This window comes from Rousettus aegyptiacus, unplaced genomic scaffold (assembly GCF_014176215.1).
Source record: "Rousettus aegyptiacus isolate mRouAeg1 unplaced genomic scaffold, mRouAeg1.p scaffold_m13_p_3, whole genome shotgun sequence".
Lineage (NCBI taxonomy): Eukaryota > Metazoa > Chordata > Mammalia > Chiroptera > Pteropodidae > Rousettus > Rousettus aegyptiacus.
Window position 1 is genome coordinate 80,444,620 of NW_023416306.1, and position 136,327 is coordinate 80,580,946.

At 42.6% G+C, this 136,327-nt stretch overlaps 2 protein-coding genes and 1 pseudogene across 6 annotated transcripts; 1 reads left to right on the forward strand and 2 right to left on the reverse strand.

The window, feature by feature from the left end:
* The window catches only part of LOC107510492, a 984-nt pseudogene extending 42 nt beyond the window's left edge, over positions 1-942 (reverse strand).
* Positions 943-42,727: 41,785 nt separating this feature from the next.
* Positions 42,728-82,841, forward strand: PSTPIP1 (proline-serine-threonine phosphatase interacting protein 1). Of its 5 annotated transcripts, none has more exons than XM_016144070.2 (15): positions 42,728-43,215; positions 59,228-59,328; positions 59,646-59,720; positions 68,078-68,112; positions 68,331-68,437; positions 70,709-70,771; positions 71,378-71,476; positions 72,403-72,448; positions 73,462-73,541; positions 74,163-74,261; positions 75,354-75,450; positions 75,967-76,057; positions 80,739-80,794; positions 80,979-81,130; positions 82,298-82,841. In XM_016144070.2, exons 1-15 carry the CDS (start codon positions 43,180-43,182, stop codon positions 82,427-82,429), a joined length of 1,269 nt encoding a protein of 422 aa, XP_015999556.1. In that variant the 5' UTR covers positions 42,728-43,179; the 3' UTR covers positions 82,430-82,841. The 5 variants fall into 5 exon arrangements, with proteins under 5 accessions (XP_015999556.1, XP_015999557.1, XP_015999558.1 ...); XM_016144071.2 differs by having other exon boundaries at positions 81,006-81,130; positions 82,298-82,840; XM_016144072.2 differs by having other exon boundaries at positions 82,260-82,336.
* Positions 82,842-90,360: 7,519 nt separating this feature from the next.
* On the reverse strand, positions 90,361-118,857 carry TSPAN3 (tetraspanin 3). Its single transcript, XM_016144074.2, has 7 exons — positions 118,637-118,857; positions 101,455-101,646; positions 101,166-101,240; positions 99,608-99,709; positions 98,532-98,684; positions 97,446-97,529; positions 90,361-91,236 (listed from the first exon to the last, which is right to left on the reverse strand). Exons 1-7 carry the CDS (start codon positions 118,697-118,699, stop codon positions 91,144-91,146), a joined length of 762 nt encoding a protein of 253 aa, XP_015999560.1. The 5' UTR covers positions 118,700-118,857; the 3' UTR covers positions 90,361-91,143.
* Positions 118,858-136,327: the final 17,470 nt, after the last annotated feature.

The following is a 136,327-nucleotide window of genomic DNA, read 5'->3' on the forward strand; positions in this document are numbered from 1 at the left end:
AGTGAAGATACCATCTTCAGGATGTTTCATGTCATTCATACAAATATGATGATGCTATTGCAAGTATACTCCCATCATTATTGAAGGCAAGTGATGTGATGCTGGTGGGGTATCGATGAAGCTGACACAATAGTTTTTTGTTAAATGGATCCCAAATATTTACAGATCCATCAGAAACATCTGTGGCAAATATATTGTGGATGTTGTGAAAGGAAATGGCATTGATTAGGTAAATCTGCTCAATATTATTTTCTTTTAGTCTGTGACTTGAAAGCATACTTCTGCTTCTGTACCGGAGGGTTTGGGTCCAAGTACTCAACAACTCAGCCTTCAATAGAGCTCAGTACATAACCTTGTTTATTTGGAAATGCTTGTATGCACTGAGTCTAGTATTCCAGGCAAGACTCCCAGTGCTGCTGCACATAACTCATGTTCTGTAAGTTCCACACCAACACTCTGTAGCCTGCGGTGTGCACAATCAGCCCATCTCCAGACACTGAGAGGTTATAGACCTTTTCAGACTGAGAGAAGGTCCCGAGCATTACAAGGAGTTCTGGGATCCCACAATTTAATTGTCTGAGTCCAATTCCCAGTAACCATCCCATTCACTTCTGAACAGTATTCAACACATCCAATAGGGGCATTGTGGGTTCTGACCGGATTTTCTTGATCAGCGTTCAAATCACAAATTTTCAGTTGATGAACTAATCCCCCACTCCGGGCATGCATTGAATCACAGAAAGTGCAGTTCAGGACCACACTGGTGTGCTGGCACTTGAGCTGCATGGAGTTGGCCAGCACATCATAGAGATGCATCCCAGGAGGAGACCAAGAGGACCTAGGAGGTGTTTGGCTGAACTTCACCAAGGAGATGCTGACTTTTGGTAGCTGGTTCAGCTTGAACTAGTTAGAACGAGTCATCTTGAGCTCCCCTCAGAATCACGTTGGCTGCTGCTCAATGCTGTGGCAGCTCATCACCACCTAGCTTCCCTCAGAGCATTCACCTCACTATAATTTTTTTTTGTTACTGCTCTTTGTTTGCTTGTTTGTTAATGACCTGTGGGAGAGGAAGAAATTTTTCTTCATCTTCCAGGTTATTTTGGCAGGTCTAATAATGGAAGTGATATGAAACAGATTAAAAAGAGGAAACAATCAAATTTAATTACATAGGTACTTTAATTACATATGTATGGGAACTCCTGATACACGACAGAGTCGCTCCACATACATGAGTGGTTTGGACACAGAAAGGTAAAATGAGGTTCCAGAGGGGAGGAGGGTCATTTGCAGAATGGTAAGAAAAGCCAGTGTTCAGTCATTAGATGTTCTCCTTGCCGTTTAGATATGTCATTAAATGTTATCTTATTGTGGGCAAGTCCTTTAATTTAAATGCTTTTAGATAGTTAAGAGGGTACAGAAGTTTCTTTTGAGTCCATATGGTCTTGATTGTCTTTAGCTGAAAATAATCAAAGTAGTACTTCTTGGAAGAACCTCTTTTGAACTCCTTCAAACCTCTGGGTGATCTAGTTCATTTATATGGCATTCATTATGAACTTTATGCTTGTAAACCACAGATTTTATCTCATCTAGAGATAAAATATATTAAAAAGAATCCAGCCATAAAATCTTGGTCTTCTTTTTCACCTTGGCCATGCTCCACACTTCCAAATTGAATAGATTGTACCACTGTCTGCCTAATGATCCCATTTCAAGCTCATGGTTTCACTGGTGGACCCTGGTGTCTCTGGTAGACTCTTGTGTTCCTAATATATTCAAGTGTCCATGGAGGACCCCAGTGTCCCTGGGGGACTACAGCATCCCTGGTGGATCCAAGTGTTCCCTGGTGGATTTTGGCATTCCTGGGGGATCCAGGTGTCAATGTTGAACACAAATGTCTCTAGTGGATCCCAATTCCCCAGTATCCATGGTGGACCCTCGTGTCTTTGATCTCTGGTGAATCTTAATCACCCTAGTGGATCAAAGTGTTCCCATGAGCCCCAGTATCTCTGGTAATTTCTGGTGTAACTGGTGAACAACGGTTTCCCTGGTTGACTCCAGTGTCCCTGGAGGATCTTGGTGTACCTACTGGATCCCAGTGTCCTAAGCAGATCCTGGTATCCTTGCAACCCAGTGGCACAGAAGAACTCCAGTGTCCTTGGTGAATCCTGGTGTCATTGGGAGATCCTAATGTCCCTAGTAGATCCAGGTATCCCTGGATGCCATGACACTAACCAAAACTCTAATACTATCATTAAACTATGAATATAATTCCCTAACCCTAACCCTAACCCTAACCCTAACTCTATCAATACAAAACCATAACCCTAAACTAAACCCTAACCCTATTACTAGCCCAACTCTCATCTAATCTTTAACCATAACTCTAACCTCATAACTTTTAACACTACCCATCTCACTTTTATACTAGCCATAATTTATAATCACAACTTTATTACCCTAACCCTAACACAATCTTAAACCTAATCTTCACCATAATACTATTAACTCTAACTCTATTCTAGCCTATATCCTAATTCTAACCCTAACCCTAAACTTTCACTAAACCTAATCTTATCTTTAATGACCATAACCCAAAAACAATAATCATAACATTAACCCTAACCTGAATCTGAACCCTGATTCTACACCTAACCCTAACCCCAATTCTAAAATTAAGCTAACACTAAGCATTAACCTAACACTAACCCAAAACCTAAACTGATGCTAAACTCTAACCCTAATTATAAGCATAACCCTAAGTAAAAGCCTAACCTTAACGAGTTCTAAATCTTAACCCTGACCATTATCATAATGCTAACCGTAAACCAAACCCTAATGATTACCCTAACCTAATATTAATTCTAAACATTATCTCAAACTCTAACATCTAATAATAAAACTAACAAACACTAACACTAATCCTAACCTTAACCTTAAATTTAAATCTAATTCTAAACATAACCTTAACATTGTAACCCTAAATTTAACCATAACCATAACCATAAGCCTATTTCTAACTTCAATCTTAACCCTAACCAACCCTAAATCTACAATAACCCAAACCCTAATTATAACACTAAACCTAACAGTAACCTATAATTGTAACTTTAACTCTAACAATAATTTAACACTAATATTTATCCTATTTCTAAACTGAACCCTACTTCTAAACCTAACTTAATCCTAACCATAACCCTACCCTTAACCTAATCCCTAAACTAAACTTAACCCTATCACTAATCTTAACCTAAACCCTAACCTAAACTGTAAACTAACCCTATCATTAACTCTTTTCTTAACCATAATTTAAATCATAATTGTAACTTTAAACCTAACCCTTACCCTAAACTTAATCTAAATCCTAACTCTAATGCTAACTTGAAACCTAACCCTAACCCTATTATTAACCCAAACTATATCCTAACCCTTAATTCTAACAGTATCCCCATACTTAACACTAATCATAACTTAACTTTAACTTCAACCCTTAACCAAACCCTAAATATAACTCCAACCCTAACAATAATTCTACACTAAACCTATCCTTAATTCTCACTCTACCATTAACCTTATTTGTAAAGTTAACATTAACCAAACCCTAACCCTAATCCTAACACTTACCTAGCTCTAAATTTATAACCCTAACCATAAATCTACTCCTACCTTTAAATCTAACTCTAATCTTAATATTTACCCTTAAGTTACACTAGTTTTAACCCTAACATACCCCTAACACTAACCCTAACCCTAACACTAATCTAACATTAACTCTAACCTAACCATAACTGTAGTTCTAAACCTAACGCTAACATTAACATTGACCCTAACACTAATTCTAAATATTAACACTAATTCTAAATATTAAAACTAAATTTAACCTAATCCTAACTTGAAATTCTAACCCTAACCTTGACCCTAACACTAATCCTAATTCTAACCCTAACCCTTAACCTAACTTTAATGTTTTAACCCTAAATGTAACCCTAATCATAATCATAATCTTAGCATTAATCATAAACATTTTCCTAACCCTAACCCATACCCTAACCTAAAGTTTAACCCTAATCTAATCCTGTTACAGAAAAATCAGACCAGTGGAAAGCCAAGCATCACTTGGAGAGTTGAAGAACTCAGATTTATTATGCCAGCAGTCCCAGAAGAGCTAGCTCTCTGAATATCTGGGTCCCAAGTTCAGGAGTAACCTTACTTTTATAGGGCTTATCTGCACAGTTACAGTTGGCATGGGCCGATTGGCTCATGAGATTCTCAGAGAGGAATTTAGGCAATGCATCCATTATTAAGCAAAAGCAATACACCTGTTATCTGGACAGAATGAGCAAAGGGGAGGGTGAGTCTTTAGTTGATCTCAATGTCACCCTGCCCTTCAGCCTATGTGGCAAGCATGTCTACAGAAAGAGTACAAAGAGCTGATTACAAGGTTAGCCATTTGAGTGAAACATTCCTCTTCCATCCTACCCTATACCTAATCCTAATCCTAATCCTAAATTAGTGCAAACCCAAATCTAACTTCAAACACTAAACCTAACTTTAACTCTATACATAACCTCAGCTTTAAACATAAACCTAACCCTAACCCTACACTAATCCTAACACTACCTCTAACTTTTTAATCATAACTGTAACTCTAAACGTAATCTTAATCATGACCCTAACTCTTATACCAACCCTTACCCTCATCATTTCCCCAACTTTAATCATAATTACAAACCTAAATGTAACCGTAACACTAACCCAAACACTAACTCTAAACCTTAACCACAATCCTTTAAACCCTAATGACATCTCTAAAAATAATTAATTCTAATAACTAACCCTAACCCTAAAATTAACTCTAACCTTAATCTTACTTCTTATCCTAACCCTAACATTTACTTTAACATTAAATTTAAAGCCAACCCATTTTCTAAACCTTATTTTAACACTTTATTCCTAACATTAATTCTAATACTAATCATAACCTTAACCTTAATCTATTCCTCACCCTCACCAAAATCCAAACCTAACTTCTATCTTTAACCCTAGCTCTAATCTTATACATAAACCTAAGCTTAACCCAAATCCTAACATAAACTCTACGTTAGATCTAAACTCAACCCTATAATCTCAATTCTGACCCTAACCTTAACCCTACACTAATCCTAATCCTAACTATCAACCTAATCCAAACTCTAACTCTAACATTTAATGGTAACTTTTACCTTAATCCTGGCAATAACCTTAATCCTAACTCTTACTCTAAACCTAACTGTAACATTAACTTTCCAACTCTAAATTTAATCTTAACCATAACCCTGACCCTATTTCTAACCCAAATGGGAAAATAACTTTTAACTCCAACCCAAAGACCATCTTTAAATCTAAACCTAAACCTAACTTTAACACTAACTGTTGTCCTAATCTCTAACCTTATCCCTAACACTAACTCTAAACTTAATCTTAATAAAAACTCTAACCTTAATCCTAAACCTAACCCCAAGTCTATAATCCTAGCCCTGACACTAACCTTAAAATTATCCCTAATCCTAACCCAAACACTACCTAACATGCAACCCCAACCCTAACCCCACATCTAACCTCAATTATAAACCTAATCCTAACCCTAACCCAAACTTTAACCTCATCTCTAACAATAACCCTAATCTTAACACTCTACATAACTTCCGCTCTAACCTTACCCTAACCAGAACTTTAACACTAACTTTCTAATTATAAAAATAACTCTAACCCTAACCCTATGCCTACCTTTATCCCTAGCCATAACCTACTCCAATCCTCACAATAAAACTACTCCCACTCCCACACCTAATCCTAATTCTAAACCAAACCCTAACTTTAATTTTAACCCTAACTGTAACTATAACTATAACTCTAGAACTAATTATAAGTTTATTTGGGTTAATCTTAACCCAAACCCTAACCTAGTCTGTAATCCCAAATCCTAAACCTAAACCAATACCTAATTCTAAATCTTAACCAACTTAACGCAAATCCTCACTTAACCTCTAACACTAACCCTAAACTTAACTATATATCTAACTTTGATTATAGCCTTAACCCTAACCCTAATTCTAACTTTATAATCCTAATCATAACCTCACCCAAACACTGAACCTAATCTATAATTGTAACTTTATCCTCACCGTGAACCCTTAATTATAAACATAATCTTAATTAAAACTTTAACCCTAATACTAACCTTAACTATCTAAACCTAAACTTAATTCTAACCATAACCATAACTCTAACACTAACTCTATTCCTAAACCAACCCTAAACTAACATTAAGCTAAAAGCTAACCCTATACCTAACCCTATCCCTAAACCTAACTTTAACAACTAACCTGATCCTACATTTAACACTTACAGTAACCCTAAACCTACACTAAACCTAAACCTAACTTTCACCCTAACTATAACCTTAACTCATAATAACTTTAATGTTAGCCCTAACTATAACCCTAATTATAACGTTAATCCTAACTCTAACCCTAACCTTAATTTTCTAATGTTAAACTTAATCTTAACCTAAATCTAACCCTAATTCTCACCTAAAATTTATTTCTAATCTAAATTCTTAACTAACCATTAAGACAAAGCCAATACTTAACCTAAAACCTATCCCTAACTTTACACTCCACCGCAACCGTAACCCTAAACATAAACCTAAGTAAACAATAACTTCTAATGCTAACCCTAACGCTAACCTAATCCAAACTCTAACAACTAATCATAATCCTAACTAAAACCCTAAAATTAATCATATTCCTAACCCTAACACTAATTCTAAACCTAATTAAAATCCTTTAAATTTCTAACTCTAACCTTACACCTAATCCCAACTCTAACCTAATCTCTAACACTAATCTTAACCTTAATCCTAAACTTAATCCAAACCTAATTAACCTCTAACCTAACTCTGATATTATATCTAATATCAAAACTAACCCTAATTCTAATTTTCTATTTCTAACCATAACTCTAACCTATTCATATTCCTATCACCTTAACCATAGCCTAAAGCATACAGCTATCACTAATCCTTCATCAAAACCTACCCCTAACCCTAACCTCAGTTCTAAACCTAACCTTAACTATAAGCCCAACCATAAAACAACCCTAACCATTATCCTAACCCTAACCCTAATCCTAATATAACAATAATACTAATTCTAACTGTAAAATTAACCTTAAACCTAAACTTACTTCTAATCCTAAATATAACCCAAATTCTAAAACTAACCCGAATTCTTACCCTAACTGCGATTATAAACTTTTTAAGTTTTAACAGTAATCTTAAACCTAATCTTGACCAAGATCATAACTCTGTCACTGACCATGAAGCTTTCCCTAACCCTAACCAAAACCCTAACCTAACCTCTAACACTGATCCTAACCTAATCCTGTAGGTAAACTCAACAGTATCCCTAACCCTAACCCTAAACTAACCCTAAACCAAACTCTCAACCTAACCTTAACCTGAATTTATAATTGTAATTTTAACCCTAATCATAATCCTTACCCTAACCCTAATCTTAACTCTCACCCTAAAACAACACTAACTCTAACACTAACTCTAAGCCCTATTCCAAAACCTAATCCAAACCCTACTATTTTATAACTCTAAATCTAACACTATACCTAACTTTACCCTAACTTTAACTCTAATTTTAACCTCGATTCTAACCTTAAACCTAACTCCAGAATAACCTTAACTTCTAATTCTAACCCTAACCTTACTCAAATCTAATTTAAAAACTAATTCTAACCCTAACCCTAACTCTGATCCTAAATTTAACATTAACTTACCAATGATAAACTTAACTTTAAAATTAACCCTAACTGTAACACTAAATCTAAAACTATTGCTAACCCTAAACCCAACCCTAATCTAAACTCTAATTTAATTCTAAATTTAACCTTATACCTAACAGTAACCCTAACTTTAACTCTAAGCTAACTTCTAGCACTAACCTTAACATTAATCACTTACCAAACTTCAATCCAAATTCTAACCCTAAACCTATAACTAACTCTAACTTTCTAACCCTAACTCTATTTCTAACATTAACCATAGCCCTAAAACCATCACATACCCTAACACTATTTCAAATTTAAACCTGCTGTTAATTCTAAACCTAATTCTAAACCTAATCTTAATAACCCTAACACTAATTGTAAACCTTATACTAACCTAATCATAATCTTAATTCTATGCCTAATCCTAACCATACCCCTAAAAATAAAATGAATTTTAAATGTTAACCTCAATCCTAAAACTAACTCTAACTTCTAATTTTAATCCTAAAACTAACCTTACTATTACAGTTAACATTAACTTTAACCTAATATTTACCCTAACCTTAATCATTATCATAACTATATCACTAACCAGAAACCTATTTTTAACTTAAACCAAAATGTGACTAACCCTAACCCTACCCTAAACCTAAATTTAACCCAAACTCTAACTTTAACCTAAACCTTAACCTAAACTAAACACTAATTTTAAACTTAACCCTATTTAGCCTCAATCCTAACCTTAATCCAAATTTAACCATAAATCTACACTAACCATAACCCCAACTCCAACCCCAACCCTAATTCTAATTTGTAATTGTAATTTTAACTCTAATCCTAATACTAACTCTAATTTTGAGTTTACTCCTTAAACTATTGCTGTCCTTAACTTTCTAACACTGAACAGAATTCTAACTTTACTCCAATCTTAAACCTAACTCTACTCCTAACCAAAATCCTGAATTAACCTTTAACACTAACCCTAAACCCAAACCATCTCAAACAGTAATTCTAATTTTAATCTCAACACTAACTCTAATCTCTAATGCTAACCTTAATCCAGACCCTAACATCAACCCTAAAGCTAACAAAAATCCTATCCTAAACATAATTTCAACCTTAACCATAAAACTAAACTAAAATGATTCTTCTATTCCTAACATTAATGCTAACACTAACCATATCCTAAATCATGGTTAACCTATAACCTAATCCTAGTTTTAACTTCAAATTTAAACCTAACCCTATCCCTAAATCTAAAATGAACTCAACACAAACCATAACCCTAACTCTCACACAAAGTTTAACACTAACCTATAATCATAAATTTAAACTTTAATCCTGAAACTAAATTTAACCTTAAACTTATTATTAATCCAAATTCTAAACTAATTTTAATTCTAATTCTCACCACATAACTAATAGTACCCTAACTTTCACCTCAACCTTAATGCTCACCCTAAACCTAACCATAAGCTTTAATGCTAACCCTAACCAAACTCTAACACTAACTTTAACCTGATTAAACTCTAACACTAAAACTAACCCTAAACTAACCTTGTGGTTAGCCTAATGCTAACCACAAAACCTAAACTCAATTCTAATCCTAAAATTAACACTAACCCTACCCTAATCCTAACCTCAATCTAACCTTAACATTAACCCTAACCCTAATCTTAACCACAGCTATACTAACCCCAACCTTAACCTGAATACTACCCTCAACCCCAAACCCAAACATAACTCTAATCCCAATCCTAAACTAAACACTAAACTTAACACTAATTATAATCTTAAACCTAATATTGTACCTAAATTCAAAACTACATTCAAAACTTGTACCTAACCCTAAAACTAATCTCGAACCTAGCTTTTACCTCAACCCTTAATCTAAGCCTCACCCATATTTAAAACCGTGTTAAACTCAAAGCTAACATTAACCCAAACCCTAACTCTAATTCTCATCATAAATTTTACACTAAACTAATTCTAACCCTAACCCTAACCCTAACCCTAATTAAAAACCTAACCCTAACCCTAACCCTAATTAAAAACCTACCCCTACCCCTAATACTAACCCTAAAGTTAACACTACCATTAGCTCTTACTCTAACCCTAATGCCAACTGAACTTTTAAAGCAAACCCTGACCTCAAAGCTAAATCTAACCTTAAACCTAAACCTAAGCATCAACTCAAAAATTAACCTAATTCTAAACCTAAACCAAAATGTAACCCTAATCTCAGCCCTTATCCTAACCCTAACCCCGAGGCAAACCTTAAATTAAAATCTAACCTTAAATTTAAAGCTAATTCTAATCCTAATCATAATGTTAACCCTAATCATAAACAAAACCTGAAGCCTAAATGTAACCCTAATTCGACACTTAATTCTAAATTTAATCCTAACCTTATCCCTATTCCTAAACCTAACCTTAAAGCTGGCCTATACCCAAACCCAAATCCTAGTACTTACTCTAAACCTAAATCTAACCGGAATCATAAACTCAGCCCTTACCTTAATTCTACCCTTAAACTAACTCTGACCCTAACTCTAAACTTACGTAAAAACCAAACCCCAAACCTAAACCAAAACCTAACCATGAACCTAATCCTATTTAAATTCAAACCCTAACCTGAAAAAGAACTCTAACCTAACATTAACCATAATCATAAAATCAATCTAGAACCAAACTTTAAATCTAACTCTTACCTTAGCATGAATCCTACTTAAAACAACCCTGACTATAAACTTAACCCTAAAGTGAACCTCAGCCCCCATCCTAAACCTAAACCTAACTCAAAATCTAACCCTAAACTTAACTATGAACCTAACCCTAAACCTAGCCCTTACCCAATCTTTACTCCTAAATTAAAACCTAATTTAAACCCAAATCCTAAACAGAAAACTAACCATAAGATTAACCTTCATTTAAACCTAAACATAAGCTCAACTCAAAAAATAACCCATAACCTAACACTAAATCTAATGTAGACCTAATCCTAAACCAACTCTAAATGTAATACTAACCCTAACCCTAAAACTAATTGAGCCCTAGGCCTCTAACCCTACCCTAACCACAACCCATATTAAACCCAACACAAAACACTAACCTCAAAACTAACCCTAACCCTAATCCTAATAATAAATTCAACCCAAACATTACCGGAATCCTATAGCAAACCTAAGCAGAAAAATAGCCTTTACCCTAACACTAAAACTGGTTCAAAGTCTAACACTAACCATTTCCATAATCCTTGCCTGTCTCTTACTCTAATCTTAACTTTAACCCTAATTCAAAACTAAACCCTAAATCTAGGTCTATAGATACTACCCTAAACATAAGTCTCATGTGAACTAAAACTTTAAAAGGTAATTCTAACCCTAACCTTAAACCTAACCATAACCTTAAAAAATAAATCTACAGTTAAAACTACACAACCTAACTCTACCAATTAACCCTAACCTTAACAATAACAATAATGCAAATTAAACACCAACTTAAACTCAAAACTAATATTACCCAAATCTAAGCTAGACCCTAATTAAAAACTCAACTTTTTAAAAAAAATTAATTTATTTTTTCATGGTGACATCGATGAACAAAATCCAATGTTTCAGTTGTACATTTTAACATTAAGGCATATATATATTTACATTGCGTGCTCACCTTCCATAGTTAGATTTCTCTCTGTCACCACATATTTGACTCTTTTTACCCCATCTAGTTCCCTCTTCCCTACTCCCCCATACCCTCTGGTAACCACTAGTCTATAATCCATGTCTATGAATCTTTGTTTGTCCTGTAAATTTGTTGATTTTAGGTTTATATCCCACATATAAATGCTATCATGTGATTTTCAACTTTTTCTGACTGGCTTATTTCACTTAGCATGATTACCTAGAGGTTCATTCATGTTGTTGCAAATGGCAGTATTTCATCTCTTCTTAAGGCTGATTAATTTTCCATTGTATATATGTACCACAGCTTCTTTAGCCAATCATCTATCATAGGACACTTTGATTGCTTCCATGTCCTGGCCACTGTGAATACTGCTGCTATGAATATTGGTGAGCAAATATCATTTTGGATATGAGTTTTCAAGTCTTTGGGGTAAATACCCAGCAGGGGGATTGGTGGATCATATGATACATCAATTCTTAGTGTTTTGAGGAAACTCCATACTCTTTTCCATAGTGGCTGTACCAATTTTCAGTCTCAACAGCAGTGTATGAGGGTTCCATTTTTCCCACATCCTCTCCAGCCTTTGTTATTACTTATCCTGTTGATTATAACTATTCTAACATGAGTGAGATGGTATCTCATTGTGGTTTTTATTTTCATTTCCCTAATAGCTAGCAATGTTGAGCACCTATTCATATATTTATTGACCATTTGTATGTCCTCTATGGAGAAGGGTCTATTCAGGTCCGCTGCCCATTTTTTAATTGGATTCTTTGTTTTGTTGTTGTTATTGAGTTGTATGAGTTCTTTGTATATTTTGGATATTAGGCCCTTATCAGAGGTCTTGCTTTCAAAAATATGTCTCCATTCAGATGGTTATCTTTTTATCTGATTGATGGTTTCTTTTGGAGCTCAGAAGTTTTTTAGATTAGTGTAATCCCATTCATTTATTTTTGCTTCGACTTCCCTTGCCTTTGAGGTCAAATTCATAAAATCCTCTTTAAGTACAAGGTCCTTGAGTTTAGTTCCTATGTTTTCTTCTATGAATTTTATTGTTTCGAGTTTTATATTCAGGTCCTTAATCCATTTCGAGTTAATTCTGGTATGTGGTGATAGACAACAGTCTAGTTTCTTTCTTTTTGCAGGTGGCTTTCCAGCATCACTTATTGAAGAGGCATTTCTTTCTCCACTATATGTTTTTGGCTTTTTTATTGAAAATTATTTGCCCACATTAATATGAGTTTACTTCTGGACTCTCGATTCTGTTCCACTGGTACGTGTGTCTGTTTTCTTGCCAATACCATGCCATTTTGATTACTGTCGCTTTGTAGTATAATTTGAAGTCGAGCAGAGTGATGCCTCCAGCTTTGTTCTTTGTTCTCATGATGGCTTTGGCAATTCGGGTTCTTTTGTGCTTCCATACAAATCTTATGATTTTTTGTTCCATTTCTTTAAAAAAATACTGATGGGATTCTGATGGGGATTGCATTTAAACTGTATAATGCTTTAGATAATGAGGTCATTTTAACTATGTTGATTCTTCCTATCCAAGAGCATGGAATATCTTTCCATTTCCTGGTAACTTCTTCGATTTCTTTTAGAGAGTCTTGTAGTTTTCATTATATAGGTCCTTCACATGTTTTGTTCGATTTATTCCTAGGCATTTTATTCTTTTTGTTGCAATTGCAAAAGAAACTATTTTTTCCACTTCTTTTTCTGACACTTCATTATTAGAGTATAAGAACAATGTGGATTTTCGAACACTGATTCTGTATCCAGAGACTTTACTGTATTTGCTTATTGTTTCTAGTAGTGTTCTTGTGGAGTTTTTAGGGTTTTCTATATAGAAAATTATGTCATACACAAATAATGAATGACATTTCGACTTTTTCGTTTCCTATTTGGATGCCTTCTCTATCTTTCTCTTGCCTGATTGCACTTGCTAGGACCTCCAACGTTATATCGAATAACAGTGGCAATAGTGGACAGCATTGCCTTGTTCCTGATCTTAGAGGGAAGGTTTTTAGTATTTCACCATTCAGTATAATGTTGGCTGAGGGTTTATCATATATGGACTTTATTATGTTCAGGTACTTTCCTTCTATACCGATTTTGTTAAGTATTTTGATCATAAATGGATGCTGTATCTTGCCAAGGGCTTTTTCTGCATCTATTGATATGATCATATGATTCTTATTTTTTAAATTTGTTTATGCGGTGTATCTATCAATCGATTCGCGTAAGTCGAACCATCCCCGTGCCTCTGGGATGAAGCCCACTTGATTGTGGTGTATAATTCTTTTAACATGTTGCTGTATCGATTCGCTAGTATATTATTTAGGATTTTTGCATCTGTGTTCATGAGAGATATGGGTCTTTAGTTTGTGTGTGTGTGTTACCTTTACCAGGTTTTGGTATCAGGGTGATATTGGCCTCATAAAATGAGTTGGGAAGTATTGCCTCCTCATTGATTTTTTGGAAGAGTTTGAATATTCGGTAGAATTCACTGGTGAAGCCATCTGGTCCTGGGCTTCTACTTTTTGGTAGGTTTTTGATGATTGCTTCAATTTTTATATGGCTCATAGGTATATTCAGATTTTCCCGTTCTTCTTGATTCAGTCTAGGAAGGTCGTATCTTTCTAAGTACTGGTCCATTTCTTCTAGGGTATTAAATTTGGTGTTATATACTTTTCCATAGCATTCTTGTATGATCCTGTGTATTTCTGTGGTGTCTCATAATTTTACCTCCCTCATCCATGATTTTGTTTATTTGTGTCCTTTCTCTTTTTTCTTTAGTGAGTCTAGTCAGAGGTTTGTCAACTTTATTAATCTTCTCAAAGAACCAGCTCTTTGTTGCATTTATTTTTTCTATTTTTTGTTTGTTTTCAATTTCTTTTATTTCTGCTCTAATTTTGGTTCTTTCTTTCCTTCTGCTGACTTTAGGCTTCATTTGTCCTTCCTTTTCTAGTTTTTACAGATGAAGCGTTAGATTGTTTATTTGGCCTCATTCTTGTTTTTGGAGGTAGGCCTGTAATGATATGAACTTTCCTCTTATGACTGCTTTTACCATGTTCCAAAAGTTTTGGTAAGTCATACTATCATCATTATTTATTTCTACATATCTCTTGATCTCTCTTTTTATTTCTTCTCTGAGCCAGTTGTTCTTCAGCAGCATGTTGTTTAATCTCCATATATTCGTGGTTCTCCCTGCTTTCTTTTTGCAGCTGATCTCTAATTTCAAAGCATTATGATCAGAGAATATGGTTGGTATGATTTCATCCTTCTTATATTTGTCGAGACTATTTCTGTGTCCCAATATGTGGTCAATCATGGAGAATGTCCCATGTACACTAGAGGAGAATATATAAGCAGCTATTTTGGGATGAAAGGTTCTGTAAATTTCAATTATGTTCAGTTGGTCTACTGTGTCATTTAAGGATGTTATTTCCTTATTGATTTTCTGTTCCGATGATCTGTCCATTTCCGACAGTGAGATATTTAGGTCCCCCACTATGATAGTGTTTTGGTCTGTTTCTCCCTTTAGTTCTGTTAATAATCGCTTCACATATTTCAGGGCTCCATGATTGGGAGCATAGATATTAATAAGTGTTATATCTTCTCAGTGCATGATTCCCTTTATCATTATGAAGTGTCCCTCAGTATCTTTCTTTACCTTTTTTATTTTGAAGTCTATTTTGTCTGATATTAGTACTGCTACTCTGGTTTTTCTCTGAATGTCATTTGCTTGAAATATCACTTTCCACCCTTTCACTTTGAGTCTATGTTTGTCTTTGGAGCTGAGTTGTGTCTCCTGGAGGCAGCATGTGCTGGGGTTTTGTTTTAATTTGTTTCAACTCTGTGACTTTTTATAAGTGAGTTCAGTCCATTAACATTTAGGGTGATTATTGAAATATGAGATCTTCTTATAGCCATTTTATCTTTTGCTTTCTGGTAGCTTGGTGTTTCCATTTCTTTCTTGTTTGTCCTGTGTGACTGTTTTTGTTTTTGTTTCAGTGGGGTTTTGTGTGTTGTCCCTCTGAGTCTTCTTTTTTTTTTTTTTTTCATGTTATATACTTCAGTTCTGATTCTTTGGCATGCGGTTACCATTATGAATACAAAAAGGATAGTTTTATATATATATATACAGTCATTCCTTTTCTTCTGCGCATGCTTTATCTTCATTCTCCTTTGTGAATTTGGATCTTCGAATCCTCCCCTTTTCAGTCTTGTTGTCTCAATTTGTCCCTATGTATGATGAATGTTCATTACTATCTTTTAAAGCAAATCTCTTCTTATCGTTTAAACTTACAATGTCCTGTTCTTAGTAAGGGTTGCACTCCTCTGCTTCTATCAGTCTTCTAGTCACCTTAATCCTAATTATGTATTTTTTTTATCGTTTTGTTTTAGGTGAGCCAAACCCTTTCAGTATTTTCTGTAATGCAGGCCTCGTAGCGGAGAATTCTCTCAATTTTTGTATGTCTGGAAAGGTCTTTATTTCTCCTGCACATCTAAAGGAGAGCTTAGCTGGATACGTTATTCTTGGCTGGTAGTTCCTTTCATTTATTAGTTTGAATATTTGATTCCACTCCTTTCTGGTTTGTAAAGTTTGCGCCGAGAAGTCTGATGATAATCTAATGGGTTTTCCTTTAGAGGTTACCGTCCTCTTTTCTCCAACTGCCCTGAGAATTCTGGTTTTGTCATTCATTCTTGATCATTTTAATACGATGTGTCTTGGTGAAGGCCTTTTGGGGTTGAGATAATTGGGTGTTCTGTTGACTCTTGAATTCCAATCTCCAGCTCGTTTCTTAGATTTGGGAAATTCTTGTCAACTATTTGTCTGAAAATATTTTCTAATCCCTGCTCCCTTTCCTCCCCTTTGAGAATGCCCATTATCTTATATTTCCTCTCCTGGTGGTATCAGCTAGTTCTTGTATTTCTCTTTCATTATTTTTCGCTCTTTCGTTTCTCTCTTCTTCGTTCTGATTTAGTTCTAGACTACTGTCTTCGAGATCACTGATCCTTTCCTCCATTTGGTCGACTCTATTTCCCAAGCTTGCTATTTCATTTTTCAGCTCTTGCAGTTTGTTCTATATCTCCAGAATTTCTATTCGGTTCTTTCTGAGGGTTTCGATCTCCGTGCCAAATAACCCATTCTGCTCATTTAGTTGTTTTTTCAAATCTTGAAATTGTTGATATGATTCATTTCAGATCTCATTGAGTTTTTTCAGAAGTACCATCCCAAATTCTCTCTCATTTAAGTTGCATATTTCTATGTCCCTACACTCATTTTCTAGAGATTTTTCTCTTTCTTTCTGAGATGCCGTGTCACCTTGGCTGTTCATGGTGTTCAGTGGACTATTTCTCTACCTGGGTATTAATGGAAGTGTAGTGTGCTTTTTTCTTTTTTCCCCCAGAAAGAAGATTTATTCTACAAAGAGCTCTCTAACCTGTTGCAAAGAAGGTGTTTTTCTTTTGGTTTCCAATAGGTGGTATCTAAGCCTCTTGGATCCCTGCTTTATATAAAGTCTTAATAATGTCTTTCTTCCTATTTATAGATATTCAGTCACACTTGCTACCCTCAGTCTCAGTCCCTGTCAGTGTTAATGACAGTTTTGGTAACATTTGCTCAGAATTCCTTGGGGTTTTGTTGTGCTCAGCCTTGGAGTGTATGATGTGAAGGGCCCTCTGGTTTGGGGGTTGGCTGCTCTGGCTCAGCCCTGGTTTTGCAACAATGAGTGGTAAAAATCAACCATCGTTTCTCTGCCATCAGTGCTTCTCTGCAGGGACAAGCAATCACTGTATAGGTCACAGTGGATTCATACTGTCACTGTAAGCCCTCGGCCTGTGGATTTATGATTGAGCCTGTGTCAGGCGGATATGCCAGATAAGGGCACAGATAGAGCGGAGAGGAGGCATTTAAAGGGAAATCACGGTGCTTAGACCTCACAGTTAGTATCCCTGTTATGAGAACAGCCTGATTTTCTCTTGTTTTCACTGCTTTTCTTTAGTTTTCTGAGGACCACACTGACATAGAGCCCTGCACCTGTCTGCTCCCTTCCTGGTGAAAAAGAATTCAGAAAAAAACATGTTTGGCATTCTCTTTCTCCCCTGGAATCTATGGTTTCATCATGATTTAGTCAGGCTTTGGAGATCACTGCATCCTGAGACAGAAGGCTCCACTAAGTTGTGCCCACAAGGGGTTGGGGGTGGTTGTGTCAGAAGAGTATTCCAAGAGATTTGACAGGGTGAAGTCGAAACAGCTGCCATTGGAATCGAAAAGAAGCCTAGTAGAATATATCATGGGACACTTTAGCGAAGAGGTAAAACACTGATGTCAGTCATTGATGACCACATATACAACCCGCAGTATCTACTTTATTACCCTGTCATTATATCACTCTCAAGTCTGCAATATCCTAAAAGAGTTTGAAGGTGTGCAGTGAGTTGCTAGTTTATTTTGCTTCAATGATTAAATGTTTCTTCCTTTCCACTATGTGAAACCCTTCAAGCTCTTTGCCTGATATTATGGGCCTGCTCATTGATAATTCTGCCACAAATTCCCCGTCATTACATGGTTTAATGTGTCACAGCTGAAAATAACTCTGTTTTTGCTCCAACATTTATCTACCTTCTGTCGTCATAATCTTTTTATACTACTTTTCATGGTAAAAGTTCTTGAAAGAATTTTCTAAACATATGCTTTGCATCTTCCTCCCTCTCCTGAACATGCTCGAATCAAGGTCCTTATAGGCCACAGTCACTAAAGCTCAAATGTTCTTTTGAAGGTTGGAATGCCTCTTGTATCAGTTACCTTTTGCTGCATAAAGAATTGCTTCAAAATTTAGTGATTGGATCAATTCTCTCTTAACTCAGCCTCCTGAAGTTCAGCTATGTGATCTGAGGTCAGCTGTGAAGTTCTGTAGGTCTTTCCTTGCCAAGGCTTTTGTCTGCAGTCAAGGTGGATGACATAGCTCTAGGATGGACCCAACCCCATCTGTGACTCACAGGCAGTCATCAGGATACCTAGTTTTATTTATTTTCATGCCTCCTCTATAGCAGAATAACTTGGGTTTATTCCCGTGGCAGCAGCACTCATCAGGACAAGAGAAGAACCCAGAAGTCTCTTGAGAACAAGGCTCAGAAATTGTACCACATGCCACATTTATTGGTTAAACCAAATCATATAGCCAGCAAAAATTCCAGGCTTTGTGAAGAAGGGTCCATCTCTCGAGGAATAGTGGCTCTTTATAACCTGACACAACTCAGGGGGGCCAAATTATCTTCTTCCTTGATTAGTTAGCATGATTTGATGCTATTATCCTTTGCACTTCCCTCTTCCTCTTTTAAAACAATTCTATTGATGTAGAATTGAAATATAATAAATCGCATGTACTTAACACATCACACTTTCATAAGCTTGACACGCACACCCTAGAAACCATCATCTCTATCAATGTAATGAACATACCTAAACACTTACTCCCCTAAGTTTCCTTGTACCTTGGAAGTGTCTTCCTACTGCCCTTCCCTGCCTGCCATCCACAAGCAAACCTTTGTCTCAATCATGATGGATTAATTGGCATTTTCTAGAATTTTATAGAAATGAAATCATACAATTTAAATTTCTCTTGTTTATCCGGCTTCTTTCACTCAGCAGAAATTTTTTGAGATTTGTCCATGTTTCTGTGTGCATCATTTTTTAAAAAATTTACTCAGTAGCATCCTATTGTACAGACATACCAGAAATCCACCTACTTTGGTGGAATTGAGGATATTTTCTGTTTTTGGTTTTTTCACAAATAATCTGATATGAGCAGCTAGCCCATCCAGCTGTGCACTTGCACACTCCCAGCCTGAATCAAATCACCAGAATTCACTGTGCTGTGATGTGGTAGTTAAAAACCAAGTCCTCCACAGCTACTTGTGGGCCCAGCTCTGCTTACTGTCAGTGGCCTGCATTATTAGGCTCACCTTCTAGCTATGCAACTGCATGCACCCAGCTCAAATCCTTTCACTGGTTGCCAGTGCCATGCTGACACACATGGAAAGACCCTGCAGCCACAAGAGTGTACTCAAATTACCAGAGACCCTACAGCTATCAATGCACCTGCAGTTGGCTTTGCCTCTCCTCTTGACTCTGCTTTCCGTCACTCTATTTGTGCCTGCAATTTCTCCTTATACTAGAGAAGCCTATGCAGCTGGACCTTGCAGCTGAGAGTGTGCATTCTACTGGCTCTGGCCGGTATTGCTGCATGACCTGGTTCCTAGCTGCTGTGCAAGAAGGTTGGGTTTGCCTCAAAGAAAGAATAAAGGTACTATTTTCTTTAACCTATTCTTCATGTTCTCCATTCATTTCATTTGAGGCCCTGTTTGCAGAAGTACAATCTAATGCCAAAAATATTTCCTGTTCATGAGAAAAATTTGAGGCTTTAAATAATTAGGGCAGAAAAACTGATCAGGAAAAATATATAGCCTTGGGAAAAATAGCGTTTGTGAGGAGTTCTCTGTTTTTATGACTTCAGTTATTTTAGTACACCGAAAAAGGGGCTGCTGAGTTTGGGTAAGGTTTAAGGCAGAAATTATGGCACCAGAGTTATCTAGGACAGGGTAGAAGGTATTGTCAATCTAAAGTGATGTTTTCCAAAAAATTCATAGACGGGAGGGGAAGCAACTTTTTTTTTTTCAGATTGCACCTTTGAGTAGTTTAGAACAAATGCAGGTAGTTTGTTATTGTGGTTTGGAATTTTGAGCAGTCTCTTTTTGAATAACCAGATTTTTACAGTAATGACGGTTAATTTCAGATTTGGGTTTAGCTTTACAACTGATATTTGTCTTCAATATTTGGAACTATAGAGGCATGATATGACTTGCTCTTTTTTCTTGCCGCTTCATCAAAAGTTTGAGCTAGGTAAGCAGCATGGGTCACACATTGAACTCTGAGCAGAACTTCCCAGTCTCTTTCAGTTTGTTTAGTTAGAGCAGGCAGTTCCCTGTCTATTCTATTAGGAAAAACTGAATTTAAGGCAGATTTTGTTGTCTCAGTATCAATAGGCAAGCCATGATATTCCTGGAGGATGGTACAGAGCTGGAGAAAGTCACGAATGGATTTCTCTTGAAGTCTTTTACATTCCTGAATTTGAGAGCAGTCTACAGGTTTGGGAAAGGCTTGAGGAATAGAGTCTCACAGCTATTCAGCAATGTACTTGGTCTCTTCCAAAGCCAGGACCATATTCCAAAGTAAGACTCCTAGATAAGATTCAGGATCTCAACAGTCTGCAAGTCGCATCCAATGTTGTGCTCTTCCAGGCCCCACCAGCATGTTAACCAGCTGATATATATCTGAAAATGCGAGCTATAGAAATGTGTGGTAACCTTAATCTCTCACTTAAAAGGGTGAAGGTCTTTATGTAGAATTGGGAAGGCTCTTACAATAGTGCTAAATAATGTCTTAGATGGGGCGGCATGGGATATATCAGTCTTTTCATCAGGAGGCACTGCTGGGGCATTGTGAACCTAAGCCTAACCCTGGTCCTTAACCTCACCCTACCTCTAACCCTGAATCAAACCCTACAGAACCATAAAAATAACCTTAACCCTAGACCTACCTTAACTTTACCTATAATGCTAACTTACTTAAAACCAAACCCTAACCTGGAAACTATTTCTAATCATAAGCCCAACCTTATCCCTAACCAATCACAAACTCAACCTTAACCCTGACCCTAACTCAGAACCTAACACTAACCCTAAAGCTAATGCTAAACCTAAACCTACCCTAGCTTTTACCTTAACACTTGACTAAGCCCAGACTTAACCCATATTTAAACCCAAACCTTAACATCAAAGGTAACTTCAACCTTAACCTTAATCATAAACTTAACCCTAAACTTAACCCTAACCCTAACACTAACCTTAACTTTAAACCTAACCCGAACTCTAACCCTAACCATGATCTTAAACCTAACCCTAATTTAAACCTAATCCAAATTTCACAACAAATTCTAAGTCTGATCAGAACCCTATATCTAATCACAAATGCAACTGAAGCCTAACCTATCACAACCTTGAGTCGTAACCTGTCTCATAGCCTACTTTTAATCTTAACCTAATCTTAAGTATAACTTAACCCTAATCCTAACTCTAACACTACGTCTAACCTTATCACTTACCCACTACCTAATAGTAACCCTAAATTTAAGCCCAGATTTGATTGGTCATTGAACCTTAACCCTAATTTAAATCAAAACCCTAACTTCAAAGTGATCTCTAACCCTAAATATAAATCTAACTCTAACGCTGACTCAAAACCTAATCCTAAACCTTACATCTCACCTTCACATTACCTCTTGGCCTAAAATCAGCTGAAATTCTAACTAGACCCTAACCCTAAACCTAAACATAACTTAAACACAAACCCTAAAAACTCAAAGCAAAATCTAATGCTAACATTAATCCTAACCTTGTCATAAATCAAAACAAACTCTAACCCTGGCCCTATCTATAACTAAATTTAATCTAATGCTAAACCTAACCCACACTCAAAATATAACCATGATCTTCAACCTAAACCTAAACCTAAACCTAACCTTAACCCTATCCCCAATTCTATCTCTACCTCTATGTTTCCCCTAATTACGAAGTCAACTCTAAATCTCACACTAACTCTAAACCTAACCTAAAGCTATGCCTTACTATAATGCTAAACCTGACACTAACCCTAACTTGAACACAAAAACTAACTTAAACTCTAAAACTAAATCTCTAAACCTGTTACCTCAACACTAACCTTACCCTGATTCCTAACTGAAATCAAACATTAACCCAAATCATAACACTAACTTAAGCTTAATGCTAAGTTCTTACCGTAACTCTTGCCATAACCCTATTCATAACCGTATCTCAAAAGCTAACCTAACATTTGCTCAGAATTCCTTGGGGTTTCTTGGTGTTCAGTCTCCAAGGATCTGGGCGATGGGGCTCTCTGGGTTGGAATGTGGGGTCTGTCGCTCAGCCTTGGTTTTGCCTCCGTGGCTTGTAATAATTAGCTGTCGCTTTTCTGCCCTCTTCACTTCTCTGCTTTATGCCCTGATCTCTAGGCACTGCCACTGAGTGGAGCTCACAACTCTCTCAGGAGGGGCCGTTCAGACAACCAGCAGCCGCTTCTCCTTTCCCGCTCCTGCTTCACTGAGCTCCAGCTGCAAGTGGCAGCTTCTTTGTTTCTCCCAGTCTACTGCCAGACTTCTGCGGTTCTGAGCTACCTGTGGTAGCTCTTATTGTAGATCTCTCACTCAGATGTGCCTCAGTGCAGTTTGAGTGTTTGGGGTTGAGTTTTAGATGTTTAGCTTATTATTGTTTCAAGGGGAGAAATCTTAAGACATGTCTCACTCTGCCATGCTTCTGATGTCCAGTTGAGGTCTTTTAATTAGGTATAAGCCTTGTATGAACAAGAATTAGAGCCATCTCCTAGAGCTGAACTTTCAAGATACCTGCCTTTCCCTGCCTAGTCCTGCTGCACTTTCTGTGCAACTTCATACAAACTTTATTTCTCTAATGTAGATTTTTCTCTGAGTCAAACTGGTTTTTCTCAGATAATGGCATTGTGACTCACCTTTTTCTGCCTTATCCTCCGTAAGTCTATTTCTTTCATCATAAAGCATCAAGACATAAGCTTAACCAAGCCTCAAGTGTATAATCATGAGGACAATAGATTTTTGTTTCACTTTAGACTAAGGATAACATCTTGGATTTAGATGTGTTTCAGCCCCAGGCCCATCGATGCAGAACAACCCCACCAGCCATAGGACCATACCACCGTACCAGATGGGATAGCGCCATGGCTGATTCCAGAACCAGACACAATGATCAATTACTTTATCCTCCTCCAATCATACAATCAGTAGCACCCAGGACCCAAACTCCCTTAGTTTCCATAACTACTGATTATTCCCTATATAATCTGTATTCCCAAGACACCCAGAGAGCCAGGCCTTTGAGCAATAGCTTACTTGTGTTTCCGGAATTTGCAACTCTAATAAATCTTACTGTCTTTGCTGCAAAACCTGCATGTATCTCTTTTTGACTTAGACGCACGCAGGCAAACGTACTCTCCCCCCGACCCCAAATAACACCTGCATAGGCAGTAAGCACCTTGTCAGCTGGTCTTTAGTAGCCAGGGCACACTGGGTTTTTAATCACTGTGACCTTTAATTTTAAAGTAAAAGCCAATTGTTATAAAACATCTTGGCCATGAAGTGATGGAGGAAGCAGAGCATTCCTTCAACCTAGTAGGTCCAAAGGGGATCATTATTATTTTTTTCACTTAACAGGTTTATTTTAGCAGCTGTTTTTATTACAGTCTACATATTTGTTTAATATTAGTCTATCTGTTCTGCATTGTTGGCATATTTACTAACTTTTATAGATGACTTTTTCATTCCATACTTTTTTTTTGAATTGCAAATGCTTCTGCTTTTTTTTTTTTTTTTTTTTTTTTTTGCAGAAAACCTGCCATGATTATTTTTTCAATAAGGATTTTCCACAAAACAGGCTTGCTCTACATGCTAGATTTTTAAACAGTTTGGTGACACAATGGGGCAATTCCCAAAATGCTGCACAACCTCAATCATGTGGGGACCTCCAACCTCTTCCATAAATCATTGTGAGACCCCAGCTTTAAAGCAGCAATACAATTAGTTCTCGTTGAGACTTGCTATTTGTTGGGGTCCCAGCTCTCCAGCCAAGAAGTTTCAAGTGTCTTTCATTGAAGGAAACTGGTCCACCTGCCCAACCTAGCTTTGGCCAGTAATTCAGATTTTCCCAGCTCAGCTTTCAGTTAGGAAATAAAACATATGTGTGTAGGTGAAGGCTTTTATTTAAGCATATACCTTGTACACTCAAGAACTATTGTCAGCACCTAAGGCTGACCTTTCCTGGCCTTATTTGCCTTTTCCTCCTAGTCCCTGGTAACACTGACCTGGCTCAACCCAAGTGTGCCCAGTAAGTGTTCTGTCATCTGGCCTCAGGAAACCAGGGCCCTTTATACATGAGGGGCTTGAAGTGGCAATTACTAACCTCCTTCATAGCCCCTAACACAGGGGGAGCCGTCTCTTTTCTCAAAAAACTTTATGAGGTAAAAGCTTTAAAATGGTGACAGTTTTTATTTTGTCTTGATGCCTCATTGGATCCCAGAATATCCAGCCATCAAATTTGGAAATCTGCTAGCATAGCAGGTGCCAAAACTCTTCCCTGTGCCTAGAAGAGAAGTCATGGAAGTCTGAAGAGCCACAACCTTCCTGTAGCACTAGGCCTAACTCCTGAACCTACAGGATTTGGGGTAGGAAAATCCTGTATGTTTTTGAAGTTGAGAGCAGCCAGTCTCCCCTTCTCTGCTCTGGAGGAAGTCATCCCAGGGTCTAGTTGAGAGGCTCAACATCTCCAAAGAATTTGCTTGCAAGCTTCTTATAAGTCTTAAACACTGAGCTTGCCCCTCTCACACAGCTAGGGGTAGGAGCAAGTGACTTATCCCGATGCTGGGAATGACTAGGGACAGGAAGAAGCCGGCAGAGGACTTAAGCAAGTACATCCTGGATTCAGGCGACACCTATGCACATGCCCCCATATCCTAGGCTAGCCTGTGGGGAGCAGCTTCACTTACTACTGAACTGAAGCCACAGTCCAAGAACCTCCAGCTTCTTGCACTAAATAAAATGCAGAAACACCCAGGTAGACTCTGGCACAAAGTTCTTCAAACCCTAAGATGAGGCCTAGCAGACTCTTGCTGATTTCCACTGCCCCACCCCGCTGGCCTTCAGGGGGCTCTGTTCCTCCAACATCCCAAGAGTCTAAGCCAGAACCAAGGGCAGCTCTCAGTCCACTGAGATAAAGGCTTGGGAAGAAGAAGGAAAATAGACCTAGGGAGAACTCAAACTGAACAGCTTCGGGGCATATCTTGGCTCTCTCCTGCCTTGCTTCAGTAGTACCATCTTTCTCCTCTTTCTCCAGGAGTCCTTCCTATTCATCCAGATACTTCCAAATATAAGCCAAGAAAGGCTGAGCCCTCCCTCTGCACCCCTGCCTAGTTCTGCAGTTCCATTTCCTGCCTCCCTAGCAGGAGAGCAGGGAATTTCCCTAGTAAGCCTCCATGATGGCCTTATCTTAGGAATACACAACCAAAACTGCTGTGTGTAATAGACACCACTACACAGTAAGTAGTGAAAAGGTGGCACGGGGAAGACTTTTCTTTGCCCTCTGGACCCTTATCCTAGGGGCATGACTGTCAATTAAGAACTTCCTGGGGCAAGGCCAATTAGATTGGGGAATGGGAGAGTGGGGAGGTAAGTAGGAGTTAATGGGGTGTGATTACCTCTGGGGCAGTCTAGGGTGGTGGTGGGTAGAAGACCCCTAGGAAATAACCATGGCCCCTGCCTGGAGAAATGGCACTTGCTGTGAGGGCAACATTTACTCATTCATCCCACAACTACTCTTTAAGCATCTCTTATGTGTTAGGCACTGTGCTAGTTATAGGATACAATTGCAAGCAAGAGATGTGTGGTTTCCACTGTCATGAAGCTGACATTGGAGAGCAGAGGACACAAACAGTAAGATACATAATTATAAATTGTAATAAGAAAAATGGAAATTTGGAGGGTACAGAAATAGAGAATAATGAAGAGAAGGGAGCTATTTTAGATATGGTGGATCCGGATAAAAGGTACTGAGAAGATATTTCTCTTGAGGCTGAAGCAGTGAATTATGGGAGGTTTCCTCTAGACAGAATCCCCTTTCCCCTTTTTGTACAGCATTCTCAGTCTCCTTCTCTGTTCTTGATCTACATGGGCTCCTAGGGTCAACATGCGATCCAGATCTGGCCAATCAGGGCACCCCATCCTACTGTGGTCACAGTAATTGGTTCAGAGATGGGCACATGACCCAAATCAGGAGAATCAGGTCAAAAACTTTGGCTGGGCCATTGGACAAGAAGTATATCCTTTTTTTTGTCTGAGAATGCTAACTGAGAATGTAAGCCTTGAAGAGCCAAGGGCAGTCACATAGAACCTTCTGAGACTAGAGCCAACCCTAAGGAAAGCAGAGCTGACAAATGGAGAAGGAGAGAAATAAAATGAGAAAAGAAGAGAATGATATATTGATCGAGCCCTAATGCCATTTTTTTGATTCTCCGAATATGCAGGAGAGAAGAAAAGAAACATCAGCGTTCCCCAAAACTCTCTTCAAAATCATCATCCTTCACAGTCTCCTCTCTGCCATCAACTCTATATAAAGTTAGAGGTGGAGGCTGGGTAGAAGATCCCTCAGTGCAGGGCCTATCGGGAGCCCCATCTTAGCAGGTCCTGCAAGCACAGAGTTTCCTAATGTCTTTTCTCATCTTCACCTTTGGGTAGCAGCCAAAACTCTGAGATAACAGAAAAACACCTTTCAACATCCTGTTATGTGAGTATTGTTGGCTCTTTTCTACAAATAAAGAACATGATGCTTAGAGAGGTTAACTTGAGAAGAAAACATGGCCGGTCAAGAACAGAGCCAAATTTACACCCAGTTTTATCTGATTTCAAATCTTTCTCCCCCTTTCTACTACTTCAGCCTAGGGGTGGTATGGTCCAGCAGGCTGGGCCAACAAAGCGGGAGTAGACACAAGCCTATATGGAGCCAGGTGGCTTCTAGCATTGGAGCCACAAGCAACTTGACCACAAGCAGCTTGGAATTCAGGGCCCTATCCAGTTCCTGCAGGCTGGAGGCAGGGCAGTCCCATATCCAGAGGAAGTGACATTTATGGAGTTGGAAGATACAGCTCAGGGTCTTGGGTTACTACCATGAAATGTGGGTACCAAGCCAGGAACTTCACTGTATTACACTTTTTCATTCATTTAGAAAAGTGATGAGTCCTGCTGCTAGATGCCTTTTTATTTTCTTTTTTGAGTCAGGACCGACCCACACAATGGAGTGAGGCTGAGGCTAGCCAATAGGGAGCCCCAGCTGTTAGGAGCAAAGGAAGACAGTGTCAGGAGCCAGACCCTGAATCCTTTTCCACATTCCTCCCAGCCTGGCCCTGGGCCTCCTTATGCCTCTTCAGAATCTTCACCTGCCTCTCTGCCTCCAGCCTTACTGCTCACACCTATTCACCACAACTGCCACTTTTTTCCTGACTATTCACCCTTTTGCTGCCAAATTAATATTCCAGAAATGTATTTTATAATGTTGGCTTTTAGCTACAGAGGATCTTTGAAACTTCTTGACCTGATGTGTCAAACTGTTTGCTTATTTCTGATGCCGCACCTTGGCTACTTGGCTGTTTCTCTGCAACTCCTGCCCTCTCTTCACCATCTAGTTAATAAACTAACTCACTCACTCACTCAACCTTTAATCCAAGTATTTCAGGTATCTCACCCTATGCCAGCCATTCTTGGACAGCTTCACTGACCTGCAGTTCTGACACTTCATTTCTTATACTATGATTTCTTTAACCCTCACTTATTAACCTCCTTTATAAGGCCTTACCCCTTTTCCCCTGCTCCACCCAACTGTAAACTTTTCAATGGCAGAGGCTGTGTTTTTCCCATTTCATAGCCCCATGGTGCCCTGCTTGTGGTAGGATCTAAATGGGACAAACACACGTTCAAGCCAAACACTGGCTTGAGAGACTAGAGCTTAGACCCAGCTCTGCCACTTACGTAGCTTGTGTAGAGCTACTGTCTTCCTCCAGGCCTCCAGATCTTCACCTATAGAATGGGACCACTATCCTTGTCCTGGTTACTTTACTGGGCTAAGGTGGGTGGGAGACTCTCTTCAGGTATGAGCTGTTATTACTATGATTTTCCCTGTAGGCAGGATGTGTTTTGGGGGGCAGGGAAAGATGATTATGTTTTTTGGAGACCTGTGGCCATAAGAGCCGAGCTGAGGAAAGGCAGTGTAAGTTTCTTCCCATGACCCTTAGATGCCAACCTAGGGTGGTAAGGTAGGGAGAAACAGCCAGCAACCCACTGCACACACATCTATATGGGGTGTGGGTGAGATGCTCCTATGCTCCTGGCTTTCTGCCAGTGTTCAGGACAGGCAGGAGGTTTTCTTTAGCCTGAGGCTACCTGTGAGGCCTCAGTGGACATGACCTGGTTTGCAGTCCAACAGTCCCCAAGATTCTAGACTGCCTGTAGAGACAGACAGGTAGGGAAGGAGAGGTAAGGGAAGAGGGTTTGAGTCAGAACATTTTATCATCAAGGGCTATCTGTGATGGTGGAAAAGATCAGCTGAGCCCTCTGAATCAGCAGCCTCATTGTCCAGAGAGGAAGCCAGAACTCACATGGGAGAATAGACTTACCCAAGGTCACTTTTACAGTCCTGTGGATTTTGGAGACAGAGAAGTGAATCTCAGTCCTGCCACTTACTAGTTATGAGAGTTGGAACAAATCACAACCTGAGTCTTATTTCCTATAAATGTTAATGAGGGGTTGCAATTCTAACATTTTAGAGCTGTGAGAATTAGAGGGAATGATATATATAAGGTGCCCAATCCCCAGTTCTCAGGTATCTGGTTCCATACCCTGGGCCCAGAGTAATGTAGATACTCACCCCTCAACATTCTGAACTGCTCAGGAGAAATACAGTCCTGTTTCTCAGGTGACAAAGCTGCCAAAGGATTTAGGAGAAAATTGGGTCAGCTTTGAGCCTAGGGCTAGGAGGTGACAAATCTAAGATCCTGCCAGTCAGGAGACTGATTCCAAGGATGTAAGGTCTTGGGGCCTTGCTTTCTCAACCCTTCCTTTCCTTCATTTGTTTATTTGTTCCACAGATCTGAATAAAGCAGTCCACTCAGAAATAATCAGACAGAAACAAAACCAGTTGCTCCCCACCCAAAATGCTCACAGTCTAGTGGAGAGAGAGACAAAGCAAGAAGACACTATCAAAGTGGAAATTGCTGTTGAAGTCATGTACAGGAAGCAAGGGAACACTGAGGAAGTGAAGTTGCTGAAGGTTCAAACTTCCTCTTTTTCTTGTTTTAATTGCAGAGCATGTTTTTACAGTTGAGATTGAGCTACATGTATAATTTTATAACCTACTATTTTTATTTAGCATTAGATCATAGACATTTATCCCATGTTATTATTAAACTCTATAAATATTTTCAATGGTGCAGCATATTTTCAGTAGAGCAATGTCATAATTGAATTAGGCTTGGTCATTTAGGTCTTTCCAATTTTTCTTTTTCTATGATAAATAATACATTTTCGTGCATAATTTCTCACATTTCTTGTTATTTTCTTTGACTAGATTTCTACTCATGGAATTTCTAGACACTATATATCAACATTTTTAAATTCTTCAATAATCCTTGATTTTCCAAAATGATTTTCTTGGTTATGGCATTGTCAGTCTTAAGTCTAAATGGAGATCCGGGGTTATAGTAGAAAGATAAAGTGGGGTGAATCATACAGATTGAGGTTCCAGTCCCAACTCCTTCACTTACTAATCACATAGCCCTGGCCATCAGTTCTTCTACCTGAGGATAGTATGACTGGGATGACGATATTATCCTTGAGCAGTTTTGTGAGGACTAGAGATTGTGAATATAAAGCTCCACCCATTGCCAGGCTTGCAGTAAGAGAACAGTAACTGGTTACTGCTTCAGAATGATCACTTCCTGGTCAGGATTCATATGAATTCACATCCTCTGGAAGCTGCTGCTGCAGGATGAGGCCTCGGCTCCAGCCTCCACCAATCCAGGCACATGTGTCCCTATATTGTCAAAGCAGAGGACCCCTAGGAGCCCTACGCACAGTACGGCAGAAGGCAGAAGCTAAGGCCAGAAGCCAGAGAAAGTAAACAAAAGACTATGGTGGCAGAACAGAGGGAGAAAGTGATCACTAGACTTCCTGAGAAGGGGAGCTGTAAAAGAGAGGGAAGGAGTGGGGAATGTAGCCCACAGGAAAAATCAAAATCAAGAAGGTGAGATCCGAAGGGAAGGGCTGGTTCAGTACCAGGAAATAAGGTGAATCCAGGTTTCAGGGTGCTTGAGGCTGGTCCAAGGACAGCACCTTGGACCAGCACCTAGTTTTACAACTAGTTCACTGTGTGATCCTGGACAAGAACCTTGACCTTGCTGGGTATTGGTTCACACATCTGCAGAAGTCTCTAGGTGTCCTTCTATCTTGGATATCCTCTGGTCTGGCAATGCCCTGAAGAAATGAATGACTCCCCACCTAGCCCTTTGAGTAAGTGTAAATACCTACCAAACGGTTTCTCTGTGGCAGACAGCAGACAAGAATTGCCATGGGCCTCTTGGAACAATGGGAAAAACTTTCCAGAGGATTATTGGAAAGAGGAAGGGCAGAAGTCAGAGAGAAGGGGCTTGCTTAAAGAGAGACCACAGCCAGAGCAGAGTAGACAGGGGAGCCCCAAAGCAGGCACAAGGAGATTTAGAAAACAGGGCCTGCTACGGCCAACAAAGTTCCACATTCATACTGTTTGTCCAGGGAAACAAACTCCAGTTTTCAACCTTCACTCATCCCCTTGCCTGGATACCCTTGTGGTGCAGGTTGGGCTCTGCAAGAGAAGACAGAGTTTGGAGTGCATGACGTTTATTAGAGATCCATACCTGTGAAGGGAAAAGGAAGAAAGCAGTATTGAGCAGAGGGAAGTCAACCTATGTTGTTGGCTCAAACAAATCTCAGCAAATCCAGCACCAGAGGAAATAGTGCTCATCAGAATCTTCCAGCATCACGTCTAGATGAAGAGGTCTTTATAATCCTGTTCCCATCAGTCATCAGATTCAGGCTGCCCCAGGAAGGGCGTGACCTCAGGTATGGCAGCCCGCTGCAGCAGAGGCAGGTTCTGAAGGAACTGACAGCAGGAGATTGTCTGCTGACCACTCTCCTTGCAGCTGGACAGCAGGTCCTTTCTTGATGGGGGTCTGGGCAGTGCACCACCTGCTCAACTGTACATAGCAGTGCTATGGGAGAGAAATTTTAGAGGATATAAACCTGTGCCTCCTCTGGATGCTTTGAAAAATGTAGATAGGGAAAAATAATCAAATAACAGATAGTTGTGTTTACATCAAGGGAATCCCTGTCAGAAGAGTCAGATCCTATAAGCATGCTGGTTCCTGATTTTCTGACCTGGCAGTCATGAAATGTCTGGTGTATCATATCTTATCACTTCCCTCACCTACCCCTTGTGCTAGCTCCTGGTAATATGCTTTTTGCTGGGAGAGGGTGTTACATTATTCTTCAGTTGTAATTTAGGCAAAGAACATCATTTTTCTCCTTTTCCCATTTCTGTATGATTTGGCTATGAGTCCTTGACATCAGGGAGTGAGGAGGCAGCACCAGAAAGAGACATGACCTGAGTGGCCCTTTAGTGCCCTTAGCTTGAAGTTCAAACCCTCAACTTGGCATATGATGCCTGCCTGAGCCAATCCTCCTCTTCCCAGCCTGGCACAGAGTGGGGACTCAGTGTCACTGAATGAAGAGACATGCTTATTATTATAAATAGTGATAATAATAATAAAAGAACACATGTTTTTCAAAGCTCCACCAAACCACGAGACTTCCTACGGCTCAGGACCAGCAATGACCTAAATTTCTTGGCTTACTTGCTCATACAAAACCTTGACTCTCTCCTCAAAGTCTACTCCAACAATTTTGGAAAGATAAGAGGTAAAAAGCAATGAGTTAGGAGCAAAACTCTTGTACTCACCAAGGAACAAGAGATTCTTGAAGAAAAGTTGATTCTAGAGCTGAGGGCAGGTAACATAGAAGATGAGCCTGAAACATCTTGTGCCAGAAAGCCAGGACATGCTCAAAATTTAATGGGGCTGGATAGAAAAAAAAATGGCATAGATGATAGAAGCTCTGTTCATCCCTCCAGTGACCAAATCAAGGAGCAAACAGGAAGAAAAGTCAACTGGGATCTAGATGAATGAGCCATCCAACTAGGGAGAAATCTAAGAAATTACCCTGCAACTGCAGAGAGTAAGATGGGGAGAAGACACAAGTCTGCCTGGTCCTAAGCAGCTGAGTATGACAGAGGCTGCAGCAGCTACAGACGCCTCTTAAAGGGGCTGTGCATGCAAGCAGACTTTCACAGTGACAGACCTACTCACTCTGAGCACCAGTGCCAGTTCGGCTGTGCAGAGGACACCAAGGACTAACAGGGGAACACTGAGTTGTTTGAGTGAGGGCAGAAACGAAACTCATTCTGTATAGAAGTGCCGACAGTATCCATTGTTCCTCTGTTGAGCCCTCCTCTCTCCCAGTGGGCAGATGTAGCACCACCATAGCCTAGACATCATCGAACTGGATAACAGAGGTCACTCTACTCAGAGAATTCCCTTAAACTCCACCTCCCCCAACTCTCGGCACCACCCAAGCCACATCCAGGTGTGTCCTCAGTTAGGTTCCCCTTGCTGAGCGACACCTAGACTCACACTGGTGGCATCTGGCCTGGGTCCCTGGTGTGGCCTCTGCGGCAACTCTAAGTATAACATCTGTGGATTGCTTGCTGAATCTTAACAGGTAGCCCCGAAGGGGCACAGGCTGGGACTAAATTTGGCCTGTGTCTGAACCCCTCTCAGGACTGTGCCAGTAGACACCTATCACACAACACCACACTAATAAGATTGGGAGACTTAAGAGCTTTGTTTAGTACATAGAAACAGACACAGAAAGGCAGACAAAATGAGAAGACAAAGAAACAGAAACCATATGACAGAAAAGAATAGAGATCCAGAAATAATGGAATCAAGTAATCTAACAGATGCAGAGTTCAAAACGCTGGTTATAAAAATGCTCCATGAACTTCGGGGAAGAGCGAATGAACTCAGTGAGAACTTCAACAAAGGGATTTTTTTTAAAAAAGCATAAAAAACAGAAATGGATATTATAAAAGGGAATGAGTCAGAAATGAAGAGAAGGATATTAAATGGAATAAACGAAGTGAATAAACAAGAGGATCGAATGACCTATATAGAGAAGGGGAAAACCAAGGACACTCAATTAGAATGACAAGGAGAAAAAAAGCCAAGACTATAATAATAATTTAAGGAGCCTATGGGACATTATTAAAGGTAAAAATTTCCATGTTGTAAGGTACCTAAAGGAAAACAAGAAGTTGAAGAGCTATTTGAAAAAATAATGATGGAAAACTTCCCTAACCTGGTGAAGGAAATAGACATAAAACCCCAGGAAGCTCAGAGAATCCCGAAAACCAGGAACCCAAAGAGGCTCACACCAAGACACATCTAACACCAAGATAGATCATAATTAAAATGCGAAAGGTTAAATACAAAGATAGAATCTTAAAAACAGCAAGAGAAAAGCAGTTAGTTACCTACAAGTGAGCACCCATAAGACTGGCAGCTGATTACTCAAAAAACAAAACAAAACAAAACAAAACAAAAAACTGTGCAGGACAGAAGGGGTTGGAACAAAATATTTGACATGATGAAAACCCAGGATCTACAACCAAGAATACTTTATCCAGCAAAGTTATCATTTAGAGTTGAAGGATAGATACAGAGCTTTGCAGACAAAAATAAGCTAAAGGAATTTATCATCATCAAGCCCATATTACAGGAAATGTTGGAGGTACTTCTTTAAGAAGAAAAAACATGTATTAAAAACAGGAATAAAGAATGGTAATAACTACATTCCTATCAACAAGTACTTCAAATGGAAAAGAATTAAGTACTCCAACTAAAAGATAAAGTGGTCGAATGGATAAGAAAATAAGACACTTACATATGCTGCCTACAAGAGACTCACTCCAGATTAAAAGGCACAAAGAGAGTAAAAGGAAGGGGATGGAAAAAGATATTTCCTTGATGGACCTAGAGACTATATTGCACTGAATGAAATGAGTCAGATAAAGAAAGATAAATATCACATTATTTCACATACATGTGGAATCTAAAAAACGAAATCAACAACGACAACAATAAAAGCAGAAATAAATGCATAGATATAGAGAATATTTAAAGGGATTCTAGATGGGAGGGAGTTTGGGGGACAAAAAAAAAAGGCAAAGGGATTAAGAAGTACAAATAGATAGTTTCAGAATAGACATGGAGATGTAGAGCGTAGCATGGGGAAGATGGTTAATAATGTTGTAATAAATATGTAAGAGGGAAAAGGGGTACTAGATTTAGTAGGGTGAACATTTTGTGAGTTATGTAGATCGCTGATCACTAGGCTATACAACTGAACTGATATATTATTGTATGCCAACTATAATTGAAAAAAACTCATTGAATTGCACAATGTAAATACAAGCAACTAATTATCTATTATATTTCAATAAAGATGAAAAAATGGAAAAATATAAATATATAATAGGGCCATATCAAAAGGAAACAGAGATCATCCCAAAGGGTCTCACACTAGCCAAGTCTGGGACAGTTTGAACATTAAATTATATAATGACCAAAGTAAATAGAAATTCCTGAGTCCTTCTTAATATAAAAAACAAACAAATAAACAAACAAACAAATAGGGAGAAGGAAGCATTCTTCCTTTCATTAGGATAACAACTAATAAATGTAGATGGAATGATGGAGTTAGAAAATTATCAATGGGTACCAAAACTATTTGGGTAAAGGTGGGATGAGGAACAGGATACACATATTTACATAGTCTCAAAATTTTTTCTATAAGATACTTATTAATCACAAAGGGTGAAACAGTAATTATATGGTGAAGAAAACTGGTGGACACCACCTCAATCAAGTGATCAAAGTTAACATCACCAATAGTGGGACAAGCTGACATCACATTCCTCCTGATATGATGCCAAGAAGAACACAAAATCACATTTGGTATTCCTGCCAAAAATGCATGATCTAAATCTAACCATGAGGAAAAGACTGGACACAAACCCCAAAAAAGAGACATTCTACAAAATGACTGGCCTTCAATTTTCCAAAGTGTCAAGGTCATGAAAGTCAAGGAAAGACAAAGGAACAGTCACAGATTGAAGGAGACCAGGAGGGGGAAAAAATAGACTTAAGGGACTTTACAATTTATGGAATTTAATTTGAATGTGGAATGCCAATTAGACGATAGCACTGTTTCAATTAAATGTCTTAGTTTTGAAAATTGTGCAATCGTTATGTGAGAGAATGTCCTTGTTGTTAGGAGAATACACTGAAGAATTTAGGGGTAAAGGAATACCATGCCTCCAACCTACTCAAATAATATAAAAAACTAACATGCATATATAAAAATAGAGAGAAAAACAACAATAAAGCAATTGAGGTACAAATTTAAAGATATGATAATTTGGGTAAAGGAGACAAGAAGTATTTTGTACTCTTTTTTTCTAAATTTAAAATTATATAAAAACAAAAATTTTAAAAATTTAAAACACCGGAAAAACATGCCTCCCACAGAAGACCCCAAGAGGGTGCCACTGAGGGATAGGCTTGGGAAGAGACTAGGGAAATAGGCACCTGCACCCTGAGAATATGGACTCTCATGGTCTGATGAGAGTCTGTTGTCAGGCTCCCTGCATCGCTCAGGGTGCCAGTTACTCCTTGGCTTGGTTCTGCTATTTGAAGTCCTGAAAGTGAGGCTTTTCCACCCAACTCTGAGAGTACAGGGCTATCAATAGCAACAAGGACAGGTCTAAGAGTACATCATCACCATGGGTTAAAAGCCTGCTGTGTGCAGTATCTGGAGTAGGTGCCTTTCATGTTCTCAAACATTGGGTTAGGGACATTAGAAAGATCTTTAAGCTTTAGAGCAACCCTGCTAAATACATAGGCTCATCAACCCCATTTTCCAGATGAGGAATTTGAGTTCTGCCTAGGTAAGGCTGCAGCCGGGATTTTAACCTTGCTCCTCTGACTCCAGGTCTAGTGCTCACATCTCCCACCCTCACCTGGATGTGCCTGGGACTTTTCTTCTTCCTTGCCTTGGCACGTCACTCCTTTTGCCTGTATCCATGGTCCCCTCCTCATGTCTTAACTTACAGCCCAGCACAGACTTAAGTCAAGATCTCCTGTCTGTGAATCTGAGGTTTGCTATGACAAACACCAACAGAGCCAAAATCAAGCTGTGCCCAACTGTAAACAAGTCATTTTCTAATTAAAGTATACACTGGGATAGTATGCTGAAAACTGTTTTGAAGTTCTTTTGAGAGACAGCTGCCATAATTGGAAAACAAACCAAAACAGGCTACAAGGAATGGGAGCAGAGAAGGGAAGATGTTATGGAATAGAGTGATTACACCCTGCCTTCCCTGTTAGTCAGATGAGTGACCTCTGTCCCACTGGGCCTTGGTTTTCCTATCTGTAAAATGAAGCAGTAAAGCAACAGCAGGAGTTTTGATCCAAGAGTATATGTCTGACTCACTTATGAAACCTACAAACTATGCAGATTGCCTGACCCCCACCCAGTGGGCTCTGATAGGCTCCTTCTTGCTGTTTGAGAACCTCTGGATGATCTCTGCAGGCCCTTCTATCTCCTCCCTCTGACCAGTGAGCTGGTGGTGGGGTGATTCTTGGTGCTCACTGAAGGAACCCTTCCCTCCCTGGGCCTCTGTTCCAGTTCCTCTGCTGACTGCCCACTGACCACATCATACTTCTTCAATGCTTTCACATATCCTGACCAGCACCCTTGCTTCTGAATACTGAAAGTGCTTGGAAACTCAGAGTCACACTCTTGTGGCTACAAATTAGTAAATCTGAAAGCTCCTTGTCAACTCAGAAAAGCTGTGTGAATGCAACGAAGCTTTGTTTTTTGCAACTCCTTTTCCAAGTCAAACTGAAAAATACAATCTATATCACATCCTGAAGGCTGAGGGTCACACCCTCGGCCCCCACCAAAGAACTGAAGCTGGGATGTCTGCTGGTGTCAGACCGACCATGTGGCAGCCCCACTCCCATCCCACATGTCCCCTGGGCTCCACACTTCCTCCTCAGCTGGGGACTTGCCTTCTTTCCACTCCCTACTCATCATGCTCCTGCCCCATACCTTAACCTGGCTCCTCACCTCCAGCTCCACACTCCAGGAAGGAAAGACCCCACTTAGGATGGGATTCTGACAATTAACTGACCTTTTTGAGCCTCAGTGTCCTTATCTGCTGAATTAAGGGAGAATTATGACATGTGAATTGCTTAGCACATGGCTTAATGTGATGCAGGATATTATAGTTAATCTGGAATGCCTTTCCTGCCTAGTCTTACTGGTAAGTTCCTTCTCCTTAATCGGGCAGGCCTCAGCTCCCTTTCTGCGAGAGGCTTTCCCAGGCCTGATCCCTCAGCAGAGCCTCTCTCTTTGCACACACTGCTATCCTGCCACTCAGCACATTTCCCCTCCTGGATGACCTTGTCCATTTCCATGTCCCTAGACAGAAAGGCTCAGTAAATGCTGATAGGTACACTACAGTGGGGCATGTTCCATTCTGGGCCGAAGCAATGGGGTTGAGAGTGGGAGCCCCAGCCCAGCAGGCATGTGCCACTGGCCACCTGGCAGGACCCTGTAGGTATTTCCCCCAGTGACAGTGGACCACAGTGGTCAGGTACAGTAACTTAGACATGGAGTGAATGGACACCTGACAGCCACACCAGCATCTTGACAGTGTGCTCTGCTCCTTCAGGAAGAAGATACATGCATCACATGGCCTGCCTAGAGAAAGGCAGGTATTATCAAGACAGCATGTTAGCAGTGAAAGGGAGAAAACAAATGCCCCTTGGACCAGTGACAATGCTGTTTCCAACTGAAATTCATGATAAGGGCCTTCTGGCTTCCTTATGTCACCCAGGAGCTTTGAGATGCTTCTTTTTCTGCAGCCTCTTCTCCTCTCTAGAAGGCTCCAAGCTACTGCTTCAAAGTCTTCCTACATGAAATAAGGTTGAAGAGTAGACTGGAGCCAGATCGTGCAGGGTCTCTAGGTTATGTAAGGACAATGACTGTTGTCCTGAGAACAGTTGGAAATGATAGCAAGGTGACAATAGGAAAGAACTTGATCAAATTTGAGTCTGAAAATTCACTCTGCTGTGTGGAAAACAGACAGCAGGAAACAGGGTTAGCTTCAGGATGTGCAACTACTACAGCTATACAGGGCCCTGTTTCTCAGAGGGGCCTTGCACTTGGGGTTTAAGGCTGTATAGCTGACATCTTAACATTCTTAATAATATTATCTTTAAATCTGTGTTTTATAAGCAGAGTCTAATGGGACAATGAAGCATGCATTAAGAACTTGGAGCCTCAGCTCGTGTGTAGTCCTGCGTTCTACCACCTCCCCTGGATGTGTTCTCAGCTTTTGCCTCCCAGCTCCTGCCTAACAATCACTGCCAACCTTTGCCCCTGGAGGGACATGGGTGCAGTTGTGGGGAGACTTAGGGTTGCCTGGTGACATCTCAGAATGGAAGGCCCTAGGGTGACAACACCATGCCACCTTCAGCAGGTGACACAGAGAAGCGAGTCTCTCTCCCACTCCTGACTCAAGTACCTAGTGCATCCTGGCATGAGTTTGCAATACCCTTGGAGATTGAAATCCACCATGGGAAAGGGAGATGCCAGTCTGAAATGCAGCCTGGTGGTGAAGGAAGTGAAACCAAGCAGCAGATAGGCTTCACACAAAAGCAAGTCAAGAAGTGGAGGGCTCTTGTCCCACAAGTGTCCCCACGCCCAGGGGAGTTTAATATTAAACAGCAAATAGAGCACCATGCCAGGTTGAAAGAACATGGGAAAGGAAAACCTTTATATTTTAGTACCTTTAATAGCAATTTTTTCCTTGCTCTTTTAGTAAAAGGCCCCACATTTTCATTTTGCATTGACCTCGGAAATTATATAGTTGGTCCTGGTAAAGAGTAATCAATGAAATCAAGTATACAAAATTCATGCAGGCCCTGCAGCTATGAATACTCCCTTAATAGTGGCTAGTAATGGTTTTGTTGTTTCTTTGGCTCAAAAGGATGAATGAAGTAGCTTTAGGAACAGAGCCTTATCAGATGACTAGCTGTGACAATTGATATCATGACAACTGATTTTGCATTTTATACTTAATCTTTGGACCTACCGCTTCTTGAATTCTTTATGCAAATGTGTTCAAATACCATGCAAAACAGGATGAGACTCTGCCTGCACAGGAGAACTCCGCATTAAAAAAGGAGCCACAGCCTGGCCTGAGGCACCACTGCCCAGACCTCAAGGCAAACTGTGTCGTGAAGTAGCTAAAAAAATCATTAAAAAGATGTGATTTTCAGGACTGGGTTTTCCTCAACAGGGATTGGCAACAGAGGGGCAGCCCAAGAACACTTCTCTTTTCCAAGGGATGCTCAGATGTCACTGACCTTCTCCTCCACCTACCTGTTGTCTCACCAGTCTATCCCCCACCCCACCCTGGCTGCCCTATTCAGGCCTCTTCAGTCTCTCAGGGATATTACAATAACATCTTCTGATCTCATCCCCTCTGAGCCACTTTCCATCTAGAGAGCTCTTTCTAGAGCCTGTCTATGGGTCCTTCAACACAGAGATCGGGTCTCCCTCTTCTCTGGGCCCCAGTCCCAACAAAATATGGCAGGAGTTGATGCCCAACAGGTTTGTGATCTGGTTGAGAGAAGGCTATGGTGGTCACAGTGGTTGGCTTCCACCATCCACAACTCAGTCAAGGAATCCCCTTCCTGAGGCCAATGATGGTGACATGTGATCTTGTGACTCATTTCTGGTCAATGAGACATTAGGGGAGGTATGCGAGGGATGGGGGAGTAGAAGAGGAACTTTGGCGAAAATGAGACACAAGGAGGTAATCTTTTTTTTCCTCTAGATGTAGCTGTGTCAGGAGATATAGAGATGCTATAGGCCCAGAAGTAAGGTAGCAAATGGAGGAGAACCACAAAAAAACTGAGCCAGGGCCCAAATGTACCCCACCTGGAGGCTGCCCTGCTTCCAGACCCCTCACGTGAAAAATTACACACTTTCTCTGGGTCAGACACTCTAGTTTTATGTTCCTTGCAGCCAAGGCATCCTCAATGGGTACAAATAATGGTGAGCTCAGAAGACCCTGTGCCATTGCTAAATTCTCCCCCAACAGCACCACAAAACCCACCAACCTCCCTTGGCTGAGTTTTAACAGCTATCAATTGGGGTGAGAGGTTCTGGAGGCACAACTTGAGAAAGGAAGGATGAAACCAGCTGTAGAGAGAGGGATTTTGGTAAAAGATGCCTGTGGAGGTTAGAAGAGTAGGCTTTGGCATCAGACAGATCTGGGCCCAAAGTGCAGTGCTCTGCTTACTGGCTGCGAGGCTTTGGGTGAGTTATATAAAGTCTTAATCACTGGTTCACTCCTCTGTGAAGCAGGGATGATGACAGAGTATGCCCCACAGGGTGGGGTGAGGACTAAGTAAGATGGCCCATGTAAAAAGTTTAATGGTGCCTCTGACACTCATTAAGTGCTTCAAAGCTGAGTTGGCTATTCTGGGAGCTGCAAAAGCTGGGTAATGGGATTGGGAGGTGGAAGACCTCTCTGTAGCAGAGACCTTTACAGTCTCTTTAGATGCCTCCTGTTACTTCCTTCCTCAATTGTTTTAGTTTACAATCAGCATGGCCATCTATCCAGGACTGCCCCAGCTAGAATAGAACAATTGAAAAAGAAAGTCCTTGTATGTGGGAGCCTTGAGTGGGCCATAAGGAATGGAAGGATTTTCCCAGGTGAGGAAGATCAAGGAAGGCATGTCAGGAGGGAGGATAGGAAACAAAGGGGTGAAAGTGTGGAGATAGGAGTAGGAAGAGTATCTTTGTGGAGAGGGAAAAGGCCTGTTTGCAGCAGAAATTTGTGGGGGGTAATAGAAAGAACCCCTGGAGAGGCAGGGGAGAGAGCCTGGCTGTGAAGTTTTCTGCCTTCTGTTAACAGAGCATTTCTAGTCTGCCTCTAGTACTAGAGGCATCACCCTCATTTGATAGATGGGGAAACCAAGGTCAGGGAGGCTAAGTCAGTGCTATCAAAGGTGGTGATGCCATTGGGATGAGGTACAGACTCTCAACATTAGGCCTTTGGGGTTCAAGTCGATACATCATTGGCTGTCTTCAACTGCAAACAACAGAAACCTAACTGGGGTTACTTCAATGCTAAAGATGTTTATTAGCTCAAACCCAAGGATTCTGGAGGTAGGGGGCTACAAGGGCAGCCCCACTGCTCTGCAATACCTCCTGATGTGTTCTTTTGGGGGCAGCTATTTCAGAATCTTGAGTGTGTCTCATCTCTAACCCTAGGAACACATAACTGGCACTTGAAGGCTTAGCCCTCTTCTAAAGGAGCTTTCATCTGTTTTTTCAAATTAGTCAATGGGAGTCCTCAGTGAGGGTGCGGATTTGTAAACAAGCTGCCTCACTCCTTCTTGTCAACTGGCCCTGGCATCTCGTGTTAAGTGGGCAAGCCCTGGCTCATTAGAGCTGTGTCTGGGGCTCCAACCTAGGCCTTTTCTCAAAGTTGTACCTGACAGTGCCCCTAGCATCTGCCCAATCAAACCAGAAACTCCAGTGTTGATATCAACACTTTCTCTCTTCCAAAGACTGAGAGTGGCAGATGGGAAAATTGAGATCATAGAGTTGGAGGGTCAATTAAGGTCCCTCAACCACTGAAAGGTAGGGCCCAGACGAAACAAAAACTGAGCCTTATCCTGGGTTATTGAACTCCACTGTCTATATCTTTACCTCTCTTGATCCAACCACATTCTTCCTGAAGATTCTATCTTTAAACGGGACTTCCTATTCCAGGGAGTGTCTAATTTGGAGGCTCCATGGCAGGTGCCCATGAAGCCTCAGGCTATTATTCCTTGGTCAGGTACCCACTCACTCCACCTCCGTGCCTCCATGGTGCCCCAACGCTCAGTTGTATCTGCCTCCAGACCATGAGCTCTTTGAGGGCAGGATGTAGATCGGGGCACTGAGCAGTAGGGTATGATGAATGATAGCAATTTCCTGGGCCTGGGGAAGCCCCTCCCAAATGGTTTGGTAGTGAAGTGTGGTGAGTCTAGCATATATGCTCATGGTCTGGAGCGGGGCTTAGGTGGTGGGCAACAACACCCTGGTCCCTACCCTTTCATTGGCGACATCTTCAGTGGGCCTCAGGTTTATGGCTTCTGAGAATAGTTCAGCTAGGACATCAGAAGTTGGCAAGAGGAAGCAGCAGGGTAGAAGATGGCAAGTGTCACTGCACAGGGAAGTACAGTGACTCTGCTTCCTGTGGGTGAAGGTTCTGGTGCCCGCCCCCAAGGAGAAGTTGCACAAACCTTCCTGTGTAGCCTTGGGCTGCCTGTCTGCCTGGCCTGTGTACCACTCTGTCTCTCCCACTGTCCACTGCCTCCTACTTGGAGCCAGCATCCCTTCTCAGTCCTACAGCCTACACCGGGTCTTCCATCACCAATATCATCACCATAAGGCTGTCAAGGGGCTGGGCAGGACACTAAGACCCGCCTCCCATCCCCGGGCACTGTTCCTTCCTCATTTTGCTGCTGATTCTAGCCCCAAAACAAAACAGGTTAAACCTTTTTCCTCCCTCTGGCAGCACATATCTGGCTGTGGCTACCTTCTGAGGCACTGCAGACAGCACCAGCTGAGTCAGGGGAGCCTGGGCCAACCCTGCCAGCACTAGGACAGTGCTCCTAGCTCCTGAGCCTCACAGCCCCATCTGTGGCAGGAGAGAAAGCTTTGCCGTGGAAATCTCCTAAGGATGATGTCCCAGCTTCAGTTCAGAGACGCCTTTTGGGTGAGTAAAGACTGCTGGGGAATGGGCCTCGGGAGGGTAGCTTGGCTAAAATTTCCCTGGGGCAGTTGATGGGGATGTGGTTCCAAGAAAAGTGGGGGGGGGGTTGTCATAAAAATGGCTGTTCATTTTTGGTCTTAATTATGGAGGTGACCTGCATCATTGTCCCTTCCATGTTGTAAAATGAAAGAGATCCTCAAGCTGAGGTACTGACTTCTCTGCAAACTTCAATACAGTGGACAAGGGATAGCCCCTGTAGTCCCAGGACTGATTTTTCCTCCAGGAAACCCTTCCCCTAGCAGTATCTTTTGAGGAGAGTCTAATATGTGGGTGGGAGTTTGAACAGGCCATGCAAAGTGAGAGGGAATGAGTCACAGGTTTGGGGACCAAACAAATTGAATTCAGATCTTGGCTCTGCTATCTGAAGTCTGGACAAGTCATTTTACCTCTGTCAGCCTTATTTTCTCCATCTATATAGTGGAGACAAATATTAATAAACATACCAACTGAATGGGAGGATTAAAAAGGTGATCAAATGTAATAAAGTCCCCAGCACCTTTACTCGCATCCAAATGGTAATTCTCTTTTCTCACCCAAGCTCCCTCTTTTTTCAGCCTTTAAAGAACCATTTAAGGAGACAGCAAGTAAGAACAATTCTTTGCTTGCATTCTTTTTTTTTTTTTTTTTGATTTACAGGTGTAAATCAAATCCTTTCCACTATGAAATAATGGCACCCACCTGGCTTGTGGAGGTAAAATGTCTTGGCCCAGGCCACACAGCCTGCAAGCCCAGTTTGGACCCTAGATCTCCTCGACTTTTTTCCAGCTATTTCTCAACCTTCTCTTCTCCTCAAGCTCTGGCTGTCCCCAGTGGCTCACATGGAAAAGCTCAGATCTTTCTGGTTATTGCTGACGAATGTGGCTGTCCCAAGGGTTCCCCTTTCGGCCCCATAGAGGCTTCAGCCAACAGCCTCCCTTTCCTAGGCCCTTTTCTGTGCCTCATGGCCAGCATGTGAGTCACCTGCTTCTCACCTGCATTGACCAAAGAGTGAAAAGAGGGCTGCCTGGGGAGAACACCCTGTACCTCTCTCTGGGCCTTCATTTCCCTATCTCTACAAAGAAGGAGTGAGACCACCCCAGAGAAGGCAATGGAAGTAGATGTGGCTCAGCCTATGCCAAGTGCCAGACTGGCAGCCGAGGCTCACTCAGGGCAGAGTGAGGGGAGCGGATGTAATAGAGGAGGCAGTTAGTAACCTGATCACTGCTCTGACTTGGAGTTGGGAAAAGGGGTGAGGCCCAGACATCCAGGTTGCTCTGTAGCCCAAGGCAGGGCAGGAGACCCTAAATTTTTACCTCTGGGACACCTATCCCAGGCCAGGGCATCTTGACCCACCTTCCCTAAGGCAGAGCTGAGGCAGGGAGCAGTCCCATGGCAGGATCTGGGCAGCAGGGGATGGTGTGAGAGGGAGCAGGGTGTGGCAAAAGCAGCAGCAAAAAAGCTCACGGGTGGCAGCTTCCTGAACCGGCATCCTGCCAAGCTCTGCCCTTGCCCCACCTCTGAGCCTCTGTGGACTTCAAGGCCTCCAGGTGCCTCCTCTCCTCCACTACTGGTTCCCGGGGCCTAGGATGAGGGTAAAGCTTCCCTGGGGAAGGCCAAAGCTGGGAGGAAGAGAAAAATGGCCAGTGAGAGCCTCTCACACTGAGCCTAGACTGGTACCCCAAAAGGTCACTATCAGCATCATTGCTCCTGTGGCTTTGAATTCTAACACCTCCCCTAATCCTGAGCCCAGATCAGCTGGTGAAGACAAACAACACTCCCTGAGCACTAAAGATAAGCTAGACATTGTCCTCAAGACCATGTGTCAATTCACCCATTTAAACCAATGAAATAGATGCTATTGTTATCCATATTATTCAGAGGAAAAAATTAAGACAGAGTTTAAGTAACTTTCCCAAGGTCACACAGCTGGGATCAAACCCTGACTCCAATGCCTAAGTTCTCATTCAGAATCCTTATCAACATGGCAGATCACTAAATCTGGGGGCCACATCGGTGAAACGGATGGAAAAATTCTGTCCTTTCTACCTCCCAGAGAAGTAAGATCAGACAAGGTCGATAGAAGTACCTCGAAGCTCAATTTACAGACAAATCTGTAGAACACAAAAGACATACTGATCTAACTGCCATGGAATTGTTAGGGACAGAGCCCAGCCTGACCTTTCCCTAGTTTTCCCCCTACCCTAGCCTAAGGCAATGCCATTAAACCATGCAGTTTGGCAGCACACTGTTTGAAAATTACCAGTCTTTAATAGAAAGGAAATTCCCCAAATTAGAAGAATTATGTCCAATACCACAGCACTTCATCTATCAACTATCCAGAACGCAGGTGTCACCAGCTGTTTCTGACACTCACAGTAAGTAGTTTCTGAGGAGCTAAGATCTTGCATTAAAGGTCACATACTTTATTCATATGAGATGGCTCAAAACTTTAGTTAGAGCCTATGAACTCTGATTTTACCCACAATTTTAACAAGATTTGTCATGTGGTCTTTTAATCTATACATGCAGCAATTAGTAGGGGTCTACATGGAACCTGATATACAATTGGTGATTAATAAATATTGGTGGACTTCAAGTGTTAGAGACAGTTTTACAGATAGCTACTAGCCTGACAGTTAAGGGAGGAAAGAAAAATTATAAAAAGCAAACATAACAGCTCAGAAGTGGTGGAAACATTCAGCGTGAGAGTAGACCATGCTGTCTCTCAGTAGGCCTATATTTGTGGTGTTACCAGAGTGGCCACACAGTATTTATTTATAGCTTGCTTTTCTCTGTGGCAGAGCATTCAGATATAGGCTGATATGGGAATGAGGTAGAGGTGGGCTGGCCACAGAGGGAGGGAAGGAATAATTTGATTTCTGTTATACACACACACAGTGACGAACAGTATTATGGCTTTACAGGAAGTTTATGGCCGAGCCTCAGAGTGGGGCCTATCATTGAGACAAGGTTGAGGCTGAGAATACAAATGTCTGAGCTGAGAGGACCTTAGATCTCCTATAACCTGCCTCGGCACCAAGCCAGAAGGACACAGAAGCCCAGAGAAGGCAGAGTCCTTTCCTCCACCCCACCCAGCTCTTATTGCCAGTGGCTCTGATCCCAGCAGACAACCAAAATGTATTGAAAGAAACATCTGTCTGCATCCTCAGCACAGGGTGGGCAAGTGAAGTATGAGCTCAGTCAATGTTTGTAGAATAAATGAATGAGCAGTGGGTGTCTCCATGGTTCCATCTGTCTTTCTGAACCCATTTCTCCAATTCACTTTGGTTATATTCTACAAATATTTTTAAGCAGGGTTCTCTACTAGGTGTTTAAAGCTGGACCCCAAGCCTCACCCCGACATCCAATAAGATAAATGAGACTGTCTTGGACTCAAGGAAGACACTCAATGCTGAGGACTTAAGTTCCCCAAAAACTGGGCCAGGAACTGTGTGCCAACAGGACCAGGGCTCTGAGATGCACCTTCCCCTCCCACTAATTCACTCCCTCCTACACCTATACAGCCAATGGTCTTTGCAAAGAAGTCACTGGATGTTATTTTAAGAGGGAAAATCTAGTCCTAGACCAGAATTTATTGAGGTCCACATCTTATCCTTTTGGGGGTCATTAAAAGGAAAAGTAAGGGCCTGAGGAGGCTGGGCCACATACACTACAATGACCTCTCACCAGCCACCTGCCCCCCGCCCCACACACACCTTTGGGCAGGAACCACCAAGTGGGACAGAGAGAACAGGCCTAAACTTTTCCCTCTGACTTGCGGTCACCTCTCCTCTTTAAAGCTGGGCTCCAGCTTTATCTGGAAACCTCTGTGCCAAGCTGGGAGGAACCAAATTCTCCACAAGACAGAGGACAGAGGAAGGTATGGCTCCCCGGGTTGGGAGATGAATCACCAGGGAGATAAAGAGGGAGAGGGACTGAGGCTGGGCCCACCCCACCCCCATCACATGCCTGTTCAGCTGCTGTTGCCTCTTCCCCTTCCCAGTTCTGAAATTCTGAGGTTCCCCATTTAGGAGGTTACAGAAAGGGGGCCCCACTTTCAGTCTGCCCTAAAGCTGACTGTCCCCCATCTCAGGACTCACCAACAGTGTCCCCAGGGCCTCACAGAGAATCAGGAGAGGCTGACATTCATTGGGTGCCCACTCTGATCTAGGCAGCCAGAGCTACAAATGTACCTTCTAAAGAAACAAGGTGATTAATACAAGGTCCTAAAGGGAAAGAGAGAAATGGAGAAAAACAGGAGTAGAGCACCCTCAGTTGTCTCACCGCACAGAGACAACTGGTAATATTTTGCTGTGTTTCTCTAAGATTATTTTACATGGGTGCTTTTGTATTCTCCCCTACTTTTTTTCTTGCATTTTAAATTTACTTTTAATTGTGGTAAAATATACCTAATATAAAATTAATCATCTTAACCATTTTATGTGTTCAGTCCAGATTTGTTAAGTGTATTCATGTGGTTGTGTGACCCACCCCCCACCTTTTTAATGTAATTCCATTTTGAACATGTGTGGTTGTTGGTGTGATTTCCTATTCTTCAAAACATTATTGCTAATGACTGCAAGATCCTCCAGCTTGTGGATTTGGTGGCTGTTTCATGATTTATTTATCTGATCCCCTATTGTTGCACATTTAGGTTACTGCCAATTATTTACTACTCTGGACAGTGATGAAATGGATAGAACTTTGTATATCGAGGATTTTCATTGAAGGATTATTTCTTTGGGTACATTCTCAGAAGAGATGAGAAAGTGGAGAATAGTCTTCTAGCATTTGGTCCTCTGGCTGGACAGGAGATTTTTCATGCAGGAAAGAGGGAACAGAGTATCCTGGAAGGGGCTGAGAGGGCCAAATCCAGAGGGGCTTTGCTGGGAACCAAAGTCTGCTCAGACACTGTGGGAGGACTCTCAGTATGGCAGGCCCTACAGTCCTGAAGGCCGAGGAGTCCAGTAGCAGGAGCAGGTCCTCTGGACCAGCAGGGGTCGGTGGATGGAGTAAGAGGTGAGAGAGGGAGGCCCTGGCTCTTCTGCCTTTGCCTCCACCAACTGTCTTCCCATGCAGGAGATGAGTGTGCCTATCAGAAGAAATGATGATGGACGCTTGTGTTCTCTCTGCACTGGCTAGGAAAGCTCTTTAAGGCTTTTATGTGTATTATGTATAAAAAGCACAGAGCCAAACTGTATATATATGATTTTGGCCTATTGTGAAAAGTGGGGGAAATGAGCATTTATATTGACATAGGCTTGTTTTAACAATGACACTCTCTAGAAAGACACACAGAGAATTAAATAAATTAATGACCTTTGTTGGAAGTGAGAGAAAAGATATTGGTGGGGAACAGGAATGAGTGGCAGTGAGTGCTTTCACTATGTACTTTTTAAATACTTTTTCATTTTGGGATTATATAAACATATCACTTTTTGGAAAAAATGAAATTAAAAATAAAATGAGACTAATTTACTTCGAGTTTTGTAAAGATTTTTTTTCTGAGTCCCAGCTACTTAAATGACACCAGAGTGGCAACAATTCCTGTTCATTGAATGCCTAATATGTACCAGGCACTGTGACAGTCATTCCACATGGGTCCCCAAATTAATCCTGCATGGAAGGGTTGTCAGTGTCCTCCCATCTCCTGCATGGAGTCATGGGCAGGTCAAGGGCTTAGTCCATGGTCATACATCCAAGGCAGAGCAGGGACTTCCCCTAGGTCTATCCAATGTCATCATGCTCTGCTCCTGAATTCAAGGCGATTGGCTAGTTTTTTCTTGGTTCAATTATAACTTCTGTAGGATAAAAGGGTGGTATTGGTTTTTATGGTCTTGGAAGTAGGACGACTTTTCTCTCCATTTCCCCCCTAATTTTCTGTAAGTGATCACAATTACATGTCATTAAAAGGAAAATATTTGAAAACAAAACTAAGAAATTTCTGTTTTCAAGGCCAAGATGGTCATTTTAGGTAAAATTTGTGGTTGATAGCATTCCTCTTCCACATACTCTGTGCATGCTTTGTGGTACATGGGCCTCCCAGGACCTGAGATCTTGGTTCATCTGTGCTCATGCCACAGGACGTGGCCAGCTATCTGATGATGATAGCAGATTACAGAGGTTTGTGGTTATGTTTGCTCTGCTTTTGCAATGCCTGAAGATGGCTACCTAGGTAGGATTCACTGGCTGCAGTGTCCTGGATCAAAAATGTAGCTCATATCTTTGATTTTTTCCTTGGTGGAAAATGAGATCTGCCTCTCAATGACTCTTTTTGCACTCCAATTCCCAGGAATTCATGGACCGTTCCTGGTTGCTCCCGACACTTACGGACAGCTAGGATAGCCCCTGAAATAGAAAGACAAGGCCTTGTTTGGGCTTTGAAAGGATGGATGAGGATTTGAGAGATGGCAGGAAGACAAATGGCACTCCAGATAGAAGGAATGGCAGGGGCAAATGTGTGGAGGGAGAGTAAACACAGTGTATTTGGAAGACAGATTTCTGGCCCACAGGATTGTTCAGGGTGGCTGGAAGAAAAGGAAGACTCAAGCTGAGTTGTGAAAGGTTCTGACCAGCCTTCGATGGCAGCAGAGATACCGTCTTCTGCTCTTTGCACCCTCTCGGGGGGTAGATGTTTCTTCTCATGCAAAGGGGTCTGAATGCTGCAGACCGTGGGCAGGATGCCCTCCCTCCTCACCCAGACCCTGAGTAACTCTGCAAACCACATGATGGAGGGAACTCATTGTGGAAACTAATAACACTGTCTCAGCTTCCAGAAAGAAAGAGTGGTACTCTGTGCCCTGCGGGCTGCCCATGCCAGGGCTCCCTGCTGGCCTAGCTCTAGAAGATCCCTTCCTCACAGGCTTTGAAGCCTCACCTGGCCCCCACCCTCACTTGCTGGGAAGCCTTGGAGAATCATTTCCCCTCTCTAAACCTCAGCTTCCTCATCTGTAAGATGTTAGAGTGATGCTCACTTAGGATAAAGGCTTTGAAGATGGGGGGAGGGGAGCTCAGGGCAGTGCTAAAGGGGCCATCTTCTGCTGCTCACCATAGGCTAGGTCCCAAGGGACCCAGACTTATAATTGGATATGCACCTACAGAGTGAGCCTCTGATGTGGATCCTCTTGTTCCCAGAATGCCTACCCAACTGTTTATCACTGCATATTAAATTCTACCACTAGAAAGTCTTCCCGGGGCTTCAAGTGACAAAATGCATTTAATTCCAGCAATAGCCCTGTGACGTTGATATACTTATTCCATTTTACAAAGAGTAAACCAAGGCTCATAGAGAAGATGTGGGCTTGGAGATGCCACCCAGATGGGGGGCAACTGTGCCAAGTCTGACTGCTACCTTTCCAGGCCTGGGTCAAAGAAACTTTGGGGATTAAAAGGAGGGTATTAGTGGTTTGCTGAGACCTGGAACCCTGAGCAATGAATGACTGTACAGGCAAGCAAGTGACAGTCCTTTTCCGCTGGTGTTGACAGGCCACTCATTATTGTGTAACAGGAAGTGCTAGCTGGAGCTCTAGTAGCAGCCAGGGTAGGGATGGGGTGACCAGATGGGACTCAGGGCTTCCCAGCTGTGGAAATGGGAAAACAGAAGCTGAGTCATACTGGGGAAGAAAAGAAGGGGTGATGGGCTGAGGCAGGACAGTGTTTGACATATTTAGGAATAACAAGTAGTCCATAAGTAGGTTGGGGTTTCTAGAGAGAGAATGTGTCTTTGTACCAGGTATCTTAGGATAGGTGTCCCCTGCCCCAAGGATTGGAGGGGTCCGTGTAAAGGCAGATAAATGTGAGGTGATTTGCGGCTTTCCTAAGATGACCCAGGATAGGTGTCATAGAGAGCCAAGAAAGCAAAGACATATGTTTATTTTTAAAAAAACAAAAGCACATTCAATGCGGTTAGATGAGCTAGCCTAGGTTCAGTTAGGCTGAGTTTGAGATTAGAAACTTGTTTCCATTGACCCACAGTCTGACAGACGGCTCCGTAGGGCCTCTCAGTGCACCTCATCAGAGCAGCCAAGCAGCCCAGCTGGCTGGGGCCCTGAGACATCCGGGCCCCTCGGTGTACGTCCTATCTGGGCCCCAACATGCGGGAACCCTGCAAGCCTGTGTCTGACGGTCACCCTGCAGCCTTCCAGAGGCCCTGTCAGACAGAGCTCTGTGAACTTTCAGGGGCTTCCACGAATCACACATACCTGGGTGAGGTTGCGAGGAGCACCACAAGCAACAAAAGAGGACCTACTACGTGTGTTTTGGGGGCCTCTTATCTCTTTAATACTGACCACAGGGTGCTATTGTTTGAGGACTGTGAAGATAAGAGAAGTTATACAATTTGTTCAGGCTTACACAGCAATTGCATGGGTGTGCCTGGCTTTCCACCAAGGCCTGTCTAGCTTGAAAGCTTTGTTCTTTTAAATAGGCCTCCTCCATCATCAGGAAGGAAAGATCTTCACTACCACACTCCCCTCCCCCCAGCCTGCAAAGTGCTGCCCACTTCCCCTCTGTTCTCTCAAGTCTTAAAGGCTCCTGCTTTGTGAAACCAAAATGTGTAGAAAAGTCAGAACAAAGAGGGTGGTGGTGGAAGATGGTGAACAATGTTCTGGTCAGGACCTGGAGGTGTGAATGAGCTCCTCAGGTTTAGAAACCTGGAAGTCTGATATTCATAGTTGTAAGTCAGGCTGAAAGGCACAGTGAGAGATCTGAGGGAGCAGGGGCAGGTGTGTGAAGAGGTGGCCTGAGGCCAGCTGGAGGAGAGTCTGTGAATCAGGTAGAGCATATATGGGGTCTTCCTAGGAACTAACGGGAGCCAATTTGAGGGAAAGAGAAGTGGATATGATGTGCACAGGTAGGGGACAGTGCTCTTGATACTTTATCACCTCTAATCATGAGAGAACTCTGTCATGTCAGGACTGTGTTTTCATTGCCCCATGTTACAGATGAGCAACTGAGGCTCAGCAAAGTGAATGACTTGCCCAGGTCACACAGCTCCTCTGCGACACCACTGCCAAGGTGATCTGGCAGTAGAGGCTCACTAGGGTCCAGCAGTGGGTGGGGCAGGAGGCAGATATCAGTGGCCAAGGGTGAGGGAAGTGGGGCAGTAGGGCCCAGGGGAAGAAAAGAACTGAGCTTCCCTAGACTCTGAGTCCTGGAGGAGATTCTGACCCTTCAGCAGTGACAGGCATTGTCCATCCCCCACCCATGGCCGGCCACACTGGGCTTCCTGCTGCATAGGCTCCAGCTTATGAGTGACCAGCCAGGGACTGGGGGCTGACACCAATGGTTCGGGCACTGTTCTTGCATACCCCCTTTCCCAAGTTTCAACCCTCCCACACTACACCTGCCAGAGGATGCTCTATTGGAATATCACAGCATCTCTCTCTGTATTCCATATCTGGGGCCACTTGGGCTCTTGGGAAATCCTTCCTTGCACTGACCCGAACTTGGCCTCCCTATCTCTACCTTCATGAGTCATGGGTAGGGCTCTGAGGACACCAACCACAGACATTCCCTCTATTTCTGATGGCCCCATAAAAGTCTTCAGGTGACATCATTCCTTGAGTTCCTCAAGGGCCTTAGCTTGAAACCCTTCCTCCTGGGATACTCTGGGTAAGCACTCAGCTTGCCTACTGAAGTCTCTGGTCATCCATCCATTCAAGCCATACCTGGGTGTTTGTTCTTGTGCCTTTCTCAGTTTGCTGAACAGTAGCAGTGGAGATGAGCCCCACTGCGGAGTGATAGCTGAGGGGCAGTAGAGAGAGCATGGCTGCTACTCACTGACTTATCCTCTCTGAGCCTCATTTTCCATATCTATACAACAGAGATAATAATACTATTGTAAGAAGTAGAGGGGATGGGTCTGTCTGATTTATTAAAGGTTCCGGGTAATGAGTCTTTGAATCTGCAAGCAAATGGTCTAGTGCCCTCAGCAGGGCACCTCAGGGGCCAGCAGTCATAAACCATGTTCTCTCAAGGATCCCCCTGAGGCAGTTTATTCAGCTCTTTGCTGAGCATTGCTGTGCAGACACTGGGCACCAGGACCCAGTAGGGCACCAAGATCCAGTAGGGAACCAGACAGGCCCATTCTGCCTTCATAGAGCTGCCCTCTCAAGAGTTTAGTGCTGACTACCTTAGGTTTCCTAACAATCCTAATGGTTTATTTTCTCAGTCCACAAGCAACAGCAAACATGTTGCAAGCTGCTGAAGTCTCTGCTGTTAACTTTGTGTGAGAAGTGAGAGGGCAAAACTGCCCCAGTTCCGTTCTCCCCCTCGTAGCTGTTCAAAATCATTGTCTTCATCTTCTGGGTCTTCTGAGATGAGAGGAAGAAAGTCTAGTCTCCTTGTTCTGTCTCTACTCATACCAATAAAAGGTGATTTTTTTAAAAAAAAAAAGTATTTAAAAAATGAAGAGCCTATCAACATAAGAGCATGTCAGGCATTAGAAAGGTTTTTAACAAGAATGATTAGCATTTTACAAAATGAATTTTAAACTTGGTGGGGTACAAGTAAGAAACAATTTTTCTTTTACTTTCCAGAGGTACTTTTAGATCTCTCTTCCCCATCCCTGGGCACATTCTAATGCTTTTCTAGTCCTTTTCAGGTATAACTCACTCCAGTTCAACAAACTAAAATCAAAATTTCTCTCATTCCATTTAAGTTTCCCAGTCTCCTAACTGTGCATTGGAAGCCCGTGATGAAGAAAGACAACAGGGTCTGTGTCTTCACTTGCCATGTTCTACCCAAACTCACTGCCAGCTGCTTCCAGTGTCTCCATGGACAGGGCTGGCATGGGTCAGACTCTAAAAGGGTGAAAGGTCTTATTTCCCTGGTGCTGTTGTAGCTAGTGACAGTGCAGCAGGTGGCAGATACCCACAGGTCAGCTCTTCCGCTCCTGGGACCTCGACTGGTTCTCTGCTGACTCCCTGCGTGCCCCCTCATCTCACCCTCCATGCTGGAGTATCTCTCTGCAGTATTCATTCCTGCTCTGTCTGCCTCTGAGTGCTCCCAGTTGCACCCAACAGTCCACTTTACACAGCTTCCTTTAGTGTCTCCTCTCTTCCTGTCAGGCAGTTCTCAAGGGTAGAAAGTTACAAGGATACTCTTCCCAGTTACCTTCCACAGCCCCCACTTAATTCCTAGGTAAAATATTAGTGCCAATTCCTGGACACTCTCACTCCAGCGTCTTCCCTCAGACCCCAGGCAGCTCCAGCCCCTCTCTTGACTTCAGACTTCTCTAGTCACCAGTCAACCATGGCTTCCAAAAGCCAACGGACACACATCAACCTCCTTGCTAGAAGGCCACTTCCTCCCCTTATACCCACTTTACACCCAGGAAGGCCTAAAGAGGGCAAGGGACTTTATTAAGGCTACCCGGCTTAGTCCTAGCAGATGAGAACCAGGACCAAAATCCAGGTGTCTCCCTACAAAGTTAAAGGTAAAGCTGTCCTCTGATGCACTTTATATTCTGGAATTCCATGTAAAAGAGCACGTGAAAAAGGTTCTGTAGCCTTTTAAATAGGCCCTCTGGTAGCGGAGGGTATATGTGAGCTGTGGTGGAACAATAACGCCTGTTTTTGAGCCTGGCCACACCTGGGATAAAGCTATATCTGGTGAGAATGGTAGCAGCAGGCAGGAACAGGGCAAAGCATGGGGACCTACCACTTGCTGAACAGCCACTGAACTTGGGGCTTTGCAGAGAGGTGAGAAAAGTTCAGAGCCAAAATCTTGATCTAGGAGAGCTGGGTTCAAATCCCGGCTGTAAGCTGCAGGTCTCTGAGCAGGTTAGGTAATCTCTCTGGGTTCCATTGTCCTCAGCTGTTAAAATGGGGATAATGATCTTTAACCCAGTACCTGCCTCAAGGCAAGCTCTGATCACTATTCTCACCTACATACATGAGTCCATCAGCTTCTCAGATCAACCCTATGTGGTAGTAACTATTAGGCCCATTTTTACAAGGAAGGAGGTGCAGGCTAAGACAACTAGGATCATAGGACAGGGTGTGAATTCATATTTAATCCGCTAGATTTTATCCACTCTCTCCAACCAGGCCTGGACATCCTCCCTAATGTGGCAACCACAATGTGCCCTAGAGGGGTGGCCGTCAGGGCTAAGAGAGAGGTTGGCCTCTGCTCTTGCTTCCTCAATAAGGAAACCAAGTCCCAAAAGGGAAGTGGCTTGCTCAGGGCCCTGGTCCCTGCAGCCACCAAGAGTGATATAAGCAGGAAAAGGAGAAAGTGATGATGGGTAGAGAAGCTGCTTCTCTACCCATCCAGTAAGGGCATGGCAGGATTCACCCAGAGAGATAAGTAGGTGCGCTATCCTTAAGCAGAAACAAGGATCCCAGACCTTCTTCACACTGTCTTGAGGCTGAGGCAGGACTATGCTTCTTCCTGACCAGAGCTTTCCTGAGCACATGCTCCTAGAGCCTCAGGAGATCACCTGCGGCCCCAATCTGGTCCCTCCATGAGGAAAATGAGGCCTAGAGTGGTAACACGGCATAGATGGCAAGTCCTACATCTAGCTTGAGCAAATCTCCCAAAGGAGGAGGCTGCATCTGCTGGCCACCTGGCCCCTAACCCAAGGTGGATTGCCCTAGATGCTACATTTGTGGGGCTTCTGGCTGCTTGCTGGCTGTCAGCACTCAGTCTGCAGAGCCAACACAGCCCTTATCCAAGGTAGCATTCCTCTGGCCCAGCCTGGACACAGAGCTGGCTTCTTTGAATGCATGGCACTGAATGATAGCCCAAGATACAGATTTTATTTGAGGTGGAGGAAATTTGATTAATCATTTTTAAAAGTTATTTTTTAAATCATTTTTTGATGTTTCAAACTGAAAAGTTGCTAGGCTATCTATTAAATAACCAATGTAGGTGTGTGGCTTTGGAGACAAGCCAACCTGAGTTCTTATCTCATTGTCTGACTTTTACCAGTGACCTTGGGCCATCACCTCCCCTCTTTGAGCCTCCTCTTGGCCATCCTTACCTCCTTTGGCATGCATTTTCAGTAAGATAACTGCTGTGATGTTCTTGGTGCAGTGTGTGGCAGGTGGACTTCATAAATGGCAATTTCATAAAAGGCAAAGTCACGGGCAGTTTTCAAGTGACAGAGGTCATGAGTGGACAGAAGGAGGTGAGAGGCCCTGCCTTCTGGTAGCTTTGGCATTGTTGAAATGTCACCCTTAGTCCATAAATGAGGGATACCAACAGGGACTTCTTGGTACTTAAAGGGGGAGCTGGGTGGGTACAGGAAGGGAAAGCCAAGGTGGGTACCTGGAGGGGGTTATCTAGCGTTGAGTCTTGGACTGTGGGCCTGCAGGACTGATTGAATAATATGTTCACTCATTTCCTCAACAGCATTCTGAGCCTGACTCTGCCCAGCTCTGAGCAGTGAGTCAGAACTCATTCCTTTGAAGAGGTTCCTGGAGTTGGGGTGAAGGATGAGGCTGCAGGCTGGGGGAGGTTTCAACCCTTCGGGAGTCAGGCACTTCCTTGGAACAGGCTAGTCACTTGTGATTGTAGCTCACTCAGCAGCAGTCCCTGCTAGCACCACCGTGGCTCTGAGAGGGGACTGGACAAGATTCTTGAAGCTGTTGGCACTTTGGGGACATGAATTCGTGGAGATCTAGCCTGCAGGACCCCTTGCAGGTTTGATGTTTGCTTCTCTTTATATTCCGGGGGTCTCACTAAGGACAGAGTGGTTCCCCTGGAGTGTCAGGCTGTGCATGGGGCTGGCAGGGAAGAGGAGGATGTCCTGTTGCAGGACTAGGCTTCAGTCAGTGTTCCCTGCCCAGAAACCTGCCATCTCTCCTAGGAACATCATGGAGTAATAAGAGGTGCCTTTGTCCTGCCTCTGTCTTGTGTGGCCTCAGCCAGGCCCTTCCCTTCTCTGGGCTTCCGTTTCCTGGAGGACAAAGGGGCACTGGAAAAGACAGCTCCCTTCTGGTGATCTGTGGAATTCGGACCAGAATATTGATATCTAGCTTAGAGTGACCACTCTCATGGGGAGAGGGCAGGAAGCTGGTGCTCCATATTCATTTTCCTTCCTGGCTGTTGCATGCTTCTGTCCTGTGGGTCCAGAGAGAGGGCAGAGGCTGAGGGGCAGGAAACCATTGTCTGCTGGCTGATTAGTAAGCAAGTGGCTGTCCATAAAAGCTACAGAAGTGAAAGCCTAGCCCAGCTTAGGGCAACAATACCAGCCTGGACATTGGAGCTGACTTGGGCCCCAGCACTGAACTACAGAGGGTTGGGGTGACAACTTCTCCCTGCTTGGGCCTTGGGTGACCCAACCAGGGCCCGAACATCTTGCTTGTCACCCTGTGGGCAGCTGAGCCTGGGCCTCAGAAATTTCTAGGAATGCTTATAGAAGAAAGAATGAGCATGGGGTCCTAAGCATACTACAGGCCTGGGCATGGGTTGTGCCTGACATGGAACCAGTTGGGGTAATTAATGACATTGCTGCCCTTTCTTACCACATATGACTCCCCTTAGACTTGGAAGAAGAACACCTTCTCTTCCTAGAATCTAACAAAATGCCTCTTCCTGAAGGCAGCTCTCTTTTATTTTGACTCCTCCTCTGTCTCTCCCCCATAACACAGCATTTGAAGGGAGGTGTAGGGCACCACCAGCTTTTGATTCTAAGATGGTTATACTTGCCACTCCCAAGTATGTGTGTGGCCTTGTGAAAGCCTCCCTGGTTCTCTGAGCTCTGAGAGACAGGGCTATGTATGGTGTGTGAGATCAGGGAAACACTCTTTTCACTAGTCTCTGAGAATTTGGGTGTCTGTGGGGAAAAAAGAAAACACTCGGTGCCAAATATCAGGGCTTGCCCTGATTTGCAGTTGACTGGCCGAGTGCCCTTATGGTTTTAGGGATCCTGCCTCAAGAATGAACATGGGACTCAGAGATTCAAAGCCTCCTGCTCTCAGCATAACATTTCACCACTTAACTTCCAGGATAGAGCTCCCTCCACTGGCAGTTAGGGGCCCAGAAATTTGGGAGAGGGCAACCTGACCCCGGGACCAACTCCCTAGACCCAGAGATGTCTTAGGAGACCCTGTGTCTTCTCATAGTCCTTGAGTATAACCTTCATCCCCAACTTCCTGCACCAGCAGCTCGGATTTCATTCCAGGGATAAGAAGGGAGAATCATATGAGTCAGGAACACCAGGACAGGCTGAGCAAGTGCCAGGCAAGCTAGCGGCTGAGATTCAGCTGTGTCCTGGATTATCCAAGACACCGCTCCCCCCACCACCTTGGTCAAGAGGTACACCTGGGGTGTACCAGGTGTCCTAGGTATGCACCAGATGTGCTAGGTGAGCCAGATGTGTCCTACATGTCCTAGGTCTGTGAGGTATCCTACATGTGTTCTCTATGTGTGTTAAGGTATACTCCTGTCCTAACTGAAGTCGCCCCAGGGCCTGCCTCACTGGATGAGCATGAGAGGATTATCTGAACCCACACAAAGAGCACATACAGTGTAGAGACAATATAGTACAGAGGTGAAGAGAATGGACTTCAGCCGGACAGTTTTCAAGCTGTGTCACTCCGGATTCCTTTCGGTAGTCTGTGCCTCAGTATTCTTACTTAGACTGCTGAGATAATAACAGGGCTACAGAGATGATTAAAGGAGTGAGCGGTGCCAGGCAACCTGTAAGGCTATCATTATGGGGTCTTGGTGGTGGCCCTTCCCATGGCTATCTTGTGTTGGAGTTGATGTGTCCTGTACTGTGAGCTCTGATGCCAGGTGGACCTCATTTGTATTACACCTAGCACCTCCACAGATGGTGGCATGGGTTGGGGGTGGGGAGGACCTACTGTATGCCTGTGTGAATCCAGGTCCTGAATCTTAAGAGCCTACCTTTGAATGAGGAAGATGGAGGCAGATGGGGACATGGTCTGAGGGATCCTTACTAGGCTATGCCCCACCTCCCACTGCCTGTTATGGCCCTCACACATTCCTCTGTCCTATGTTACAGTGCAGGGACTTCATGGCCCATACAGGCTACGAAGTGCTGCTGCAGAGGCTGCTGGATGGCAGGAAGATGTGCAAGGACGTAGAGGAGCTGCTGAGGCAGAGGTGAGCATCAGACAGAATATGCAATGGCCAGCAAGGGAGGGATCGCACCCTCCACCCAGCTCCTGGAAGATGGCCAAGGCCCCCCATCCCAGCCAAGCTGCTGTCAAAGCATCCTCTGCTTTAAAAAGTCATAGGTGCAGCTCTCCTGTGTCTCAAGGAGTCTCAAGGAGGAGACTCAAGGGCCCACCTGTCCCCAAAGGCTGAGAGGATGGCTTTCCAGGATCCTGCCACAGATTTTTGAGGGACCTGCGGATGTTTGAGGTACCTGCAGCCAATAGAACTGAAGGAGATACATTGACTGCTCTTTGTTCTTGCAGGGCCCAAGCGGAGGAGCGCTACGGGAAGGAGCTGGTACAGATTGCCCGGAAAGCAGGTGGCCAGACAGAGATCAAGTAAGAGGTCCCAGGCCCCAGCTCTCCCATCTTTTGCCAGGCACTTTCTGGGCATTTAGACAGGCCTTAGGATGGACTGGAGAGGGTAAAGGAAGTTGTGGATGGCTCCCAGGACAGGAGTGCCTGGAAGACAACTTTCTTGGGTGTTGAGCGTCAGGTTCTGTGTGTGGGAGAAAATCCAGTGGTCTGAGTGGTGGGAAGGCTCTGGGCAGGGGAGCAGGGACCATCTGTCCTCAGGTGCTTGCAACGCAGCTCATACACCCTGGGGCAGCCTCCCTCAAAGTCCTGAGAGCTATCAGGGCCATGTGATAGGCCCTTCACTAGATGCCTGAGCCCCCTGGTTCAACCTGGGCTGCAAGGTGGGAACACACATGGATTCCGGTACTTGTTCCTCACCCATCAGCTGTGTGATCTTGAGCTGGTCACTAACACTGTGCCTTCGTTCCCTCATCAGATAATAGCACAACCTTCCCCAAAGAATTAAGCAAGTCCACGGGGTCTGCTCAGAAAGAGAGGCAATAAAGGAGCTGCTGCCATGAAGCAGCCAGGGTTCTCCAGCCCTGAGGCCTTGGTCTCTGTGTACAGACTGCCAGGCAGGGGAACAGATAAGAAGAGAGTGAAGCCTTGTGGACAGCCAAAAGAGAACCCTCTAAGAGTAGAGTGGAGTGCCTGGCTGCCTTGGGAAGATGTAAACACCCTGGGCAAGAATCGACCTGGCCTGAGGGGCAGACAGGGTGTTGGACTCCAAGTTCTGAAAGGGCTCTGAAGAGTACTTCTTCTACCGGGGAGCCAGCAACTTCTGACCCTTGCCTCTGGTCCCCTGGAGGTCAAGCCTGTGCGTGTCTGGCTCTGCCCAAGGAAAGTGGCCCCAAAACCTGTCAACTCCAAAGCCTATAACTGGGTCCTCTCATTTAAGTGTTCTGAACACTCTCCAGCTCTTCTAAAGATGCAGAGGACCCTAGCTGTTCCTTACTTCCAACCTGGAGCCAGAGAAAACATGGAAGAGCTAGAAGAAGGTTTAAAAGTGGTAGGAGCCAGGGGAGATAAACGTTCAATGCCCAAGGGTTCATGTGCTGGGCCAGAAAGCATGAGCACAGCCCTAGAATGTATGAGCTCTAGTTCCCACTTGGCCTTTGTGAACCATGTGACTGTGGGCAATCGCTTAACCTCTCTTAGTTTGGTTCTCATCTGCCCACTCCAGTGGTGATGAGAAATTGATGGAAGTCTGTTGGGACCCTTCTTTGTCTTCCCTAGTGGCGGGGTGGGTTGTTGAGAGAGCATGACTAGGGAGGAGTTCTGGCCTTCTAGGCCAGCTGTGAAAGGAACACTTTCCCAGAAAGAGTAGATACCTCCTGTGGGGAGTTGGAGAGGGTACTCTGGGAAGGGCCAAAGGGCTGTGAGTCACAGGAGACTTAAAATGGGGAAGGAGAATCCACTGAGAAAGAGCAAAAATGAGAGTGGAGCCAGGGGGAGGAGGACAGCGGGAAGGATGAGGAGGTACACAATATCTTTTCCCATTTTTAGAACTATGCAGTGACCAGAGAGAAGTTCTGGGCAGCCCTGATTCCCCGTGTGATTATAGGAGGCTGAGTGGGGCAAGATCTGCCCTGCCCTATTTACTATGTGACCCTGGGATGATCACTCCCTTTCTCTGAAATGGGAGAGTCGCCCTCAAGATTTGCTCTGGGCAATCACAATATCAAGCAGAGAGCACCAACCCACAGGAATGCTCAATCAATAACGGGGCTTTTTACAATCTCACAGGCTCCTTCCTGAATCAGATAAATTGGGGCTGCCCACTTAGCTTGAGGCTAAGTGGGCAGCCTCAACCATTTCCTTTGGGACAAGCTCCTCCGTGGACCAGATTGCTAGAAACTAGGAGCCCTTGGATGGAGAGCCTTCATACAACATGGGAGCCCAGGGCAGGAGAGAGTCAAGTTTTGCCTTGCTGCCCACCGGGAGGAGCTGGCGCCTGGGCTTGGTGTGCCTAACCTGCAGCAGGAGTGGCAGAAACGAGCCCCACAGGTTGGGAGTAGTGTGTACGAAGTAGCACTGTCCTGAGTTCCCATCAAGCTGGGGAGGCCAGAGGAATAGGGCAGAGCTGGGTGGACCGGGGAGGGTACCTCCTAGGAGAGGCAGAGAGGGAGGAAAGGCAGCTTCCTGCTAGAGGACTGGCATGGACAAAAGCTAGAAGTGGGAAAGTGCAGGGCATATTCAGAGCCAGTGAGTGACAGATGCAGTAGTGGAACCATCTCAGGTAACCTGCCGCCTCCCTTAGGGCCATGCACTGTGCAACTCCCAGCTTAGCTGACTGCGCACAACAGGTGCTTAATCAGTGTTCCTGTTGACCCACATGGCATGTACTAGGGTTAGTGAGACTAATCAGTCATTCCTTTTTTTAACTGTGGGCCAAGCACCCATCATCCATTGATTTATTTAGCAAGTATATATGGAATACCTACTATGTGCATGCCCTAAGCTGAGTTGAGGGGTGGGGTCAAAAAGTAAAAAATAAATAAAGGGTCCCACCATCCTTTAGCCAGAGTCTAGCACACTGAGGGTGAGATTTCATTCTCCCACCCAGTTCTTTGCATCAAAACCTCCCTTTAGAGCCCTCTCATGCCCAGCTCCTCTAGAAAGCTCCCCCAGACACAACAGCTTTGCCTGACTGTCAAGGTCTTGCCTTAAATCAGGTCACCCCATTCCCATACCTACCTGGAGGTCTCTTTGTGGGAAGAGTGAATGACAGCCTGGAATGCTTCCGTGTGTGGGCACTTGTGGGGGTGTGTTTGGGGTTGGCACCTCTGAGAAAGGTGGCCTGGCCGTTCAGTGTAGAGGCTGGCACTTCCTCCTACAGGGCCCATCCTCCAGTTGGGCAAGCCCCCAGCCTCCCCATGACCAAGCCTCTCAGGTCCTACAGAGGGCTTATTCTCAGCTAGTTGGAGGGCAGGCAGAGGTCTGAGGGTGGAGGCAAACAGAGAAGACAAAAGTTGGCAGATAAGTGACCCAGAAATAGTCCAGTGAGAGCAGAAAGGGGAGGGCAGCCTGGCCTGCCCAGCTTCCGCTGCCTGAAGATGCAGCGTTTCCTCATCTCCCCTGATCTCAGAGTAGCCAGAAACCTCACTCAGGCCTGGAGGCTCAGCCGCATACATTAATAGGAGGTTACTACCACCTGCACAAACAAGTCTCTGTCCCCAAACTCGAGAGATCCCCATCAGCCCTTTCAATACATCTTAAAGACAGCATTTGGTAGGTGGAAGGGGGCGTATTGATATTGCTTTAACCACACATCCAGCCCTCCAGAAAGCTCACCTTGACTCTTCCTTCTAAACTTTGCTCTGGCTATTGCCCCCATTTGTCCCCTGCCCAGTGCTACCCACACTTCAAGGTGTGACTAAAATACCACCTCCCCAGAAAACTGTCACCACCTCCCCCTTGCTAATCCTGCCCCAGGTAGAATGCTGGGGTATCCATGCTCCCAGAAACTGCACAGGGCAGGAGTTTTAGAAATTAAGGGGTTTTGAGGTGGGCAGAGCTGGGACCAACTTCCTGTGAACCCCTCAGCAGTTACATGGAGCAAGAACAGGCCCCCAAGGGGCATGGACTTAAACTCTTACACCCTCACATCCCTGCCTCACCTCCACTTGTCACAGCCTAAAATGCTGTGGTTTTCCTAACAGAAGAGATTTTTTTTTTCATAATTTCTCTTCCTCTGTGGTCAGAGAATGAAGACATCACTGAGGATGTTGGAAAGAGAGAGGTGGGCCCTGTTCCTATCAGGGGTCCTCTGACACCAGCTCCCTTCAGGCCCAGCCTCCAGCACAGGGAAGTGAGAGGAGCCACTCCTGTCGGCTGGGAGGCAGCAGCCTCCTGGCTAGCGGCGGGGCAGGGGGTAGGGAGTCCAAAGCAAGGAACTGAGGTGGTACATGGCATGTGGTAGGGAGAGTACAGAAGGAGATACTTACCCTGGAAATGTATACTGTGTTTGAGCACATAATTCCAGGCTGAGCATCCTGAGAGTCAAGTCAAATAGGGCAACAGGATGAGTTACACACAAGCACACCAGTGACTGATAGCAGAAGGTAGAGACCTGCAAGGGTCCCTGTCCTTGACATACAATGGAGACACCTCAGGGAGATGGTGGTGACAGCTTCTCTGAATGGCATGGAGGAAAAACCCAGGAATGATGGAAAAGCTAAGAGAAACCATCTTTACTAGGTTTTATGGAGAAGAAAAAGACTTCAAATGGTCCCCAAATCTTCCACAAGATCAGAGTTTAACGCTATTCTCCTGAGGAGAGTCTTTGCCAACCTACACCAGGATGCCTCTGGTCCCAGGAAAAGTTGAGTTTCTCCTCTCACCCACAGAGCTGAGGCTACATGGCTGGCCAGGAGGCTGCTGCCTCCCAGCCGGCAGGAGTGGCTCCTCTCACTTCCCTGTGCTGGAGGCTGGGTCTGAAGGGAGATAGTGTCAGAGGACTCCTGATAGGAGCGGGGCCCACCTCTCTCTTTCCATCATCCTCAGTGATGTCTTCATTCTCTGACCACAAAGGAAGAGAAATTATGAAAAAAAAAAAAAAAGATCTCTTCAGTTAGGAAAACCACAGCATTTTAGGCTGTGACAAGTGGGGGTGAGGCAGGAATGTGAGAGTGTAAGGGTTTAAGTCTGGGACCAAGAAAGAGAGAGGTAGCGTTGTGGGCCCTGTTTTGTGAGCCTTAGTGTGATGGCCTGAAGATGCCAGCACTGGGAACAGATGGGGCTCAGGCAGGAAGGTCTGCAGCCCACAGGTTAGCAGGTGTGGAGACATGGAGTTGTCAGAGCCTGCAGTCCTGACTGGCTGTTCCTGGCAGAGTGGGCATCTTCATCCATGCAGCCCTCAAGGCCCAGCAAGCTCATGGGGCAAATGGGAGCCTGAGGTGAGCACAGACTTTGTCACCATCAAGACTGTCCCAGGGTGTACACAGAGACTGAATGTTCACCTGGCAGTGCTGTGGGCTCAGGCAGGGGCTCCCAGTATCCAGTGGGTGTGGGGGAAAGGACCAACTGCTGCTAGAGATTGTGATTCCTTCTAGCCATCCAGCCTGGAAGGAAGGGCCTGAGTCCATGGGTCAAGGAGGGCAGGGCACAGGTAGGTTTGGCGTTAAGAAAGGCCTTGGTGTTCATTTATGAGTGTTGAGTTTGTTGCTCTGGCCTATAAGCCTGGGGGTAATAAGAAGGAGAACCAGGCATTGTCTCTGTTCAGTGGGCCCACAGTTCAGTGAGGTGATAGATAATCAAAGCATCAGTCCAAGGTGACAACAGGGACAAGTGTTCAGTAGGGACAGAAGAAGCAAGGCAAAGAAACTGCATAGGGAATTATCATGTGCAAAGGCCCCGAGGCAAGAAGGAGCAACACATATAGAAGGAGCTGGCGGGTACCCAGGTGACTTGGGGCATGGTGCAGAGAAAATAGGTAACAGGTGGAAAGCTGGAGGGATAGAGGTGACAAGGCAGGGTCCAGGGTGGTGGCAGTGAGAGGTGGGTAGTTAGGACATCTAGAAGGTAGTGCAGGAGGATGAAGAGGGTGGAGACGAAGTCAGCTCCTATATTCTGGTGCATATAACCAGGTAGATGGTGGTACCTTTGCTGAGAGGGGCACCCTGCAGGAGGAGCAGGTTTGCGGGGTGCTGAGTCCAGTTTTATATACTCAGAGTCTGAGGTATCCATAAGATGTTAGATCCAAAAGGAGGTGAGGACCAGGCAGCGGATGCACAGGGCCCCAAGCACTGGGATATGTCTGGGCAGAATGCGGTCATAAAGGAATTAGGAACCCACGGGCAATATGGGTGAGGGCTGGGAGTGGGGAGGAGAGGCCATGCTGAGCCTAGGGAGACTGAGGCAGGAGATGAGTTTGTGTGGAAGGAGAGGGACTGGAGGTATAACTGCTGTCAAGGCATCATTCTGTCAAAGAAGTGTCCTGCCACCCACCTCTCCCCCAGTCAGGGCAGGTGTAGTCAACACAGCAATCACCCCTCTCCCTCCTCTGGCAAGAAGCAGAAGGCAGCATTGACCTGTTCCATCCAGTGCCACCTTTTACCAGTGGTGTAGCTGTGGTCTGTTTCTTCACCTCTCTGATCCTGGTCTATGTCATCTGTGAAGTGGGGATAACGATGGTATCCTCCCTAGCAGAGTTGTGAGGATTAGATAATTTAGACCAGCGTTCTCACATTTGAGTGAACAGCAGCAGCACACGAGGCTTGTTACAGTGTGCTAGGCCCCACCAGTCCTGTTTCTGATTCAAGGACTTTCTGCTTACATCAAAACTGGGTTGGAGCCTGCAAATCTGCATTTTCAACAAATTCCCAAGTGATGCTGCTGCTGCTGGTGTGCAGACCACACTTTGAGATCCACTTAGTTTAGGGCAAGGAGTCTGCCATTTACTAGACCCCCTATCAGTCCTGCCAGGTTGCTGCTCTTCCTTGGCCTCAGTTTCCCTAACTCTCCAATGGGAGGAGGGAGCCCCCTGGAAGCCTGCCTTGCAAGGACTGCTAGGAGATGCAGGCAAGAGGGCAGGAGCCCAGGGCTGTTCCAGCCAGGCGGCCATGTGGCTACCAGGGAATAGGCACACTGCTTGGCAGAGCAGCTTCTAGGGGCACGGACAACTGTGGAGAGCCAGCTGGGCCAAGGTCAGCAGCAGGATGCATCCAGAGAGGTTGTGTCACCACTGCCTCTGTGTGACTCCAGCAAGCCTGGCCATGCTCTGGCTTCAGGTTCCTTATCTGCCTCGATTGACTGCAGGTCCTCAGGCATCCTGGTGAGGGAGGAGTCACAGCAGATTGTGCCTCATTGGAGGTACAGCTCGGGCCATGTTGAGGGGCCCAGGGGGCCCCCAAGTACTGGTGGGGTGTGCAGATGTGGGTTCATGGAAAAGTTGCACAACAACCAGGTCCCAACAGAAGTGCTTTACGCATATAAAGTCATCTTCACAACCATCCTGTTTGTACTATTATTATCCCCATTTTACAGGAGGAGAAACTGAGACAGAGAGTAACTTGCCTAAGGTCACACAGAGAGTGAGTGGCAGAGCCTGTATTGAACCCAGATCGTCTGGCTCCAGGGTGTGTTTCTAATGCATGAGGGAGTCCAGAGGAGAAGTTCAAGTCCTGCTGGTTTCCTAGGCTAGGATTCCGAGCCATCTCCCCGCTCCATAAGACAGGGGTCTCACTCCTCTGAGGGCCCCTGTCCCTGAGAGCTGATGGGCTGAGGAGAGGCACTCTCCCCCTTCCGTACTGTTTCTGACCCAAGGAACACTGTTGTGATGCCCCACAAGACTGGCCCTGGTTGGGCTCCAACACCTTTGCTCAGGCCTCAACTCTGTTCATGGCTCTGAGGAGCTGCTTCAGCAGGGCTGTCAGATTAAATACAGAATGCCCAGTTAATCTGAATTTCAGATAAACAAATACTTTGTAAATGTAAGTATGTTGCAAATATTGCATGGGGCACACTTAAACTCAAAAAAAAGTATTAGTTGTTTAATCTAAAATTTGAATTTAACTGAGTGTCCTGTGTTTGTATGTGCTCCATCTGGCACTTCTGCCCTCAGGCATCATCTCTCCACATCCGATGTCAAATGCCAGCCTCATCCCTCCCCACTTCCCCTGGTGTCCATCCTGGAGTGGACCGTGCCACATCTCAACTCCAGACTGGCCACCCTGCTACCCCTGACTCTTTCTGCTGGATTCTGTCAAGTACCCCAAGCTCAGTACACCCTAAAATAAACTCCCTACCTTTCATCCTGGGCCCCCTCTCAGAGGTGTCACCACTATCCATCCAGCCACCCCAATCAGGGAGCAGGGACAGCCTCTACTGTCCTCACCTGTACATCTTATTCTTCCTGTCCTAAGGCTCCCACACTTCTCCCCTCCTATACCTCTGCCCTGATTGCCCCCTCTTATCCAGGTTCCTCCAAAATATCCTCCCGGCCATCTGCCTAAATCTATGTCTGAACCATGCCATCTCCTACCTCAGCCACACACAGGAGGGGCTGGCTCCAAGAAGGGAGGGAGGAGGACCTGAAGACATGCTGAAGCCAGGAGTATTTCACCACAAAGAGGAGATTTGATTGCTTTATAATTTTCAAAGAGAGAGCTTTGCCTTATAGAAATCACAGCTCTCTTGGGTCTAGGGGTATGTGTGTGTGTGCGTGTGTCTGTGTGTGTGCGTGTCTGTGTGTGTCTGTGTATGTGTGTCTGTGTGTGTGTGTAAGTGAGTGACATATGCTCCCCCCCCCCCACCAAAATGTAAGTCCCTGCGGCCAACTGAGACTCCAGGTTCTGCTGTCCTCCCCTCCTGCTGACCCTAGCCTATCTGTTTTGCAGCTCCCTGAGGGCCTCCTTTGACTCCCTGAAGCACCGTAAGTCCTGGCTCTCCCCTACCCCAGGCTGCAAGGTGACAGGAACTTCTGGGAACATAAACAGAAGTGGATGGATTCTGGCCAAGAGAGGAGCTCAGGCCTGTAGGACTGGCAGAGGATTTGGGGCAACAGACACTAGTCTGGGTGGGGTGAGCATGTGGATGGCTGAAGCCCATCAGGTCTGATGTAAGAGACTGATGCTCATACTCTGCCCCCAGAAATGGAGGATGTGGGCAGCTCCCACATCCAGCTGGCCCTGACCCTGCGTGAGGAGCTGCGCAGCCTCGAGGAATTCCGAGAAAGGCAGAAGGAACAGAGGAAGAAGGTAAAGCGAATGCTATGGAGCACCCCCATCACCAAGACCCTACTAAATGTGAAGTGGCCTCCATTGCTATGGAGGTGGTGGGAGATGGACCCTCCAGACAGAGCCGATAGAGGATGGGGTGCAGCACCCAGGCTTAGGGGTGAGGGGATTTGAAGGAGGATGGGAAGGGCCCAGCTCAAATGCTTGGGAGCTCCCCTGAAGGTCTTTCTCCTAAGCCGTCTCATGCCAGGAAGAGGGGAAGACATGAGTCTTGTTGACCATCCTACAAAAGCAGACTGTTGAGGGCAGTGACAGCTTGGGGGTAACCAAAGGAAGCAACCTCAGTTGGAGAGTCACCAGAAACTGGTCCTGAGACCAAGGATATGGGCTGTTTGTCCAGAGAAAGGCAGGATGGAGGCAATGACTGTGGCCACTCTGCAGGGCTGCCTGAGGTTAGAATACAGACAGAGCCTGCCAGGAGTGGGAAAGGTGTCAGGCTTACCTCAGTGTCCAAAAGCACTTCTTACCCATGCATAGGGCATAGCTATCCCTAGATGGAGGGACTACATGGAAAAGAAGTGAGATTCCCATCATGGGAGGTATGCAAGCAGAGATTGAAGGCTACTTGTCAAGGAAGCTGTAGTGGTGGGCTGGGAAGTGGGCTTGGTGACCTCTGTGTCCCAGGTCCCCTCCTAAGCCAAGACTCTGATGGGCTGAGCATGTGGCCCGCTGGGAGGACAAGCGGGCGTATGTGCTTAGCCTCTCAGGGTCTTACTGATGAGGATATACCCTGACCAGGGAGGAAGAGGCAAGCACACAAAAACACTTCTTGCTTGGAGAAAGATTATTACAAACTATCTGAAGAATCAAAAACAGAAAAGTCCACATGACTGAGCTGTGAATGGGAAGAAGGTGTCAGCTCATGGGTGGGGCCAGGTTGTTCCTGGGTGTCCTGGTCAAGCCGCGTCCCTTCTCTGTGCCTCAGCTTCCCTCTTTCAGGATGGGACATATGTCCACTTCCCAAGTTTTGGGCAATCCAGCCCAGAAGCAGTGGCCCCTCAGTCTTCAGACACGGCACCAGCTCCACTTAGTGGCTCTGACCACAGAAACTCAGCTGTCTGCTTATCTGGTCAGCCAGGGTCTTAGACTTTCTGAATTCTAAATTAGGGTTCCTGAGCAGAAAGTAGGTCCCCAGAGCCAGCCACAGAAGCCTGCCCAGCCTTGAGGTGCTGAAGCAGGTGACCTCTCTGAGCAGGGACTTCCCCCAGAGCATATAGAGCATCCACTGTGACAGTGAGGCCCCCAATTGGCTATTTTGAGCTGTCCTGTGGCCAGAGGGGCCATGATGTCTGCAAAAGTTGTTTTGGACAGAGCAACACCTTCCCCAGATCAGCCAGTGGCCCCACAAGCAGAGGGCTATGATATAGTGTGCAAGGAAGCTTGCCTGAGCATGTCTGTGTATGTCTCTGTGTGTAGGAGAACATGGGCACACATGTGTGCATGCCTGTGAGCATGTGCATGTGTCTCAGTGTTTTACTTGTGACCAGGTGGCTTGCCTGGCACAAGCCCCACTGTGACCCCAGGCACAAACTGACTCCGGCCCCAACATGAGAATTTTATTTCCAATTCTTCTCATAGCTTATCCCAAATCTCTGTCCAGGCTGAGTTTCATCCTTTCTATCTGAATAAGGAACTTGGGAGGTGAGGTGGGGGTTCAGTGGCCCATGTGTTCATGTGTGGCCAGTTAAATGTATGTGTGTTCACCTGTGCAAAGAGGCCTGTGGCTGTGCAATGGGGGCCATCATGGGAGTGTGCTTGTGTATACCTGTGCACAGTGTGCATGTGAAGCCTATGTGTGCAGGTGTGAGCAGTGAGAGTGTGAGAGTCGATAAGTGTGCACTTCTGCATGTGTGTCATGTGGAACTTTGTGTGCATGTGTGTGCCAAAGTGTATACATGGTGTGTGACAGTTTCACAGGTACAGAGGCTGTGAGCGAAGAACTGTGTATGCACATGCACATAGGTTGGGTATTCTCCAGCTAGAGACCAAGTCCAAGTCTGCAGCCAATAAGAGGACACAATGGGCATACCCAGGCCCTGGGCTTCTCTAGCTTTCTGTTCTGAGCAATAATTGTGAAAGAGCAGGCTGTGAGAGAGGGAGTGCCTCTTGTCACCACCCTCTTCAGACCCAGGAGAGGATGCTGTGCCTCATCCCAGGGAAATCCCATCCTCTTGGCTTAGGGGAGCATCCAGAGGCCACAGCCCCCCACTAAGAATCCCGTGTCCCCTGTAGTATGAGGCCGTTATGGACCGTGTCCAGAAAAGCAAGCTGTCACTCTACAAGAAGGCCATGGAGGTGAGTGCAAGGCTCTTGGGTCTCGAGGGTAGTGGACCCCAGGAAACCTGGGGTGGGCTCCTGGGACAGGGTTTGGTCAGATCTTCATCTAGCAACACAGGCAGCAGCCTCTCAGGTGATCAGGGCTGCACTGGGTGCCAAGGCCCCACGTGGATAGGCCCATGGGCAAGCAGTCAGTCCCAGACAGTTGCCCACAGGGTGATCCATGCTGTCAGCTGAGGACTCGAAGGGTGGTGGGAGAAAGGGCCCCTGAGCTGTTTTCCCTAGGACATGGGGTGAGGAGTAAGAAAGCTTCCACAAGAGTGGACATGTGCAGAGGCTGGCATCATGAAGATACATGGTATTTTCAGACGCTTGAAGCTGGGGAAACTGAGGCCCAGGGTCTCACGCCTTTGATGTGACCATACCTTTGGAGAGGCTACATTATCCCCAGTGGAAGAGGCCTGGGAACAAGACCCCTTTCTTCCTCCCCATTTGGGACCTCCAAATCTTTGTCCCTGGTGAGGAGGCCCCCACTCCACCCACAGCTCCCAACATGGAGTGGGGGGCCAGGCTCAAGGAGCCTCACCCTGGGGCCCCCCAAGTCACATTTCTCCACACCCCCAGTCCAAGAAGACATATGAGCAGAAGTGTCGGGACGCAGATGATGCTGAGCAAGCCTTTGAGCGCATTAGTGCCAATAGCCAACAGAAGCAGGTGGAGAAGGTACGTAGGACTACTGAGGCCATATGCTGTCATCCAGAGCTGGGGCAAAGTGGGGGAGGCAGCAGAAGGGTGCTGCAGACAGCCTCAAGAAAGGTGTGCATCTGGGACATGCTAGCTGCTCACCGTTCTCCGAACCTTGTCTTCCAATCTGTGAAATGGGTTTCCTAGATCCTTAGGGCATGGACAGACAAGGTCAGCTTTACCCCTTTTGCTATCTCCAGGCTGCACTCAAAGACACATTCCTCAAATCAGGCCCACTGTGGCCCACCCATGCCCCGAATTCACAGGCAATGAGAGCAGATGCTAACCCTCACACAACCTTAGGAGAAGGGCTCATAAACCTATGTCACAGAGAGGAAACTAAGGCCCAGTGATGGTGAGGGACTTGTCTAAGGTCTCAGAGCCAAGAAGCAATAGAGAAAGGATCCAAACCCAAGCTTTGGACTGCTCTGGACTCTATACCACCAGGGCCCAAGAGCATACTTTTCCCATTGCACACACAGGAAAGCTAAGGCCCGAGAGGGCAGCGGCCTGGAGACGAATTGAGGACAGCAAGTTGAGGGGGCAGAGCCCAAATCCTGAGGCCAGTGGGTTCAGAACCAGCCACATGAAGCCTCAGGGCCTGGTGTCTGGTCTGTATTCCTCCCTCTAGGTCTTGACATCTACTTTTCATGTGTATGTACATAGATGCAGATTTCTGTTTTTATTTTTTTATTTTTATGTTTTTTCTATTGGAATCTTTTTTATTGTGGTCCTTTGTGAGGTGAGGCTGGAGTAAATGATGGAACTTGCTCACAGTTGGCTCCTGAGTATCCTCCTTTGTGGCCAGGGAAGAATGTGACAGAAGCACTTCAGAATCACCCAGGGAGGCTGGGGGCCCAGAGCTGGGGCAGGGGCTCAGTACGGCTTTCCCTTTGTCTCTTCAGAGCCAGAACAAAGCTAAGCAGTGCAAAGAATCAGCCTTGGAGGCAGGTACGTGGCTTGCCTGCCTCCTCAGACCTGGATGGTGGCCTGGACATCTACCCTGGGGACATACACACTCATACCTGACTACACAGTCTCATAAGCTTGTTATTCTCACTTCTATACTTATGAAAGTAAAAACATTCATGTTCTCTCATTTGCCAAGACTATTCTTGCTGCTTTGCATATTTTAACTAATCTGCACAATAATCCTATGAGGTGACTGCTATCCTTGGCTCCCTTTTTAACAGATGAGAAAATGGAGGCACACAGAGGTTAAGTAACTTGCTCAAAATCCACAGCCACTAAGTGGTTGTGCATACCAACCCAAGCCATCTGGCTCTAGGAGCCCAAGACTTTCATAGCCACCATCATGGCAGACAGCGCGCGCGCACACACACACACACATACACACACACACACACACACCCTTCTCTGGGCCTGTCTCCTCTGTCCTTCACTTGATGCCAGAACCCCAACATCCCTTGTTTCTGCTGGCATATTTCCCTAGGCCAGAGAACTCACCCTATTCTTCTCTCCTGGGAAGGCTCTCTCTTCTACTATGCCTTTACCAGGACCCAGCTGCTCCCATGGCTGGGGGACAGGTAAACTCCAGAGTTCTAGGGACAAAAGTCATGGTCAAGCCTGCTGGGTTCCCAGCCCAACAGTTACACTCTCCTCCACCCCTCCTTCAGTGCTGCCTTCTCCAAGCCTGTTTCCCATCTGGAAAATAAGAGGGTGGGATTCAGGGACGGTGAGAGGCCTGGACTCTGACCTTAGGTGTATGGTCTCTACTTCAGCCTTGGGCAGCTCAGAGAACAGTGGGAGCTAAGATATACCCACAAAGGAGTAGTGCCAGAATGGATGGCCCTGACAAGTGTCCCGATGTGGTACCTGCAACCAGGGCAGGTCTCTCTGGGAAAGAGAGCACTCTGGTCAGCGGTACTGCAGGAGCAAAGCAGTGGGTGGTGGAGGAAGGTATCCAGGCCACCAGCCTCCCTTAAGTCCGCTTGTGCTTCCAGAGCGGGTGTACAGACAGAACATAGAGCAGCTAGAGAAGGTGCGGGGTGAGTGGGAACAGGAGCACCGGACTACCTGTGAGGTGAGTGACCCTGGGCTTCGGTTTCCCCAGCTGCAAAGTGGGAAATAAATACATCCATCCCTACTCCAGGCACTTCATGGAGAAACATGAGGCAATGGGTGAGGGAAAAGCCTCATTCTTTCATTCTTTCACTCATGCACTGAATCTCCAGGCCCCGTGCTGGGTCCCTGCTCCCAGGGAGCTTACCACCTGGCTTTGTGCTCTAGGTTCCTTTGTTTCAAGCAGGCATCCTTCATCCCTTTTTGCTAAAGTCAAAACTGAGGTTCAGACAAAACCTATAGCTTTCCTAGGCCGTGGTGATGAGCAGGATCTGAGAGACAGGGCTCAGGTCTTCAGGTCCTATGTTCCTCTCACAACATCCTCTCAGGGCCTTTCCAGTGTGTGGTGGGGCCTGGAGGGAGGGTGAGGGCAGGAACCCCACAGGCAGCTCAACCTCCCTTCTAGAAGCCTCAAATGCTAGCAGAGGTGGGGATGGGGACCCCCAGAAAGAGACCCTTCAGACTTAGCTTTTAGCCGTCGGGAGTCTGGCTTGCCAGCTCCAGGTAAGCTATGAGTGAGGCCCAGCCTGGGTTGGCCCTGTAGCAACTTATACACTTGTCACACCCACCCCCACACACCCAGGCCTTCCAGCTGCAAGAGTTTGACAGACTGACCATCCTCCGCAATGCCCTGTGGGTACACTGCAACCAGCTCTCCATGCAATGCGTCAAGGATGATGAGGTAGGGGGCCAAGGGCGGAAAAGTAAAGGGAGTGAGCTGGCTGGAGGAAGGGACATGAACAGAGGGCAACTTCTAGGTAACAGCATGCCCAGGTCCATCTGAGCCTTTCAACAAATACCTCAGGCCTCAGCCTCTGCCCCTACGGACCCAAGGACAGGGAGCTCAGTAGCACACAGGGCCATAGCCTCTCTTCCTAAAAGACTGTGCTTCTGTGGTTACTCTGGCATCTGCCTTCTTTGCTTACCCCTATTCCAGGGTCTTGGCTTTGCTCTCAGAGTACATGTCAGAGTCAGAAAGGAAGGTAGACATAGCCCTTCCAAGGTATGCAGAGAGGCTGGAAGACCCTGGGCTGCTCTGCTCCAGGCAAGAGCTACGATTTAGTCCCTTCTCTGTTCCCAAGACATCTCTGGGTGTCCTGGTTCCCTTACTGAGCTCTATATGCTGGGTAATTGTGGTGGGTCCTACCCAACAGGGAGGGGACACCATCTCCCCACTGGGATCTCTGACCCCTTTAATATAGCCCCCAAACCATGAGCTCTCTCCTAAGGTAGCCCTGACTCCCCAAAGCTTGTTGCTATTCCTTGCCTGATCCCTCCACCTGGAGGCTTTAGGATTTTGGATTTCCTACCCCGCTCCACCAAACAACTTGAGCCCACCTGGTGGCCTGACAGAGAAAGGAAGGTAGGCTCTGGATCCTGTCATACTGGAATCAAAGCCTGGCCACACTGAATTCTTGTTCTGTGACACTGGTCAAGTTACGTTTCATCTCTGAATTTTCTCATTTATAAAATGGGTAAAATAGAGTCTACTGCAGAGGACAAGAGTGAGTTAAACGTCCCTTGCATGGGACCTTGTGCATACAAGGTGTTTAGGAACCAGGAGACACTCTTAGCCAGGGCTCTGAACCCTTAGGAAGTTATACCCCAAGGGCCCCTGACCACAGCCACTGAGCTGTGCACACAAGGCCTATGAGGAGGCTGGTGGGGTGTGAACCCCTGGCCAGAGTTCAGACCCATAGAGGGTCAGGGCTTTACAAGGGTGGGCATTAAGGAAAGGCCTTGCCTCTCAGCCTCTGCTCTTTCCTTCCCCTAGTTCTATGAGGAGGTGCGGGTGACACTGGAAGGCTGCAGTGTGGAATCTGACATCGACAGCTTCATTCAGTCCAGGAGCACGGGCACAGAGCCCCCGGGTAAGGCCTGGCCTGCAGATGGCACAGCCTCCGGGTCCAGGCCTATCCATCCCTAGGAGGCCTGGCCCTCGTTCTCTAAGTCTCAACTGCCAGGTCAGGGTTGGAGTGGTGCACAGATCCCTTCTAGGTGGAGGAGATGTGGCCAGACCCTAGGGAAGAACAATATGGTCCCCTGGCTGGTTTCCTGGCCTGCTCCCTCCTCTGAAGCAGAGATGAGAAGAGCTTAATAACACTATAACACTCAGAAGGGCAAATGGAGGTGGAGGGCCTCCTCAGAGCCCTCACCCCAAGCTGTTTGGCCCTATTAAATTATAAATCCACAGTGTCCAAAGTTGGGTCTTGCATGGAAGTGAGAGAGGCCACCTCCCCAAGCACCACAGTGAACCAAGGCCAGAATGAGAAAGTAGGTTCCCAGTCTGGGTCTCTGGATGGGGACTAGTTGGGGTAATCAGGTGGCATAAGTCCTATGTTCCTTGTCCCCAGCCACCCTGGGCCTCACAAGCTTGTTCTCCGCAGCTCCAGTGCCCTACCAGAACTACTACGATCGGGAGGTCGCCCTATCAACCAGTAGTGCTGGCATACAACCATCTTGTGGTATGATAAAAAGGTGAGACCCCACTAGGTTACAGAGGTGGGGTGGGGTGGAGGGGCAGCCTCACCTCCTGCAACTGGCTATTCCACATATATTTATTAAGCACTTATTTTTTTCTTGGTGCCATGTTCGGGTGCTGAGCACTCTTTGGGGACAACACAAGCTCAACCTGGCATCATGACATCATCAGCCCAAGAGGACTCAGGAATTAAATTATCATACTCCATTTATTCACTAGAGAATGCTTGAAAACTCCTGGGTGGCCCTAATCCAGCCCTAGGCTGGATTACTTGTCTCTTGAGCCCTGCTGCTATCTTGAGTTGGTGCCCTGGACTGTCAAGCTGCAGTGGTGACACTCCCTCTGGTGCAGGATCAGGGCATAGGATCAGGCGCTACAACCAGTACTCCTAGAGAATTCTCCAGGCTTTTCAGGAGTCCTTCTTTGGCCTAGCTGTGGTTGGGTCTTAGTGTCATGCCTCAGTGCATCACTTGCACAATCACTCACTTTCTCTAGGCCCAGGGCCCATGAGTGTTAGGGCCAGACTCAGAACCAAAGAACCCTCCTGCTTTAGGCATTGGGTGAAAATGGTGACAACTCATTAGGGGTGCCTTAGCCTGCTCAGGGAGCTCCCTGCTCCAGCAGCCATGTCCTAAAGGGGATCATATGCCCTGACTCTGGGCATCAAGAAATACCCATGGGTTTCAATGATGCCTAAGCCTAACCCTCTCCCTGAAGTCCCTCATGACCTCCTATTTCCATCCAACCTTGTATAGAGAAGGCCTTGCCTTTGGGAGGTGGGCAAGAGGTGGGGGTCAACGAAGCTCCCAGTTCTCTGAGGACAGCTCATTTCTAAGACCTCAGGAGCCCCTAGAATCTCCCTCACAGGACACCTCCAGGAGGCAAAGGCTCATGAAAACCACTGCCGCTCAGAGCAGGGAGCACAGCATGCCCCTCTGAGAGCCTTGAGAAAGCAATGACAGCAAGAGGAGGACACTCACACTCTCACAATGTTACCAAAATCCTGAGGGACTCAGGCCTCCCTGCACACCTAGTGAGAACCTGGATCCCAGCACAGGTGTTCATTTAAATAATTGGATGAAAGAGCTCACCTGGGACAGTGTCAAGAAAGGACAGAAAGGAAACAAGACAAGGATGCCCACTCTCACACTGTCATTGAAGATTGCATTGGGATTCCTAGCCACAGCAATCAGAAAAGAAAAAGAAATCAAAGGCATCCATATTGGACAGGAAGAAGTAAAACTGTCATTATTTGCAGATGGCATGATACAATATAGAGCGGAACCTAAAGATTCCACCAAAAAACTACCAGAATTAATAAACAAATTAAGTAAAGTAGCAGGATACAATATTAATTTTCAGAATTGGTTGCATATTGTACACCAGTAATGAACTATCAGGAGAAATTAAGAAAACGATCCCATACACAATTGTATCAAGAAGAATAAAATACCTAAAATTTATACGGGACCACAAAAGACCCCAAATAGCCAAAGGAATTTTGAGAAAGAAGAACAAAGTCGGAGGTATCAAGCTCCTTGATTTCAAACTATACTATAAGACTACAGTAGTCAAAACAGCATTGTCCTGGCCCGCGGGACAGTCAACAGGGACCCTAAGACAGAACAGGGAGGGGAGGGAGATAAGACAACGCAAAGAATGGAGACAAGACAGGCTTTCTGATCAAGTCTCGTTTATTAAGGCTCGCTGCAGGCTTATACAGGGCGTGATCGGGTGATGTTGCGTTAGCGGGGCTGATTGGCCAGAGGCAGTCAGGAGATACTGTGTAACACAAAGGGGCCGGGCGGAAAGACCCGCGAAAACTCCCTTTGGCGGGAAGCGAGGCAGATACATCCGGGAGGCTTATGTGGCCTTGGCGGGAAGCCCTGCTGAGCAGCCATTTTTGGCCTGGCAGCCATCTTAGTCAAAACGCCCCTGACACAGCATGGTACTAGCACAAAAATAGACATATAGATCAATGGAACAGAATAGAGAGCTCAGAAATAAACCCACTCATATATGGCCAATCGGTCTATGACAAAGGAGACAATAATATACTATGTGGTCTGTTCAATAAATGGTGTTGGGAAAACTGGAAAGATATATGCAAAAAAAAAAAAAATTAGACCACTTATTTAACACCATATACAAAAATAAATTCAAAATGGATTAAAGACTTAAATGTAAGACCTGAAACTGTAAAACTAGAAGAAAACATAGGCAGTAAACTCTTTGATATTGACCTTAGCAATATTTTTTTTTTTGGCTATGTCTCCTAGGGCAATGACAACAAAAGCAAAAATAAACAAGTGTGTCTGCAACAAACTAAAACATTTTTGCACATCAACAAAAAGAAAAGACAGTTTATTGAATGGGAGAAGATATTCAATATATTGAATAAGGGGTTAATATCCAAAATATATAAAGGATTGATACTACTCAACACTGCATAGACAAACAATCTGATTTAAAAAAGGGCAGAGGATCTGAAAAACATTCTCCAAAGAGGATATACAGATGGTCAACAGATGTATGAAAAGATACTCAGTGTCACTAATCATCAGGAAATTGCAAATCAAAATCACAATGAGATATCACCTCACACCTGTCAAAATGGCTATTATCAATAAATCAACAAACGAGTGTAGGTGAGGATATGGGGGAAAAAAAAGGGTACCTTTGTGCACTATTGGTGGAATTGTAAATGGGTTCAATCACTATGGAAAACAATATGGAGGTTCCTCAAAAAATTAAAAAGAGAACTACCATATGACCCAGGAATTCTACTTCTGGGTATTTATCTAAAGAAACCCAAAAACATTAATATGAAAAGATACACATACTTCTATGTTCTTGCAGCATTGTTTATGATAGCCAAGTTATGGAGGCAACCTTTGTGTCTATTGATAAATGAATGGAAAAGGAAGATATGGTACGCATATATAAATGGAAAATTATTCAGCTGTAAAAAGGAATGAAATCTTGCCATTTGCAAGATGAATCTAGAGGGTATTATGCTAAATGAAATAAGTCAGACAGAGAACAATAAATACTGTATGATTTCACTTATATGTGGAATCTAAACAACAAAATAAATGACCAGACAAAACAAAAAAACTCATAGATACAGAGAACAATTTGATGGTCACCTGATGGGGAGGGGAGTTGGAAGGGTCAGTGAAAAAGGTAAAGAGATTAAGAAGTACAAATTGTCAGTTATAAAAATAGTTGCGAGGATGTTAATTACAGTATAGGTAATATAGTCAGTATTATAACAACTATGTATGGTGGCAGGTGGGTACTAGACTTATCACGGTGATCACTTCATAAGGCATGTAAATATCTAATCCCTATGTTGTACACCTGAAACTAATATAGTATTGTATGTCAACAGTAATTGAAAAATAAATTTAAAAGGACAGAAAGGGGTACCCCATGAAAATGAAAGAAAAAGAGAGGTCCCATAAGATGAAGGAGATGAAGGCGGTGGGAAAGGCCACTGCAAGGAACAGCCAGCATCCAGGTTAGGATGAGGAGGGGCTGGGGGAAGTGAGCGAAGGAAGGAATTGGTGTCTCAAGTATAGACAACTCTGGGAAAACAGGGCAGTGAGGCAGAGCACACACAGGCCTCAACAAGCTCTGCTCCTACCAGCCACTGTCCTGCTGGCTTTAACCCTGCCTCCTGCTGCCCAAGGGGCAGGAGTATTCCATAGGTGCTCTACCTGCACAGCCTGTGTTAGCAAAAGACCTTCTCATGTGTGCCAGGTAGGCCTGCATGTCCACTCCCAGGCAATAGTTCAGCAAACACTGGGGGGAGGGAGGGGAGCAGATTGGGGCTATACTGAATTCTCCTACCTGTAGCAATGGTCCCTTCCACCCCACAGGCCCAGCCCCCTGCAGGGCACTCAAGGCCCTTCAGTCCTTTCATAATCTTTTGTTTTCCACACATCCTAAATTAGTCCAATCCACTCCCCAAACTCCTCTACCTGTCCAGTCCCTCCTCTGCACATTTGCGCCCCTTCTCCGTTCAGTGGTGATGGCTTTTAAAGTCCGTTAGTTAAAGCTATCTTTCAAAACTCAACCCTACCAGGCAGCCTTTCCTGAGGCAGGTAAGTAGCATCAACCTCTACTTATGTAGCCCTTAGCATTGTCAGCTTCATGAGGGGCTCCCAGTGTCTGCCTCTTGCTTGTTCAGTTCTTTTCTTTATTCAATGAACCTTCACGACTCCAGCTCAGTCCAGACCTAATCCAGGCACAGGTGAAGGGGTGAATTAGCCCAACACTGCCTCCTGGAACTCCTGGGAGGGGCTGGGCTGACAAGATCAAGGTGGGGCCACAGGGATGCAGGCTGGCTGGGCCCATGTGGATGGTGTTCCCAGTGGGCATGAGTGGCCCAACTTCTGAGGGGCAGCTCATTGCTGGTCAGAGGATGATAAGAGGCTGAAACAGGGACCTGACAAGTGCTGAGAGGAGTTCTACAGTGTGAGGGACTCGAAGGGCACTGCTGGGAAGGAAAAGCCACTGTAACCACCCTTTAGGAAGCCCTTGTGCCTGAGAAGCACCCCATAAATCACATGCATACCTAGAGACTATGGGCAGCCCTAGCCCTGGAGCTCTGAGGGCTCCCTGACACATCTCCACCCTGCAGAACCTAACAGCTTTCCTCCCTGTCCTCAGGTTCTCTGAGCTGCTGCATGGGAGTCCCAAGACCACACTCTTGGCAGCTTCTGCAGGTAACTGAGTGTGATGTGGGGCCTGGAAACAATTGTGAGCCTGGGGTGAGGGAGAGGACTTCCACATGCACAGACCAGCCCTCCAACAGCTGGAAGGATAGAGAGAGGCTAAGCCAAGTCTGGGGATAGTTCACGAAGGCAGGGCCTCCAGGGACCAGTGTCCTATGAAAGGGGTGGGCTCCAGGCCTCACTCTGCTCTCAGCTTCCACAGACACTGTGACCCCCACCCCAAATCAGAATGAGGGTGTCTACGCCACCGTTGCAGTGCAGGAGGCACCAGGACCCCCCAACCTGCCAGCCCAGGACTACAGGGCGCTCTATGACTACACAGCCCAGGTGAGGCCCTCACCCTTTTCTCCTCGGGAAGGTACAGGTGTGCCCAAGTGTGTGTTCACATGTAGATACATGCACTGAGTGTGCTTGGGGTGTGCGCCCTTAGAAAAACACTCAGCTCTTAGGATGGGCTCTGTGCATATATCTACTTAGCAAATGTTCATGAATGGATACCAGGACCTATCTGGTACCCATTCTGAATCTGTTCACACACACACACACACACACACACACACACACACACACAGATATCCAAGCAAATGTCATTGCATGTGCCTGTATGTATGGGGTATGTGTGTGCGTGTTCATGTGCATACATGCAGGCAAGCTGAGCTTTGCTACCTGCAGAAAATGGGCTGAGGGTCAGGCTCTGCACCCTTGGGTTAGGGCCCTGTTCTCCATGGCCATGGATGCCAAGAACAACCCATAGCCAGAATGAGTTCCTCAGCTATGCCAGGTTTGGTTTTCTGTGGTCCACAGGGAGAGGATAGGTCAAGCACCCACAGGGCAGCTGTGCCAAAACCCCCAAAGAGTCCAATTTGCTCTCGGCTTTGATGTGAGCCAAACCGCAAATCTACCTGGACTGAAGCCAAATCTACCTGGACTGAAGCCAAGCACCCACTCAGGGCTGGGCAGGCCACATGGTGGACTGCACTGATTCCCAAAGTCCAATCCTTGGCAGGGAGGATAGCCCAGGAGAATGGTGTGCTTGTGATGGGCTAGCAGGGCTGAGGAAACTCAGAGGAGCTGCCAGGCAGAGAGGAGGCTATGTGTGGAGAGCCTGTAATGAGAATGCCCCTTGGACTTGGGCATGCCTAGCACAACTGGCCCCTGACTTGCTAAAGTCATTATTGTGTCTAGAACAGTTTGAAGAAGGGACAGCAGGGAGCTGAAGCAGGGAAGCCCAGGCTTATGAGAGGCCTACAATGACAAACAGGGGGCAAAGAAACAGGAGGCCAAGTCCCATGGGGCACCCCACACCCTAGCTGTTTCCAAGGGCTGCCGCAGCCAAGAGGTTTTGCCCTGCAGTGCCAGGAGACCTGGCATGTCTCAGCTGACTCAGCCAACATGGGAGACAAGCTTGAATTTACCACTTGGGGTGGGGGGATGCCTGACCACACCCTTTCATCAGGACCCTCCAGCCTGATGAACTTTTATTCTGTTGCCAAGAATTCCGACGAGCTGGACATCTCTGCGGGGGACATCCTGGAGGTCGTCCTGGAAGGGGAGGATGGCTGGTGGACAGTGGAACGGAATGGGCAGCGTGGCTTTGTCCCTGGATCCTACCTAGAGAAGCTCTGAGGAAGGGGTGACAGTCCCCACCAGGACCTGCCCTGTCCGTGGGGCCAACAGTACCTCCATCACCGCAAGGCTTGGGGCCCCAAGACCAACACAGCCCCTTTGCACAGCTGCTGGCTACAACTTGAGCAGTATTTCCTGCAGGGAATAAAGGAGTGCATTCTTTCTCCTTGGCCTGTAGGGGTCCCTTTCTCTCTCCTACCCCAGTCCAGATGTTCAATGCAGAGGCAAAGGAGTGAAGGGAATAGTCTGAGAGAACAGAATTGCCCCTTTCCAGTGCCGTCACTGAAGCCTCACCAGGGTCTGGCTGCGGATGGCGAGGAGCCCCAGCCTTGGTCCCTGGGAACTCCCAGACTACCATAATGACACATTCACACTCAGGCAAATGGGGGAAGATCACAAGGGTCAGGGAGGAGGGGATGGGAGAGGAAGAGGCTCAGGAGAGCTGGGATGGGGGGTGGGACCAGGCTTCCTGGGGGTAGAGGGACTAAAGCAGGATCTTGGATGGGTGTTAACAGACAGGACATAAGGAAAGTACCAGGGCCAAGCAGGTATGTGAGCACAAAAAGAAGATGGGAATGCCTGGAACATTCTGGGGATGAGCCAAACTCAGTTTGGGCCAAGAAATAGGAAATGGGCCCACTGGAGGTAGAAGGGCCGTCGAGGCTGTGGATAAAGTGATCCTGTCTCCCAAACCTGGCTGGAGCCCAGGGAAGCCACTGCTACCCGGGCCACGCCCATTCAACCATGGCAAATCCTGTCCAGGGGCTCAGGGCAGGCTGACCCTGGGTTCAGAGGTGGCCATCCTCCTCTTCTGTTCTTGATGCTCTTGAGCATTTCTCTCTTTGGACCCAAGCCCCTACTCGTTTGGCCACGGCCTGCCAAAGCCCTGTTCCAGTCATAGTAGGCTCCATCCATGCCAAAGGCTTTGGGAGTGGGTATGGAGGAGAGTCCGTGGGAACTGGTGGCTCCTCAGTCTGGGCCTCCCCTACACTCACCTATGGGAGCCCCAACACTCTGACAGCATAAAAGGCCAGCAGACTCCCCACCCTTGCCGCTGACTCAGGACCAGACTATTGGGGCTGGGGTGGGAGACATGCGGTCCTCCCCTGGGCATACTTTGAGAGACACTGCTGAGGGTGTTAACTCTCTCCTCTAGAACATCTTACTCTGGGACTGTTACTTTGCTTGCTCATTCACAAACCTTTGTGGCCCGCCCCCTAAAACAGCAAGATAAGTAAAGCCTCAGTCCCTTGCTTTACTCAAGGAGCTCTTGACCTGGTAGAAGGAACCAAACAGCCCAGAAAGTTAACGACAGTACAGGAAATGTCCCAACATGCAGAACGGTCATGAGGCTTCTGGAACAGGTGACCTAAGATAAGCCAAGGAAACAAGGAAGCTATTCCAGGAGAGAAAAAAGGGATCCTTTCTATTCCTGCCTGCCTCTGGTAGCCCAACAAGGGACAAGGAGATTGTTCACATAACTGAGAAAGAAATGAGCCATTAGTGGAACTCCCCAGGATTTAGAACTACAAGACTCTGGGAGAACTAATCTGACCTTTTCACGATGCCCTCCCCTGCCACTCTTGGGGACTGAGCACTGGGCACCCCAGTTAACTTCAACATCTCAAAGGGATCATGACACCACAGAAGTCTGCAGTGGATCTGTGGCTTCCCACTGGTCCTGGCTCTTCCTGGTTGGCCATCCACCTGGCAGTCACATGGAAGACTGTACCACATGCGCAGGCAAATTTCTGATGGCACAGGGGCAAAAATGAGGTCTTTGACCTAGCTCTGCCCTAGAAAAAGGGCAAGGAGGGGGCTGGTAGAGGGGGTTGGCAAAGGGAGCTGCTCCCGTGTTTACAGCAGATGCCCATCTTTGTGCCCTCACTTTCATCACTTGAGCAAAAAAGTAGGTGTGATTAAGCAAACATGACATGGATTTCTTCTTTCAAGTAGGGATAGTGTCTTTGAATTGTGGTGTCTCACCTTAGGTGTGTGGGCTCCTTGAAAGTCTACACAGCATTCGGGCTGAGGCCAGGCAGAGCTGAAAAGGCATAAGGCAGCCCTACAATAACCCCAAGAAGCAGGACTCTGGAGCTGTGGACCAGACTAGTCCTCTGCTAATGTCAACCAACACTGCCTCCACCAGAGGGTGTGTGGCAGACAGGTGAGAAAAGGCTTTGGGCCTCTGAAAAAAATCAGACTACAGAGGCTTGAATCCTTCCTGAAATGTCATTTTCCCCCATAAAGCACATCCTACAAGAGAACTGACCAAACATACACACCTGTCCTTGACACATCTGAGGTTTATACACAGGGATGTTTGGAGAGAAAAATGTAAAATGATGCTTGGTCTTAGACTTCACCTAAAGAAACAGAAGTCAGTGAATAAAGGCCTGGCTATGAAAATGCTTTTCGGGGCCAGAAATGTTGCCCATACAGCCAGGTACAAAACTTCTCTGGCTGTCCCAGAAGTAATTCAAGCAAGGTATTGTGACTTCTTTGTGACTGGCACTGTCTTTGATAATTGGGGGCTGCTAATAAGGGGTACCCTCAAAGAGCTCACTGACTCCCCCAGAATGGATTCAAAGATGCTATAACCCTTCTGACGCAAGGTAGGAAGTGAACAGGACAAGAGTAGGACCGGGAGACCAGGTGCAGGCTGTCACACAGAGATGATGGTGGCGTGTCCAGAAAGTTGCAACTGGGCTGGAGAGCAACTACGGAAGAAAGAGGCAAGTAAATCAACAGGACTTGGTAACTTATGGAATGAGACAGAAGTGAGAAGAGTGGAAAGGAAGATGAAGAGTGATTTCTGAGCTGGGCCTTGAGGATTGGCCAGTACCCCTAGGTGGAGTAAGAGGTAGAGGTAGGGTAGCAGTAGGTACAAAGCCTGAGCAAGGGCTTAGAAGAGGCTGGGCAGCCAAGTAGACTAACCACTGGGGTCAGGTTATGTGTGTGCAACCAAGAGGGAAGAAATGAGGTGAAAGGTATCGGTGCTTTATTTATTCCTTGAAAATACCTTGTCATCTTGATCGAACATTCCACTCAACTGCAAAGATTTTTTTAGAAGCCTTTGGCCTAGATATTTATTATCTCCAACAGAGGCCGCAGTGTCTATGGGCCCCAGAGAGTGATGGGTAACAAGTATTAGATAACACAGCCTGCACTCCATTCAGGCAGCCAAAGAATAGAACTCTCTAAAGTAACTCTTGGGTCACAATTTATACCAGGAAGAAAAAGAAAACACACAAATGAATCTAAGTCAGATGCATTGCCTCTGCAACTTTATCCATTCTCTGTGCACCAGGTCACAACCTCATGTGCTGGGAACCAATGCCATGCACAGCCTTTCCCAGCAGAGGAGATAGTACCAGTAAGGGGAGGGTGGCCTCTGTAACTGGGTATATAAATAACTGCAGTCCTCTTTCTGACAGAGAGCCACACAAAGATAGGAGGGAGCAGGGGGAAAGCATGGCCCCGGAAGTCAGAATATCAGGATGTGAATCCGCCTCATACTTCCTTGGGTGGTCTTAGTAAGTCACAGTTTCTCTGCACCTCAGTTTCATTATCAATAAAATAAGGGCAATAAGCCCCTATGCAAATTGAAACTAGATTGAAGAGGTGGTTGCAAAACATTGTGAATATACTAAACACTTAATTTTTCACTTTAAAATGGTTGGTTTTGTGCAATGTGAATTTCACCTCAATAAAAAAAGTAAAATTAAAAAAAAATTCTAAATGCCTGACAATATGTATATGGAGGTATTTACTGCAGCAAGGCTAGAATCCACCTGAATATCTATCCATTGCATTGGTTAATCATAGTATCAACATAATCATGTGGCTAACAAAAAGGAAAAATATATCTTACAGTCTGACACAGAAACAGTACCATATTATGTTGTGAAGAAAAAAAGTGAACCTTGTAGAACAAAATTCTTATAACTGTCAAATGCAAAACCAAAAACCACCACAAGTCTGTTTTCTATATGTAGAGAAAATACAGTTTACCCTTGAACAGGGGTATTATGGGCACCCACCCTCATCCCTGCCACAGTTGAAAATCCACATGTAACTTTTGCCTTCCCTAAAACTTAATTATAGTCCCTCAGTATCCACAGGAGATTGGTTCCAGAACTCTTCACGGATACCAAAATCCAAGTATGCTCAATTCAGTTATATAAGATGGCATAGAACAATGTACAGTCATGACAGCTTCCACATCTACAGATTCTCAACCTCGGATCAAAAATACTGTCTTTAATGTGTGTTTAGTTGAATCTCAGAATGCAGAAACCAAGGATCTAGAAAACCAAGTGTGTGTGTGTGCGTGTGTAAACAATCTGCATGTAAGTGGACCTGCGCAATTCAAACCAGTATTGTTCAAGGGTCAACCGTAGTCTGGAAGGATACATACCACTTCCAAACTCATTGACCTGTGGGTATTTTTTGTTTATAGATATCTGTATAGTTTTATTTTTAAAGCACCATTATTTTTGTTAAAAAAAAAAATTAGAACAAGTTTTAAAAGGCAATAAGACAATCTCCAATGCGATGAGAAGCAAAGACATAGTAGCAATAAGCACAGCTAGTGCCAGTGATAGACTCCTCAAACTGATTCCAAGGCTGAGGCACACTAGGTGAAGGTACAAGATGGACCTAGGACATCTTATGATAAGAATTATGGAAGTGTTCAAAAAAAATGGACAGGACAGGAGGCTACTTAAGAGGCTCCCACTGGTCAATTCTGAAAGTACCTGAGAACCAAAACAAAAAAGGACAATAATGAATTATAAATCATTGGAAAAAATGATAAAAATAAAAATAAATCATTGGAGAAGGAAGAGAAGACAGACTGGTAAATGAGGAAAAAGTGTTTTACAATCATCATAGTCAAGATGGAATCTAAAACAGCAAACTCCATAGTAAAGATTCAATCAGGCCAGAATTGGCAATATTTGCTGAATCTAGGGATATTTATATGGTCTTATAGTATGTCTCTAAAGATCCTTATAAGCTGGGAGAAAAATGTAACTATCACATGGTGATGGAACGTGACTAGGCGACTAGGTATGCCAGACGAGACGTCTCAATTTGTTGCCTCCTAGCCCCAAACTCACCCTTTCTTGCCATACCAAAGCCAGGACTCTGCAAAACTCCATTTCTCCTCTGCTTCGTAGTCAATGGGACGGGGCTCTGAAGAGGACAGCAAGGTTGGAGGGGACAGTTTATGACCTGGTCTGGCACGGGTCTCCGGCAGCACTCTCCACAAGGGTGGCTCTCTGTTCTTGCAGCTCGGCCAGCACCTCCAGTGACTTTATTCCGCTGCACAGGGCAGGCGGCGCATTCCACACCACTCAAACCTTGCAGGGCCCTCTTCTCAGTTTCTAAGTTCCTTCCTATCCCTTTCTTCCCATGACCCTCAGGGTGGGAGCTGTTTTCTACTAAGGTGGATTAATTTTTTTTTTTTTTTTTTTTACTCCTTTTAGTAACAAATCTTCTACATGGTTAACAATTGTTTATATTAAATTTTTCCTGTTTACATTTTCCCTCACTGGACCCTGAATGATATACCCCAGGCAATCATAATTAACATCACCATAAAGGACAGATGACATTGTGTACCTCCTGATATTATGCCCCGAGGACACATGACACAATTAGATGGATAAACCCCAAATAAGCATCATTTAAAAGAGACTACATTCTTCTAAAATGTCTATGTCATAAGTGACAAAACTATGGAAATGCTCCAGATTAAAGGAGAACAAAGAGGCCTAATCATAGACTGGATCCAGAACTGCAGGAGAAAAAATGCTTACAAGACATATGAGGTCAATTTGAATACGAATGGTGAAGTAGTATACCAGTGTTAAATGTACTGATTTTGATAACTGTACCGTAGTTGCCAGATTATTATTAGGAAATACCCACTGAAGTACTAGGCATAAAGGGCCATGCGATACATGCAGAAAGACAGTGCACATACAAGAGCACAAATGACAAATCAAATGGGTAAGCTTTTTAAAAAAGGCTAAAGGATATAGCAGTGGTTCTCAGACTTCACTGCACTCTGGAAATACCCCACGCCACTTTAGAGGTTCTGGGACCCAGACATCCGCAGTTCTCAAAGTTCCCCAGGTGATTCCCAAGTGCAGACAAGGGTAGGAAACACTAGCACAGTAGGAGAGCACAACCATTAAATTCAGACATAACAAGTGGCTCTTTTGCCCTCTAAAGAGTAAGTGCTGGGGAGCAGGGTGTCAGGATAATAGAGACCCCTCTTCTCAGTTCCATGTGGTATGGCAGACACTCTGAAGACGTTAAGCAGGTAAGTTCAATTTGTTATGTCCCTGGCCAACATGGACAGATTTCCCATCCAGTGGCTCCCAGGCAAAGGAAAAAAGCATTTACAGGACTATGCCAGGAATTACACACAATTTAAAGCCGGCAGGAACTAGAATGGTTCAATAAGCCCTAGAGTGACCATCTCCCATCTTTTTTGCTTCACTGCTACCATAATTTGGGTCTTCAGAACACAGGGGAGGAAGCTGTTCTTTCACCAGGCAGAGAGGAATGAGTGAAGGAGGGGTTTGTGGAATTAGTCTCTTGGACAAGTTCAAAGAATGGACTAGCAATTGGCACACTTTCCCCAAGCACTTTCCTATTCAGAGGCTCAATTCTGTTATGCAGAAATCACTGAGGGCAACCAATATCACAGTCTAGATATTGCTCGCCTCAGCTCCAACCTGTGAAAGGTAGCCATAGTTTTCAAAAACTGTAAGGAGGGAGGGGAGAAACAGGGTTATGTAGGGAAGGTGGTTGTGAAAGGTCATGAGGACAACCAAAACATTCTTGCCCAACATGGAGGTACAGACAAAAGAGGTAGGGTGGGTCAATGGAACACAGCAAATCTCCTAAAGTTCTCTGAAATCATGAATGCTTTAACTTCTACTCTGAACATGAGTTAATGTTTACACATCTTTCTCATATCTTCACCATTTTCAGGCAGGACAGACTTGCACAATATTCCAGTACCTCAAAAGTGACACATCTAAAACTGTGAACTCATGCCTCTAGATGTGTCCTTACTTGCTCCCTATCTCAGTTGGCTAAGCTAGATACCCGGGACTTATCCTAAACCTCTTTCCTCTCCTTTATCTCTGTACCACATCTAATCAATGATAAAATTCTATCATTCTCCCTCCACCCCCAAAATCTCCAAGTCCAGCCCCTCACCAACTTCAGCAACAGTGCCCTACTCCACTCTCTTCAGCTCTCTCCTGAACTACCACATCTACTTCACTGAAGCCTAGTTATGCCCCCTCCAATCCATCTTTCTACCACAGGCAGAGGAACATATACAACAGATCCACCTAAAAGTAAGGTCTGATCCTCCATAGGATATCATGTAAGACCCCAGAGGTCTTTGCCACTTCATCTTTCCCAGTCTTATATTTTAAACTCGAGGCACAATGAGTTAGTGGTAGCTCTATGCACACTCCATCTCACGTCATACTCCTGTGACCTTCTCCCACAAAGCCTATCCAGCATCTTGACTCAGGCTTCTCCTCCAGGAAGTTGCCCCTGACCTCTCTGGGCACCTCCTTGGGGCAACTTCCTGTACTGTATAGAAATTTTATGCTTCTGTACATGTCTGTTATACTAGAACTCTACATGCCTTGAAGGCAACGACGCCATCACTGTTGCATCCCCAACACTATGTGCATAGTAGATTCTCCATATTTGTAGGATATACTGAACTAAAAAGCATCTGGAGTTTTTGAATACCAAGGCCCTTTGAATTTGGCAACAGATATAATTAAAATACATGCAAATCATGATGAACTGTAGATGACACGAACATTTAAAACATCACACTGTTGCTCTGGAATTGAAGTGCCCCCAAATAATTAAAAACTACAAACTGAGGGGTAATACAGTTTATTGAATTAGATTTTTCTATTTACAGTTGAGATCACATCTAGATACTATTTTGCTAGCCTACATGGGTACATTATTTCTAACAAGTTTAGACTTATAATAAATGGACTCAATCATACATACAAACACACTTACAAACACACTCACACTCATTGTTTTAAAACAGTGCATACATTATACTCCTTCTATAAAGCCAACTTTGATTAAAAACAGCTAGTTTCAAAGATCAGTCTGATTTTGAAGATGAACCAAGACATACACTGTATAATTCTAAAATCTATTTTAGCCATTTTATACAGTGCTATCTTATTGCACTACAGTATATATTTTTTAAAAGGACACTGATAAGGAGCGTCAACTGGTGTTAACTCCCCCTCCTCCCAAAAACCTTTGGCCAGTAGTAGTTCATCGAGAAGCCCAACAGGACCCAGTGGGACTTCAGCAGCAGTCCCATTACTGCTTGGAGGTAACAGAAGCAGGTCACGTTTCCCTTTAATTCTACCACACTATGCAATTTGCAAATGGTTCTGAAACTAGAACATATACCACCATACTTAAAAACTTAGGGAAATGGAAAGTCAGCTAGATTAGAAAAAGGAAAATCATAGGTTGGTAGGTAAGTATGTGGCACACGAACAGCTAAACTGCTCTGTCCAACATCTGTGTACATGTGCTTTAACTAAATGAACTTAGGAGGCCAACAGGAGTAGACTGCTCAATTCACCTTCCAAATCAGAAGACTAAAATGCACAGGCTCGAGTTTTCAACTATGCATATGTTCCACCAGTGATGAGGAGCTCATAAGCAGGATCTCTACTTCTTCTGCACAACACGATGCATGCACACAGCATGCCCAGCAGCTGGGGGAAGAAAACAACAATGGGAAAAAAAGGCTGAAAACAGTCACACAGCAAGTTTATATTTCTTTGTTGGCAATGGAGCTGTTTCAAAGTTCAGTGATCTCAAATCATCGAAAAAGCAATAACAAGAGTAAGAGAAGCAATATCTAATACATTGTCTTTCTAGGAACTAAGTACTAAGTTTTAGCTTCCCTCACTCACATCTAAACCCAATTTGTGAAGCTAGTAAAGAATCAAGAGGATCTCCTACCACCACCCCCATTCTCAATAGAGAGCAATACTATACAAAAGAACTTTCTGCAATGACGGAAACATTCTCTATCTGAGCTGTCAAATATATTAGCTACTAGCCACTACAACTAAGGACTTGTATTTTCGGTTTTATTTAAATTAATTTAAACTCACATATGTGGCTATTGGTGACCACATTAGACAGCAAAGGTCTAGGGAGTGGAATGATCTAGACTGTCTCACTGAGGAAATTCAATGGTGGTCTTTTCAGGTATATGGATTGGGAAAGAGAGGCTTTCTAACAACGCACAAAATTCAGTACATGAATAGCCCAAAAGCCCTGTGGTGGAAAATCAATCCTGATGGCAAAAGAAGTAGTTGAAGGTTTTCTTTTCTTTTACAATTATTTACTACTTTTGAAACCCATGTTTGGCTCTATGGTATTATATGTATATATTACTTTGTAAAAGTCGCTTCTCCATCATTTTATTTTAATAAGCTCTAATATTTCTGTAGTAGCAAAATGAAATAATAATAAAATCATGCCACATTATTTTGGATAAATAAGAGGATTAAGGTGGATTAAAGAGAAAATGATTCTAGAATTTTTGACCTCGCTCCTTATAAAATATGAACAGTAACAAAAGAGCTAAATAAGAATAAGTTAATTTGCTGTTCTAACTTTTTACTGAGAGTGAAAGGTCTGTTATTTGATTTTAAAACGCAGGGTCATCTGTACATATGGGATCAATTTAATTTCAATATAATGTACCCAATCCATAAATAGACTCTCACAAAGTTTGAAGTAGATGATTACTAACGACACACATACAGAGAACAAGGATGTCCTCAATCTGAAAGTCACACATACTATTTTTGGGCCTCAATTAGCCTATAGTCTATACATTCAGAATATCTACTTGTTGCTTGAATCCATTGGTCTTATTACATCAGTATTTGCTGAGTGCTTACTAGTGTAAAGTATCTTAAAGATATTTTAAAAATGGATATTGTTAAAAGTTTACTATCTTAAGCCAATTCTAAACATGTTTAGTATCTAATTCCTGAAGCAATATACTTCTATTCACTGTACAACAAAACATTCTTGGAACTGTTATAAGGTCAAACACAATTATGTTCCCAAGCAATATTAAATTGAGGAGGAAAAAACAAAACAAAACAAAACAAACGAACAAAAAACCCCACTAAGCTCAATTTACTGATTTGCTGGGAGAAAAAAAATCTCTTATCCCATCATATTTCCCTCACATTTGTTCAAGTTGGTTAATGTCTACTGAAGGAGTCAGCACTCTCAAAATGGGATCTGAAATAAATATCATTTCTTTTCTGACTTTTATTTCCATTAAGTCACCTTGTATTGATTTAAAAACAATTACATAAGCTTAATAAAACCCTGCTCATGCTTGGGAATGAATCTGTTTAAGAACATTAAACTCTATATAATAACTTATTATAGTTCAAACCTCATTACTAAGTATTACAGGCCCATTTCCAAAGTTTTGGCTATACTGAAATTTCAATGGTTAATGAAATTTTCCAATAACAGACTTGAAAATATTATATAAATATGTTAGCTCTAGTGTTATTTCTTGCAATGACATTTTCCCCTGCAATATTCAAGTCATGAGAATTAATTTACACTTAGCCCAAATATAACACCCAGTAACTACAGAATATGATTACTAAATACAAGTGGTGATTACAAAAACCATCAGGGATTAAAATGTTCTATGATACACAAGTGCATTATGGGGTATTGTTACTGTACACTGTACGCTGGTAACATTTGAACTGTACACTGGTAACACTCTTTTCTGAGAAAAATTTGGAAGTACCTATCAAAAAGTCACTCATACTCTGGCTCCTTAATTTCATGGCTACAACTTTTGCTATATACGTTGCTCATGCGTAGAATATTTACTATTTGCACTTCTATAATAGCAAGACTTACATAAGCACCCATTTATATAGAATTGATAAATTATAAAGTATGCTCCTAAATGGAATACTATGCAAGTGTAATTTGTTTTTAAAAAGCGAGTTCCAAAAGTTACATACCATCTGATTCCATTTATATAATATTTTGAAATGACGAAATTTTAGAAAGGGAGGACAGATTAGTGGTTGCCAGGGTAGGGGAGGCAGAGGAACAGGAGGGAGGTGGGTGCAGTTACAAAAGGTCCCAAGTAGGATCCTAATGGTGTTGAAACTGTTCAGTATCTTGATTGGTGGTGGTGGATACAGGAACCTATGCACGTCATAAAATTATACAGAACTGAATACACAGACGTAGACACATGAGATATGAATAATACTGATGGACTGTATCAATACCAATATACTGATTGTGATATACTGTACTTGTGCAAAATGTTACCACTAAAGGAAACTGGGCAAGGCTCCATCTGTATTATTTCTTAAAACTTCATGTGAATATATAATTATCTCAAATTTTAAAACAGGCAGGGTACAAAATGCATCCTATAATCTTCTATCTGCATAAGAAATATTTATGTGCTTCTGGAAGGGCATACAGGAAACTGGTAACAGTAGTTGCCTTTGTAAGAGGAATTTGGGAACTGGGGTCAAGGCTGAGAGGGAGGCTTACCTTTTACTAAATTTGTATTACTTGAAAAAAATTTTATCAAATGGGTACTTTAATTTTAAAAACTCCAAAAAGTTAACAATTAGGATTAATTTCCCCCAAAGTAAAAGAAACTAAACAAAACCCCTAGCCACTTAAAAATTAGCTTCTAAGCTTTGGTTTAAGTTTTTAAGGAAGATTTGGAATATTTTTTAAAAAGAATCAAGCCAGTCAATTCTATCTGTAGACCCAATGTTAAATGTTATTTACTTATGTATTTTAACTCATTTTAATAATTAGTAGTCAAGAAGCAGCAAGAGGGAAATGAAATAGCAATCTCAATCTCCTTCACACTTAGCATGTAGAACAGAAAAAAAGCAACATGGCCTTGAGAAACACTTCCCTGCAAGTTTGCTCTCTCCCAATTCACCTTGAGAATAAGCGAACTTCGTGAGGCTCCAAAGACTGACAATTCCCATTTTTCCCATATCGCCTGTGCAGAGAGCCTAACCCACAGCAGATACTTAAGAGCTTACCAAATCAAAACCGAGATTTCTCTCTATTATGACCAGACCTTTCAAACATGAAATTCATAATTATTTGTTAATTTAGAGGCTGGCTACTCTCAAAGAAGTGAAATATCTTGCTGATTAATAAGCTAACAAGGAGTATAGCTAAATTTTTAAAATCTCATTCTCTTATATTCAAAAACCCTGTTATAATAATTAACTAGTATTTAATAGGTTTTTCTTTCTTGATCATTTTGGTCCTGCCCAAACCTAGATCATTTAACTAGACTACAGCAAAGGTCAGCAAATGTTTCTTAAAGGGCAACATAGTAAATATTTTAGGCTTTGTGAACCAAGAGACGATATAAGTCTCTGTTACAACTACTCAACTTTGCCACTGTAACACAAAAGCAGTAATAGACAATACATAAATGAGTGTAGTTCACACGAAAAGAGGTGGTGAGCTAGATTTGGCCCACACATGGTCAACACCCAAACTAGAGCCTTTAACTGGTAACTGAAGCTTATGAGAAAATTCCTTCTTAAAATTCACCTCTGTGCCTTAGAACGTCAATGAAATGCTTACCAGTTAATATCGCAATTCACACTCAAAATCAAAGGAGACAATGCTTAGGACAGCTTTGATACTCAAAGTCAAACACTACCAAAAATCATTTTTCAATCTTTAACATTATTTAAACTATATTTATATAACTCTTAGAGCTTCCCCATTTAGAACCTGAAGGGAAGTGCTAATGATATTTCAATGTTATCTTACTGTATATTTTATTAGCCAGCTGAACTGCCAATTAACTGTCAGGTTTTATAATAGAATTTAGAAATTTAATCTTTTGAGAATCTTAATTCTTCAATTTGTAATCAGAGGCAAAGTACAATGGAGCCATGGTTCAAGTTTTAGTGATGGTCATAAGTCGTATTATCCTTGTTCTCCCTTATTTTCATGGCCTTTAAAGCAAAAGGAACAGGAACTGGAGAATCTCCATGTCCTTCTAGATCTAACTTCCTCTATCAGGATGCACAAGCACAAGAGCTCACTGATCTTTGAACTGTTTCTACCTTTGCTTAGGCTTTCCATACCCAGGGTAAATGGGCACATTAGATTTTGAATATCAAAAGTTTAGAACGTTTATAGATACTCTTTTTTAAAAAGAGAAAACATAAAGGGAACTTTTATTATTTTAAATGGATGGGTTTTCCTTAAAACCAGTTTTTACATTTTCAAAGCCTCTAGAGGTTTGAGTCTGTGAAAGCTCTGAATCCCTGACTCAGTTTTGCTGAACTGAAAACATCAAATCTTTATCAACTATGACTTAAAAGTCAGGATGATTTAAATATAAAATGCATATGAGAATGCATGCTTAAGAGAGTTGTTGGAACATTAGCCCCCACTAAAAAAGTTAATGGAGAAATACCTGGCTGGTTAATAAGATTAACTAGATGATGGAACACAGCTAAAGGGACAACTTTCATCAGTCTTCTACATACATGTTACATATTTCATGATCAAAACCACCATACAGTTCCAAAGCTTTCTCTGCTACATGCTAATATGTGCTGCTTTATTACCATACAGAAAATCATTTAGAATGCACAGATCAAGATTTCACTTGAGAAAATCTTTCATGTTTCATTATTTTTAACAAAATGAATGTGTCTGCACAATCAAAATATGAAATACATCCCTGCTATTCAATAGATTACTGCTATGCTGAGCCACAAAGTAAATGCTTAGAGGGACAAAGACCACAGCAAATAAAGAGCTAGAATTTTTAATGAATTGTTTCAGGGCTGTTTGAATACCAGCCAAGTAAACAGTCACTCTTTTGCCATTTTAAAAGGCAATGTCCATTAAATATACTAGCTTCTGTTCAATATACAGAGAGAAGCAATATACCAGAGAAACTAGGAATATTAGTTATACGAGGCAGAAAAATAGTTGTCTCTCTTTTTTGTTTTCAGGTGGGGGTAAGGGATAGGATATGTGTATGTGTGTTGTTTTGTTCCTGGTGGAAGGGAGGGCTGGGTGTAGATAAAATTAGGGAGAAATTAAGTTTTCACTGGCAGGATATAGGAAAACAAGTCCCCTCAGCTAGCAACAATGGCATAGTACACTTTCCAGATGTGTCAAGTGATGTCACAGACTCCTTGATGGCTAGCAGTCTAAAAAAACTTAAGTCCTCAAACACAAAAGAGGCTAGAATCTCAGTTTTTATTTAGAGCTCCTTCCTGTAAAGCAACAAAAATGCTCCTGTAAGAAGTCAGTGTTGTAGTACCAATTCTTGATTTATGTATCTAAACATATAAAACCCATGAAGACAAAAAAGCAAGAACTGAAATAATATTTATCCACTTATTTATTTTTCCTGGGAAAAGGCTGGGGTTTTTTTCAATTAATTTATTTTTTAGGGTGTCACTGGTTAACGAAATCCAGTAAGTTTCAGCTGTAAGAAATATTTAAAAAGGCGTAAGTAAAGCTTTCTATTTCCAAACTGAAATAAAGCAATTCTACTTTTTCAAATTCTATAAAATTCTATTAAAATATCTTCCAAGAATATACCATGACACCAGGTCAAATTTTGAGGTCACTCACTAACCAAGTTAAAAAAAAAAGGCAAAGTCCCCTCACACATGGTACCCACATCTAGACAGCTGGTTTTCTGAACATTCTGGGTCTAGGTCTAGACAGGAAATGGAAGATGTTAGAAACTGGTGCCTGGTACCTCAATCGTTTCCAAGTAATCTATGTACACAAAAATTAACTGCACTTAGTGATTATAACCATTCAGGGTTGACATTAGAGCATCGGTACACTCTTTAACAACTGTTTGGCTAGCTGTGCTTACCTGAATAGCCGCAAATGCCAGTGCTGCCCAGATAATATGCATCATGATTTCTTGTAGCTTCTTCACAACTAGAGCCTCGCACCCCTGAAACACACAGTTATCTTCATTAGATGTCTCATTAAAAGTGAAAGCTACAGAAATGGAAATGACAGAAACTAAGAGGGAAAAGGCAATACATTTAAAAATAATTTACAGTAATAATTTACAGTAAAATAAAATAGCATTAAAGACAAACAAAACACAGGGAAAGCACAGGGAATATGGGTACAGAGTTTCTTAATAATGCATGGTGTTAAGTGGGTACTAGACACTGGCGGAGATCACTCCGTAAGTTACATAATATCTAACCACTATGCTGTACACCTTAAACTAATATTGAATGTTAACTGTAATTGAAAAAATTTTTTATTTTTTAATTAAAAGACACAACTATAGCCTATATATAATAAAATTTAAATCCTTAAAAAAAAGAAGGAATTGAAAGCGGGGACTCAAAGAGATATATGTATACTCATGTATATAGCAGTATTATACACAATAGCCAAAGGGCAAAGCATCACAAGTATCCATCCTCAGATGAATAAATAAGCAAAATACAGAGTATACATACAATGGAACATTATTCAGCCTTAAAAAATAAGAAAAATCTGATTCATGCTAAAACATGAATGAACTTTGAAGACATTATGCTGAGTAAATAAAGCCAGACACAACAGGACAAGTATTGTAGAATTCCACTTACATGAGGTACCTAGAACTGTCAAATTCATAGAGACAGAAAATAGAATGATGGTTGCCAGGGGCTGAGTGAGGGGGAATGGGGAGTTGTTACTTAATGGGTACAGAGTTTCAATATGCAAGAGAGATTGAGTTCTGGAGATGGATGAAGGTGATGGTTGCACAACGATGCAAATATACTCAATGCTACTGAGCTGCATGCTTAGAAACGATTAAGATGGTTTAAAAAAAAAAAAAAAAACACAAGCAAAAGAGTGTAGAAAAGAAGTTCCAGGTAAAGATGAGTCAGTCACAGAGTAAAACAGGTTACCACGTTAGATTCAAATTTTGCCAAGCAATTGAACTCACCTCAGCGTAGAGGTTGGAGGGGTAGGCCAGACTGCCATTACAGCTGCTGGTGGCCTCTCTGCAACAGCTAAGAGGCACGCTTTGGTTTTTGGTTTCTTTGAACCAGTCTGTATTTTCCCAGTCTGAGTAGTTGTGAATCCCACAACAGTGCAGCTAGTAGAGAAGAGAACAGAAATATATTACTTCTGACAAAACACTCATACTGTGTTGAACTTTAGAGTTCTGTATGCTGCAAAGCTTTAAGCTACTCTAGAACAGTGATGTCCAACAGAATTTTCTGGAATAGAAATGTTCTATGTCTACATGTCCACTGTGGTAGCCATATAAGGCTATTGAGCACTTAAATGCAGCTGTGAGCAAGGAACTGAATTTTTAATTTTAATTTAAAGAGCAACACATGGCCAGTGGCTCTAGAATCTTCATATGAAAAGCACATTACCCATAAGAGGCAGTGTATAGCTAAGAAAAATTTTCTATCTTAACATGTAAAATATCAAGTCTGAGTTATATATTACACACAATGACAGAGTGTTTAAAATATTTTGTCTAAAATGTCTGGGATTTGCTTTAGGATAATCTAGCAAAAGATATGTGGGGGTAATAAAAGAAACAAGATTGGCAAAAGCTGACAATTTTTGAGGGGGATTTATAGGCATAAAGATCTATTATACTATTCTATCTCCATGTATGTTTCAAATTGTCTTTTTGTTGGTGTTTTTCTGTTTTTGTTTTTTTAGTTTTGTCCATTGCTTTTTCTGGTTTTATTTTTTAAAGATATATGAAGACCTCCTACCTCCTCTTAAGTCCATTTGGACTTCCACCTACACTGTAATACATACCTCTCTTCCATGATTACCTCTCTGGCTAATTAATTTTGGGGGGAAAAAATCAGATGGTTCTTATCTGACTTTGACTAGGTGATGGTGGAAAAAACTTTTCAAGGGTGAAGATTAAGGTACTGGGAATATCTTGAAGTTAACCATGGTTGTGAAGGTACATGGCTAATTTACATAGTAATAGCAGAGTAAGTTTCATGTTGACTTACTCAAAAACAAATTCACCTCAACAGAGCTCACCTGTCTCTGTACATAGTCAATAGCCCGGCTAGCAGCATCAGGGTTGGTTCCATTGTAGGTCTTATATACTTTCTGAATGCTGCGGTCAACTTCATTTTCCACCTGAATCAAAAGAAAAAATTTAGTCACTCTAAAATACTAGTAAAAGTAGTATTAGTCAAGGCTCTAGCTAAAAATCCTAAATGGCATGCTTTGTAAAGTTGCCAGATATCTCTGTTACAAGAAAAAAAAGTTTTCTCTCATTCTGCCTCTATAGATTCGGGTAAAAGTTAAGACATTTTCTATCACATAGATTAAAAGCATTCAAAGAAAAGACTATGTACAAGATGGCAAGCTAACAATCCACTCAAGCGGGAGAAAGCAGTTGAGCCTTGAGATAGATGTCCTAAATTATAAATGGACTGCCTTCCTTTTTAAATAAGTTTGCAGTGCATTCTCAGAAGACCTACTAACTTTTCTTTCCTAAAGGAGGTAACAATAAAATGACTAAAAAAAAAACCCACAGGATACTTTTGGAACAAATTATTAGACTTGGCTAAAAATGCAAAAGTAATCAGCAGTTAAAAAAAATCAGTCCTTAGAGGTAACACTTTACAAAAAAGCTGCACTTCAATACGAAATAAACTCTTTACAACTTATTGTTGCTAATTACTAAAGGGCATGAAAGTGTTTGTACTCAATTCTCCTTACTCTTCTAAGATGATAAGACTTATTTGGTAATTATATCAGTAGTGTGAGACCATAAAATTAATAAGCAGATCATAGGCAGGGGCATAATCAATTGCATTCTTTTTTTTTTTTTACATAGTTGCCTTGTACCTATGTATCAATGATTTGAATGTTAAATTGGCATATCGTGCCTTTGACATAAAACCATAACTAATAGTGAGAATGACTCTATTATGCCTTTATCATCACTCTAAAGTTACTAAAGCAGACCAGTTAGCCTTAAATGGTACTCTAGGCGGAAAGCAAAAGCAGGCAAAATAGAAAAAGGAAAGAAAAGAGGAAACGACCAGGAAAGAGGAAAGAGGGGTTAAGAAGGGAGTGGTGGCAACAGCTGCCCTCATGTGTCTGAGCTGGCAGGACACCTCACTCCTCAAGATGAAGTAGAAGGTAGGATCCCAACTCACAATCGTCTTTTTATATGTCCAGGACAAGGCATTTTTTTTAAAGAGGCAATGGAAAATAAAATGCTCAATTTAGTTCTTCTAAAACAGAAATCAGAAAACTTCTATTTCCCCTCTCATATAGGGAATCAATGGGCTCAGGAAATTTGAACGAACTTCTCAGCTGATCAATTATTCATCTGTAGTTCATTCTGAGGTAATTTAAGGAATACTAAATACCTGCAACCTAGAATAGTAGTAGAATTAACACTGCTTTATAAAAAGAGACCAGCAGTTTTGATTTATAATCTCTAATTAACTTTAGATGTTTAAAGACATGGCTAAACTGAAGTAAAGCAAAAGTTTACTTTGATAAAATAATTTGTTCCGCTTCACTTGAAACAAACCACCTTTAAAAACATACAAATTATACATAGTAGACAACATACCTTTGCTCTGTAAACATATCCCAAAACCACTACAACAACTTCTGTGACAAAAACCAAGAGTAGGATGATGACAAACTGTAAGGAAACATTGTCAAAAATTAAATACAAATGAAAATACTCTCTTGAGAAATCTTGAGATAATTGCTATAAGTTTAAGATAAGTGCTAATTCTGCTCTAATTATAAGAGCCAAAGAGTCTGAGTTTCATGCTCAATTCAAAGCCAGTAACACAAACGAAATATTCCCACATATTATGACAATGCATGTGGTCAATTAAGTGCTAACTTACCGTGGCCAGTCCACAGTGGCTTTCCCGGATTGTGGCACAGCAGCCAATTAGCCCAATAATGAAAAGTAGGGCTCCTACAGCTATGATCACCACAGCAGGGATGAGAGTGTACACATCTTCAAAGAAGTGGTCATAGTCATCATAAGTGATGAAGACGTAGGCTCCCACATAGCATAAAATGCCAGCTGCTCCCTGTAGAAAATAAGGTCAGAGCACTGGTAAGTCTCTAAACCTTGCTGGTAAAAATGTTCCTACTATTTCTTAGTAGATTATATATATTTCAGTGAGATTATTCACCATCCCTTTTAAATCTGTTTGTACACTTTTGTTCAGTGAAGCTGAAAAGTCTCCTATTGTTTATTAATAGGAACATTTCTTTACTGAAGTTGAAAAGTTTTCCAAACTCTACTTTTCAATAATTGTTGGTTTAGATAGGAACAAGAAACCATGAATCCAGTTAATACTGATGACACAAAAATGAACCTCATGCACACATCCCAAAAGGCTTATCTGCAGCTCAATTACAGTCCCATACAAATCGATGAGGTGATAGGGGTATACCTTTGCTCATCATAGTTGCCCTCAAAGAAGGAATTAGGTACAAGTGGCAGAGCCAGGATATGAACCCAGGTAATCCGACTCAAGATTTTATAACCTGGAGTTTCACATTTTTATAACCTGCATTTTGAACTTCTACCCACCCCCCTGGGGAAAGAAAATATAACAATTTGTAACCATGATACCCATTTCCAAAAATCTTGCTGTCCTGAGACTGTGAAATGGTAAAGCCAGAGGGCTCAGTTATAAACGACTCTGCAAACTCTTAGGTCTATTTAGTCCTTAGAATGGTGCTTCTCAAACTAATGCAAATAGGAATCACCTAAGGCTCTCACTAAACTAAACCAAAGACCAGATTCAGCAGATCTGGAGTTGGGACCTGAGATTCTGCATTTCCAACAAAGTCCCAGGTGATGCTGATGTTACTGATTCTTGGACTACACTTTGACTAACAAAGTTATAGAGCACCTAAAGAGAAAATGAATGCCAAAAGTTATGGAATAGATATGCCTTATGTCAGCTGCTACGCCAGACACCATTCTCTAGCTGCAGAGTTTTACACCCTCCTTAAGTGTCATCAACTTGCTATCATTCTGTACCAGCTCAATGCTGACAGCCCAGTGCCACCTGCTTTTATGTGAATAAACAAATAAAATGTACAGCTAAGTGTTAAAACACTTGGTTTAATGAAAGATCATTTGTAGAAGACTGTGAGACTTTCACTGGAAAAGACTTATTTCACCATCCTTTAAAATTGAACACATAAATCATAAATCTTCAAACTAAAAAACAACCTCCACATGACAGTGGAAATATCATTAACTCTTCGCAACATGAAAACTCCCGTTTATTTCTTAAGTCTATGGGACCCAGTAAGGTTGGGCATCATCAATAAATTTTCTTACACTAGGCTATTAGAATCATTGTCAGATCTGGAAGAAAAAGACAAAATTTATGTAAAGTTAAGAAAGTAACTTAATTTTTTAATAACATGGACTTTTAAAGAGAAAATAACTAGAATGATGGAGGCAATTTTTTTAAAATACATTATTTTTAAACTCTCCTCCTCTAGTTTCCAAGGGGCCCTACTACTGGTTTTCTATTTGTCTCACTGCTCAACTAATTCTTTTCATGGACTCTTCTTTACCAGTGATCTGCATGTTTCTATCACAGCCCCTCTTTGTTTATCACTCTGTGGGCTCTCATTGGGCTACACTACTAGTCCTGGCTTCACCAGTCACTGCAATCACTTACTTAAGCCATGTGTAGTCTCAGTTGAAAGTCCCACAGACACCTCACTCTCAACCTACCCTAACCCTCTCTGCCTTCCTGCCTACCTACCCCAACTGCTTTCCTTACATTCCTATCATGACAGAAGGCACCAGACATCTAATTCTTCTAGTTAAATGCCTAAATTACTCTATATTCTTTCCTTGCCCTATATCTTATCAATCACCAACTCCTTCAAGTGTACTACTTCCAAGATGACTTGAATATCTTAGCCTCTCTAATCGCACTGTAGTGCTTTACCACACTGCAGAGCCTCACCCTAATCCTTACTTGCTGACCTTCCATACCCTTTGATAATGTGCTTTATATAATTAGCTATTTTTGTTAAAATACTAACCAGATCAAGGCATTAGCTTATTTAAAATCGGGATGAACTAAGCTGTTGCTCCTTGCTTTTCAGCCTCATTCCATTACCCCCCTCATACACTTTGAACAGAAAACTATTATATCCAAATGTAGCACAGATTCTCTCACTTCTTTACCTCTGCTGCTCTTCAGAATGCCCTCTCTTCCTTTGCCTGGAAACTCCCGTTACTCATTAAAATGTAGTTTAATTTAAACATCACATCTTCTTTTGAGAAGCCATCCTTGACCATTTCAGGCTGAATTAGATATCCCTTGTCCACTCATATATCACCCTTTACATAGCTCTAACAGACCACTTATTAACAACTGTTGCAATTATACCTATACTTATACCTGTATCTGCATACCTACAGGGCACAGACTTTGACCATCTGTCTTTCAGACCTGTATCACCACCTAGCACCTAGAACAATGCTTGGCACATTGCAGGTATCAGTCAAAATTTATTGAGTACACTTCATCTGATCCATTCCCTTGAAATCACTCTCCCATCTCTATCATAAGCTTTGATTTGTATTTGCTTTGTTTTTCTTTATTTTGATGTTTATAATTTTTAGTTCACTATTCCAACATGATTTGGCAACTTAATCCAGCTTACTGAATTCCTGGTGACCATTACATCTAGAGTAAGTTACTTTATAAATATTGCACTCACAGCAACCATGTCTGTTCAAAGGTCCTCAGAGTTCACTGACATACTTACTTCAGGGGCATGTATTATTATGGAACAAAGGCAGGCACAGGAGAGGGAAAAAGAGGAAAAATAGCTTAACAGTTTGAGTGCATTGATTACAGAAGTACATAGACTACTTAACACTTAATACTACTTTTTCTTGACTACATATGTGTGACATATAAACACACATGTACACACACACACATTTTACTAAACACTTTCAGTCCTCAAACTGAAAAAGAAATCCTAAAGATGAATCGATTGAAGTTGTCAAGTTTGTCTTCACTAGTCATCTCTCCATCATTTGGATTCTTGGCTTTTCTTACTGTAAAGTTTAGTATTTATTACATAAAAGGCTTGAATTAAAATGAAATCTCTTTTTGAGCTTCTAGTAAATGAAATTTGAACCTACACAAATTTGAATGAAAACAAGATAACTGAAAGATTAATGTACTCAACAATTACACTGAAGATCTACTTGCATTTTAAATATTAAATAATGAATTTTCAATCTAAACAGAGTCCAATGAGACACAAACTTGGTGTTGCCTGGGAATAGGCCAAGTGAAGTGCTTCCAGTGTGGCCACCCTCCACCCAGACTAAAACACTCATCTGAAACCGAGACTGTGAGAAGGCAGAAAAACAAACCAACATGTAAAAGAATGCAATGGAAGTCTAGTAGAAGTTGCCATTTGTAAAACTGCCTATTTTTTTTCTAATAGACTCAAAAGCAGTCAACATCCAATTCAAACAGCAGAGTTGAGAGCATAACAGAGTTCTATTTTGACAACAGCTGCACACACCAAAACAGAACCTGCAATGATTGTTGATGAGACTATTTATAAATTAAATTACTCATAAATAGAGGCTGTTTCCTAAATTAAAGTCAACTTCAAAATTTTCTTCTTTTAATGACATCTATATATAATGTTTTTATATCTTAAGTTGTATAATAAACAACTTATAAAAATGGCATCAGTTTCTTTGAAAATACAGAGGAGTCGGTGTACTAACAACAGAAGACCTAAAAACAGCAATGAGCAACTGCTTTAATGACATCCAACCATCATTATGAAAAACGGTTGTATGGCAAATGGAGGAGAGGTTATAAGTAAGTTCTAACTGGTATGCATAGGGACTCTAGTCATGCAGTGTTTTTCACATAAGAGGTGTGGCTAGCAGAAAGGCTACAAGGTGAGCTGGGTTAAACCCTGCTTTTGAAAGGTCATAATGGACTGGGATCTAGCAAAGGATCTGAGCTTTGCCAACAAAGCAGCTGCAGGGGGGTGAGGTACGATAGTAGAGGCAAGGGAATGTAGAACTCAGAAGCAGCTGAAACTGCTTTAGTCGCCACTGAAAAAAATCTGAGCCTGTAAGGAGGATTTGTGCCAGGGCAGTATAATAAAAATATTCAGGCTTTTTAAAAAGTGAAGAGAAATTTAAGGGAAAGACTGAAAGCTAAAACTATAGAAAGAATAATTTTTAAAAAACCATTCTTCTTTATCTTTTAATACATTCATGCTCTAAATTAATTTTAAAACTCTATGAGAGCCACCCAGTGCTTCTACATACCATGCTATTCCTCTTAAAAATAGTTATCCTGTTATAAAATTTCAGAAGTATGATACTTCATTTTATCCTTTTACCTTTCCACTACATACACAGAAATGTGAAGTTTCTTTTAAAATAAGAAATTGCATTTTTACATAAGATGGCTTTTCCTATAGTTTTAACTGTTTTTGCTTTTTTCTATACTACTCAATTCTGTGAAAGAGACTGCTGACGAAATGCTAAAATCCATGAAACTACTAAATTCTTTAATTTTCTAAGGAAGAAGGAATATGAAGTGAAAGGGGGCACGTCAATCACCATGAAACCTGCCATTGGAATACAGCAATATTAAAAATGAAACAGACTTGGTACAGGCTAGGAGATAAAATAGCTCTGTTGTGAAATTGTATCTATATGAAAATTTATAATGTGAACATGGAACATTCCACAGAATATTTGGGTGAAGATAAAGCAAGGAAGCAAGGAATAGAAAAGATAAAGCAAGGAATAGAAACACTTTTCTTGGTATAGAGTGGTATATAGTAGTCATGGATTTAATGTAGGGAAGAGCAAGAGAACTGAAGTGTTAATAAAGCCATAATCAGAGATAACAATATGCTGATCAGCCCTGCAGCCAGGCCAGGAGGACACCTTCAGAACAAAGGAAGAGTTCTGCTGGATTACTAAGAATCCATTCTCCACACCGGTGAAAGGGAAACAGGTACCAAGAGTCATTCCCTATGGTTAAACCATGGGGAACCTATGGATTAAAGGCTGGGAACTTCCAGCAGGACTTTCTCTCTATATTCTTCTTACCTTTGTTACATACCCTTTCCCTTCCTCACTATGTATGTCTATATCAAAGGAAATGGGTTAACAAAGTCTTTTAAACAATAACTCACAGGAACTAAAGAATGATATATAAACTGAATTCCCTGAACACTCGGCCCCTCCCCTCCCCTCACCGCATCTTTCCAAGCCTCTCTTGGTCCCTTCTCACCCTGTCTCCGATAGAATACACTCTGTGGAGTATTACTCCCTTTCTAATAAACTTTCCTTCTAACTTTAACTTTGGCACGTGTATTTAATTCTTTCTACACTCGCTGCCAGAGGACCCTCTTCTTCTCTCTCAGTTCAGGGTTTGTCCTGAATCTGATTCATATCTATAACTGGCAAGGAACCATCTGATGTCATTCAGCTAAAAGTACAGTGTCTGACAAGTTATTGTTTGCCTGTATAAACTGCTCCTTTGGAGTAATTTTTGCCTCAAAAAAAATCAACTGATAAAGTAGAAGTGACTGAAATGTAGGGAGAAAAATTAGTTACGACTGGGCAAAAACCACTGTACTCTTTCTTGATTTGGTAAGAAAGCAGGTTTCAAAAAGGAAGCAGAGTGGGGAAAAATACAAGTAGAAATCCATCTTTTGTACATATCTTTTAACATTTAATTCCATTTCCCGTACAGCCATATTAGTTTTTTTATTTATCTCACTTCTCTCCTGCAAGAAATCCATTGGTGTATTTCTGAAAGCTTCCCCGAACTCCACCCTTGTGTCATTACAAGTGTCTTAAAATCAACCTAAAATCTTTTAGTATTCTTGTATTGGTGCTATCAAATCTAAGACTCTAAGACCCACTGAGCCAATTGAGATGAACTGTGAGACTTTATTAGCCAACCGGAGACTGACTCTCTACCACGCAGGGTTAGAGGAGATCAGTCCCAAGCTCCCAAAAGAGACAGTTTATAAAGCCTAGAACCACACCCTGGTTAACATAATGCAAGCATATTAGAGAAGCAGAAGTTGGCCCACCTGAAAATTTTCCACCCTTAACACTCCCCACTGGTTTTCTAGGGGAATTCAAATCATTGATTCGTCAACCTGCACCCTTTTTTTGACATATGTAGTTAACAGTAGGTCTAATCCTCTCTTATCCTGTCAGGTTTCGCCTAAAGCCATACAAAGACCCCCTTACTTTAGGACGGAGAGAATTAAGATGGTCCAGACTGGACCCTTGATAGTCTTTTATCTTTAGTGGGTCCTCTGTCAGATGCAGAGTCCATTGTTCTGATGTCCGTGGTGGACGCGCAGCCTTGATCCTGGTACAGTGAATCCAATGACGGCGTCCAGCTACCTCAACTGCGGTGGGTGTTGTGAAGATGACAGGGAAACATCCGTCCCAGTGGGGCTCAAGAGAAGCATGCTGTACCTTTTTCACCCAGATACAATCGCCTGGAGCATGGTTATGTGGCTGGACTAGATGCTGAGTGGTTGTTCTGGTGGCAGAGACCAGTTGGTAGGTCTCCTGCCATGTGAGATAGAGGGCCTGCAAAGACTTAAGCAGTGAAAAATTACGAACATCCGTTAGCTTTTCTTCCCCTAACTTGGAGAGGAGAGGTAGGATTCTTCCAAACATTATTTCATAAGGCGTGATGCCTTTACAATAGGGTGTGCACCATACCCTTAACAGGGCAAAGGGGAGGAGACGCACCCAGTTTTCACCAGTTTCCAGCTTGAACTTAGTTAAGGTTTCTTTCAAGGTTCTATTCATTCTTTCTACTTGCCCTGAACTGAGGCCTATAAATGCAATGTAATGTCCAATTGATCCTTAACACCTCTGCCAGAGATTGGCTGGTCTGGGGGATGAATGCCGGGCTATTGACAGACCCCAGTGTTATGGGCAGGCCAAATCTAGGCACTATTTCTGAGACTAATTTCTTTGCTATTACCTGAGTGGTCTCCTGCTCGGTGGGGAAGGCTTCAGTTCATCCTGAACAATGAACACAAGCAAGTACTTGAATCCGAAGGTTCTCGGGCTGACCTCAGTGAAATCCAACTCCCAATGTTCCCCTGGTGCCTGTCCACGCAGATGTGGGACCGGGCTAAGACCTATTTGGCCATTTGTTGCAGCCTCGGAATGTAATAGTCTCTTTTTCAACAGTTCAATTAACTTGGTTCCTCCCAAGTGAGTGCTCTGGTGAACCTGGCTTATAAGGTCTCAGCTCAAGGCCTCTGGGAGCCTAACCCACCCAGTAGATTCCTCTTTGCCTCCCAGCTTGTTGCATAGTTCAACTTTTCCTGAAGTGCAGATAGGGGTGTCCATTAGCACCCTAGGCAGTAGGGCTGGCGGAATGTCAATTGGCCCCACTGGTTTTCAGGCAGCCTCCTTTGCTGTCTGATGAGCAAAGGAGTTGGCTTGTGCTACCTTAGAGCCTGAGTTCTGGTGCCCTGGGCAATGGATGATTGTCACTTTCTTTGGCAGCCAAATTGCCTCAAGAAGGGCTAGTATTTCTTCCTTATTCTTCGTTGGTCTTTCTATAACCCAACTCTCCTGGGTCCATTGTTCACTCTGGGTGCCTGTTCTCGGCCTCTGCCTTTTCTTGGCAGTCCCTTTAGCTGGGCTCCTTGCATGATTGCAAGCAGGATCTTGGTCATCTTCTTAGTTTGTGCTGTATCTGCCTCATCTCTATTGCTGAATACTCTTTGGGCTACCTTGACCAACTGAGACAGGTTTTTTCCTTCAAACCCTTCCATCCTCTGAAGTTTCTTTCTAAAATCTGGGGCTGACTGACTGACAAAGGCTAAATTTACAGCCCTCCTATTATTAGGGTCCTCCGGGTCAATAGGGGTATACAACCGGTATGACTCTAAGAGTCATACCAGAAACGCCACTGGTGATTAAGTTAGTGGGTTGTCTGGCGGCAGACCTGAGGCCCTGGAGCAGAAGCTGGCAATACTGTTTGAGCGCCTTCCCACCTTGTTTGGTGTTGGGGTCCCAAGGTGGAAGGGTGTTCGGGAGAACATGTTGGACGTAGGCCAGATCGGTGGAAGGCTGCCTGTTGGGCTCTAATACCGCTTTTGCAGCCTCCCTCAGGAGCTGCTCCTATTCCTCTGCGGTAAACAGGACCTGGAGGAGTTGCTGACAATCGTCCCAGGTCAGCTGGTGGGTAAAGAAAATAGTCTCTAGGATATAAGTTAATGCCTATGGTTTCTCTGAGAAAGGTTTCTGAAGTTTCAGTTAAAGGCCTCTGAGGTTAGTCCCCACAGAGGGTAGGACGATTAGAGGAAGAAGCCTGACCCATGTTAATAAGCCGGGGCTAGGATCAACCTGACCCAGAGTCTAGACAAAAGCCAAATAAGCCAGGGCTAAGATCAGCCTCTGACCCAGAGTCTAGTTGGACGGGGCCATGGAGGCCAGAACAGTACATTCGACCAGTCTGGACAGACAGACACAATACAGAACAGTACATTCGACCAGTCTGGACAGACAGACACAATACGGACAGACGAGAACCAGTCCGGACAGACAGACACAATACAGAACACAAAACACTAACGTACCCAAAAACCTGAAGTCAAGTCTGACGTCTCAGACCTTGACCGAACTAGGGAAGCATTTCTGCGTCCAGCCTTCCACTAGTTTTCTTTAGGGCCCACCGACAGACAGATACCCCAAAACCTGAATACCTGTAGTGCAGCCTGATTCACTGGTGAAGCTGCTCCAGAGGGCTCATGTCCAACTGTTACAGAATTGAACCTTTTGTCTACCTGCCCTCCTGGGCGAGTCCACTTGGCCTCTGGGGCTGTGGAACGTCTCTCAGCGGCGGCAGCCATTCTCTGGACAGGGCAGGTCCTCGCCCAAGGTAGCTCGGGTCGCGGGTCTTAGGAGATCTCCCCCTCTGGAGAGATCTCACTGGGGCCTCCAAATGTTGTGGTGTGATCAAATCTAAGACCCACGGAGCCAAATGAGGTGAACTGTGAGCCTTTATTAGCCGACTAGCAACTGACTCTCGACCACGCAGGGTTAGAGGAGACCAGCCCAGAGCTCCCAAAAGAGGCAGTTTATAAAGCCTAGAACTACACCCTGGAACAAGCAAGCAGATTACAGAAGCAGAAGTTGGCAGTTAGCATATCTTTGAGCAGATTACCATACCCTGGTTAACATCAAACAAGCAAGCAGATTACAGAAGCAGAAGTTGGCTCATTTGAAAATTGTCCACCCTTAACATTCTAATTACCATGATATTCTCTAATCCAAACATGCTTTGTTTCAACACTTATTCTGATAAAATACTTCACATCATTGAACACAACTGCTCCTTTACCAAGTCCAATGCTTGCATATTTCATTTACTTTCTTACCAACTTTCAAGCAGAAAAAAGACTATAATCCAAAGATTCCAAATTCTCTTTCAGAAGAGAATTAAAGATACTCTTACCAAGAATTTCTGAAGCTATTAGAATAATTATATCATTTTCTACCTAACAAACTGGTCAATGATAAAGCCAAGCATATTCAAAGATGTGTGAGGATACAAAAGGGAAGGGTCCTCAGGCTAGAGTATACATTAATACAGAATAATCTTTTTGGAAAGCAATGTGGCAACACCGACCGGACTCAGCATTTATGCTTTGTGCCTACTAACTGCATCTGTAGAAGTCTATCCTTAAGAAAATAAGTCAGATGGAAACAAAGATTTATATAAAAGGTATGTACATCAAAATGTTATAATATTATAACAAATTATAATAGCAAAAACAACAACAACAAAAAAAAACTATCCTGGAATCCAGAGGTATACTTACATTACAGCCCTTAAATATTTTGTCGAAAAACTTTTAATAATGTTTGTGCTGTGTTAGAATAAAAACACACCAAAATGTCAAAATTGTTTCTCTCTGGATGGTGGAATTATAGTGATTTTCTTTTTTTAATTCTTTAGTGTTTTCTTTAAAAAGCAAGTATATTACCTACATAATCAGCAAAGTAAATATTTAAAATTACATCTGAAATCGAGACTTCATTGTTCTCTCACAAATGAATCCCCAGGTCCAGCCTTAACAACCAACATAAAATAGGCATCTCCTCAAATATTTCAAGCACCTCTGCCAATCTCCTCCATTTGTCATTTGTGTCTGTCAGGCTCTGACACATCTTTAAGTGTTTTCTGATTGTCTAACACAATTCCAACTCTTTCAGTACACATTATCCTTTTTTTTCTCCAGAAATATCACCTTTCAAGGAGACAAGAAAGTAAAAACAGAAGAAAAAAATCCCACTTGAGGGTATAAAGTTTTGACAATAAGCCACTTGGCCATCATTAGCAACATCACTGTCATCATTATTGCCAATGAATGAAATATTCTTTAAGAAATATTTCTTAAAGAAGAAATATTTTAATCCTTTTACACCACTATTACTCTGATGATATCCCATGTTCCTTAATTCTGCCCTATTTTCACTTTTTCTGTAGTTGGTTTTTTATAGTCATTATTTATCCAGATCAACAAAGTTGTTCTTTTTAAACCAATTGATATGTACCAGTTGAAAGACCCAAAAGTTCAAGCGGCAATTAAACTGGAGCTCAACCAACTGCCATAGCCAAATGATTCTAGCAGCATGGGAATTGAGTATTTTCAGACTGCAGGGGTCATCTGAGAGGCAAAGAATTTACAGATGTGGTTTTTGTTTTTGAGACCCTCAGTCCCGTACCCTACTCTTAACTGTAAAAACAGTCAGTTAATGCTACAGAAACCTACATGCTTTAAGCTTCCTAATATTAGTGTGTCCACACTTGGGTTTAGTGTTCAATCAGTAGCAGCAACAAAGATACACTATGTTGGCATTTACTCCCAGAAAAATACATAAATGCAAATAATTTTTCTCATCTATAGACCCTACCAAACTATTAAGCAGGGAAAGATAATATTTTTAAAGGAGTATAATTTGGGGGCAAGGGAGGGAAGGTGCACCCAGAAATTAAATTTAATGAAGTATGAGATGATTTTGCCGGTCTGTCTGCCCCTTCTTCCCATTAATGTAGGAAGAAAGCAAGAGAGCTAAAATGTTAAATCAAGCTATACTCAGAGACTGCAATATGCTGATCAGCCCTACAGCCAATCAATTCACAGGAAACCTGCAGAACAAAAGAAGACTTCTGCTGGGATTGTGAATAAACCATTTCCCCACATCTGGAAGGGGAAACAGAAAAAGTGTTTAAGTGGAGCCCTACACTAAATAAAATCACTCATTCCCTATGGCTAAGACTATGGGGAACCTGTAGATCAAAGGCTGGGAACTGCTAGCAAGCATAGCACAGCAGATTATTTTTTCCTCACTGTATGCCCATATCATCAAAGAAAAATGGGTTAACAAAAGTCTTTAAACCATAACTCACAGAAACTAAGAATGATGTATAAACTGAATTCCCCAAACACTCTGGGCCCCTTCCACTCTCTGCCCGAGAGGAGACCACACTCTGCGTAGTGTTACCCCTTTCTTAATAAACTTCCTTTTTGACTCTAACTTTGGTGTTTGTGTTGAATATTTTCTACACTCTCTGTCAAAGAACACTCTTCTCTCAGTGCAGGACTTGGTCTCTCCCTGACTCCAGGCAATTTGCCCTGTCCTGCATCATCTTTTCAACCACGAAAGGACTAAAGGACATAAACTTTAGCCAAGGCTCCTCTCATCTGAGAGGCTGGGATTTATTTCCCTACACCTGTGCAGATCAATTGGCCTTGGGCAAATGGTTGACACCCTTACTAGGGGGCTGGTAGGAGACTTGTTCTCTAACTAAACATCAGCCCTTTCCCTACTTTTTTCCTCTAACATTCCAGACTCCACATCACCATCAGAATTGCAGAGAAGACCTGCTGAGGGACCCGTCTGAACACCAAATTAAAATACTACTCAGCACCTTTCAGCCACAACAGGACGGGAATGCCAGGGAATCTTCTGTTCTTTCCTCTCTGCCCTTTAGCCTTTTTCTCCTTCCCACCCCTCTCCAGCAGGAACTCTAACAGGGAGGACGCTGGGTCATGGTAGCAGCTCTGCTGAACTCTCCTAACTCATTTCCCAATTGGCTCTGGGACACCGGAGCAATCTCAGAGATGGCCCAAATCACTCATAGCTGAGCACTGGGCTGCCATCCCCAGTTCCATCAGGTCCAGGGGACTACATTCCATACAGTACAGGACTCCAAGGTAGTTTTTCCCCCCCAAAAGTAGTCTTCTTTGCTATATCTTAAGCTCTGGTTCTGGAAAATAGGTAAGTACACACTTCTCAGGGAATCAAGGGACTTTTCCGAATAATTATTCTTTTAGTCCAGGGGCTATACCACTACTCTCTATTCAAAATGATTCAATTTCTTTTCACTAGATATCTTTACCCTGAATAAACAAACTGCCATGAAAAGTAATTTCATCGACAATTACCTCTACTATTAATTTTGACTTTTGTCCTTTCAATCTTTTTTGCTAAATGTATCCCTTCTAGGTTGCAAGGCTTCCTGCTACTTCCAAATGCTGGAACAACCTCACAGTCTCAGCCTCCAGGGCCCTTAGAATGGGCTTCCAGATTTTTATATCCAGTAGGCAGCTTTGAAGAAATTACAGAAGACAGACCTTCCATTCCTCGACATTCCCTTAAGAATAAGGGAATAAAATCTGAGGGGGGAATAAAGTAGGGAGGAAGCATGAGAATTAAAATGTTAAATTAAGCTGTATTCACAGACCGCAATAATATGCTGATCAGCCCTGCTGCCAGGCCAGGACACCTTCAAACAAAGATTCCTGCTGAGATTCCTAACTCATTCCCCACACAGGGACAAAAGAGTCTTTAAGTGGCTGCCCTACACAAATAAAATTGTTCATACCCTATGGCTATAACTGCCAGCAAGCTTTTCAGACTATGTACTCTCCCACATCCCCTTCCTCACTGTATGTCCATATCAAAGGAAATGGGCAGTCTTTAAAGTTGTAACTCACAGGAACTAAAAAAATGATGTATAAACTGAATTCCCCAAACACTCTGGGGTCCCTCTCACTTTCTGCCTCTAAGAGGAGATCACACTCTATCCGGTGGAGTGTTACCCCTTTTCTAATAAACTTTCCTTTTGACTCTAACTTTGGAGTGTGTGTTGAGTTCTTTCTACGCTCTCTGCCAAAGGACCCTCTTCTCTTAGTGCAGGGCTTGGTCTCCTCACCCACCCCACCCTTGCACTTGGGGAAATTTGCCCTGTCCTACATCATTCAGAGGAAAGTGTAGTGTGAAAAGTTTTAAAATGATGAGGTAAATTTTAAAGATTATATATGGCTTCCAAATACTATTTGTATGTATAGGGTATTTCATACGAGTGAATGATTAGTGAAGATATCGCATTCTGAAGTTGTTTCTAACGGCATTTAAAAGGTGTGTGACCTTCTTGTGGTACTTCCACAGGTATTTTAGGTGAAAAACAACAGCCTGAATACATGTGCCAGAGTACAAATTCTACAACTAAAGACAGCCCCTATAACACCTGAGATACTTATGAGCAAAATAAATAATAATCCAATTGGAAAGTAAAGATATTTGTATAACATGGAACTTGAATAGGTACTCAAATAACTTACCAGAATAAAAACCTGAAAATTAAAAAGTACTGATTTAAATTTAAAATTAAATTAAAAAGTACTGTTTTAGATGAGGTCTCCTGGGTCAGATCAAATGACCCACCCATATAAGAATCCTGTCTGACCTTGGTACAAAGGTGCAGTTTATAGAAGATGTTTATGACTTCCAATAGTGTTAAAAATTCGGTCATGGACCTCAAACACTCCTAACCATCTTCCATAAATTATCATGGATCTAGCACTAATACACTTATATTTAAAGCTATGCCACTCCATAAAAACCAAGAAATCCAAGTTTATCTTTCACGGCACAAGCCCTAATATTCTGGAATAAGCTAAGGAACTCTATTTCCATTAAGACAACCTTCAGGACTTTAGAAATAATTGTTTCCCCTTTTACTGTGTACCTTACCAGTTACTTTCTTAGACTACACCGTCCACAGTAATCTAGACCAAGCCAACATTAACAATTTTGGCTGACAGATCATTTAGTGCAGAGCCTAAGTAAGTCAGGTACATATCTATTTCCACATCACAGCTCATTGAACAAACTGCCAACTGAATCAAGATTTCAAGATATTAAAAGGTGTTAAAGATCTTGCCAATTAAACTATAACACTTATCCACAATCAGCCATTATCATCTGATAGTGAATAGCCAGTGCAATAGTTAAAAAGTCTTTACAAAGTTGCCAAAGGGAACCTAGATAAACTTTTAATATGCTCTATGCAGGAAGGTTTATTCTTACACTTGTACAATAAAGCATTAAAAGGAGGAAGGGGCCACTAAATAAAAATACATTTATTAGAACTGAAGAATGCATTACAAATTCCCAGGGGGGAACCAGTTAATATCCGTTTTATGAACTTCCTCATAATAGCCTAATTTTTTAAACTGACAAGTTAAATAGTGTAGTTTAAATGCTGGTACAGGTTCTAAATGAGGTTAAAATCAGTATGTTTTTGAGAAAGTGACTATAACATAGCCTAATGAATTCCTTTTCCTTTTCGAATATTTTGAAATCACATTTTGCTCTAACACTACAGACTCTACAGTATAGGACAATTTGAGTTTGAACGCAGGTTCTGCCACACCTTGGGTGAGCTACCTTTATTTAACTCAGTAAACCCTAACGTCCTCATCTGTAAAATAATACCCTGCGAGATGAAGTTAATGTAAGGACATCCCATGTAAATAAAGTACTTAGCACAGTGTCTAGGTATTATAGGCACCCAAATGTTAGTTATTACCATCATCAGATTTCAATAGTATAGGCACCCAAATGTTAGTTATTACCATCATCAGATTTCAATAGGTTGTCCCTAAAATAATGATTTGGTGGGAGACACATCTAATAATACTGTTTCCTCATTATATTGTGCTAATTTGCTCTATACCACATCTTTCCCCCTCCATGTCTGCTTAATTTCCTTATCACAGTTCACAAAAGCTTTACTATCTTACTAACCTAGTGTCTTCTTACTACACAGTATTAAACCTGGCAATAACCTACTATGAAAAGCACAACTGAAGTTCAACATAACCTTCACTGAAGTAGCAATAGTACATACGCTTACACAATTCCCAAAGATTCATAAGCAGTCACTGAGAATTAACTGACATTTAGAGTAAATGAAAATATACTCTAATGAAAGGAAAAAGAAAACGGTTCCTGTATCTCCAGTATTTTATTACATTAACAATTCCAGTCCCTAGCTTGAATAGCCTAGAATTCATCTGATAGATTATTCTTCAAAAGTCAATACTTATGCTGATTAAAAAAAAAAAAATCACTGTAAAGAGTACAAAGTCAGTCTCGGCCTAAGCGTTTCTCATTTGGAAATCCCTGAAAATTCTTTTACCTTTTCAAAAGGCTTGTTACTCAAACTAAAGTATGAGAAAAACTACTCTAATTGGAAAAGAAGAAATCATTAAAACCCCAATGTCACGAGGGATTCTGACTAGACACTATCAGTCAGGACTCTTTCCGTCACTCCAAAAATACCCTAAAAAGACTCTATGGCAATATATATAGTGTATATAGGGGCCTTATTATACATAATTATCCTTTTATGCCACAGCAGTGAGGAAATAAAGTGTAATCCTTTGGGGGGGGGCATGGAGGGAGAAGAGGGAGATGGAGGTTTTAAGAAGAAAAGGATTCTTTCCAAATTAGGTATGTGTGTGGGAAGAAGTTAAATGGGGACATACAAAAGTATGGTAAGTGAGAATGTTCAAAGAGTGTCCTGGAGAATGTGGAAAGAAAAGTCTGTCCAGGGCAGAAAGTGTTTAAGAACATGGCAAGTCATGAGGAAGGAAAAGTGAGTGAGGTCTTCAGTTTCAATATCAGTTGAACCTTAATTTACTGCTGAAGTTTCTGGGGGATTTTGTTTGTTTGTTTGTTTTTTAAATAAAACAAAGTTATATGAGGGAAGAATGCTTAATAAGATTTACCCAGGTGCAAGGTCCAGATGTACTAGAGGACAGACTGATAAGAGAAACAAAGGTTAGTACAAAAGTCCCTGGTGACATAAGAATCTGAATTAAGATGAAATGGTTATAAACACCCCTTTCTTTGGGGACATGACAAAAAAAAAATCATGAACCGTCTTTTATGGAAAGTGAACTCATCTCTTTCAAAATCTTGTGACATCGAATCATATTTAACCAAGGTATATAACCTCAAGCTCCTCAACCCCGCTGCCAAAATAAACGGTTTGATTTTCCTGGTCAAAGGATTATCTGGCTTATCAACTTGAAACCTCTGTTTTCTTGACTGGTAAACAGCCAACCAGTTCTCCATACACAAAGAGCTCCAAATAAGAATCCTCACCCCGAGTGGGCAGCATCCCTGCATATCTGCACCATTTAGTCAAACGCCTCGGGACTGGCACTGGAGCTGCGGGGACTCCAGGCCCTGACCAAAAAAAAAAAAAAAAATCGGAGCTTGACCCTTTGGGGAATACTCTATTTCGAGTCTGAAGTCCTGAACGAATCTGCAGCGAGAATCCCCGGTCCAGCAGGCTGTTCCAAGGGAAGGCCCGGGGTCTCAACCTTGCCTCTCGGGCGGGGCCCCCTGGAGGGAGCGAGACCCCTGAGGCGTCAGGTTTGAGCGCTGAGGCCGCCTGAAGCCTCCTAAGGCTTCCTATCATCGCCCTCCACGCCCGGGGCCTTCGTCTTAGCCTGGGAGCTACCTCCCTACCCCTCTACCGCAGAACCACATTACCCCTTACCCCAGCTCGCCGCCGCCTCGGCCCCTGCCGACCCTTCGGGAGCCTCCGGCGAGGCCTAACCAGGCCGCGCCGCCGGCCCCTCCCCCTTCCTCGCCCCGTGTCCCCCGCTCACCCAAAAAATGAGGTTGAGAAACACCAGGACTGTCTTGGAGGAGGTAATGCCGCACTGGCCCATGGTGCGGGCGGTCGCTGGTGCCCCGCTCAGAGAGCTGGATGCACCCACCCAGCGAAGCTACAATGGCGACTGCGCCTCCTGCCTGGAAACTTCACCGCCTGCGCGGCGAAGCCTCCAGCCCCCGGGTGTGCTGCGCAGCCCCAGACCCAGCAAGCACCTGGCTCCTCAGCGCAGGCGCTGTAGTCCCCTTGCACAGCCACGCTGCTCCCTGGCAACTGAGTCCCGCCCCCAGACAGGCAGCTTCAGCCAATCACTCCCTCACTGGGTACATTGAGGCCACACCTCTTAAAGGACCCAAAGGCCTGGCGATGAAGATGGCTGATTAGGGATGTTTCAGAGGAGGAAACCCACACCTCTCCTTTTGAGCTATATTTACTATACCAGCCTTCTTGATGACCCCGAAGAATGTTGTCTTTCTAGCTTACTCTTTAGCTCCAATGCAATGCCAACAGAAATCCCCAGTATGGAATGCAGTGAAGAAAACTTTATTTGCTGTGAAGAGCTTAACCATGATGAGGAAAGGAGGCATCTGAAAAAATGCAAAAGAAATGGCCTGCAGAAATAACTGACTCAGCTGGTTAAAACTGCTCTCTTCTCGTTGTGGTGTGTTTGAATCCAAGACCCAAGTAGCCAATTGAGATTAATTATGAGCCTTTATTAGCTGTCCTGCGACTGACTCTCTCTACCACGCAGTGTCAAACAAAATGAAAAGATGCACATATGAATGACTTTTGCAGTAACCTATTATGAGTATATTGTTCCTTTGACGGCCCCGAGCTTTCAGAGGAGGCAGATTATAAAGCCTAAAACCACAACCTGGTGGGCCTTTGATCAAGCAAGCAAGCAGATTACAAAAAGCAGAAGAAGGCTGTTAGCGTCTAGTACAAATTGTTTCTGGGGGGGGGACTCCTAAATCTCATAGCAAACAGGGCCTGGTAGACAGTTTCATTATCTGCATCCTGGCGGCAATGTTGTTTTTCTTGGGAGGTGGCGCCTGAAGATATCACTCCCTGTCTCGTCCTTGTGACTAGCTTACTGGAGAATTTTCTACTTTTACATCCTCTCATTCTGCCCAGTGCTCTCCAGCTAACATGTTTTCCCATAGCTACCTCCCCCACCTCAAGGACTTTCCAGCTCACACCTATTGATTTATAGCTTGCTATCCAACTAATGTTCTTATCTCTATAGCTGTATAGGAATAACAAGATTGTGTAAAACTGCTTGTTATGTTACAATTAGGCCTCAGCCTTTGGTTAGAAATCCGCTGAGCAGGTCCCATCTCTCTGTTCAAGAATCCTATAATGGTGCTGATAACACCAAGGTCACCAGTTCTACAAAACAAACGACCTGTAAGACCAGTGGTCTGGAAATTCCTCTACCCTTGCAGCACCCCCATACCCGAAGCTCCCCCTCCCATCCTAAGTCATGAAGCACACGTAAAACCTCAGACAAAGGAATCACGTGCCCCTTGCATGGATATTGCAAGAGTATATAAGCTGTAAGAAATCTAACCAAGGAGAGATCACGCTTTGAGTCTATTGAATGCCCCCAGGCTCTCCGCCAGCATTAAAGTCTCCTTCCTCTAACAAAGTTATCTAAGTGTCTAATTTCCTCTGTCAGGTGTCACTTCCTACAACAATGATAGAGCACAGCTGTGGAGCAGCTCAATGTTTTACAGCTCAATTATGGAATAGCACCACCATTATGTGGTCCTGGGGTGAAGCGGTCCTAAGGCAAGGCCCCTCTCTGGCTAGACTGCTCTGCTCCAGGTTGATTCACTCTGCTTCGCTCTGCCCTGCTCTAGGCAAGAAATCTTTAGTGGTTCAACATCAGTAAATGGTCTTCAGTGCAAAGGGAAAGTACACTCTCCCAAACATTAGGAGCTAACTATAGAGAGAAGCCCCCACTCTGATTCCTGATTGGTCTGTTCTCATGCAAATGAGGATTCCAAATCCTCATAGCTTTATTGGTCCAAAAGCACCATCCCGATTGATCTGAATGGAGCTACTCTGATTGGTCAGTGAAGACGCTAATGAGAATACAGCTGCATGCTCCAATTGGATGGGGAAAGTCTCAGTTCTATTGGTTGAACTAAAATTCCAGGAACTTCTTTATAGGCCCTGGCTCAGATGGCACAAACCTAATACAACCAGGCAGTTTAATGTAAGCTTCTCCCTGAAGTGCTATTTGTGTAGGAAGCCCCTGTTAGACCCACTGGTAGGCTCTGATTTTAAATTTGAGCCCAGTAGCCACCAATAGTCCTTCTTGGCAGCTATCTTGTTTCTTGAGGTTGACACTCCCTAAGGAGGTTGCAGACATCAATCTCTCCCACTCCACATCGAGATTTTCCTGACCAGGTAACACCTAAGTACTGTTTGGTAGAAGTGCAGTGAACATCAAAAAATATTTATGGAGAACTTATTATGCCAGATGCTAGGTTAACTCTCAGAAGAAGAGTCTTCAGAAAGAAGAAAAGGCTGGTGATGGATTGGCACAGCAAAGACATGTTTGTGTGGAAATGTGATTGAGATAAGGTTGAACACATCAAGTCTTTTCCGGGGTAGGACATTTTGAACCAAGACTTAGAACAACTACAGAACATTTCACACTCTTCCCCCCAATCCTGGATCATCATAGTAATTAAAACTTTTTGAGAGCTTACTTTATGGTAATCTCTATGATTATTAGCTCATTTAACCCAGGTACTATGGTTATCAGCCCCATGACGGGGCAATTGAGGCTTAGAAATATGAACAAACTCTCCCAAAGCCCCACATAGAGTAAGCAGTCCCATGCAGAAACCATGTTCTCAGCCACAGAGGGAATCTGGCTTGTTTACTGTATGTTCTGCCATTGCAACCCTGCACTCCCTCTTTGACTGGGCTCTTAAAGAGACCGACCCATTTACTTGTCCTTAATCATCTCATTCTTTTGCAATCTTCCTGGCTAATCATTTTCTCCTTGCACTCTCAACAATACCTTTCTATCTCAGCATGCTATTCATTTTCACCAACCAGCAACAGGCATTTATTCACTCACCAAACTTTTTGCAAGCACTACCTCTGTGTTCATTGTTCTAGATGGTAGGTATTCCACAGTGAGCAAGATAAATCCTTGCTCCTGTGAAGCTTACATGCTGGCAGAGGAGGCAGACTTTCAACAGATAGGCAAGTAAATTTATGACATGATGTTGGGTAGTGATAGAAAACAATTCAGAGGAAGGGGATAAAGAGTGATAAAGGAAGTCTTCTCTGAGGAGAAGACATTTGGAGGAGACCCAAATGAAATGAAGGAGCAGACCATGTGAATATCTGGAGGAAGAACAGTCCATAGATGGAAATAGCAGGCACAAAGGCCCTGGGGCAGGAACATGTCCCTACAAAAATAAACACTGAAGAGCCTGGTTTGCTGGAGGTTAGTAGAGAATGAAATCAGCAAGGCCAGATCATCAAGGTCTAGTAAGCCACATGTGGTGGAAAGATACTGCAAGGCTTTGAACAAGCCAGTAACACCAACTGACTTTTTTTTAAAGTACCATTCTTGCCACACCATGCATGTCCTAGTTAAATTTAAGAAACTAATCAATCATTCATGTCTCTCAGATATGATTCCCTTTGAGTGTCTATCTCCTTGCTGGTCCTCATCCTCTACAAATTTATTTCTCTGCTTTACTGTCACTGCTTTTCCTCCTTCCCCAAAACATCTCCTTTGTATTTTTTCATCCCATCTCTTCCCATTTCCCTAAGGAGGCAGGCCTCGATTAATTTCTCATTCCCTGGTGCCTGTACCTCCTTTCTGTCCTTCCTTACTTGAGCCTTCTCCTTGGATAGGTCTTCACCCCCTACACCCTACATTAGAATCACCTGGGTTACACAGACAGATTTTTCTGGGGATGGGCCTCAGGGAATTAACCATTTTTAATAGCACCTCAGGTGCTTCTAATGTATTGCAGACTTACAAACCACTGTTTAAATTTATAAAAATGCTTAAGTTTTTTCATCCGAGAATGAAAACCTCTTACTTACCATTACATTTTTCTTTCTCTCTCTCTCCCTCCTCTCAGCCAAAGTTCCTGAAAGATCAACTAGCGTCATGCTTCTTAGACTTCACTGGGCACACAAACCACCTTAGAGCTTGTGAAAATAGAGAGTTTGATTAAGAAGATTGGGCTAGGGCCCGAGGGAAGTGGACCCCTCTTTGCAGTGAAGGGCTGGACCCTCTTGTTTCCAATTCACTTTTTAAACTTACTGCCATGTGGCTTCACAGCACAGCACCTCCGAAATTGCTCCTGCCCATGAACTATCTATTACTCTTCTCTAAGGCAGCATATATAATGATGAAGAGCATATTCAGAAACCAGATAGCCTAGATTAAAATACAGGGCCCCTCCCCACTTACTAGCTGGATGACCTCACTGTGCTTCAGGATATTCATCTTAAGGAGGGGACAATGATGCTAACACCTGCCTGACATGGTTGTCATGAGAGTTGAATTAATACACTTAGAGCTGTCAGAACAGTGCCTGGCACACAAGCGCTTTGTAAGTATTGGTGGTTTTCATCTTACAAGGCCTCTCAGCAGCATTTGACCCCACTTACTTCTCCAGGCTTAAAACTCTCTCTTCCCTTACCTTCCAGGACACCACCCTCTCTTAGTTTCCTGCCAACCTCTCTGGCTGCTCCTCTCATTTGTCCCCCTTGGATGATAGTGTTTCCCAGGTTTCTGACTTGGACTATGGTTTTCTCAATCCATCTTACCCAGTGCCTTGGATTCAGTTACTATCTAAGTATAGAACTCTCCTAAGTCTAGAGCTTCATTCCAGGTCTCTCTCTCTCAATTTTCTATCCATATATCCAAATACCTGGTGCACAACTAACTCCACATTCATTAATTCATTCAACACATATGTTTTGTTAACTATGCCTTGCTTTACCCTATGTCAGGTGCTAGGGATATAGCAGTGAAGTGATTAGATCTGGGCATGGCCTCAGGGAACTTGCAATCCAGAGCAGAGATTCAACATGAATTATGCAATTATTGATTTAATTGCAATTGGGATAAGCAATACAAATGAAAGCTACAGGTTGCTGTGAGAGTGTGCAGTTGAGCCCCTGACCTTGTTTGGAGGTAACTCATATATGCTTAAGACTCAGTATGTCCCAAACTGAACTCACCAATTCTCCCAAACGTGCTACTACTCTGCCTGTGTTCCTTAGCTCCTGGAGCAACAAACCCACTGTCCTACCCATGTCTCATGACTTGAACTCTCCCTCAGCGACCCCTTTCACCCTTCTTTCTGGAAAACTCTCTTTCCTGGGTAACTCCAGCACTTTCAATTCCTACTATTCAGTGCTCAAGGAGTCTCCCTTTACCCACACTGGCAAAATTGGACCTGTAAGAAAAAGAACAAATGAGGGGGTATGGTCCCTCCCCAGAAATGCAGGCCTTCTGTGTGTCCTGCTGCATACCTGTCTCAGGATGATGGGAGGATAGGGCACTCCTGCCTTCTTTTACTGACCCTTGGCTCTTAACTTTCCCCAATAAATCCTATTTTTAATCCATACTGTGTAAAGTAAAAGGTACTCTGATCTATATCATGTAACACAAAATGTCTATATTTAGCCAAGAAATAAAAGGTTTATTTTTTCCATTGTAAAATTAATGCCTACTTAGGGTGGTTAGCATCTTTCTTAGACCAGCTCTGTAGCCTAATTTGGGACATTGTAGTAGTACTAATCATCATCATCATCATCATCACCATCATCAAAATATGTGCTTGTAGTGAACATTTGTCCTTTTATGAGCTATCCCAAATTTGAACATCCCACCTATATGGAAGGATCCCCATTTTATGAATTTGAAGTAAACCTAGCCAAGAGCCCAATAGTCCTTCTCCTTGCCTTTAGAAAGTTAGAATGTAATTGATGTTGGTGAATCAGATGGCCCTTCCCAGATATCTGAACCTTTAGAAAATGACACAAAGAAACAGAGAATGTTTATAATGGCAGTGCAGGCATCAGGAGTCCAGCAGCAGTGATGGCTTTGAGTGCCTGGGTAGAGTGCCAGCAGCAGCCTCCTAACCAAACCATTGACCTTCACTCGACCTTAGCTGGGCTCTCTGTCTCTCCCACTAAGGCTTCCTTAGCTTCCAGCATTACTAAAGATGCTACGAACTACCTAATGTCCTTACAATAGATCCTTTTCTGCTCAAGGTAGCTGAAGTCAATTTCCATTATTTGTAATCAAGAGTCTTCACTGATATAATGACCATTACAGAAAAATTAAAATATTCCAAAAAGTAGAGGGAGGAAAGAAACTTATTGTTCTATATTCAAGGAGAAAAAATATTAACAATTTCTTCTACTCTTTTACTGTATGCATATTTGACATAATTGCAATTCTCTGATATTTTAAAATTATATATTCTAAATTGATTTAAAAAAATTTTTCTGTAGTTTTGTGATTTTTTAAAAATTAAATTTATTGGGGTAACATTGGTTAATACAATTATATAATTTTCAGGTGTACATTATAATTTGACATACAGATTACCACCCGAAGATTGGTTTCCTTCAGCTACCATATATTTGATCCCCTTTACCCATTTCACCTTCCCTCTATCCTCCTATATTTGACCTCTTTCACCCCATCTAATTCTTCCTCCACCCCTGACCCTCTGGTAACCACTAGCCTATATTCCATGTCCATGAATCTCTGTTTGTCCTATTCATTTGTCGCCTTTGGTGAAATTTGTTGCCTATAAGTGAAATTATGTGATATTCGACTTTTTCTGTCTGGCATATTTCACTTAGTATGATTATTTCAAGGTTTATCCATGTTGTCGCAAATGGCAGTATTTCATCTCTTCTTAAAGCTGATTAATATTCCATTGTATATAGCCAATCATTCATTGTAGGACACTTCAGTTGCTTCCATGTCCTGGCCACTGTGAATAATGCTGCTATGAACAATGGTGCTAAAAAATCTTTATGGATATGAGTTTTCAACTCTTTGGGGTAAAGACACAGTAGAGGGTTTGCTGGATCATATGGTAGATTGACTCTTAGTTTTTTGAGGAACCTCCGTACTCTTTTCCATAGTAGCTGTACGAATTTGCAGTCCCACCAGCAGTGTATGAGGGTTCCTATTTCTCCACATCCTCTCCAGCATTTGTTATTACTTGTCCTGTTGATTATAGCTATCCTAACAGATGTGAGATGGTATCTCATCATGGTTTTTATTTGCATTTCTCTAATAGCTAGAGATGTTGAGCATCTTTTTATATATTTGTTGGCCACTTGTATGTCCTCTCAGAAGTGTCTGTTCAGATCCTCTGGCAATTTTTGGTTGAATCATTTGGGTTTTTTTCTTTTATTGAGTTGTATGAGTTCTTTGTATACTTTGGTTATTAATCTTTTATCAGAGGCATTGCTTGCAAACATATCTTCTCATTCAGATGATCATCTCTTTATCTTCTTGACATTTTCTTTTGCTGAGCAGAAGCTTTTTAGTTCGATGTAGTCCCATTCATTAATTTTTGCTTTGACTTCCCTTGCCTTTGAGTTCAAATTCATAAAATCCTCTTTCAGTCTAACATTCTTGAGTTTAGTTGGTTTCTCTCATCTTCTTTCTAATTTCTTTCTAGATATCAATGATCCTTTCCTCCGTTTAGTTGACTGTATTTCCCATGCTTGCTATTTCATTTTTCAACTCTTGCAGTGTGTTTTTTATCTCCATAAGATCTATTCTGTTCTTTTTGAGGGTTTCAATCTCCTTGCTCTGCTCATCTAGTTTTTTTTTTTTTAATCTTGAAATTGTTGATATGACTCATTTCAGAACTCACTGAGCTTTTTTGGAAGTACCATCCTGAATTCTCTGTCATTTAGGTTGCACATTTCTGTGTCTGTAAGCTTGTTTCCGGAGATTTTTCTCTTTCTTTCTGAGATGGCTGGTTACTTTGGTTGTTCATGGTGTTTAATGGACTATTTCTATGCCTTGGCTTTAATGGGAGTATATTCTGCTGTTTTTCCAAAAAGAAGGTTTATTATATAAAGGTCTCTCTTTAGCCTGTTGGAAAGAAGGCACTTTTCTTTTGGTTTCCAATAGAGGCATCCGAGCCTCTTGGATCCCTGCTTTATATAAATGCCTCTTAAAAATTTTTCTTGTAGATAGTAAATCATTCTCACTACCCTCGGTTTCAGTCCCTGTCAGTGTCAGCAACAGTCTCTGCAGCGTCTGCTCAGATTCCCCTGTGGCTTCACGGTGATTGGTCTCAGAAGATATGGGTTGAGGGACCCTGTGGGTTGGGGGATAGGGGCTGTGGCTTGGCCTCAGATTTGCAACCGGGGATGGTAAAAATCAACTGTTATTTCTCTGTGGTTCTGTCCCACTCCTCTGTCTTCTGCCTTGATGACTGGGCCATGCCACTCGCCATGGGGAGCTCACAGCTCTCCCAGGCAGGGCTGTTCAGGGAATTTCCTGCACCTTCACCCCTCCCCCTCCCCCTGCAGGGAGCTCCAAAGGCTACTCTTTATTTCTCCCAGTCCACCACCTGATACCTGTGGTTCTTACCTGTGGTATCTCTTATCCTCACCAACAACTGTCTAGCCTTGAGGAAATCTGAAATAGAGTACTACACCATGTTGGCCAAGACTGGTGTTCATCACTACAGTGGCAATAATATTGAATTGGGCACGGCATGTGAAAAATATTACAGAGTATGCACCCTGCCTATCATTGATCCAGGTGATTCTGATATGATTAGAAGTATGCCAGAAAAGACTGGTGAAAAGTAAATCATGCAATTTTTCTTTACTAAAACGGGGCAGAACTTGTTTAAAAAACTGCTGGTGTGTAGTTTGGGTGATTTTTGTTGAATTTTAGATGTTCATTTTATTATCATTTCAAGGGGAGAGATCTAGGAATGTCTCTCACTCTGCCATGTTTCCCCCTTCTTTATCTAAATTTTTGTATAATTTAAAAAGTGATAGATAGTCATTGTAGAAAATTTGAGAATACCCAAAAATATATTTTTTAAATTATAATCCAGAAATAACTATTGTTAATAATTTGGTCTATTCCAAAAAGAAAAAGAAAAAAAAGTTCTCTGCATTTTTACAATGATTATCTCAAATGTTTATTCAAACTTAGGAATTTTTAAAAATTTCTAAATAAAAGATGATATTAAGAGGTGCTAAGGGATGGATATAAATAATAACTGTTGTTCACATGGTGTATCACTCAATACCAATTAAAAAGCCTTAATGAAGGCAGGTCCAAGATGGTAATGTATGTAGACACTGAACTTGCCACATTCCAAGAATACATTGAGTGTATGCCTATATTTTGAGCTTTCCTTCTGAGAGAGAACCAAAAGGCTACTGAACAGCTTCTGAACAACAAGCAAGACAGAGAAACCACATAGAGAATGCTGGGGAACTGTGAGAGCTCTCAAGGACCAGAGGAATTGGTGAGCACCATTGTTTACATTTCTCCTGCACATGGATAATGAGTGGGAGCACTATCCAGGTTCTCTAGCCAACCTGTAGAGCCACAGTAGCACATCCTCAGCCACCCTCCTGGAACTAGTTTCAGCAGAAGTAAGAAGGAGCTATAGTGTGTGTACAGGGGACTTCCCATCAGATTATAGCTCCAGAAAGTACTGCAGGATCCTGCTTTACACACCCACTGAGCTGAGCATGTACACAAGGCTCCCCAGCCTGGAGAGAGTGCAGAGCTAGCAAAATGTTGAGATACCCACATGCAGGACTCCCCATCTAAATAAAATGTGAAGATAATGAATGTGCCCTGACCAAAAAAAAAGTGCAGAGCGAGCAAAACATTGCAGTACCCACACACAGGGCTGCCCCATGTGGCGTGCAGCTGAGTGTATGAGAAGCTGCACCATCCAGAATGGGTACAGAACTAGCAAAGTATGGCTGTGCATCACACAAAGCTTCCCTACCCAGAGAAAGACCAGAGCTAGTAGGCCATTAAGAAGCAATCACACAGAGCAGCCCTGCCCATACTCTGCTGTGGCAACAGGCAATTAATAGGGTGCACTGAGTGTTCACCCAAGTAGCCCTGCCCACATCAGGCAGCCCCACTCATATCATAAGAGCAAGAAAGCATGCACACATAAGGATGCTCCACACAGAACCTACTCCTTCCAGTGAGGCAATGCACAGATACTGTACATACCCACCCTGACTACAATTAGCCTACTGAAATTGTTCGACACACAGTCTACACAGACCACTTTTTCAAGACTGAGAGAGAGCTATTTTGTGTAAGTCATAGGAACAGACACAGAAAGTCAGACAAAATGGGGAGACAAAAGAATATTGCCCAAATGAAAAACAAGAAAAAAACCAGAAAAACCCTTAGTGAAATGGAGATCAGTAATTTACCTGATAAATAATTCCAAGAAATGATTATAAGGATGCGCGACAAATTTGAGAATAGAATAGAGGAACTCAGAGAGCATCTCGACAAGAGACAGAAAATGTAACAAAGAACCAATCAGAGATAAAGAATACAATAACTGCAATGAAGAACACATTAGAAGGGATCAACAGAAGATTAGTTAATACAGAAGAATGGATTAGCAACCTGGAAGACAGAAGAGTAGAAATCATACAATCAGACAGTAAAATGAAAAAAGAATTTAAAAAAAATCATGATGGTATAAGAGATCACTGGGATAACATGGAGTGCTCTTATATTTTAATTATAGGAATTCTAAAAAGAGAAGAGAGAGAGATTCCTGTTAGGTCCACAAAGCACAGAGAATTCAAACAAGATGAACCCAAAGCGACCCACATCACATATGTCAATATTGTAATTAAAATGGCAAAAGTTAGAGACAATCTCAAAGGGAATAAAAATGAAATAATAAGTCACATACAACCTCATAAAGCTATTAGCTGATTTCTCAGAAGCAACTTTACAGGCCAGAAGGGAGTGACAGGAAATAGGTAAAGTGCTGAAAGAAAGGAGTAAAAATATAATGATTTTAGAATGCAATTGAACTTAAGTACCTATCAGTTTAAAATAGATATAGATGGATTTATATGCACCTCACGGTAAGCACAAACCAAAAACATATAAAACACACACACACAAATACATACACACAAAAAATAAAAGAACCTAATCAAAACACTAAAGGAAATGAACAAGTCAAAAGGAAAGACAAAAAAGCCCAGGACCAGATGTCTTCAAAGGTGAATTACACCAAATATTTAAATGTAAATGGATTAAATAATCCAATCAAAAGACATAGAGTGGCTGAATGGATTTAAAAAAATAAAAACAGGACCCATCTGCATGATGCTTATAAGAGACTTACTTCAGATCAAAAGACACACAGACAGAAAGTGAAAGAATGGGACAAAGATATTCCATGCAAATAAAAATGAAAAGAAAGCTGATGTAGCAATGCTCATATCAGACAAAACAAACTTTTAAATTAAGAATGTAAAAGGAGTCAAAAAAGGACATTACGTGATTTTAAAGGGGTCAATCCAAGAGCAGATATACCACTTATAAATATCTACACACCCAACATAGGAGCATCCAAGTATATAAAGCAAATATTAATGAACTTAAAAATAGAAATTAACAGTAATATAGTTATAGTTGCAGACTTTAATACTTCACTTACCTCAATAGATTGATCATCCAGACAGACAATTAATAAGAAAATAATGGCCTTAAAAGCCACATTAGACCAGTTTGATTTAATAGACATTTATAGAGCATTTCAGATTACACATTTTTATCAAATGCACATGGAACATTCTCCAGGTTAGATCACATACTAGGCCACACAAAAAAAGCCTCAATAAATTAAAAAATATTGCAATTATATCAGGCATCTTTTCCAACCACAATGGCATGAAACTAGAAATCAACTATAAGAAGAAAACTGGGAAAACCACAAATACATGGAGATTAAATAACATGTTTCTGAGCAACTAATGGATCAAAGAGGAAATCAAATATGAAATCAAAAGTTATCTTGAGACAAATAAAAACAAAAACACAACCTTACAAATTTTATGGATACAACAAAAGCAGTTGTAAGAGGAAAGTCCACAGCTATATAGGCCTATGTCAATATGAAAAATCTTAAATAAACAACATAAATTTATACCTAAAGAACTAAAAATAAAAGACCAAACAAAACCCAAAGTAAGTAGAAAGAAGGAAATAATAAAGATCAGAGAAGAAATAAAAAAATAGAAAAACAATAGAAAATATCAATGAAATTAAGAGCTGGTCTTTTGAAAGGATAAATAAAATTGACAAGCCTCTGGTAAGATTTATCAAGAAAAATAGAATAAAATCAGAAATGAGAGAGAAAAGTTACAACACATACCACAGAAAAACAAAGGATCATAAAAGAATACTATGAACAATTATATGCCAACAAATTGGACAATCTAAAAGAAAGAAATATATTTCTAGAAACATACAACCTTTCAAGACTAAACTAGAAAGAAACAGAGAATTGAACAGACTGATTACTAGCAATGAAATTGAAACAGTAATAATAAAAAAAAAAATTCCCAGCAAACAAAAGCCCAGGACCAGATGGCTTCATAGGTGAACTACACCAAACATTTAAAGAAGAATTAGTACCCATCTTTCTCAAATTCTTTTAAAAAACTGAAGAAGGAATGCTTACAAACTCATGCTATAAGGCCAGCATTACTCTGATACTCATACCCGAGAAAGACACTATAATGAAAGAGAATTACAAGCCAATATTCCTGATGAACATAGATGCCAAATTCTCAACAAAACACTAGCAAACTGATTTCAACAGTACATTAAAAGGGCTTTACACCACGACCAAATGGGATTTACACCAGGGTGCAAAGATGGTTCAATATCTACCAAACAAGTAATGGGACTCATCACATCAACAAAACCAAGGATAAAAATCATGTAATTGTCTCAGTAGATGCAGAAAAAAAGCATTTGACAAAATTTGACATCCACTTATTATATGTATATCAAAAAAATCAACAAATTGGGTATAGAAGGAACTTACTTCAACTTGATAAAGTCTGTGTATGACAAACCCACAGCTAACATCGCACTCAACAGAGAAAAGCCGAAAGCTTTCCAAGATCGTGAACAAGACAGGATGCCCACTTTCATCACTATTATTCAATATACTATTGGAAGTCCTAGCCACAGCAATCAGACAAGAAAAAGAAATAAAAGGCATCCAAAATAAAAAGAATGAAGTAAAACTGTCACTACAGATGACATGCTACTATATGTAGAAAACCATAAAGAACCCATCAAAAAATTAGTAGAATAAAGGAATCTGGTAAAGTAGCAGGATACAAAATTAATATACAGAAATGTGTCGCATTCCTATACACTAATAATGAGCAATCAAAAGGAGGAATTAAGAAAACAATCTCATTTACAATTGCATCAAAAAGAATGAAATACCTAGTAGAAGTCAATTTAATCAATGCAGTGAAATACTTGTACTCTGGAAATGATAAGATGTTGAAGGAAGAAATTGAAGAGGACAGAAATAAATGGAAAGATATACCATGCTCACGAATCGAAATAATTGATATCATTGAAATAACCATACAACTCAAAGCAATCTATAGTTTCAATGCAATCCCTATCAAAATACCAATGACATTCTTCTCAGAACTAAAACATTTAATCATAAAATTTATATGGGAAAAAAAGTATGCGAAACCGCAAAAGACCATATATAGCCAAAACGATTTTGAGAAAGAACAACGTTAGAGGTATCATGCTCCTGATCTCAAACTATGCTACAAGGTTATAATAATCAAAACAGGATGATACAGGCACAAAAACAAACATATAGATCAATGGGACAGAATAGAGAGCCTGTCGGGAGCCATTACGAGGCCCTGAAGGTGTCATGTAGTTTGGGAGACATAAAGCAGCTACTGAGATAGCTGAAACAATGATTCAAGGAAGCAGGACGTTAAGTTAAACATTACTGACCCTGGTGAGGAGATTCACCCATTAAGAAACTTTTTTAAGATAATGGAATGTTTTTACAGCCTTGAAAGCAAGGATGTTTGTACCCTGAGAGCTGGATGTTTTATGATCTTGTGTAAATATCAGCATTCAACTGATATACGTTGTGCTTTGTTATTGTATCCCAAAACTTAAATAAATGCTGTGCTAAATAAACTCGAGGCTGCATCATTGACTGTATGCCCTCCCAAAGAACTTTTCTGTCTTTTTTTTTTTTCCTTAGGCTTCACCCCCCTCTTTTAGGTGCTGTTCGATCTCAGCTGGCTGGCTCCAGCAAGAGCCCAGAAATAAACCCTCACTTATATGGTCAAATAATCTACTACAAAGAGGGCGAGGGTATACAGTCTATTTAATAAATAGCATAGGGAAAATTACACAGATACATGCAAAAAAAAAAAAAATGAAACTTGACCACTCTCTTACACCATAGACAAAAATACACTCAAAATTAATTAAAGCCTTAAATTTAAGGTCCAAAATTATAAAAATCCTAGAAGAAAATATAGGTAGTAAACTATTTGACATTAATCTGAATATTGTCTTTTTGGTTTTGTCCCCTCTGGCAAGGGAAAGAAAAGCAAAAATAAACAAATGTAACTATATCAAACTGAAAACTTCTGCACAGTGAAGGAAACCATCAACAAAACAAAAGACAACTTACTAAATGGGAGCAGATATTTGCAAATGATATATCTGAAAACGATGTAGGTGAATACAGTCAATAATTTTGTGATAAGTTTGCATAGTGACAGATGATTACTAAAATTAATGAGGTGATTATATTGTAGGGTATTAAACTGTTGAAGCACTATATTGTACACCTAAAATTACTATAATTGATATTGTATAGCAACTATACAAAGATAATAAAGTTTTTTGGTCTATAAAAATAAATAAATAAGGCCTTAATAGATTCAGAGCTTGAAAGATGCAGAAAATCATTATGCATATTTTTGGCAGTGAAAATGAGTATTACATTGCCCATCACAACTCTGCTTCTACTAACAAAAATGCAGAAGACTTCTTGTTCAGCTATTTTTCTGGCACAGTGTTCCAAGCTCTTAAGAAGTTTGTCCACTATTGGCAGGTGCTGAAACACAGGAGGGATCATTATTGCTTGTTGTATCATCAAATGTAGCAAAAAGGTGACATGACTTGGGAATGAATTGTGTAGCTTGAGAAACACTTTTCCAGGAGCAGAATAGAAAAGGAGTGGAATAGAAAAGAAACAGCTGATAAACTGATTCAGTGGAGTGGCAAAGAACATGAGTCCTGGGACCAAACTGCTGAGGTTAGACTCTTGGTTCTTAACCCTCAGTTGTTTTGTGACGTTGGAGAAGTTACTTTAAACTCTAGGCCTATTTCCTCATCTGTAAATTGAGGAACAATATTTGCTAATACTTTCGTTGATATTTTTGCAACTACCTTCAAAATGAGGTAGGGTGGGTGATAAGAATAATACCTACTTCATTGAGCTCTATTTAATCAGAGAGGATTAAATAAGTGAATGAACATGAAGTCTCCAGTTACACTGCTGAGCTAAAGGATCCACATATGACAAAAGATTCAACCAGATCAAGAGTTTGAGAAGACTTACAAATTCTTTACAATTTTTCACTTCCTAAGCGATTCCTTTTTTATTATTATTTTTTTACTGATATAAAACATACATTCAGAAAAGAGAACAAACCATAAATGCATGGCTTAATTGCTGTAAAGTGAACACACTTGTGAAACCATCACCCAGGTCAAGAAATAGGTGACCAGCAACAGAAATTTTCTCTCATAGCCCTTCACATAGTCATTACTCCCACCAAGAGTAACCACTATCCTGACTTCTAATACCATAAATCAGTTTTACCTATTTTTGAGATTTTTATAAATGAAATTATACAGTATGTACTCATCTGTGTTTAGCTTCTTTCACTCACATTATGTATATGGAATTTATCCATATGGTTGCATGTAGCAGTTTATTCATTTTCATGGCTAAATATATTCAATTGTGAGATTATATCTTGATGACTTTATGCATTTTATCATTGAAGAATATTTGAGTTGCTTCTAGTTTTAGGCTATTTAGAGTAATGCTGCTATTCTTGAGTCTTCCAGTTCATAAACATAGTATACTCCTCCCTCCCTATATTTAGGTCTTCTTTAATTTCTCTTAGTAATGTAGTATGTAGTCTTATATACCTTTCATTAGACTTGTTCCTAGATATTTCTTGCTTTTTCGAGGTTACTATAAATGGTCTCATTTTTTGAATTTCACTTGCTAATTGTTTGTTAGTAGCTAGTTAGTAGAAATATTTTTAATTTTTGTATATGGAAAGTGTATCCAACAATATTGCTAAATTTAATAAATTGTTTTTCTATATTGCTTGTTTTTGTATTTCATTTATTTTTGGTCTTATCTTTATTATTTTCCTTCTTTTACTGTACTTTGCTTAATTGTGTGTGTGTGTGTGTGTGTGTGTGTGTTTCGCTTCTTGCTCCATAGAGAAGTGGGGATTCTCTTCTGTTCCCACCACTTGGTCTCTTCCATTATGGATTAATGGAGTATGTGAAAAACTGTGCATCATTACCAGGTCTCCTATTCCATCTTTGATCCTATCTCAGTGCTTTACTTTGAGATTCTTCATCTTTCATGATGGTAAGTGCCAACCTCATGCTCCTCTATTTTCTTTCCTTTTGTTGTTTTGGGATTATACCTCATTTAGTTTCAGAAAGATAGATGCAAGAAGACAGAAATTTGAAAATACTGTGCCGGCTATCTCAAAAGTCAACCCATTTACAGGAAATGGGCAGCAGTGTGATTTTCTCGATGCTAGATATTTGGGAGTCTCTGGACAGCATGAGAATTAAGTGTATTTCTGTATTTATTTACGTAAGCGGATTGCTTTGTCTCCTAGCATAGGCAAGCAATTGTTTCCCCTTTCAGATTCCAGTAATTGATTGACTGTTAGTTTTGATTTTTCTAATTGTTTTGCATTTTTATGTTTTTCTTGTAAGAAGTGCAGAAAGCTGTAATAGAGGCTATTCTCCAGACACCATTTAGAACAAGATATCTCCCAGGGTGATTTTTCTGGAATGCAAGTCTTATGGTATTTCAGATGCCTTACCCTCAAAACATTTTAGCAATTTTCACTATCGACTGAATAGAAACCAAACTCCCGGCTTGGCTAAACAACTCTTTGTAATTAAACACCTGGCTGAGGCCCTGGCCATCCTGAACTACTTTCAGTTCTTCAAAATTGCCCCGCCCTTTCTCCCCACCCAGCATCTGAACATGTTACACGCTTGGCCTAGAATGCCCTTTCTCATCCTCTTTTACCTTGAAGGACTGCTTATCCTTCAAGATCCAGCGCAGTCATCACCTGCAGAATCTTTCCTGATCTACCCCCTCAAGCTGGATTAAATCCTCTTACCTGGGCCCTCACAGAGCCCCCCAACACACATGCCTGCATTCCTCTATCAGACACTTGTCACACTGGCTTGTGATGTTCTGTGTTATAAGCTCCTTTAGGTAATAGACCATTTCTTGTGTATCGCCCTATCCCACAGCCTACTTATGAG

Bases quoted from the DNA above. Each gene is read 5' to 3' on its own strand.
- PSTPIP1 (XM_016144069.2), top strand. From the start codon at position 59,135: ATGGGGACATGGTCTGAGGGATCCTTACTAGGCTATGCCCCACCTCCC. The intron at 68,438-70,708 runs GTAAAGCGAATG...TGTCCCCTGTAG, and splicing joins AGAAGGAACAGAGGAAGAAG to TATGAGGCCGTTATGGACCG. The intron at 76,058-80,738 runs GTGAGACCCCAC...CCCTGTCCTCAG, and splicing joins TCTTGTGGTATGATAAAAAG to GTTCTCTGAGCTGCTGCATG.
- TSPAN3 (XM_016144074.2), bottom strand. From the start codon at position 118,699: ATGGGCCAGTGCGGCATTACCTCCTCCAAGACAGTCCTGGTGTTTCTC. The intron at 98,685-99,607 runs GTGAGCTCTGTT...CTTCTCTACTAG, and splicing joins TTGACTATGTACAGAGACAG to CTGCACTGTTGTGGGATTCA. The intron at 91,237-97,445 runs GTAAGCACAGCT...TTCTTCCCCCAG, and splicing joins TGGCATTTGCGGCTATTCAG to CTGCTGGGCATGCTGTGTGC.